Genomic DNA, 108,527 nt, shown 5'->3' with positions numbered 1-108,527 from the left:
AGAATCAACTTAATATTGTAATGTTTTTGACAAACAATCTTCTAACTTCACGCGTAAATGAGTGGGGGGATCAGGTGGGAGGGTAGGAGGGTGATCGTATTGGGTGGTTGAGCAGGTGTGTGTGGGTGGGTGGAGATTAGTGTTGTGGTGAGTGCGCTGTGGTACGAACCTGCCGACCCAAATTATTTTCCCACTCACGGCCACCAACACCAGTGACCAGTCTGAACCTGTCATGGGCATCCCCTAGGTCGACTCAGCCTCAAATGAGTACCTGGTGCGGAGTATAAATATCGCCACTCGGGAGTCAAAGGCGGCCGGGCTTGGTGCTGGCCACCCACCCACTCGTGTACCGTGCCAGCCGTCATAGGTGCTCGCTAACAGCACTTGCCCAACAGTCTGTTCAGGCTATACGGGGAATCTTTGTGTGGGTGTGTGAGTGAGCAGGTTTGCAGGCAATCAGGTGGGAGGGAGATCAGCCGGTAATGGTCTCTTGAATATGCATGAGGTGGACGGGTGAGAGGGTGGGCGGGCGAGTAGGTGGGCGAGTGGATGGGCAGGTGGGAGGGTAGGAGGAACGGGTGGCAGGATGGGCAGGTGTATGGTCGAGCAGGTGTGAGTGTGGGCACGTGGGAGGGAGGGTCTCTGTAGATGGCTGGGTGGGTAGTGGGTTAAAGGTGTGACAGGTATTGGGTAGGAGAGTATGGGGTGCAGGTGAGTGGGTTGTGGTCATCATTACCAAGCATAGTCATTGTTATTTTTATCATCATCATGGCTGAGTGGGTCGTGGGTTAAGGACAGGTATCGGGTAGGAGAGTATGGGGTGCAGGTGAGTGGGTTGTGGTCATCATTACCAAGCATAGTCATTGTTATTTTTATCATCATCATACTCTTCATCATCATCCATCAGTCGGGATCAATTCATCATAGCTCATCGTGAATACGAACAAGCAAACTGACTGAGTGTGCAGTTATAAATACCACGAGACACGCCATAGAATTTGGCCCAATGCTACAGACAACACTTACATGTGAAGGCGTATGCTGTAGATTTCCAAATCGTACCGTGTTTAATCTCGCGTAATATAACACAAGGCAGTCAGGCTCAGCTCTAAGAGAGAAACATTCAAGCCTGGATGACAATCTTGAAAATAATTTTCAAATTTTATTTTTATTCACCCAGAATATTTTGACCCTTGACCCACATACAACGTGATTCCAAATCACAGGTAACCCAGAACACAATCAAGAATACTTATATTTAAGCGATTTAACCCAAGAAACCTTTATTATTGATAATATTGGTCGCGACAGCCTACGAGTTAAAGTCAATTTGTTTAACCAGGTGAGAACTCAAGATACAAGGATGAGTGTCGGTTGCAAGAATGATGATGCTGCTGATTCTGCTGCTACTGATGATTCTGCTACTACTACTGATTGTATTATTATTAATGCTGCTGGTCCTACTCCTGATAATATTGATGATGCTAGCGATGATGCTGCTGCTTATGCTATTGATTATTATGTTACTGCTGATAATGATTGTATTATTATTGATTATGGTCCTACTTCTGATACTGATCATGATGATAACGATGGAGTTACCACTGCTAATGCTGTTGCTCCTGCTGTTGTTACTAATTCTGCTGCTGATGATGATCGAGTCGAGTTGAATTTCAATTTAACGAGGTGAGAACTCAGGAGATCAGGATGAGTCTCATTGACAAGAGTGACCTGGGTCACAAAAATGAAAAAAGCAAAACAAGTCAAACCCATGCCAGCAATGAAGCAAATATAAATCTCACCCACAGCCCATAGCACAATGCGATTAGCGTTCACACAAGTACACAACTGGTATGATATAATCAATGCGTCTCAAATCATCTAAGCGATGCTAAACAGCCTGAGACTCGAGGTTGGGTTCACACCGTATTGGTGTCTCACGTTAAGGAGGGACGCCGTTGTGGCTAGGATATGTTAACTCCCTCGCCTGGTATGCAGGAGGTCATTGGTTGGATTCCGACCCTGAGAGTTGCTGGAAATTTGGAGTTTGTGTTGTCTCTATCCCTGTAATAACACACAGTGTCTTTGTGTTATTAATGCGTGTTGAGACAATATTAGTCGTGTCGTATTGTAAGGTAGATCCTCACTCTAGATATATATCAGGTGCTTAATAACTTTAACCCACTTCAAAGTCAAAACACAGTTCCCATTGTTGTCAGCAGAAGCGTTATCCCATGAATCGAAGGTTGTGGCTTCAGGCCCAAGTCTTAGAGCAGATAAATAAAATATTAATCAAAACAAATCTTTACGAATATTGGTGGTGAAAGACCTCCTACTACTACTAGGTATTAAAATGGCTTATATCTCTCTCTATGCCCTGTAAAATAAAACTAGTTTGGGTGGGGGGAGGAGGGGGTCACTCGACCCCAGGTTATAACAACAATGTTTTGGCCCAGCGACACTCGGCACACACCACGAGTAGTCCCCCCCTAGTGATGCCATCCCATTCCCACCCCGGGTTTATCGCCCAACGCGCGAGTGACTGCGAGGGGGGCGGCGCGCGTCACCCCGCAGCGTCACGTGACGCGTGTTCCCAGCACGTCCGCGGTGGAGCTCCGCCCTCTGGGCGTTGAGCGCCACGCGGCGCGCGGTGCGAGGGACAATGGCGTCAGAGAGAAGCTTGGCTCCCCCCGCCCTCCCCCACCAGTGCGCTAACCACTGCACCACCGCTCCACCCCACACTACGCACATGGCTCTCTATACGCTAAAGACAAAGATACCCCGTGTAGCCTTAACAGACTGTTGGGGCAAGTGCTGTTAGGAGCGAGTAGCAACTATGAAGACCGGCACTGTGACAGACGAGGGAGTGGGTAGGCAGCACCACGCCCAGACACGCACACACACACAAAGACACGCACAGACACAGTAACAAAGACACAATAACAAAGACACACAAAGACAAAGACACGCACAGACACAGTAACAAAGACACACAGACAATAAAAAAGACACACAAAGACAAAGGAATATACACCAACCCACCGACCTGAAGACAAAGATCCCCCATATAGCTTTCAAATACTGTTGAGTTAAGTGCTGTTAGTGAGTTTCACCTATGAAGGCCAGCCTGGGAGAGACCCGCCTTTGTATCCCCAGGGGTAATGTTTACTCATCGTACCAGGTAGTCTTTTGAGGCTGAGCCGACCTAGGGGAGACCCAAGACCGATTCATATAATCTCTATCAATGGTGTTGGTAAACCGGTCATGATCCTCCCCTAGGTCGACTCAGCCTCAAATGAGTTCCTGGTGCGGTGTGTAAACATCGCCACTGGGGAGACAAAGGCGGTCGGGCGTGGCGCTGGCCACCCACCCCCTCGTGTACCGTTCTGGCCTTCATGGGGGCTCGCTAACAGCAATTACCCCAACAGTCTGTTCAGGCTATACGGGTGATTTTTTGTATATCTGTGTGTATCTGTGTGTTTGTATGTGTGTATCTGTGTTTGAATGTATCTGTGTATGTATGTATCTGTGTGCATGTACGTGTGTCTATCTGTTTGTGTGTCTGTGTGTTTGTATGTGTGTGTGTTTATCTGTGCGTGTCTGTACAGTCTTAACAGACTGTTGGGGAAAGGGCTGTTTGGAGCAAGTAGCAGAGCCTGTGAAGGCTGTCACTCTCGCAAACGAGGGGGTGGGTGGCCATCATCACTATCGACCCGCCTTTGTCTCCCCAGTGGTGATGTTTGCACATCGCAGCAGGTACTCATTTGAGGCTCAGTCGACCTAGGGGAGAGCCTGGACCGATTCCGATAAACGTCACTGGTGTTGGTGAACCAGTCATGGGCCTCCCGTAGGTCGACTCAGTCTCAAAAATAGTTCCTGGTACGGTGTGTAAACATCACCACTGGGGAGACAAAGGCGGCCGGGCGTGGTGTTGGCCACCCACCCCCTAGTGTGCTGTGCCGGCCTTCATAGGGGCCGTCCATAAATGACGTCACGCGATTTTGACCACCCCCCCCCTTCGTCACACGGCGTCAGAAAAGTCAGACCCCCCCCTCAAATATGACGTCACAAAGCTCTGCCCCCCCCAAAGAAAATAAAACATGCTTCAAATCGCTTTAAACTATTGTCATTGTAGTGCATATTTAATGTGGCGCTGCACTCTGATGTTGTAGGAGAAAACATTTATAAAAAAAAGTATATTTAATTAAGTAGAACGTGTTGTCGAAATGTATTTAAATTTGCGCATTTTGACGTGACGTCACATTTCTCAACCCCCCCCCCCCCCCATCGTCACAAATATTTGCCCCCCCCCCCAGGTGCGTGACGTCATTTATGGACGGCCCCATAGGTGCTCGCTGACAGCACTTGCCCCAACAGCCTGTGAAGGCTGCACGGGGGATCTGTGTCTTTGTGTGCGTGAGTCTGTGCGTTGTGCCCGTTTCTCTGCGCTGCTCACACTCCGTGCTCTCAGCACGCACGACTCAGATCCAGAATCCTCACTGAGTCACCAACATCACCCCACACACTCAGTGCGGGGTAGAGCGGTTGACTAAACGAGTGGTGGACGGAGTGCAGCAGCTCCATGGAGTCGGCGCGGTAGAACGACAGCAGCCCCGCCTCCCAGTGCAGGTGACACCCGACTCTCCGGGGAGGATCCCTCACCGGCACTGAGGTCGATACACCACCATGACGCACGTAGCAGCTGTTGTTATCTTTATATAAAACCCAGGATGAGTCGTTCTGTCCCAGCCCGCACTCGTCACCACGCCCTTTCCTTGCGATCGTCCCGTACGCGACTCCAACCTGACAGTACCCCGCACCCCCCACGTCCACCTCCCAGTAGTGCTGACCCGACGAGAAGCTCTCGGAGCACAGGGCTTGTGCACAGCCATCAAAGCGGTGCGGGTGATCGGGGCGACCCTGGGAGACAGCGGTCCGCGTCACCGTCCTGAGGTCCGAGGAAATCTGGAGGTTGTTGTGGGCCGAGTTTGGGTCCACAGTCGGTGAGCGTCCGTCTGCAGTAACGACAATCACAGTAGCCGTGTAACAACAGCACCACTATAACAACAGCACTCGTGCACTAACACGCACGTACACTACAGTAGAGCAATTCATAATGAGCATTGTTATGCAACGTTGTAATGATTATCTATCGGTGTGATGACATGTAACGGGCACTTTGTCAATCCACTGCTGGATGAGGGTCTCCCTACACCGTGCGGGTCACGGGGGACATTTGACCATACTTCACCACGCCGGTCACCGCGCGTTGGCGAAGGCAGGCGGCGCAGCTGGCGAGAGCACAGAAGTACAGTACAGCGGTGCGTTTGTCTGCCCCGTCATCTACATTTTTAAAAGTCGAGCTTCAGTTCAATATTCACTGTGTAATAGATGTAAAACATTTGATGATAGCATCACAATGTGAACTGCTCTATATATTCTAATGCAAGGCTGAAAACTAAAAATTTATTAATTGCTTTCAACATGTATTTGTTAAAAAAGATTTCTTGAAATAGAACGATCAAACATAGAACAATTGTTACGTTTTTTCGGTAAAGTCACGTAGGTAATAATAGTAAAATAAAGTGATACAGTAAATCTAGCTGTGACGCTCCCACCTGAAGACGGAGACTTGTGTTGCCTCCGAAACATCGTGATTTAATTGAGTTATTTTCTTTTATTATAATATTTATTTATTTTTACCTACGTGACTTTACCGAATCAACCTAAGCGTATGAATCCTTGCAGTCACGAAAGCTTCAAATCTAGAATTAATTGTTAAGTTAAATCAATAAAGTTCTAATAATAAAAAATAAAACATTCCATAAGAAAGTACAGTAATAGGACTTTTCAAAAATCGCAGTCTTTGCGATTTGCTAATCGCATTGTTTCAAATTGCGACTTCGATTTGGAATCGATTCATCGTTCAGCCCCACTGTGCGGAAGTGCCCGTGGGAGGCAGTGGATCACAGCAGCAGCGGCAACGTGGATATCAACACCGCCGCAGCGTCTCTGTGTGTGTACAACAAACACAAACATCTCCCGTGTGTCACCTTTCACAGACTGTAGGGGCAAGTGGTGTTGGTGAGCACCTGTGAAGGCCGACACGGCACACGAGGTGGGTGTGATAGTGTAGTGATGTACAATCGTGTGTGTGTGTGATAGTGTAGTGATGTACACTCGTGTGTGTGTGTGATAGTGTAGTGATGTACACTCGTGTGTGTGTGATAGTGTAGTGATGTACACTCGTGTGTGTGTGTTATAGTGTAGTGATGTACACTCGTGTGTGTGATAGTGTAGTGATGTACACTCGTGTGTGTGTGTTATAGTGTAGTGATGTACACTCGTGTGTGTGATAGTGTAGTGATGTACACTCGTGTGTGTGTGATAGTGTAGTGATGTACACTGTGTGTGTGTGTGATAGTGTAGTGATGTACACTCGTGTGTGTGTGTTATAGTGTAGTGATGTACACTCGTGTGTGTGATAGTGTAGTGATGAACACTCGTGTGTGTGTGTGTGATAGTGTAGTGATGTACACTGTGTGTGTGTGTGATAGTGTAGTGATGTACACTCGTGTGTGTGTGTGATAGTGTAGTGATGTACACTCGTGTGTGTGTGATAGTGTAGTGATGTACACTCGTGTGTGTGTGTGTGATAGTGTAGTGATGTACACTCGTGTGTGTGTGTGTGATGGTGTAGTGATGTACACTCGTGTGTGTGTGTTTGTGATAGTGTAGTGATGTACACTATATGTGTGTGATAGTGTAGTGATGTACACTCGTGTGTGTGTGTGTGTGATAGTGTAGTGATGTAACTCGTGTGTGTGTGTGGTAGTGTAGTGATGTACACTGTGTATGTGATAGTGTAGTGATGTACACTCTGTGTGTGTGTGTGATAGTGTAGTGATGTACACTCGTGTGTGTGTGATAGTGTAGTGATGTACACTGTGTGTGTGTGATAGTGTAGTGATGTACACTCGTGTGTGTGTGTGTGATAGTGTAGTGATGTAAACTCGTGTGTGTGTGTGATAGTGTAGTGATGTACACTGTGTATGTGATAGTGTAGTGATGTACACTCTGTGTGTGTGTGTGATAGTGTAGTGATGTACACTCGTGTGTGTGTGATAGTGTAGTGATGTACACTCGTGTGTGTGTGATAGTGTAGTGATGTACACCGTGTGTGTGTGATAGTGTAGTGATGTACACTCGTGTGTGTGATAGTGTAGTGATATACACTCGTGTGTGTGTGATGGTGTAGTGATGTACACTCGTGTGTGTGAGATAGTGTAGTGATGTACACTCGTGTATGTCATAGTGTAGTGTAGTGATGTACACTCGTGTGTGTGATGGTGTAGTGATGTACACTCGTGTGTGTGTGAGATAGTGAAGTGATGTACACTCGTGTATGTCATAGTGTAGTGTAGTGATGTACACTCGTGTGTGTGATAGTGTAGTGATGTACACTCGTGTGTGTGTGTGATAGTGTTGTGATGTACACTCTGTGTGTGTGATAGTGTAGTGATGTACACTCGTGTGTGTGATAGTGTAGTGATGTACACTCGTGTGTGTGTGTGATAGTGTAGTGATGTACACTCGTGTGTGTGTGATAGTGTAGTGATGTACACTCTGTGTGTGTGATAGTGTAGTGATGTACACTCGTGTGTGTGATAGTGTAGTGATGTACACTCGTGTGTGTGATAGTGTAGTGATGTACACTCGTGTGTGTGATAGTGTAGTGATGTACACTCGTGTGTGTGATAGTGTAGTGATGCACACTCGTGTGTGTGTGATAGTGTAGTGATGTACACTCGTGTGTGTGTGATAGTGTAGTGATGTACACTCGTGTGTGTGTGATAGTGTAGTGATGTACACTCGTGTGTGTGATAGTGTAGTGATGTACAGTCGTGTGTGTGTGTGATAGTGTAGTGATGTACACTCGTGTGTGTGTGTGATAGTGTAGTGATGTACAGTCGTGTGTGTGATAGTGTAGTGATGTACAGTCGTGTGTGTGTGTGTGTGATAGTGTAGTGATGTACACTCGTGTGTGTGTGTGTGTGTGATAGTGTAGTGATGTACACTCGTGTGTGTGTGATAGTGTAGTGATGTCCACTCGTGTCTGTGTGTGATAGTGTAGTGATGTACACTCGTGTGTGTGAGATAGTGTAGTGATGTACACTCGTGTGTGTGTGTGATAGTGTAGTGATGTACACTCTGTGTGTGTGTGTGTGATAGTGTAGTGATGTACACTCGTGTGTGTGTGTGATAGTGTAGTGATGTACACTCGTGTGTGTGTGTGATAGTGTAGTGATGTACACTCGTGTGTGTGTGTGTGTGATAGTGTAGTGATGTACACTCGTGTGTGTGTGTGTGATAGTGTAGTGATGTACACTCGTGTGTGTGTGTGTGATAGTGTAGTGATGTACACTCGTGTGTGTGTGTGTGATAGTGTAGTGATGTACACTCGTGTGTGTGTGTGTGATAGTGTAGTGATGTACACTCGTGTGTGTGTGTGTGTGATAGTGTAGTGATGTACACTCGTGTGTGTGTGTGTGTGATAGTGTAGTGATGTACACTCGTGTGTGTGTGTGTGATAGTGTAGTGATGTACACTCGTGTGTGTGTGTGTGATAATGTAGTAATGTACACTCGTGTGTGTGATAGTGTAGTGATGTACACTCGTGTGTGTGTGTGTGTGATAGTGTAGTGATGTACACTCGTGTGTGTGTGTGATAGTGTAGTGATGTACACTCGTGTGTGTGTGTGTGATAGTGTAGTGATGTACACTCGTGTGTGTGTGTGTGTGTGATAGTGTAGTGATGTACACTCGTGTGTGTGTGTGTGTGTGATAGTGTAGTGATGTACACTCGTGTGTGTGTGTGTGATAGTGTAGTGATGTACACTCGTGTGTGTGTGTGTGTGTGATAGTGTAGTGATGTACACTCGTGTGTGTGTGTGTGTGATAGTGTAGTGATGTACACTCTGTGTGTGTGTGTGATAGTGTAGTGATGTACACTCTGTGTGTGTGTGTGTGATAGTGTAGTGATGTACACTCGTGTGTGTGTGTGTGATAGTGTAGTGATGTACACTCGTGTGTGTGTGATAGTGTAGTGATGTACACTCGTGTGTGTGTGTGTGTGATAGTGTAGTGATGTACACTCGTGTGTGTGTGTGATAGTGTAGTGATGTACACTCTGTGTGTGTGTGTGTGATAGTGTAGTGATGTACACTCGTGTGTGTGTGATAGTGTAGTGATGTACACTCGTGTGTGTGTGTGATAGTGTAGTGATGTACACTCGTGTGTGTGTGTGTGTGATAGTGTAGTGATGTACACTCGTGTGTGTGTGATAGTGTAGTGATGTCCACTCGTGTCTGTGTGTGATAGTGTAGTGATGTACACTCGTGTGTGTGTGAGATAGTGTAGTGATGTACACTCGTGTGTGTGAGATAGTGTAGTGATGTACACTCGTGTGTGTGTGTGATAGTGTAGTGATGTACACTCTGTGTGTGTGTGTGAGTGTAGTGATGTACACTCGTGTGTGTGATAGTGTAGTGATGTACACTCGTGTGTGTGTGTGTGTGATAGTGTAGTGATGTACACTCGTGTGTGTGTGTGATAGTGTAGTGATGTACACTCGTGTGTGTGTGTGTGTGATAGTGTAGTGATGTACACTCGTGTGTGTGTGTGTGTGATAGTGTAGTGATGTACACTCGTGTGTGTGTGTGTGATAGTGTAGTGATGTACACTCGTGTGTGTGTGTGTGTGATAGTGTAGTGATGTACACTCGTGTGTGTGTGTGTGTGTGATAGTGTAGTGATGTACACTCGTGTGTGTGTGTGTGTGATAGTGTAGTGATGTACACTCGTGTGTGTGTGTGTGTGATAGTGTAGTGATGTACACTCGTGTGTGTGTGTGTGTGATAGTGTAGTGATGTACACTCGTGTGTGTGATAGTGTAGTGATGTACACTCGTGTGTGTGTGTGTGTGATAGTGTAGTGATGTACACTCGTGTGTGTGTGTGATAGTGTAGTGATGTACACTCGTGTGTGTGTGTGTGTGATAGTGTAGTGATGTACACTCGTGTGTGTGTGTGTGATAGTGTAGTGATGTACACTCTGTGTGTGTGTGTGTGTGATAGTGTAGTGATGTACACTCGTGTGTGTGTGTGTGATAGTGTAGTGATGTACACTCGTGTGTGTGTGTGTGTGTGATAGTGTAGTGATGTACACTCTGTGTGTGTGTGTGATAGTGTAGTGATGTACACTCTGTGTGTGTGTGTGTGATAGTGTAGTGATGTACACTCGTGTGTGTGTGTGTGATAGTGTAGTGATGTACACTCGTGTGTGTGTGATAGTGTAGTGATGTACACTCGTGTGTGTGTGTGTGTGATAGTGTAGTGATGTACACTCGTGTGTGTGTGTGATAGTGTAGTGATGTACACTCTGTGTGTGTGTGTGTGATAGTGTAGTGATGTACACTCGTGTGTGTGTGTGATAGTGTAGTGATGTACACTCGTGTGTGTGTGTGTGTGATAGTGTAGTGATGTACACTCGTGTGTGTGTGTGTGTGTGATAGTGTAGTGATGTACACTCGTGTGTGTGTGTGTGTGTGATAGTGTAGTGATGTACACTCGTGTGTGTGATAGTGTAGTGATGTACACTCGTGTGTGTGATAGTGTAGTGATGTACACTCGTGTGTGTGATAGTGTAGTGATGTACACTCGTGTGTGTGATAGTGTAGTGATGTACACTCGTGTGTGTGATAGTGTAGTGATGTACACTCGTGTGTGTGTGATAGTGTAGTGATGTACACTCGTGTGTGTGTGATAGTGTAGTGATGTACACTCGTGTGTGTGTGATAGTGTAGTGATGTACACTCGTGTGTGTGTGTGATAGTGTAGTGATGTACACTCGTGTGTGTGTGTGATAGTGTAGTGATGTACACTCGTGTGTGTGTGTGATAGTGTAGTGATGTACACTGTGTGTGTGTGTGATAGTGTAGTGATGTACACTGTGTGTGTGTGTGTGATAGTGTAGTGATGTACACTGTGTGTGTGTGTGATAGTGTAGTGATGTACACTGTGTGTGTGTGTGTGATAGTGTAGTGATGTACACTGTGTGTGTGTGTGATAGTGTAGTGATGTACACTGTGTGTGTGTGTGATAGTGTAGTGATGTACACTCGTGTGTGTGTGTGTGATAGTGTAGTGATGTACACTCGTGTGTGTGTGATAGTGTAGTGATGTACACTCGTGTGTGTGTGATAGTGTAGTGATGTACACTCGTGTGTGTGTGTGTGTGATAGTGTAGTGATGTACACTCGTGTGTGTATGTGTGATAGTGTAATGATGTACACTCGTGTGTGTGATAGTGTAGTGTAGTCACTATGTAGTGAATTGCACGGTCAACCAGGGTGAAGCCTTTGGGCTGGCTGACTGTCTGATAAACCTCTGAATATTCAAAAATAATTATCAAGGTGCCTTTGATTCTGAGAGCTTTACAAATTAACACGGAACCCTAAGAATCCTAAGGGTGTCTGAATCTGTATCACGCTGCCTCAAGTACTAATAATGAATCCTCAGAATCTCAGCCATAGCGTCTCTGTGTAAAACACTCACAGAGACAGCATAGCAACAGCATCCTGGGCAATAGTAATGTATCTGTATGTATGTACAGTGATACACATGGTCAGCCACAGTGATAGCCCAAGTCTGGCTTTGTGAGCCTCGGGTATTAACCTTGACCCCAATAATCCTTAAGGTGCCTTAGTAGGGATATAGTAGCCTCAAGCATCATAAATGAATATTGATACTCATTAGGCTGCCTTAGTCTGGATATGAGCCTACAGCATTAACAATGCATCACAACGGTGATGTAGTCTGGCTTTAGTCTGATGATGATATCGATCACAGAGAAGACTCATAGTCATTGATTAATCTGCTACAATGGTTACTTTGTCCAACAGCATCCTCACTGGATAATACAAACATGTAATATCAATGGAGCTCATGTAATAGTGAAATACACTCGTGGCTGTGCTATATAGTATTGTCCAATGAATACATTACAGTCGTAATGTTGATCTTTGCACGTACAGTGCGTTACAAGATTAACCAAGGTTATGCCTTAGTCTGGCTCTGTGATCCTCAGCCATTAACTGAGGAACCTAATAATTCTTAAAGTGCCTTAGTTTGACTCTCTGAACATCAGTCTGTTAATATGAAGCCTAATAATCTCAAATGTGTCTTGGTCTGGATGTATGATCCTTGGGCATTAACAATCATTCATAAGATTTCTATAATTACCTTGATCTCGTTTTAAAAGCCATAGCCTTTATCATTGAATCATACAAATCCCGCAGGCTGCCGTTGTGCCCACAGTGCTGATGTTTGCCAGATGTACTAGGTACTCATTAAGGCTGAGTCGATCTAGGAGAGGTCCAACATTGGTTCTCAATCCAGCCATGGTCGTGAATCACATGTAGGTGACCATGTTTGTAGCTCGGTGCACAAACCACCCCATCTTCATTGAACATTCACTCTCGCTCATCCATACACCCATACACCTCCGATTTGCACGGTTGGCTACGTACAGTGTGAAAGAAGTTAAAGATACATGCATACATATGTAGTGGTTTAACGCGCACCAAGGGGGGTAATTGTAAACACGTGTGGGCTGGGAACAGTGGGGTCGTACCGGGACAGGCTGGTGTTGCTGGGGGACAAGGAGGCGAGAGAGACGACCCGTTAGGCAATTATGGATGCAGGGCAGTGATTGGCCGGTTGTTGTTGCCAGGGACAGGGTGGCGCCGCTAAGTCTGGGAATGGGGACAAGGGCGCCGGGGGGCTGGGGGCGTGGGGCGTTAGGGGGGACGCCAACTAATTAATTGGAAATTAATAGGGACGGCATAAATACGGGAGAGTGAGAGTGAGACGAGGAGTTGTGATGGGAGCTGGACGGAGTCGGTCAGAGCAGAAGAAGAAGTGTAGGGTAGCAGTGGAGTAGAAGAAGAAGCATAGAGTAGCAGTGGAGTAGAAGAAGTGTAGAGTAGCAGTGGAGTAGAAGAAGTGTAGAGTAGCAGTGGAGTAGAAGAAGTGCAGAGTAGTAGTACCGACGGAGAAGCTGAACGAGAGAGACAGTCGGAGTGAGACGGAGAAGCCGAGAGAGAGCAACGGCTGGAGTGGGACGGAGAAGCAGAGAGGGGAGTCGGGAGAGACGGAGAGAGAGAGGGAGGAACGGGGCGAGCGAGGCCGGCGGAGCGCGGCGAGCGGGCGGAGAATGCGCTGGAGAATGGTGGCGAAATGTGCTGTGTTGGATAAAATAAAGTGACGACAGAAAAGGAAAAAGTTGTCCGCGTAAAGTTCAGCACTACACATACACCATTACAAAGGCAAAGATATACCCGTATATCTTTAACAGACTGTTGGGGCAAATGCCGTTAGCGAGCACCTATGGAGACCAGCATGGCACACGAGGGGGTTGTTGGCCAGCACCACGCCCGACCACTTTTGTATCTCTCGTGTCTATTTCTACACACTGCACCAGATACTAATTTGTTTGTATGTTTAACCTCTTTCGCACCGCACATAGCCGACCATGTATTTACGGCTGAGGCTACCTAGGGCGGTTCAGGACCTGTTCAGATAATCATCACTGGTGTTGGCCATGAGCAAAAATCGAACTCCAGTGGCTGGATTTGTAGCGCAGCATGCTAACTGCTAGACAACCCCTTTCCACACACTCCATTTCATCGCGACATACACACAGCCACGATTACATATGCAATAACATACATGCACACGTGGCAAGAGTCCGTGTTACTCACACATGAACGGCAGCAGTTTGATCAGAGCTCCCTGCTGTGCGCTTATCGTGGCAATATCTTCTTTGCTGGGAGATGAGTGTGGAGCTTCCTTCTGAGCGTCTCTCCTATGACACCACAACCAGCAGTGACTCACACAGCCCGTGTCTTACACAGCATAATGACGCACAGCAATCATCACACAGCATCATCACACAGCATCATCGCACATATAATCATCACATGCAGCATCATCACACACAGCCAGTGTCCTACAAAGCATCATCACACATAGCATCATCACACATAGCATCATCACACACAGCATCATCACGCCCGATCAGCATCATCACATACACTCCATATAGCATCATAACACAAAACATTATCACTCACAGCATCATCACACAGCATCCTCACACAGCATTATCTTCACAGACAGCATCATGACACACAGCATCATGTCTCACACACAGAGTCACCCAGTGTGTGAATCTGTGTGAGTTCATGAGTCCATACCGGTTTGTCTCCTTCAGGTGAACCTGCAGGAGTCAGACACAGGGGGCACGAGTCAGTTCATTTTGAGCCACGTTAACAACACGGTTATTGGTAGACGCGATGAGGGTGCACTCAGCCATTCGCGTATCCCAGTGTTGTTGGTTGTAATCAAGACAAAGCCGAAGATTTGTTTGGACTCGATGATTATCATCAGCAAGGTGTCACCCCTCAAACCATTGCCACGCGCAATGAGGTGTACGTGGCACTCAACATCGAGTGGCAGTGATTGTGAACCAACATTCGAAATAATCATCCACCCAGAGCATTGCGTTACCTTTGTCAGTAGTTTAGAAATTTTGGGACGATTTTTGGGTCCGGGTAAAACTGTGGCCTGGAGTCGGAGCCATTCTCAGTACACCTTTGTGTGCGACAGGGATGTCCTCTGGCTCCCACATGATTTAACATCTATTTCGACCACGTAGTTCGTGAAGCCTTCAACAGCTGTACCAGGGGAATTTCCATCTGGTACAGATACAATGGGAGGCTGATCGATGCCCGGGTGTGGTCAAGGGATGGCTCCCTATTGCTAACCCATGTTATGTATGCCGATGATCTGGTAATTGCTGCTCACTCAGAGGAGGAGTTGGAGGTGCTGCTGGTGAACCTGGAGCTTGCCACTAAGAGGTGGGGCCTTACCATCAGCCCCACCAAAACTAAGCACCTGCCTGGGTATTTTGTACCATCGGACACTCCACTCCCACAACTCGCAATTAGTGATAGGACAGGTGTGGAGAGAGTGGAGAGTTTCCCATACTTGGGTAGTGTGCTCATAACCGGCTCCGGTTTAACAGCAGAGGTCTCACTCCGAACCAGTCATGCGGCATTATCTTTTCATCGGTTGCGTAATGCTGTGTGGAAGCTACCTGGTCTGTCGCTCCGCACGAAGCCTCAGGTCTTCTCGGCCACAGTCATTCCCTCCCTTCTCTATGCTTGCGATAAGTGCACCCCCGTAATGGAACATCTTCGCTGGTTAGAAACATTTAGGCTGGCCTGCCTACGATCCATCCTGGGTTTAACCAGGCTGGATTGTGCGAGCTCACAAATCCTTGAAAGATGTGGATAAAGTCCCATCGGTGAGCTCCTCTGGCAGGCAAGGCTGCATTGGCTGGGTCATGTAGCCCGCATGCCCAGCCACCGCATGCCTAAACAGCTTTTGTTCGACCGGATCGAGAGGGCTAAACGGGCGCGGTATGGGCTAGAGAAGAGATGGAGTGATGTGGTACAGGAGGACGTGGAGCTGAGTGGACTTGCCGATGACTGGTACCAGCGGTGGCAAGATTGGCCTCTGTGGAGGAGGCTCATGAAGGACGCTACTGGGCAGTTGGAGGCAGTCGCCCTCCAACAACAACGGAGGGCGGAGGAGCGACGCTCACAACAACGAGCGGAGCGCCGGGTGGCTAAAGCACAGCAAGTTGGTACAGTAGGGGGTACACGTGGTGCATCAGCCAGTTATCTCAGTCAGTCGATCCGTGGCACCTGGGTCTGCCCCGTGACCTCCTGCTAGCGGGTATTCGACATTTCACGTGATCTCAACGTGCACATAGCCTGGCACAAGCGTCGTGTTGACATCACCGCCACTTAGTGGCGAATGGCGGTTGTTGTGTCTGTGCGTGCACAAATGGCCCGTGTGTGCATGTCTGTTTGTGTGTCTTTCATTTGTGTGTGCCTCCCCCGTGTGTGAGTTTGTGTGTTCAATTGTAGTGACTCATTGCGCCTCTTTCAACAAGCAAGACGGGATCAGGACTCAAGGTAAGTGAAAATGCAACGGATTTTTTTCTATTCATGTTACTTTATCTTATGTTTTATTTACTATACAGTTATTTTACAGTGTTACATGGAAATGTACAGTATTTCTTCTTATTTATGAGTTTAACAATGCTTCAGTTTTTTTCTTGAACCAGAACACATTTCATGACAGCAACTGTAATGGTATTCAAATAGGGTACATTGTTGTGTTCCGACTTATGAACTGTTCGACTTTGCGAACAGGCCTGGGAACGAGTTGTGTTCGTAAGTCGAGTACTATCCTAGCTATGAAAATGCTCTACCTGCAGGAACGTGAGCGAGTCCCTCTCCTCCTGCAGAGCGTGCAGGCGCGTGGCTGCTGCCTTGAGGTCGCTGATCTCGTGCTCGTAATGAGCGATGTTCTCCTCGATCCGGGACAGCAGCTTGCCCCCCTTCACATCCACGCGATCCAGAGCCGTCTTCTCATCGTCATCCAGCATCGCCCTCATGCGGGCGAACTCGCCTGAGATATGAGCCTTGGTCTGGACCATGCAATCCTGCAAGGGTGTGCGATGGATGCTATCAATTAATATTCAATGCTATAAACACCAAAATCACGTTGTTTTCTGACTACTCACATCTCATTGAACAGGTCGATAACTTTTAAGTATCTAGTTCCTTCACATCCATAAAATGGATAGTAAAATAAAAAGTAAAATTGTATTCCTCTTTGGAAATAATCACAACATAAAGTGAAACATTAAATTGTAAATCAAAACATAATTTTCCATACGGTCCCATTATATAACCTAAGATGCATTACTGAACCAAAACATACTAAAGAACATAGTTCAAAACAACTGAGATATTTTACACACAAATATGGAAAACAATAACGACTAATAACTTACTATAATTACCTGTTATTAAAACTACCTCACATTACTGGGATGTCCATGCCTCTCAACATAGGCTGGGCTCTCTCCCCACCCTCCACTGTTTCAATTCACTATTAGCTCAGACTGCACACTTCAGCTGCTGTAACTGCATGGACCCAACCCTTTTGTTGTTAATTTTTGTATTGCCATTATGGTCTTTTTTATTCACTCGATCGAACAAAGACGGCCGCTGCATCGCATGCTTTCGGGTGCGCTTCTGTGGTCATCTGGAACGTTCTTCCTTAAAATATTAGGAAGCCATTGGAGCTATGCACTTTTACATCGTCTATATTGAGAACTGCTTTTGTGTTTAGTTTGTTGTCCTTCCCCCGTACCTCCGATTAGCACGATTGGCTTACGTAAAATCATGTTCACTTCACCTCAAGCTCATCTGTTCACTAACCATAAATTAGTATTTTTTTGGTGCAATACACCTAGTGTTTATTGTGTTAATATTGTTACGTATGTTTGTAATGATTTTTTTCCCAGTAGCTCTGATGCACTCTTTTCATATGTTGCATATCCCTCCCCAACTATCAACTTTATATTGTTTTTGTTCTATGCTGATGCATCAAGGATTACCCTTGCAAATTAACTGGGTTCCTGGCTTAATGGGATTTTCTGTGTAACAATTAATATTCAAGGCCCTATCACTATGCAGGGCAATAAAGGTAGGATAGCTACCTCCTACGCAGACCAAACCTAGACATATGTTAGTCAGTGTAGATTAATCAAAGCTGTGCAGTCTATTGCAATAAACTTTAACACAATACTACAAGATTCCGTTCCAAATAAATTCCTGTCACCTGAACACAGATGCAAACTACCGGGCTGTCCAAGTCAAACCTGGGAAGTTGTCAACTCTAAGTGGAGGTGTAATGAGTAGGGAGTTGCGTGGTGAGTGGGATATGTATATGCTGAATCAATTATGCTATAATTATGCACTCCCAGAAGACCGTGGATGTTTAGAAATATGTATTTTAGGTGGAGAGACAAATCTATACTGAAAAAATATCGTCCGTTTATCTATTTCCTTAGTTATATTCTCCACAACAAATATAATAATTATGTTTGTGTTGTGTATTATGATTTGGCATCGAACTACGACCTATATCTTTACGATAAGATCCTTGCCTATGAACATAGGGAAGTACACCAGCATTGATTACAGCAAGCCTGACTGATACTGAGACACTGGGTATGGAAACCAGTCCAGAGCTTTCTTGTACTGAATCAATTCTTTTGAAACGATGCACTCCCACGTCGTGGGGCTGATATGATGTTAACATTTTTCTCATGATTTTTATACAGAGGCATTATCTGCTTATCTGTTTTTATTACAAAGATTTTCCACAACATTGAGATTTTGCGTAATTATTATCACCAGCTGACTTAATTCCCTCTTTTACAGCAGGATTTGCATGGCATTGGATACTCGTAACCTTATCGTGGTGGTGATGTTTGTGTGTTCCAATGACCCTCAGAGTTATGTCGCCTGGAGTCTTGTACTCCTAGTAGGGTCTCCCTTGGTGAACAGGTCTGGGCGGACGTTCCAGACAAATAATGGTCCAAAACCCATCACGTTATGAATGGTTAAAAAATACCAAAATCAGAGAACTTGACCCAGACAAGGTATACCGGGACACCCCCCCTGGAGCCAGGCCTGGGGGTGGTTTTTGCCGAGAAGAGGCTGGTGGGCAGGAGACCCACGTAGCCCAGTCGAGCCTTGCCCAAAATGGCTACGTGGTGCCGTCCTGTGGCCCCACCATCCGCAGGAGGAAGAGTGAGGGGCGGATGCAATGCCAGTATTGCAGGGAGTGGGATGGTCTCAGACGGACTGGACCTTGGCAATGGGCACTAGCTATTGGGACCTGGAATGTCACATCACTGGGGGGGGGGGGGGGTGTGGGGGAAGGAGCCGGCATTGGTGGAGGAGGTGGAAAGGTACCGACTAGATGTAGTTGGTCTCACCTACACACACAGCATTGGCACTGGAAGTAAACTTCTCAATCGGGGGTGGTCTCTCTCCTGTTCTGGAATAACCCCTGGTGAGAGGCCCCGGGTGAATGGGGGATACTCACAAGCCCCCGGCTGGGTGTTGTTCAGTTGGAGTTTGTCCCAGTGGGAAATGATGTAGATACCTGGAGAGGCGTGATAAGGGGGAATGCCACCCTTGATCTGACTCCGAATGTTGAGATGTTACTGGAATTCTGTGATAGTAACAGAATGTCAATAACAAACATGTTTGAACAAAAGGATGCTCATATGTGTACTTGGCAACATGGCACCTTGGGCCGAAGGTCAATGATTGACTTTATATTCGTATTATCAGACCTAAGGACATATGTTGTGGACACTCAGGTGAAGAAAGGGGCAGAGCTGTCAACTGATCACCACCTGGTGGAAAGTTAGATGTAATGCTTGGGGCACTGACCAGATAGACGTAGAAGGACCAAACGAATAGTGCAGCTTTTCTGGGAACGTCTGGCAGAATACCCAGTGCAGAAAGATTTTAAATTCCACCTCTGGAAAAACGTATCTTGCTCTCCAGAGAAGGTGATGGACATTGAGTCCGAGTGGACAATGTTCAGGACCTCGATTGTGGATGCGACTGTGAAAAGCTGTTGTTGGAAGACAGTGCCTTTGAAAGTGGCAAACCTAGGTCCCGTTAGTGGACACCAATGCTGAGGGACGCTGTCAAGTTGAATAAGGAGGCTTTTTCCTAGCTATGCTCAGAAAAAGGTCTCCTTACTCGATCGAAAGGTACCTGCTTGTCAAGAGGGTGGCAGCGGTAGCAATCACTGAAGTGAAAGCCCGGGTATGGGAGGAACTTGGAGAGGCCATGGAGAGAGACTTGCTGTCAGCCTCAAAGATATTCTGGCAAACCATCCGACGTATTGGGAAGGGTCGACGGGGCGTGGCCCAGGCTGTTCTTAGTAAGGGTGGCGTAACATTGAACTCAACTAAGGAGATAGCTGACAGCTGGAAGGAACACTTTGGTGAGCTCCTCAACCCGGTGGACAAGCCCTCCTCTCAGAAGCCAGCTCTGGAAACAGCTGGGGGGATCAGATCCATCATGGCTGCTGAAGTCTCTGCGGCGGTTGAGGGTCTTCATAGCGGCAAAGCTGCTAGAGTAGACGAGATTCACCCAGAGTTGTTGAAAGCACTGGACAGTGTAGATGTGTCGTGATTAACAGGCCTCTTCAATGTTGCATGGAAGGCGATGGGTACAGTACCTCTGGATTGGCAAACTGGAGCCGTGGTTCCCATTTTTAAGAAAAGGGACTAGATGGTGTGCTCCAACTACAGAGGGATCACACTCCTTAGCGTCCCAGGTAAAGCCAAGGCTAGAGTGCTGGAGTGGAGGCTCCTGCCGGATGGATGATCCTCAGGTTCAGGAGGAACAAGAAGGATTCCGTCAGGGTCGTGGAACAATAGACCAGCTCTTTTCCTTCTTACAGATATTTTAGGGGTCATGAGAGTATGCTTCTCCAGTCTACCTTTTCTTTGTAAACTTGGAGAAGGCATATGACCGTGTTCCCTGTAATGCTTTCGTGACTGCAGGAATTACAAAAGCTCCAAATCAAGTTTGAACCACCTCTACGGGGAGGATTTAACTTTTTCTCTCTCTGTGTCTCTGTGTTGTCTCTCTCTGCTTGTGTGTCTGTCTTTGTGTCTCCGTGTTTGTGTTTTGTCTCTCTCAAATTTTGCAACCTTTGGAAGAACGTAATCAACCAGGTAGGGTGTTGACTGTTACGTTAACCGACTCTCTGTGTTGTATTGCATTATATTTCTCTACTAGGTTTGTTTTTTCTTTCATTCGTACCTGATGATGATTGCTTGTGTTGCAATCGAAACGTCATATGCTATTATTTAATTTATTTTTTATTTCTATGTGACTTTACCAAAAGAACCAAAGAGTAATTCCTGCAGTCACGAAAGCTCCAAATCAAGTTTGAGTTTAAGTACCTCGGGGTTTCTTTCCTGAGTGATGGTAAGTGGGAGCCGGAGATCGGCCGGTGGATCAGTGTGGCGTTCCAAGTGTTGCAGGCACTGTACCGTTCCATGGTCGTAAAGTGGGAGGTGAGTTCTTGAACAAAGCTTTTGCTTTACAGGTCGATCTACGTTCCCACATTCACCTATTGTCATGAGCTTTGGATAATGTCTGAAAGGATGAGATCGCGGGTACAAGGGACCGAAATGAAGTTTCTCTGCATGGTTGCTGGGCTTACTCTCGATGATCGGGTGAGGAGCTCAGTAATCCAGAACGCCTCAGAGTGGGGCTGCTGTTCAACTGGATCGAAATGAGCCATTTGAGGTGGTTTGGGCACCTGGTAAGGATGCCCCTCAGTAGACTTCCCCTGGAACTCTCCTGGGAACGTTCCACTGGGCGAAGACCCCTGCGCCGAACCAGGACATGCTGGCGGGACTATGTCACTCGGCTGGCCTGGGAACGCCTGGGAATTCCCCAGGAAGTGCTAGAGCCTGTCACCAGGGAAAGGGATGTCTAGATCGTGCTACTCAACATTCTGCTGCCACGACCCTCACCAGGACAAATGGATTGAGAAACGAATAAATGAACAAACTCATGAATGCGATAATGCAAACAGGCTCAGAGCAATACCGTTGAAGACATATCAAAAGTAGACGCAATTACGTAATTATCCTTTCCATTAAAATGTACGCACCAAAAGAGTGATTCACTAATACATCACGATTCGTTCACGTAAAAATGTTTGAAATAGTCATTGACTCTACGTTGTGTTGAGTCTGCTTGACAGTTGTATGCGCTTGTCATGAGCGCACAAGTGTTTTCTTGCATTCCCTACACGCTCCTGAAGCCGCATCTCTTGTGTTTATTCTAGCATTTAATAGACGATTTCACGTCGCATTTTACCATCTTCACTCGTTTAATGTCTAGTTTCTAATTCAATACAATTGTTGCTCCATACTTTGTTTTTTTTATCTCACCTATTGCAAGTCATTCGAGTTATCCTGCGAAATGCTTTGCAGTCTCAACAGATATTAACTTTTTTTTCCATAAACGTTGCATTTGTGTACATTTCAAGCACCCATAGCGATAATAATAATAGTTCAATATCCTGCACAGCTACTACACATTGATTCAAATGTAAAAAAGTTTACTTGAGTCTATGAAGTTGTCCTCACAGGGAGAGTCACAGACTCCACGCAGGGTGGAGGTCACAGGGTAACAAAGTCCACGCGTCGTACCTGCACGTCTTTGCGAGTGGCCTTCATCTGTCCCACGGACGCCTCCGCCTTCTTCCTCTTCTCCTCCACCGCTCGTGTCTCCTCTCCAACTCCACTCTGCAAGAGAAGAAGTCACCAGAGGAGACTCCACTCCCTGAGCGACTAAGCCCCACTACACACGGAGCCTTTCACAGTGATGGCCAGAAAGTCAGACCCGACTGATTGAAAAAGTCTAAAAGGGTGGAGATAGAATCAACTCATTGTGATGTTCGTTGCATGAGATGTTTCTAATAATCCCAGTGACACTGATTATTTATCTTCTTGGTTTTTTCGGTAAAGTCTCGTAGAAGGGAAATAATAAAATAATAAAAATTAAACATAATAAAATACAATTCTCACGAATGAGATGCCGTCTTTCCGACAGACCTGCTCACCTGAGGACGACTGCTTGCGTTGTGGCCGAAACGTCGTGAGAATTGTATTTTTATTATGTTTTATTAGTATTATTTTATTATTTCCCTTCTACGTGACTTTACCGAAAGAACCAAGAAGATGAATCCCTGCAGTCACGAAAGCTTTAAATCGAGACTGATTATTTACTTCCCATGTTGTTATGGCCAGTGACAGCTTGTATCAGCTCGAGTTGTGGTATAGTATTAACTGTATCTGAGTAGCTCTCACTCCTTGAGGGCCTCACCTTACGTGTCTCGTGTTCATCCTTGAGCGTGATGACCCGATGTCCTATGTGATCTCCTGCGATGGTGCAGTCCCTGCACACGAGGCTCTCGTCCTGCTTACAGAAGAACCTGTAAGGGTCTCCATGCTGCTGGCAGCTTCGCTCCTCCAGGCTGACAATGGGAGCCACCAGGACGTGGCCCATCAATCTCGGGTTGTTCTGGTGAGGTTTCAAGTGGGACTCACAGAAGGAAGTCTCACACCTGAGACAGGTCTTCACTGCAGGAGTCTCCCCATCACCACAGGTGTCACAGAAGACAACTGCAGCCATCCTCTCTCCAACTCTGAGCTGCTCCACCAGGTTGGCGAGCGCCACGTTCCTCTTCAGCTGGGGCCGCTCAGGGAAGGCCGCTCGGCACTGCGGGCAGCTGAAGCTGCTCGCTCTCTCCCAGGCACCGTCCAGACACCGGAGGCAGAACGAGTGTCCGCAGCTCAGCGTGGAGGGGCAGTCAAACGTGCCCAGGCAGATGGGGCAGCTCAGCTCACTGTCGACACAATCACTGGAAGACGCGCTCGCCATGGCCCTTGGCTTCACTCGGACTCAGTCGCTCGCCGCGGCTCACAGAGGAGCTATCGCAGCAGCAGCTGCTCACACAGCGGAGACGAACAAGGAAATGAACTTGACTTCACCTGCAGTTAAGTTATAAATACCTCGAGACACGCCCTGGAATGTTCCACACGGCGGCTGGGCTCACCTGTGTAGACGTGGCGTTACAGTCACGCAGTGTGTAATAGCTAAAACTGCTTTTGTGTTTAGTTTGTCCTTCCCCTGCACCTCCGATTAGCACGGTTGGCTACGTACGGTGTGGAAGAAGTTCAACATACATACATAGCTTTGACCGGTCTCAATTGATATATTTGTACAAACAAAACCCAGCAGCAGCAACCCGGGACACAGCAATAATGGTTTGTCCCACAGGCTGATTGACCGGCTCGGTCAGGCTGTGTGCATTGCCACAGTGGAACCGCACCTTGTGCAAACATTCTGATGTAAAGGTTAACTTGTTTTTTTCCCCATCTGTGTTTTCATTCATTATTTTTTCTTGCAAGGCCTGTTTGTATAAGCTTCACAGTCTGTAATCGTCTTCCACCTTTATCAACTAATATTTAACTACTGGCTTCATGCATCCTCTGTTCATCTGTCAATTATTTTTTAGTTTTTTTTTATTCCTATGACACCGTTTTATTCTGAGTGGACAGTGGTTGTATGTATGTTGGACTTTTTTTTCACCGTACGTAGTCAACCGTGCTAAACGAAGGTGTGTGGGTGAGTGTGTAGGTGGTGATTGGTTTAGTGTGTGGGTAAGCGGTTGGGTGAGTAGGTGTGTGGGTAAGTGGGAGAATATGTATGTTGAACTTATGTCGTAGCGTACGTAGCCACTCGTGCTAATCGAAGGTGCGGGTGAGTGGGTGGTGGAGTTTGAATGAGTAAGGGGGGGGGGTTATTTGGTGAGAGGGGAGACAGATGAGCAGGAGGATGGCGTGAAGGGTGGGCGAGCAGGCGGTGAGGGAGGGCTGGAGGAAGGGTGGCTGGGAGGGGCGTGCGGTTGAGTGGTTGGGTCACTGGGTGGGTGGCCTCACGCATTACAACAGCGAACAGCCTCTGGCTAAACAAACATCGTGGTTCATTTAAGCTCATTATCTACATGACTTTTACCGTCAATTTTCCTATTTTGCGTAAAAAAATCGAGGATTTAAATCTTAATAACCTAAAAAATATATATTCATCACCTATTGGCAATGTTAAGATTTGACATCCTGGAATTGCTAAGTTTGGACGATTCTATAAACCTATTTGTATTTGACCAGGTAAGGCCCACTGAGGTTTATAGCTCTTTTCAGAAGCGACCTGGCCACAATTGATAGCTCAACGACGTGGCTTATTACGTGGACATTTCTAGCAGCCAAACACTCTAAACGCACTTTTCTAAGTGTGAAGGGAATAATCGGAGAACCCGGAGACAAATTCACGCGACTACGGGGAGAGAGACAAGCAAACTCTAATTGCATGTACAGGCGTCAGAGCCGGGATCGATCCCACGACCTCCTGTATACCAGGCGAGGTAGTTAACATCTTCCAGCCACCGCAGCAAGATGTAAAAAAAAATCACAGAGCAGCGACAACGAACAAGGAAGCAAACTGACTTCACCTGCAGCTAAATTATGAACACCACGAGACGCGCCCTGGAATGTTGCACGCGGCAGCCCGTACTCACCTGTGTAGACGTGGCGTCACATTCACACACAGTGTCAAGGTTAAAGAGTCGCAATTGAAATATTTTTACAAAAACCCCACGGTAATCATGAAAACGGTGATGGCTGAGGCTGTGTTTTTCCACTGTAAACCTCACCGTGTAAAGTTTTATTAAAGATTTAAAATTATAAGTAGGCTATCGCGACAAATATTATCTATAAAACGTGTTTTTGAGTTAGATCGCGTAAATATAAAAGTGTCGTTAAACTCGCCACCAACCGACACAACCAATGAGTAAGGTTTGTCACGTAAACAAAATAAGTAATATTTTAAAATACTTTTTTTTTAAACACGCTTTAATGAAATGTACCATACTCTTCTTGGTTCTTTCGGTAAAGTCACGTAGAAGGGAAGTAATAAAATAATAAAAATAAAACATTACAAAATAATTCTCACGACGTTTCGGCCACAACGCAAGCAGCCGAGGCGACAGCGTCAGAAGCTGTCGCCTCGGCTGCTTGCGTTGTGGCCGAAACGTCGTGAGAACTGTATTTTATTATGTTTTATTTGTATTATTTTATTACTTCCCTTCTACGTGACTTTACCGAAAGAACCAAGAAGATGAATCCCTGCAGTCACGAAAGCTTTAAATCGAGACTGATTATTTACTTCCCATGTTGTTATGGCCAGTGACAGCTTGTATCAGCTCGAGTTGTGGTATAGTATTAACTGTATCTGAGTAGCTCTCACTCCTTGAGGGCCTCACCTTACGTGTCTCGTGTTCATCCTTGAGCGTGATGACCCGATGTCCTATGTGATCTCCTGCGATGGTGTTATTTTATTATGTTTTATTTGTATTATTTAATTATGTTTTAATTTTATTATTTATTATGTTTCATTGAAATTTTTTTATTATGTTTCATTTGTATTATTTTATTATTTCCCTTCTACGTGACTTTACTGAAAGAACCAAGAAGATGAATCCCTGCAGTCACGAAAGCTTTAAATCGAAATTGTACCATACTCGTAATGGCAGAACTCGACGACTCCAGGAAGTGGCCCCGAAGCTTGCCACAACGTAAGGGACCGTGGTGATTTACAGCCAACGTTAGTTGAGCGTGGACAATTAGACCCAAGCCGAAACATAACATGTACAAATTTATGTTTAAAAATACTTGTTTTTATAGAGTATAGTATTGTCATCAGTATGACGTAAGTATACAAAGTTTGCAGTCGATACCACATTGGGAAGTGGGTTAAAATTGAGTTACAAGATTTGAGGATACGACAACAACAGAGTGAGTTAAATAAAAGCGTGTAATAATAATATAAACATTTCCCGCTAGGGTGAGGCTGTGCGTCTTGCCCAGCAAACCATACAGCTGTCAGTTCGTATTCAAGGTTTAACAAAAAAAGATTCCCCTAAACCAGGAGGTTCAGAAACCAAAACAACAAGGAGAGACATTTTTTCTTATTTTTTACAATTCGATAAGTTATTATTTCAAGAGCCCCAATGCAACATGGTGTGAGTACGAGACACGGTGGTGGTGGTCCTTGATAAATAAAAACGTGGTGTGAGTACGAGAGACGGTGGTGGTGGTGGTCCTTGATAAATAAAAACGTCTCACGAAGCAGCCGTCCCTCAAAGGGCCGCACTCCGCTACGGAGCTGCAGGTTGCCGACCCCGTGCCCTGAACCAACTGGCGTCAGCGTCAAGTAATAATAATTTAACTAGTATAGTTTTATTATGTTATTATAATAATTTAATTATTATGTAATTGGAAATGGATAATAAAATGATTTTGCGTTTTTTCATGTATTAATGACTTAATTATAATAACTGTTTAATACTGACACCTAAATAATAAATAAATAATAAATAAATGCTCGTGCTATAATACTATGACGCTAATGCAGTAATAGTATTTTTATAATTAAATAATACATTTCTACTGATTACATAATCATGCAGTAATGGTAATATTATAATTAACATTTACAAAGCACCATTGAACAATCGCTCTCGGGGTGCTATGCGTGGTAAGTCAGAAAATAGTGAACATCACCCAATGAAAGAAGTGAGAAGAACGTTTGAACATCACTAAAGGGAGAAAGCCATTTTAAACAGAGACGGCTTTAGTGGAGATGTGAAGATGAGCGTGTCTCGGAAGTCCCCTTGACCTCGAAGGGCTACGAGTTGCAGAGTGTAGGTGCCACAATTGCCAACGGACCTCCACGTGTGTAGCCTGGAGACGGTGGGACAGTGAGGAATGCACAAGCTGAGGATCTTGACGATCTTGATGGAATATTCGTGGTTGAAGGAGATCATGAATGTAGGAAGGAGCAAGTCCATTTAATTTCTTGGTTCTCTCGGTAAAGTCACGTAACTTTACCGAAAGAACCAAAAATAATAAAAATAAAACAATTATTTTATTATGTTTTCTTTTTTATTATTTTATTACTTCCCTTCTACGTGACTTTACCGAAAGAACCAAGAAGATGAATCCCTGCAGTCACGAAAGCTTTAAATCGAAAAAGTCAATTTAAGGCGAAGGCGAGTTGGTTGGAGCTGCCTTTTTCTCGTTGCTGTCATTGCCTCTTCCTTCTGCAAGGATTTGTTTTTACACTTTGCAGTTCTTTCTTGGTCTCATTATCTCCATCAGAATATCTGCGAAACGGGTTTATTCCTGGGGGAGATGTTCCCCCTGGTTAATGGCGGCTGGTGAGTAGTGTGTGTGGATAGTGAGTAGTTTGTTTGGAAGGTGAGTAGTGTGTGTGGATGGTGAGTAGTGTGTGGATGTTGAGTGGTGAGTAGTGTGTGTGGATGGTGAGTGGTGAGTAATGTGTTTGGATGGTGAGTGGTGAGTAGTGTGTGTGTATGGTGAGTGGTGAGTAGTGTTTATGTGCATATGAGATGGTGAGTGGTGAGTAGTGTGTGTGTATGGTGAGTGGTGAGTAGTTTGTGTGGATGGTGAGTGGTGAGTAATGTGTGTGTATGGTGAGTGGTGAGTAGTGTGTGTGCATATGAGATGGTGAGTAATATTTGTGAATATCGGCTGGTTTGTCGTGTGTAGATGGTGAGTGGTGAGTATTTGTATCAGTGCTCGCAGAGAGACAAGAAGCAATGATATAAAATTACTTTACACGGGGTTACAAACCTCACGAGGTACCCCATGGAATGTGCTCAGATGTTTAAGGAATGTAAAAACAAGCCCCGCATCACACAAACATACAAACCTGTCTAGATGTACCTGTAGATTCGCGCCGTTGGCTTTAACAAGTAAAAGCGTGTGTCACGCTAACGCTCATTATTTCCCGCCTGTTGATTAGCCAAAACAACATTTATAATCGGGGATGTTTACACGAAAGAAAGTGTTTCTATATTTAAAAGTTTAAATACAATAACATGTTTAAAACATGCTTTAAAGTTGAATTACAATTGAATAAAATAATTTGTCCGCTATGACCCACGGTGAGAGAAACCATTATCAACCACAGGGGTGATTCTATTCCATTACTTCACAATGTTACGACTAAAACTACCATATTCCGTCAATTCAAATTGTAATTTGTTATACATTATGCTATAACACTTACAGTGATTTTATAATTCTGTCTTGCTTTGTTGATTATGTTTTAAAGTATAAGTTAATGCAAAATTATTGTTACCCCCCCCCAACCGCTGACTGAGTGGTACATCCCGAACAGCCCAACAGCTACGGTGAGCAATGTGGATCAAAGCAGATACCGGTAACGCGATTTGTTATTATCACAGATGTTAATTTGGCATCTTTGAACTGACGTACACCAGAATCGGAATATTTACACTGCACGAGGAATCCGATGACCTGTAAAGCTCTTTGTAACAGATGTCCAGTAGGAGCACGGGGTAAGAACGTTACAACAACAAACAGAACACAAACATGATAGTAGGGCAAGTACAAGGAAAGTTAACACATCACCATAACACATCCACAGTATTTTAACACCATAACACACCTAACTGTATTCTTAGTTTTTTCGGTAAAGTCACGTAGGTAAAAATTCTAAATAAAAATTAATAAAAGTAAAATAAAAATTAAATAAAAAATCACGACGTTTCGGAGGCAACACAAGCCTCCGAAACGTCGTGATTTTTATTTTATTTTACTTTTATTACTTATAATTTTTTACCTACGTGACTTTACCGAAAAAACCCTAAGAATATGAATCCTTGCAGTCACGAAAGCTTCAAATCTAGAACACCTAACAGTAGTTAAACACGTAAAGCTTTCGCGACCAATATCCATTATACAGTTTTAATGGCGGTTAACCATCTAACCCAGACAACCAGCATTATGGACATCTACAGTATATATAAATATAAAAGTTAGTAGTTCCCTGCGTCTTGTTGACATTCGGGCGATTGCCACAAAGTGCTTTGCTTTATCCACCGCTTTCTTTGTTGTCGGAGTGCAGCGACGACTTCGCCTTGGCTCCGTGTCGCCATGGACTGCGTCTGTAGCGCGTTGTGGCGAACGGCGTGCGAGTAGTTCAGCTTGTTGACGCACAACAGCAGCTGCTGTTGTTGTTGTTGTACAACATTAATGATTGACGCCTCATCAATGTCTCTTTCAATTCACTACGCGTGATTTTATCGCAGATGTGACTTTTTTACTTTGACGACGTAATTCTTGATTTGAAGCTTTCGTGACTGCAAGAATCCATACGCTTTGATTGTTTCGGTAAAAAAATAAAAATATCTACGTGACTTTACCTAAAGAACCAAGAATATAAAATATATTGTTCAATGTTTAAAATCGTCAATACCTAAACAAAAGAAGTCTTCATCACCTATTCTTGTCAATGTCAACATTTTACATCCTTTACTCTGGCTGATTTTGGCAAATTCTATTAAAAATATTTCTTTATATTTTACCAGGTAAAATCCACTGAGCTATGTAGCTCTTTCTTTAAGCGACCTGGCCACGATTGAAAGCTCAACAAAGTGGCTTTTCGCGTGGATATTTTTTCAGCCAAAAACTTTAAACGCATGACGTTGATTCTAAATGTCGAGGGGAAACCATAGGAAGCAGAAAAAAATCCACGGGACCACGGCGAGAGAGACACGCAAACTACAAATATACAGCAGCAGGCGTCAGGGTTGGAATGGAACCCACGACCTCCTGTATACCAGGCAAGGTAGTTAACATCTCCTAGCCACCGAAGCGATATGTAAAAAGCATGGAGCAGCCACGACGAACAAGGAAACGATCTGACTTCACCTGCAGTTAAAATATGAACACCACTAGACTCGCCCTGGAATGTTCCCCGCGGCAGCCCGTGCTCACCTGTGTAGACGTGGCGTTGCATTTGTAACGTAGCTCTCAGAGACACCGTCTTATTCTTCATGTATATTTATTATGAATAAAGTCTGCTGACAACGTAACGAGTGACGATATACACTTGGGTAATTAGACGACTCTATTCTGATGAGACAATGTAATTCTAGCCTCAAGACTACTCAGAGACGATGGAGACGACGGCGATTCCCCACAACAACAACAGCTCCCAGGTCCGGTTCGCACCCGTCTCTTATTCAATCTACGCCCTTGTTACACCTAAAAATAAAATAATAAATTAAAATAAAATAACATATTACGACGTTTCGATTGCAACACAAGCAATCATCATCAGGCATAAAAGAAATAGCAACAAAAATCTAACTAGAAAAAACTATAGACAGTTAGATTTTTGTTGCTATTTCTTTTATGCCTGATGATGATTGCTTGTGTTGCAATCGAAACGTCGTAATATGTTATTTTATTTTAATTTATTATTTTATTTTTAGACGTGACTTAACCGAAAAGAACCAAAGAATAATTCCTGCAGTCACGAAAGCTCCTAAATTAAGATTGCCCTTGTTACACTTCACGACCATTGGGTCACGTGCTTCCCCTCACGTGATCCTGTCAACGCTCGTCCCATCAATCATCATTAGCACTTCAATTAGTAACCATGGTCCCGGGGAGCCGTACTGTCCCTCTATCGCTTCGTACTGTCTTTTCAGATTTAAAAATATAAGTAGGCTAATCGCGACGAATATTATTCATTTAACGTGTTTTTTGGTTAGATCGCGTAAATATTTAACGTGTCGTTAAACCCGCCACCACCCGACACAATCAATGAGAAAGGTTTGTCACGTAAACAAAACACTGGCTAGGGTGAGGCTGTGCGTTTTGCCCAGCAAACTACACCGCTGTCAGAGCGTATTCAGGGTTTAAAAAACCGATTCCCCTAAACCAGGGGGTTCAGAAACCAAAATAACGAGACATGTTTTCTTTGTTTGTTACAATTCGGTAAGTAAAAAAACCCAACACGTTATTTCAAGAGCTGCAATGCAACGAGTTGTGGGTACAAGACGGTGGTGGTGGTCCTTGATAAGTAAAAACGTGGTGTGAGTACGAGAGACGGTGGTGGTGGTCCTTGATAAATAAAAACGTGGTGTGAGTACGAGAGACCGTGGTGGTGGTGGTCCTTGATAAATAAGAACGTGGTGTGACTACGGGAGACCGTGGTGGTGGTGGTCCTTGATAAATAAGAATGTGGTGTGAGTACGAGAGACGGTGGTGGTGGTCCTTGATAAATAAAAACGTGGTGTGGGTACGAGAGACGGTGCTGGTGGTGATGCGTGATAAATAAGAACGTGGTGTGAGTACGAGAGACTGTGGTGGTGGTCCTTGATAAATAAGAACGTGGTGTGAGTACGAGAGACGGTGCTGGTGGTGCTTGATAAATAAGAATGTGGTGTGAATACGAGAGACTGTGGTGGTGGTCCTTGATAAATAATAACGTGGTGTGAGTACGAGAGACTGTGGTGGTGGTCCTTGATAAATAAGAATGTGGTGTGAGTACGAGAGACGGTGGTGGTGGTGCTTGATAAATAAGAATGTGGTGTGAATACGAGAGACGGTGGTGGTGTTGGTCCTTGATAAATAAAAACGGCTCACGAAGCAGCCGTCCCTCAAAGAGCCGCACGCCGCTACGGAGCTGCAGGTTGCAGACCCCGTGCCCTGAACCAAATGGCGTGAGCGTCAAGTAATAATTATAATTTAATAGTCACGTAGGTATAAAATTAATTAAATCACGACGTTTCGGGCGCAACACAAGCGTCCGTCATCAGGTGGGACAACCACAGCAAGAAACAATACGGGTAAACCCATATGGGTTGACAGGTATGGGTATGTAACAACATTACACATCACACTATACAGCACACTATGCACTGTATATAACTCAGCTAAGTACATGGTGAGGGTATGTAACAGCATTACACATCACACTATACAGCACATTATGCACTGTCTATAACTCAGCTGTAGTACATGGTGAGGGTATGTAACAACATTACACATCACACTATACAGCACACTATGCACTGTCTATAACTCAGCTATAGTACATGGTGAGGGTATGTAACAGCATTACACATCACACTATACAGCACACTATGCACTGTATGTAACTCAGCTATAGTACATGGTGAGGGTATGTAACAACATTACACACAGGTATACTGTATCTGAGCTGTACACAGTAGATAGTGTGATGTGTCATGTTATGGACAACCTCATCGCTTGAATCTGGGTAGTAAATATTAACACACACTCGCATAGCTACTCAGTGGTGTGAGTTGCACTCTCAAAGACACGTAGAAACTGAAATGCACAAAAATATATATGTACACGTGCAAATACACACGTATTTTTAACAATAAAAACTCACGTTTATTCATGACACTCTGTGGCCTTAAAAGGCAGTACTGTATACAACAGGCGACGTTTCGAGCAAAGGCCCCTCTTCACAGCACGAGAGGTAGAGCGACTCTACGAATGTGCTGAGATTGTTTGTTGTTGTTATTTGTGCGCCACTGCCAAACGTAGCGTCACCAAAACATTTTGGTGATTGGAGAACGGCTCGCCATGCTTAGGCGCTACAGAGGCTGGCGTTGTTATTTATTTATTAATTCGCTGTTGATCCGCTTAACTCTGCCACGTGCACACAGAGAGAAACGCGTGCGTGGGAACCAATTCCAAACCCTTACATTCACTCAAGCAACGATCATCAGAGTACAAACCCCAAGCACGCACGCACTCATTCAGAATCGCCCTCCTCCTTTAACTCTCAATGATGTCCTATGAATAGGTCCGTTGCCTGAAACGTCGTTTAATGTTACTTTTAAGCTCCACGCAGTGTTTTACGAACGCGTTGAGTTACTTTGTGACAGCGAGAGAACGTCCCACATGAACCGTCAGTGCGCACCGCGCTTTCGTGCGTTTGACTGCCCTCTGATGCTCGTGGGTGTTTTGCCTTGCCTCTGTTCTTGGCTCTGTATCAATGTGTTTCACGTTGTTTATAAACGTAAACCGTGTAAGATGTAGATTGTAACGTTTTTATTTGGAGTGATTAGATGTTAACTCCCTCGCCTGGTCTGCAGGAGGTCGTGGATTCGATCCCGACCCCGACGCCTGCTGCATATTAGGAGTTAGCGTGTCTCTCTCACTGGGGTCGTTTACTCCCTCCACATTTAGAATCAACATCACGCGTTTAGAGTATTAAGCTTCTGCTATACATTTCCACGTGATTATAAGCCACTTCGTTGAGCTATCATCTGTGATGGCCAGATCGTTTATGAAAAAGAGCTACATTGCTCAGTGTGCCTTACCTGATAAAATATAACAAAATATAGTCCGTAGTAAATCGTTTTATTGAAGTTTTTACGCATTTGTCACTTGACACCTTGGACACCCTTGCGAATGAGAAGTTTAATCGAGCGACTTTCCAGGTAAAATATTTTAACCATCAACATCCTGGGGACTCACAACATCGGAGATGAACAAGGAAACCAACATTACTTCGCACGAGGTTACAAACATCACGAAACACTCCGTGGAAATGTGACTAACCAAGACACGAATCGACTCAACTGCTTAGACAGGAGCGTTGCATTCACACCGCGGTGTTCGGGTTTAGAGGTCACGATTTTTACAAAACCCAGAGTGGCCAGGCAAACGGTGATGGTTTGTCCCTTGGACTGATTTCGTCGCCTATGGTGAGGCTCTGTGGGTTTCTGCACCAAGCCGTACCTTGTAAAACATTCTTATTAAAGGGTTTATAAAAAAAAAAGGTATGTCGTCTCTATCATTGATATTTATTTGTTCTGGATTTATGTTAGCATAACTGTTTAAAATTGTCTTTAAAAAATAGTAAACATTAAATTGTTAATTTTTTTGACAAATCATCTCACAACTTCACGTGTAAATGAGTGGGGGATCAAGTGGGAGGGTAGGAGGGTGATTGTGTGGGTGGTTGAGCAGGTGTGTGTGTGTCGGTGGAGATTGGTGTTGTAGTGGTTAGTGCGCTGTGCTATGAACCTGCCGATCCAAGTTCAATTCCCACTCATGGCCACCAACACCAATGACCATTGTCTGAACTGGTCATGAGCCTCCCTTAGGTCGATTCAGCCTCAAATGAGTATCTGGTGTGGAGTATAAATATCACCACTCGGGAGACAAAGGCGGCCGGGCTTTGTGATGGCCGCCCACCCACTCGTGTGCCGTGTCGGCCTTCATAGATGTTCGCTAACAGGACTTGCCCAACAGTCTGTTCAGGCTATTCGGGGGATCTTTGCCTTTGTGCCGGTGGGTGAGTGAGCGGGTGTGCAGGTGATCAGCTGGGAGAGAAATCAGACGGAAATGGGCGCTTTAAAAAGAATGAGGTTGGCAGGTGGGAGGGTGGCAGGATGGGCAGGTGTATGGCCGAGCAGGTGTGAGGGCGGGTGGGAGGGAGGGTCTCTGTAGACGGCTGAGGGGGTATTAGGTTCGGGAGTAGCAGGTGTCGGGGAGGAGAGTGTTGGGTGCAGGTGAGTGGGTGGTGGTCATCATTACGATGTGTAGTCATTATCATCATCGTGCTCTTCATCATCATCTATCAGTCAGGATCCATTCATCATCATAGCTCATGATGACGAGGAACAAGCAAACTGACAGAGTGCAGCAAAAAATAACACGAGATGCGCCATGGAATGTGGCCCAAGGCTACAGACAGCACTTACCTGTGAAGGCGTAAGCTGTAGATTTACTAACTGTGCCAGGGTTTAATATCCGTTAATGACATCTAAACAAACAAAACAACAGCAACCATCCCAAAAAAATACATGTTTACACAAGTCAGTCTCAGCTATGAGAGAGTCACATTCACAGTCTAGATGACAATCTTGGCAATAGATTTTCAGATTTTATTTTTTATTCACCCAGAACACATTGACCCTTGACCCACAATACAATGTGATTACAATTCACAGGTAACCCAGAACACAATCAAGTCTATGTAGTACGCGATCTAACCCAATAAACCTTTATCATTGATAATATTGGTCGCGAAAGCCTACGTGTTAAAGTCGATTTGTTTAACCAGGTGAGAACTCAAGAGACCAGGATGAGTCTCGGTTGCAAAAGTGATGATAATGATGCTGGTTCTGCTGCTGATGATGATTCTGTTACTGCTGATAATGATTCCATTATTATTGATGTTACTTGTTCTACTCCTGATGCTGATGATAATTATGATGGAGCTACTGCTGTTGATGCTGTTGCCCCTGTTACTAATTCTTCTGCTGATGATACTTCTGCTGATGCTGATGATCAAGTCGAGTTGAATTTTAATTTAACGAGGTGAGAACTCAGGAGATCAGGGTGAGTCTCATTGACAAGAGTGACCTGGGTCACAAAAATGAAAAAAGCAAAACAAGTCAAACCCATGCCAGCAATGAAGCAAATATAAATCTCACCCACAGCCCAGAGCACAATGCGATTAGCGTTCACACAAGTACACAACTGGTACGATATAATCAATGCGTCTCAAATCATCTAAGCGATGCTAAACAGCCTGAGACTCGAGGTTGGGTTCACACCGGATTGGTGTCTCACGTTAAGGAGGGACGCCGTTGTGGCTAGGATATGTTAACTCCCTCGCCTGGTATGCAAGAGGTCATTGGTTGGATTCCGACCCTGACAGTTGCTGGAAATTTGGAGTTTGTGTTGTCTCTATCCCTGTAATAACACACAGTGTCTTTGTGTTATTAATGCGTGTTGAGACAATGTTAGTCGTGTCGTATTGTAAGGTAGATCATCACTCTAGATATATATCAGGCGCTTAATAACTTAAACCCACTTCAAAGTCAAAACACAGTTCCTATTGTTGTCAGCAGAAGCGTTATCCCATGAATCGAAGGTTGTGGCTTCAGGCCCTAGTCTTAGAGCAGATAAATAAAATATTAATCAAAACAAATCTTTACGAATATTGGTGGTGAAAGACCTCCTACTACTACTAGGTGTTAAAATGGCTTATATCTCTCTCTATGCCCTGTAAAATAAAACTAGTTTGGGTGGGGGGAGGAGGGGGTCACTCGACCCCAGGTTATAACAACAATGTTTTGGCCCAGCGACACTCGGCACACACCACGAGTAGTCCCCCCCTAGTGATGCCATCCCATTCCCACCCCGGGTTTATCGCCCAACGCGCGAGTGACCACGAGGGGGACGGCGCGCGTCACCCCGCAGCGTCACGTGACGCGTGTTCCCAGCACGTCCGCGGTGGAGCTCCGCCCTCTCGGCGTTGAGCGCCACGCGGCGCGCGGTGCGAGGGACGATGACGTCAGAGAGAAGCTTGGCTCCCCCCGCCCTCCCCCACCAGTGCGCTAACCACTGCACCACCGCTCCACCACACACTACGCACATGTCCCTCTATACGCTAAAGACAAAGATCCCCCGTGTACCCTTAACAGACTGTTGGGGCAAGTGCTGTTCGTAGCGAGTAGCAACTATGAAGGCCGGCACTGTGACACACGAGGGAGTGGGTAGGCAGCACCACGCCCAGAAATACACAAAGACACGCACAGACACAGAAACAAAGACACAAACACAATATCAAAGACACACAAAGACAAAGATACGCACAGACACAGTAACAAAGGCACAAACACAAGAACAAAGACACGCACAGACACAGTAACAAAGACACACACACACACAAAGGCGTACAGACCAAAAAACTAACCCAAAGAAAATTATCCCCGTGTAGCCTTAACAGACTGTAGAGGCAAGTGCTGTTTGCTAGAAGCACCTATGAAGTCCGGCACTGTGGCACACGAGGGGGTCAGTGACCAACACCACGCCCGACCCGCCTTTGTCTCCCCAGTGGCGATGTTTACACATCGCAGCAGGTACTCATTTGAGGCTCAGTCGACCTAGGGGAGAGCCTGGACTGATTCCGATAATCATCACTGGTGTTGGTGAACCGGTCATGGGCCTCCCCTAGGTCGACTCAGCCTGAAAAATGAGTTCCTGGTACGGTGTGTAAACATCACCACTGGGGAGACAAAGGCGGCCGGGCGTGGTGTTAGCCACCCACCCCCTAGTGTGCTGTGCCGGCCTTCATAGGGGCCGTCCATAAATGACGTCACGCGATTTTTGACCCCCCACCCTTCGTCACACGGCGTTACAAGTCAGACCCCCCCCTCAAATATAACGTCACAAAGCTCTGCCCCCCCCCCCAAAAACATGCTTCAAATCGCTTTAAACTATTGTCATTGTAGTGTGTATTTAATGTGGCACTGCACTCTTATGTTGTAGGAGAAAACATTTATAAAAAAGTCTATTTAATTAAGTAGAACGTGTTGTCTATATTTATTTAAGTTGCGCATTTTGACGTGACGTCACATTTTTCACCCCCCCCCCCCATCGTCACAAATGTCTAACCCCTCCCCCCAGGTGCGTGACGTCATTTATGGACGGCCCCATAGGAGCTCGCTAACAGCCCTTGCCCCAACAGCCTGTGAAGGCTACACGGGAGATCTGTGTCTTTGTGTGCGTGAGTCTGTGCGTTGTGCCCGTTTCTCTGCGCTGCTCACACTCCGTGCTCTCAGCACGCACGACTCAGATCCAGAATCCTCACTGAGTCACCATCATCACCACACACACGCAGTGCGGGGTAGAGCGGTTGACTAAACGAGTGGTGGACGGAGTGCAGCAGCTCCATGGAGTCGGCGCGGTAGAACGACAGCAGCCCCGCCTCCCAGTGCAGGTGACACCCGACTCTCCGGGGAGGATCCCTCACCGGCACTGAGGTCCGTACACCACCATGCCACACTGACCAGCTGTTGTTATTTTTATATAAAACCCAGGATGAGTCGTTCTGTCCCAGCCCGCACTCTTTACCACGCCCTTTGCGTGCGATCGTCCCGTACGCGACTCCAACCTGACAGTAACACGCCACACCCCCCACGTCCACCTCCCAGTAGTGCTGACCCGACGAGAAGCTCTCGGAGCACAGGGCTTGTTGCCAGACATCAAAGCGGTGCGGGTGATCGGGGCGACCCTGGGAGACATCGGTCCGCGTCACCGTCCTGAGGTCCGAGGAAATCTGGAGGTTGTTGTGGGCCGAGTTTGGGTCCACAGTCGGTGAGCGTCCGTCTGCAGTAACGACAATCACAGTAGCCGTGTAACAACAGCACCACTATAACAACAGCACTCGTGCACTAACACGCACGTACACTACAGTAGAGCAATTCATAATGAGCATTGTTATACAACGTTGTAATGCGTAGCTATCGGTGTGATGACATGTAACGGGCACTTTGTCCATCCACTGCTGGATGAGGGCCTCCCTACACCGTGCGGGTCGCGGGGGATATTTGACCATACTTCACCACGCCGGTCACCGCGCGTTGGTGAAGGCAGGTGGCGCAGCTGGCGAGAGCACAGAAGTACAGTACAGCGGTGCGTTTGTCTGCCCCGTCATCTACATTTTTAAAAGTCGAGCTTCAGTTCAATATTCACTGTGTAATAGATGTAAAACATTTGATGATAGCATCACAATGTGAACTGCTCTATATATTCTAATGCAAGGCTGAAAACTAAAAATGTATTAATTGCTTTCAACATGTATTTGTTAAAATTCTTTATTTAAATAGAAAGATCAAACATGGAGCAATTGTTAAGTTTTTTCGGTAAAGTCACGTAGGTAAAATAATAATAATAAAATAAAGTGATACCGTACATTTAGCTGTGACGGTCCCACCTGAAGACGGAGACTTGTGTTGCCTTCGAAACATCGTGATTGAATTGAGTTATTTTCATTTATTATTATTTTATTTTATTATTATATTTTACCAACGTGACTTTACCGAATCAACCTCAGAGTATGAATCCTTGCAGTCACGAAAGCTTCAAATCTAGAATTGTTAAGTTAAATCAATGAAGTTCTAATAATAAAAAATAAAACACTTTTCAAAAATCGCAGCTTTTGCGATTTGCTAATCGCATTGTTTCAAATTGCGACTTCGATTTGGAATCGATTCATCGTTCAGCCCCACTGTGCGGAAGTGCCCGTGGGAGGCAGTGGATCACAGCAGCAGCAGCGGCAACGTGGATATCAACACCGCCGCAGCGTCTCTGTGTGTGTACAACAAACACAAACATCTCCCGTGTGTCACCTTTCACAGACTGTAGGGGCAAGTGGTGTTGGTGAGCACCTGTGAAGGCCGGCACGGCACACGAGGTGGGTGTGATAGTGTAGTGATGTACACTCGTGTGTGTGTGTGTGATAGTGTAGTGATGTACACTCGTGTGTGTGTGTGATAGTGTAGTGATGTACACGCGTGTGTGTGTGTGTGTGATAGTGTAGTGATGTACACTGTGTGTGCGTGTGATAGTGTAGTGATGTACACTCGTGTGTGTGTGTGTGATAGTGTAGTGATGTACACTCTGTGTGTGTGTGATAGTGTAGTGATGTACACTCTGTGTGTGTGATAGTGTAGTGATGTACACTCGTGTGTGTGTGTGTGATAGTGTAGTGATGTACACTCGTGTGTGTGTGTGTGATAGTGTAGTGATGTACACTCGTGTGTGTGTGTGTGTGATAGTGTAGTGATGTACACTCGTGTGTGTGTGTGATAGTGTAGTGATGTACACTCGTGTGTGTGATAGTGTAGTGATGTACACTCGTGTGTGTGATGGTGTAGTGATGTACACTCGTGTGTGTGTGTGATAGTGTAGTGATGTACACTCGTGTGTGTGTGTGATAGTGTAGTGATGTACACTCGTGTGTGTGTTAGTGTAGTGATGTACACTCGTGTGTGTGTTAGTGTAGTGATGTACACTCGTGTGTGTGATGGTGTAGTGATGTAAACTTGTGTGTGTGTGTGTGTGATAGTGTAGTGATGCACACTCGTGTGTGTATGATAGTGTAGTGATGTACACTCGTGTGTGTGTGTGATAGTGTAGTGATGTACACTCGTGTGTGTGATAGTGTAGTGATGTACACTGTGTGTGTGATAGTGTAGTGATGTCCACTTGTGTGTGTGTGATGGTGTAGTGATGTACACTCGTGTGTGCGTGATAGTGTAGTGATGTACACTGTGTGTGTGTGTGATAGTGTAGTGATGTACACTCGTGTGTGTGTGTGATAGTGTAGTGATGCACACTCGTGTGTGTGTGTGATAGTGTAGTGATGTACACTCGTGTGTGTGTGATAGTGTAGTGATGTACACTCGTGTGTGTGTGTGATAGTGTAGTGATGCACACTCGTGTGTGTGATAGTGTAGTGATGTACACTCGTGTGTGTGTGTGTGTGATAGTGTAGTGATGTACACTCGTGTGTGTGATAGTGTAGTGATGTACACTCGTGTGTGTGATGGTGTAGTGATGTACACTCGTGTGTGTGTGATAGTGTAGTGATGTACACTCGTGTGTGCGTGTGATAGTGTAGTGATGTACACTCGTGTGTGTGATAGTGTAGTGATGTACACTCGTGCGTGTGATAGTGTAGTGATGTACACTCGTGTGTGTGCGTGTGATAGTGTAGTGATGTACACTCGTGTGTGCGTGTGATAGTGTAGTGATATACACTCGTGTGTGTGTGATAGTGTAGTGATGTACACTCGTGTGTGCGTGTGATAGTGTAGTGATGTACACTCGTGTGTGCGTGTGATAGTGTAGTGATATACACTCGTGTGTGTGTGATAGCGTAGTGATGTACACTCGTGTGTGTGTGTGATAGTGTAGTGATGCACACTCGTGTGTGTGTGTGATAGTGTAGTGATGTACACTCGTGTGTGTGTGATAGTGTAGTGATGTACACTCGTGTGTGCGTGTGATAGTGTAGTGATGTACACTCTGTGTGTGTGTGTGTGATAGTGTAGTGATGTACACTCGTGTGTGTGTGAGATATTGTAGTGATGTACACTCGTGTGTGTGTGTGATAGTGTAGTGATGTACACTATGTGTGTGTGTGTGATAGTGTAGTGATGCACACTCGTGTGTGTGTGTGATAGTGTAGTGATGTACACTCGTGTGTGTGTGATAGTGTAGTGATGTACACTCGTGTGTGTGTGTGTGATAGTGTAGTGATGTACACTCTGTGTGTGTGATAGTGTAGTGATGTACACTCGTGTGTGTGATGGTGTTGTGATGTACACTCGTGTGTGTGTGTGTGTGATGGTGTAGTGATGTACACTCGTGTGTGTGTGTGTGTGATAGTGTAGTGATATACACTCGTGTGTGTGTGTGATAGTGTAGTGATGTACACTCGTGTGTGTGTGAGTGTAGTGATGTACACTCGTGTGTGTGAGATAGTGTCGTGATGTACACTCGTGTGTGTGTGTGATAGTGTAGTGATGTACACTCGTGTGTGTGATAGTGTAGTGATGTACACTCGTGTGTGTGTGATAGTGTAGTGATGTACACTCGTGTGTGTGATAGTGTAGTGATGTACACTCGTGTGTGTGTGATAGTGTAGTGATGCACACTCGTGTGTGTGTGTGATAGTGTAGTGATGTACACTCGTGTGTGTGTGTGATAGTGTAGTGATGTACACTCGTGTGTGTGTGATAGTGTAGTGATGTACACTCGTGTGTGCGTGTGATAGTGTAGTGATGTACACTCTGTGTGTGTGTGTGATAGTGTAGTGATGCACACTCGTGTGTGTGTGTGATAGTGTAGCGATGTACACTCGTGTGTGTGTGATAGTGTAGTGATGTACACTCGTGTGTGTGTGTGTGTGTGATAGTGTAGTGATGTACACTCTGTGTGTGTGATAGTGTAGTGATGTACACTCTGTGTGTGTGTGTGATAGTGTAGTGATGTACACTCGTGTGTGTGATGGTGTTGTGATGTACACTCGTGTGCGTGTGTGTGATGGTGTAGTGATGTACACTCGTGTGTGTGTGATAGTGTAGTGATGTACACTCGTGTGTGTGTGAGTGTAGTGATGTACACTCGTGTGTGTGAGTGTAGTGATGTACACTCGTGTGTGTGAGATAGTGTAGTGATGTACACTCGTGTGTGTGTGTGATAGTGTAGTGATGTACACTCGTGTGTGTGATAGTGTAGTGATGTACACTCGTGTGTGTGTGATAGTGTAGTGATGTACACTCGTGTGTGTGATAGTGTAGTGATGTACACTCGTGTGTGTGTGATAGTGTAGTGATGCACACTCGTGTGTGTGTGTGATAGTGTAGTGATGTACACTCGTGTGTGTGTGTGATAGTGTAGTGATGTACACTCGTGTGTGTGTGATAGTGTAGTGATGTACACTCGTGTGTGCGTGTGATAGTGTAGTGATGTACACTCTGTGTGTGTGTGTGATAGTGTAGTGATGCACACTCGTGTGTGTGTGTGATAGTGTAGCGATGTACACTCGTGTGTGTGTGATAGTGTAGTGATGTACACTCGTGTGTGTGTGTGTGTGTGATAGTGTAGTGATGTACACTCTGTGTGTGTGATAGTGTAGTGATGTACACTCTGTGTGTGTGTGTGATAGTGTAGTGATGTACACTCGTGTGTGTGATGGTGTTGTGATGTACACTCGTGTGCGTGTGTGTGATGGTGTAGTGATGTACACTCGTGTGTGTGTGATAGTGTAGTGATGTACACTCGTGTGTGTGTGAGTGTAGTGATGTACACTCGTGTGTGTGAGTGTAGTGATGTACACTCGTGTGTGTGAGATAGTGTAGTGATGTACACTCGTGTGTGTGTGATAGTGTAGTGATGTACACTCGTGTGTGCGTGTGATAGTGTAGTGATGTACACTCTGTGTGTGTGTGTGTGATAGTGTAGTGATGTACACTCTGTGTGTGTGTGTGTGATAGTGTAGTGATGTACACTCGTGTGTGTGTGAGATATTGTAGTGATGTACACTCGTGTGTGTGTGTGATAGTGTAGTGATGTACACTATGTGTGTGTGTGTGATAGTGTAGTGATGCACACTCGTGTGTGTGTGTGATAGTGTAGTGATGTACACTCGTGTGTGTGTGATAGTGTAGTGATGTACACTCGTGTGTGTGTGTGTGTGATAGTGTAGTGATGTACACTCTGTGTGTGTGATAGTGTAGTGATGTACACTCTGTGTGTGTGTGTGATAGTGTAGTGATGTACACTCGTGTGTGTGATGGTGTTGTGATGTACACTCGTGTGTGTGTGTGTGTGATGGTGTAGTGATGTACACTCGTGTGTGTGTGTGTGTGATAGTGTAGTGATGTACACTCGTGTGTGTGTGTGATAGTGTAGTGATGTACACTCGTGTGTGTGTGAGTGTAGTGATGTACACTCGTGTGTGTGAGATAGTGTCGTGATGTACACTCGTGTGTGTGTGTGATAGTGTAGTGATGTACACTCGTGTGTGTGATAGTGTAGTGATGTACACTCGTGTGTGTGTGATAGTGTAGTGATGTACACTCGTGTGTTTGTGATAGTGTAGTGATGTACACTCGTGTGTGTGTGTGATAGTGTAGTGATGTACACTCGTGTGTGTGTGATAGTGTAGTGATGTACACTCGTGTGTGTGTGATAGTGTAGTGATGTACACTCGTGTGTTTGTGATAGTGTAGTGATGTACACTCGTGTGTGTGTGTGATAGTGTAGTGATGTACACTCGTGTGCGTGTGTGATAGTGTAGTGATGTACACTCGTGTGTGTGATAGTGTAGTGATGTACACTCGTGTGTGTGTGATAGTGTAGTGATGTACACTCGTGTGTTTGTGATAGTGTAGTGATGTACACTCGTGTGTGTGTGTGATAGTGTAGTGATGTACACTCGTGTGTGTGTGATAGTGTAGTGATGTACACTCGTGTGTGTGTGATAGTGTAGTGATGTACACTCGTGTGTGTGTGATAGTGTAGTGATGTACACTCGTGTGTGTGTGATAGTGTAGTGATGTACACTCGTGTGTGTGTGATAGTGTAGTGATGTACACTGTGTGTGTGTGTGATAGTGTAGTGATGTACACTCGTGTGTGTGTGATAGTGTAGTGATGTACACTCGTGTGTGTGTGATAGTGTAGTGATGTACACTCGTGTGTGTGTGTGATAGTGTAGTGATGTACACTCGTGTGTGTGTGATAGTGTAGTGATGTACACTCGTGTGTGTGTGTGATAGTGTAGTGATGTACACTCGTGTGTGTGTGATAGTGTAGTGATGTACACTCGTGTGTTTGTGATAGTGTAGTGATGTACACTCGTGTGTGTGTGTGATAGTGTAGTGATGTACACTCGTGTGCGTGTGTGATAGTGTAGTGATGTACACTCGTGTGTGTGAGAGTGTAGTGATGTACACTCGTGTGTGTGATAGTGTAGTGATGTCCACTCGTCTGTGTGTGTGATAGTGTAGTGATGTACACTCGTGTGTGTGATAGTGTAGTGATGTACACTCGTGTGTGTGTGGTGTAGTGATGTACACTCGTGTGTGTGTGTGTGATAGTGTAGTGATGTCCACTCGTGTGTGTGTGTGTGTGTGATGGTTTAGTGACGTACACTCGTGTGTGTGTGTGATAGTGTAGCGATGTACACTCGTGTGTGTGTGTGATAGTGTAGTGATGTACACTCGTGTGTGTGTGATAGTGTAGTGATGTACACTCGTGTGCGTGTGTGATAGTGTAGTGATGTACACTCGTGTGTGTGAGAGTGTAGTGATGTACACTCGTGTGTGTGATAGTGTAGTGATGTCCACTCGTCTGTGTGTGTGATAGTGTAGTGATGTACACTGTGTGTGTGATAGTTTAGTGATGTCCACTCGTGTGTGTGTGTGTGATAGTGTAGTGATGTACACTCGTGTGTGTGTGTGATAGTGTATGTACACTGTGTGTGTGTGATAGTGTATGTACACTGTGTGTGTGTGAGAGTGTAGTGATGTACACTCGTGTGTGTGATAGTGTAGTGATGTACACTCGTGTGTGTGTGTGATAGTGTAGTGATGTACACTCGTGTGTGATTGATAGTGTAGTGATGTACACTCGTGTGTGTCTGTGTGTGAGATAGTGTAGTGATGTACACTCGTGTGTGTGTGAGAGTGTAGTGATGTACACTCGTGTGTGTGTGTGTGATCGTGTAGTGATGTACACTCGTGTGTGTGTGTGATGGTGTAGTGATGTACACTCGTGTGTGTGTGAGAGTGTAGTGATGTACACTCGTGTGTGTGTGTGTGATCGTGTAGTGATGTACACTCGTGTGTGTGTGTGATAGTGTAGTGATGTACACTCGTGTGTGTGTGAGAGTGTAGTGATGTACACTCGTGTGTGTGTTAGTGTCGTGATGTACACTCGTGTGTGTGTGATGGTGTAGTGATGTACACTCGTGTGTGTGAGATAGTGTAGTGATGACTGCGGTGTGTAGTAAACATCGCCACTGGGGACAAAGGCGGTCGGGCGTGGTGCTGGCCACCCACCCCTTCATAGGAGCTCGCTAACAGCACTTGCCCCAACAGTCTGTTAAGGCCATACGAGGGGTCTTTGTCTATCAACTTATTGGTATTTATTGATACGTATTCTTTTGTAATTAACTTGTTGTTGCCCGTGTAGTGATTTAGGGTATGCCTTGGTCTGGCTGTCGAATAAACACTAAAGTTTCCTTTGATTCTAAGAGCTTCAGGCTGTAACACTGAACCCTAAGAATCCTCAAGGCATCTGAGTCTGGACCTTTCAGCCTCAAGTACAGTACTCTAATAATGAAATCCTAAGAATCTTCGGCATAATAGCGTGTGTGTAAAATACACTCACACGCAGGATAGCAACAGCTTCCTGACTCGATCATACACACACGTGTGGTGTTATTAGAGCCCATGTAAGAGTGATGTACACTCGTGTGTATGCAGTGCCGGATTATCCTAGTAGCAAAAGTAGCTACAAATGCTACGGGCCCGGGCACTTTCGAGGGCCTCGCGCTAAATGCTTTCAAGCTGTCAATTCCGCTTCAGTGATTCTGCACTTGCTCTATTACTATAGTACTCTACTACCCTTAAACTTTTATGAACGACTGGGTGTTTAAGGTTAGCGATTTGTCGTTTTATCTGGCTGTATAGGAAATGAAAAGATTAAAATTACTTTACTATGCAAGTTAGACATATGTATTTTAATTTTTACGTGTATATTTTTTATTTAGAGACTCTTTATAACATATGCTACAGGCTCCGCACTAGCTTAATCCGGCACGGCACACGTGTGGTGCTAAGAGGCAATTTAAGAGTGACGTACACTCATCTGTGTTTGTGTGTGTGCTATATATTAATGTATAGGTATATTGATACATGTTTTATTGTAATTACCTTTTTGCCTGTGTAGTGCTTTGCATGGCCAACCAAGCTTAAGCGTTGGTCTGGCTTTCTGATAAAAATCTGAATATTAACACAGAATCCTGAAGGTGCCTTTGATTCTGTGTGAGTTTCAGGCATTAACCATAAACCCCAAGATTATTTAAGGTGTCTTGAGTCTGGATCTCCCAGCCTCAAGATAAGCTACGAATGGGCTCATCTGTTACATTGGAATGGACACTTCGCCCATTCCTTATTCATCATTTCTAAATGAATCAGAATGTTCACGATTTTACTGAGAGGCTCTCATCCCTTATCAATTTCTCGTGTGATAACACGTCATATAACAGCCACACTTGACCTCTATGAGCAAGTGTGGGGGAGAGCAGGTGGGAGTGCTATTGGACATCTGAACTTGACAATGAAAAGCAGAATAGCGTGTGTCCAATCAGGGAAAGTTTTCAATGAGTGGAGTGGCACCTATTGTGTTACATTGTTCAGATACATAAACACTGACAAATTCTGACAAATCTTCCGATAAGCACAGTTGGCTCAGTATTTTGCAAAAGAATTTCAACATATATACACACATACATAGTGACTCACAGACACCCAGCCGCATATAGACCCGCAGAGACTCATCGATTAGCACGGTTGGCTACGTACAGTGCAAAACAAGTTCAACATGCATACATATGTAGAGGAGTAGTATGGAGACGTGACGTCATGCGCGCGGTGAGGCGCGATGATGTCATGTCACCTCGGGGTACTTAAGGGGGATCGGGTTGACGTAAGCGGGGTCATTGTTGGAGCCCGGGATGGAGAGTGTCTGAAGAGATAGCCAGGGGTAGGGCTGAGAGAAGTCTGCAAGAGCCAGCTAGGTTTATGTGGAGTGCTGCTCTCCTCGGTCGGGCAGTGTTGGTTGAGCCCCCGTCCCAACTCGAGTGAGAGAGCCAAGAGATAGCCAAGGCTAGCAGCAGATAGAGCCAGAGGTCCGCGTGAAGGGCCGAGTGTAGGGACACCTACCTCTGGTGTGTAGTGTTAACCCCTTGCGTTAATAAACTGGCGTAAGCCCTTAGTAGCAATTCTGCCTCACGAGTCTTCATACATCACACAACACATACAAATTACATTTAACTAAAGCTGAAAAGTGCGCCAATAAGGATAGAGAAGTACACACTTGTAATATAACTGACAGACAGAAACGGGAGCCCGTGCAGAAGGGAACACATGCAAATTAGATTGCATAATATAAGCTAATAAGAAAACTACGTTAAAAAAACTTGCATTCATCAATAAGATTACCTTAAAAGGAAAAATATAGTAGTGAACGTGTATAAATATGCGTGTGCTCTGAATAATCTGTTGAGTTGTTTTGTGATTGTGCACCAATGCTGACGCAGCACCAGCATCACCAAACCATTTGGTAAGTAAAAAAAAAGTAGGGGCGCTAGAGAATGTCTTGATTCCGACATCACAGGAGATTAGTGCCCAAAAGATGTGGTCACTACTTGAGTATATTGGCACTACTGATAACAAGAGGAAAGTGGAAAAAATTATGAAATTTGCAGTGGACACCTACTTCGGGCTATCTGCCAATGGATCGTGATGATGATTGACTCATAGAGACTCAGAGACTCAGTGATCCATAGAGACTCACAGATCCAGAGATGTATGGAGAGCTATAGATACTCCTTGAGACTCGTAGATACCAACTGAGACTCGTAGAGACCAATAGGGATTCATAGAGACTCATAGAGGAAGACCTATCACAGAATGAGAAAAGAGATTTGTGCCAGAAAGATGTGGCACTACTTGAGAATATTGGCACAAGACAGAGGAAAGTGGAAACAAATTATGGAATTTGCAGTGGATACCGACTACGGGCTCTCTGCCCATGGATCGTGATGATGATGGTGAGGAGTGCTCAGGCGGGACACATCGCCAGAACGGACGAAGTCTGGTGGTCGACACTAATGATGGAGCGGCAGCAAATGGTGAGTGCTCGCCCGAGAGATGGAGCGACGATGTGAGCGGATTAAGCTAAAAGGCACTCTACAAATATCAAATTAGATAAGGAGTAACTACATCACGACCCGTAGAGGCGTTCATCCAGCAGTGGATAGATCATGAATGATGATGAACAATTCGATGATGTCATTACTCCCGTGCGACAGAAGCTGAGTTGTCTACGTTATTGAGCTCCACTCTACCTCCACCACTGATATCGATGCCCTCACCCCTGGTTGAGAGTTAATTGAGTGCCATGAGTTGTGAGGGTTGGATGTGTTGTTCAGTCATTGGAGACTAAGCTAAGGCTATACTCACCACACTTGAGGACATTGGCTATCCTGGGTAGAAGTTATAATGAGGGGATTAAACCCAGGGCCCTGCTATCTGGACGTGGCTGTTTCTACAGCACAGGCCTCCCCTTTACACTGAGATAGGTCTGACGAACTCATTGGGGAATGATGACAATGAATAGGATACCATCTGTCACTAGCAAAAACAAATATGATGTCCTTTAAATCTTCCTGCATTTATTTGTATGTGTGTCTATCCTTTGCTCTGTCTCCTTGTCACTGTAGGGGGCACAGGTAGTGCATCGGCCAGTGATCTCAGTCAGTTGACCCATGGCACCTGGGTCTCGCCCATGACTTGTCAGCGGGCATTCGACACTTTATGTAGCCTTAACATGCACATAGCATGGCACAAGCGCCGTGGTGACGTAACCGCCACTTTGTGGCAAATGGCGGTTGTTGTCTCCTTCCATATGTCCGTGTATGACTTCTAATTAGCACGGTTGGCTACGTACAGTGGAAAATAAGTTCAACATATGTACATATGTGTCTTGGCCATGTGAATGTGAACTCACACAGAGTGGAGAGCTTGAGCTTCTCAATGACTCTACTCAGCAAGGTCACGTCACCCACAGTCAAGTCACTCGGAAGAGTGGGTGGTGGGGAGCGCTCAGTCCTGAACACATGGGGGAGAGAGTGAGAGAGGACTTCACACGTGCGCGTCTAAACACGTAGAAAACAAGTAAAGCAGCACTTATACAGCACAGGGTAGATGAGTGGAATAACACCACTTTAGGCAGAATCTTGCAGGAGGTGGGCCAGGTAATGTTTAAGTTTATTTTTATTTGTAACACGGTTGGTCCCGATTAGCCAGTTGCCCGGCTATCTTACAAAGGAGATCCGGGGTGCGTTAGCACGGCAACAACGAAACAAAAACGTCAACGTTGCAGGGAACGAGTACAGGGTGCTTAAGGAATATTGCACAATTCTAGATTTGAAGCTTTCGTGACTGCAATGATTCATATTCTTAGGTTTTTTTTCGGTAAAGTCACGTAGGTCAAAACATAAAAAAAGTAAAATAAAATAAAAAAATCACGACGTTTCGGAGGCAACACAAGCTTCCGTCTTCAGGTGGTACCGTCACAGCCACGACAGCTGTATCAAGTAAATGAGAGATTGCAGGAGCTACCACTCCGTTTATATAATGGTTGGAGAAGGTGGTGGGGCAAGGGCCGCATACTTATTATTAATATGGTAAGGTGAGGCTTAAGACTGCATAACAAAGGCTGAGCCTTTGTTATGGAGAGGTGCGGTTTGTGACTCAACCTGTGACAGGGAGACCACCACTAAGACCACCACTAAACATGGTAAAACTGTAATGGTTGTCTGTCAAATAAGATTGGCAAATAAGTGTAGTTACATCTTTTTTTGCATGGTTAATCACATCTTTCCAATGATTACTCAGTTTGTAACCGTCATCACGGTTGAAATTATGTCTGTGTTTGTATATTTGTATGGCTTCGTGTACAAACCTTTGATGGTAGCCAGGAGGTTTGCAGAGAACCTTGGTCTCGGAAAATACAATTTCATGAGGGCCCACCGAGTTGTAGCAATGATCGGCAACGGCCGAAGAATCAATTCTGCCGTGTTTCAGATCTGACTTGTGCTCGCGGACACGATCATAAACATGACGTTTCGTTTCTCCAATGTAGAATAAGAATAATATTGCACAACTATGTACAGAGGAAGATGGATGCGTTTGAAGCACACAATACAATCTATACACAGACGAGGGGAAAAAGGGAGAAGACACGGAAACACTTGTGCTCAGCCACAGTGTTGCTAAACTGCAATAATACCCCCCCTTTGACTCTTATATAATGGACTGTGCTACCAAAGGGTACAACTTAGATATACAGCCGTAGAGACCAATGGAAGTAGAGACAAAGACATGGACACAGGAGACACACAAAGATCTAGTACGAGAGGGAGATAGACATGGGGATAGACACAGCAACACTCGCCGATTCTTTACTGACTTCTTCAAATCCTCGCTTTCAAAAAACCCTCTCCTATTGAAGCATTCACACAGTGAGTAAACCCAGCCTCAGCCTGTGTTCGTGCGCTAAGGTACCTCTCTGTCTTCTTCATATGACCCTGTGGAAGAAAAAAAGGGACACAGATTGATCAATAATCTATAATAATTTTAACCATAGATAGACAGTGTATTATTGTATTTATGTAAAACACGATGAGAATATGAGCCAGGGCAAGAGCATTCATGGGAGGGTGACCAAAAGAAGGAAATGGCGAGGGAAATGAAAGATACCTTGGAAAACAAACAATTTGATGAAAATCAAAATGTGTTAATGGGATGAAGGTGCACACAGACTCTGTCTTTGTGGGTTAGTCACTTCCTTTGGTATCAGTACATATACTGTAAGTGTATTGATAGCAGGTTTTTCTTCCGATTCCGATGACGTACGTGTACGTAGGTGTATGTCATCATAACTAAAATAATTTAACTTTATCAGCACCAAGGCTCCCACAATTTCAATGCAGGAGGGCGTTTGGCACAGTTTGGCCCCCACTATCGCAGAGTGCGGTCGTGTCGCTACCATTCTCTGCAGTGACTACAATGTATTTAAAAACAAAGGCGCTATGCCTCTCTGAATAAATTTTACGCTAACTGCTAGCGTGTTCCGATATTCAATGGTGAACTGGAGTCACGCTGCAACTTGCAGACGTCTGAGAATGGGAAATGGTTAACCACCGTATTGTAGGACACATTTCTCTTTCTCCTTTCCTCACACAAAACGTCCATTAAATTTCCTTGCTTGGTCTCTATTCCCAGGTTCCTATAACCGTGTGTTCGTTTTTATTAGCTGTACTATTGAAGCTGTCAGTAGCCAGTCACTTTATGCTCCAATCCTTGGGGCCTGTGCTCAGAAACCGTGGTTGAACACACACACATAGATATGTTAATATACGTGAACCCTTGTGCCAGGAGTCTCTCTACTGCTGAGGGCTCTGTCAAACTGGGACACTCACCCAGGCTCCGCGAGCACTCTACCTGCAGGAACGTGAGCGAGTCCCTCTCCTCATGCAGAACGCGCAGGCGCGTGGCTGCTTCCTGGAGCTCGCTGATCTCGCGCTCGTAATGATCGATGTTCTCCTCGATCTTGGACAGCAGCTCGCGCGCCTTCACGTCCGCGCGGTCCAGAGCTGCCCTCTCGTCCTCATCCAGCGTCGTCCTCATGCGGGTGAATTCGCCTGAGATGCGAGCCTTGGTCTGGACCATGGAATCCTGCAAAGGTTATGTGATGGATAATAGTAATTAATATTCAGGGCCACATCACTAGGTGGGAGAGTGGGGAAAGGCTTGCTACCTTTGCCAAACACTAAACCCAGACATTTAAGTCAGCCTAGGTTCATATTATGAGAATAGGTTTTCCCATTTTTTCGTTTTAACATCTTAACACCTGTTTTGTTGCAAGAAAAAAGGGGAAACCTATTCTCATATTTTGGTACTGGCAAAGGAGGTCCCATGATGTATGCTCACCCGAACTCTCATTACTCTGATAGTGCTTGTCTTTGTGCTGTACGCCTTTTGGCGTCCTCTGGTCTAACACCGTTTGAGACTCGGCTCAAAAGAAAGCTGTCTCTGGTGTGGACCAATCAGTTTCAAAGACAATACATATATTATCAGAGTATGTTTTTTGTTTGCATTCTGACCACAAGTATTGTGGTTAATGCAGACATGATTCCTTGCAAAATGTTTCAGTTTGGTATTTTAACATCTTAACACCTGTTTTGTTGCCAGAAAAAAGGGGAGAACCTATTCTCATATTTTGGTACTGGCAAAGGAGTTCCCATGATATAGGTTCATATTAATTCTGCAATAATCAACACGATATTGGGAAGCCGTCGTCCAGAGGTGTATTGATAATGATCGGTACATTATTAACAAAATAGATATGCACGCAATTCGTTTTTTTCATTAAGCTGTTACTCCCCATAAACAACAAAGAACGTTGTACACAATCTGTTGGACCCACGGCCTTTTGTAATTGTATGATTTAAACAGCATTTATACAGTACAAGCAAACTCTGGGCCAGTTTTGACATACTGTGTCTCATCAGCAGTCAGGCTCGCTTGAATCAATGCAGGTGAACTGCCAGAAGTTGTAGGTCAGGAACCTCTGTTTGAGCTATGGATTATCGAACAAAATTTTACGAAGGTGTTCCCCTGATATATGTCAATTCAATTTACGATGCATTCTGATGTTAGTCATAAAGAACTACTTTTTAAATTCACGTCTCATTTCAATCTTGATTAGAAGCTTTTGTGACTGCAGGAATCCATACTCTTTGGTTCTTTCGGTAAAGTCACGTAGGTAGAAAAAAGAAGTAAAAAATATATATAGCGAGAGAGCTGCTCTCTCGCCATAGATTTTTTCACCTGATGACGATTGCTTGTGTTGCAATCGAAACGTCGTGATCTGTTATTTTTTCTACCTACGTGACTTTACCGAAAGAACCAAAGAGCATGTATCATTTGTTTCGTTATTATGGAGGGGGAGGGAGATTATACAACTTACACTTTTTGGTGTAAAATATCAAAATACCGATAATACGTAGGCTTTCGTGACCAATATCATCCATAAGAGGTTTTTGGTTTAGATCGTGTAAATATATGTGTCGTTAAAACCCACCACCACCCGACACAGCCAACTAGTAACTGTTGTCACGTAAACAGAACATGCCAATTAGTCACTAGTACAGCACACTGGTGTGTTCGAGAGCCAAGCCACAACATTTACAATCTGAGTCCGACGTTTCGTGAGTAATTACAACTGGCTTCATCAGGCGACAGCCAGATTTGCGGATAAGTCTTACTGTTACATTCCTTATATAGAGGCGTAGATGTGGTGACCACGCTTCTGCACTCTTGCACAATGTGGGGGGGGGGGGGGGGATTACTGAGGCAACCTACAATATGCATGTGCATTATGCGAGCCGTTTGAACTTGTCCTTTCTGTCTATTTTGTATTAAAATAGCCCTACCAATGGTACTCCCTATTGGAGTACGCTGCCTTTGTAGACATTCATTTAAATAATGTATTATTTGATTATTCGCTTTCACGCAGCACTAAGATAGGAGCTATCCGAACGGTTAAAGTTATTTTGATTTCTTTAAATTTCGATATATTCTCTAATTAGTTTTGGCCAGTAGTAGCTAGTTTTGCACAAAACTTCAACATTATCAAAATCAATTGAGTGTCCTTGTTGGCACGCGTGTTCTGCTATTGCTGACAGTTGTATCTGGGATATTTTATATTTCTCTGATGTTCTTTTAGTCTCGTGCTGATCACTAAGTGGCATCTGCTTGCTACAAGGGTAGTGGCAGCCATGACCGGGACATCAGTGTTGGTAGGTTCGCTCACAGGGGTTAGAGTGCGCGTGTTGGTCGACACAGTTGTGTCAGCCACCATCATATCCCTGTGCATCTTTGACTTGTTGCCAGAAATACAGCGTCATCTTGAGCCAGTTCAGGCTAGATACAGAGCCGCAAATGGGGGAAGTATTGGGATCATAGGTCCAGTGGTAGTGCTAGTCTGCATCGGGGAGCTAGAGATATGGGGACTGATACTGGTCATGCTTATGGTTTCCTGTTTGCTGGGCACGGATTTCCTGAGTCACATGCCCCTGCGCATCTTGATCGGGGGGACGGTTGTACTTTTTGCATCTAGACGAAGAGGGAAAGTAAGTTCCACGGGTTCAGGTGCTTGTGCAAACCACGGTCTCGATCCCGCTGGGTGCTGAGGTCTTGGTGACTTTGCTTGTCACTTACCAATCGGATTTGCCGCTCATAGTGTCCGCAGTGCCGTTGGTGGCTGGTCGCCATTGTTTGGCAGGAGCTGACACGCTTGTGCACAGCAATCAGCCACTGTTTTTACAAATTCTTAACATGGCTGACGCTCCCACAATGGTACAGGAAGGAACGTTGTTTGCAAATGTTAGTCCTATGGGTTTGGGATCCCATGCACTTTGGGGACCTGTCAGTCAGCGCAAAAGATGTGTCTTGGGTAGAAGACATCCTGGTACAGAACACTGATCTGTCATAGGAGTCGGGGGGAGCTCAGATCCTTTTTTGGATAACTTCACCAATGTGTTCAGTAAGAGTCCTTATGATGTAAGCCACGCTGCGCTGATGGAGCACCACATCGATCCGCATGGCATGCTACCCATTCGACAGAACACCTATCGAATGAGTTCTATGGAGAAGGCGCATATCCATCGATCAGTACAGGAGATGTTGAAGGCTGACATTATATCGCCATCTACGTTTCAGTGGGGGGTACCAGTTGTTCTGGTCAAGAAATCGGATGGCACTCTGCGGTTTTGTGTAGACCTCAGACTCCTGAACAAAGTGACCTTGGCGGGCGCTTACCCACTCCCGCAAATTGATAAATTGTTGGATGCGCTCGCAGCGGCAAATTTTTTCTCCATGCTATACCTTTTAGCGGGATTTATCCAGCTACCACTGGATGGCGAATCTAGAGCAAAAACTACGTTCAGATAATCTGAAGTTCTTTTTCAATTCAACTCTGCCAATGAGTTTGCAGACAGTTCCTGGCACGTTCCAATGGTTGATGGAGTTGGTACTTGCAGGGTTACAGTGGGAGTCCTGCCTCATCTATTTAGATGATGTAATTGTCTTTGGTCGTACGTTCGAGGAACACTTGGCCCGGTTGCAACAGGTCTTTTAGAAAATTTGGCATGGGAACCTTAATTTGAAACCCTCTAAATGTCATCTGGTTTGGTCCTTGATTCAGTACTTGGGTCATGTCATCAATGTGTCTCGGGTCGCAACGGATCTGGACAAAACTGCATGCATACGTGATTTGCCTACTTCCATTTCCATGACTGAGGTCCGCATATTCTTGGGGTTGTGTCATATTACTGCTGCTTTGTTGAAAAATTTGCCACATTGCTAAGCCCTTGCATGTGCTCATGGCGAAGGGACAGACGTTCCATTCGGGCCAGGATGAGACTGATGCATTCTTCACACTGCCCCAGTGTCTGATAGAAGCACCGCCCCTAGCATAGCCCAATTTTCACTTCCCTTCGTCTTGGATATGGACACTAGCGATATGTGGATTGTGGCTATTATTTTCCAATCATGAGGCTAGGGAAGGTCGTGATCACCTATGGAAGTCACGTCTTAGCACAGGCCAAACAGCTATATTCCATTACCCGCTAGGATCTTCTCGCTGTCGTCCACATTTTTCAACAGTTTTGCACCTATCTGTACGGCCACGAGTTCACTGTCTGGATGGATAATGTGGCATTGCAGAAATATTCATGCCGAGTGGTGCACCGGAAAGGGTTGAGACACACTAATGCTGATGCGTTGTCCCAGTTACCAGCTCCCATTAAATGCACCTGTGGTGATGGGTTCCCACACCGTAAGCCCCGATTCCCGTTCGGGACTCGGACTCGGTGGGGTCATTAGCATTAGTTGACTGCGACATAGGGCTGATCCTGGATGGCTGGAGGGACCTCCAGCAGGCGGATGCTGCCTTGGCACCGCTTTGGCAGCTGGTGGAGGTGGCGAGCACTGCCGAGCTTCCCACTTAAGGGAAGTTGTCCATCAAGTGGAGAGGCCTGTTGATACCCTGGCACACGACTGTGGGCTGCAGGGTTTTGTTGGTGCCCTCTTCCCTGTGGAGTCAGCTATATGCTCCATTTGGGCAGCCATAAGACAGAGGCAGTGCTACCCCTCTGCTCTTTTTGGCCGGGCATGTCCGCTGATGTCAATCGTTGGGTGATGGGCTGCTCGGACTGTGCGTGCAGGATGCCTTCGGCTGCCGTGCTACACACCCCCATGCAAGCGAATCAAAGTCTCTAGGGTCAACGGGCTCATTGCCCTTGATATAATGGGCCCATTTCCAGCCACTCCTCGGGGTTATAGATACCTGTTAGTGGGTATAAAATACTTTTCCCGTTGGCCTTCACATGGCCGTTGATCAATCAGACCGCGGTATCCATAACGAATGGCTTTGTTAACGTGTATGTAGCTCACAAGGGGGCTCCTGAACGCCTGTTGACAGATCAGAGGCCCAACTTCTCCGAGCTTTTACAGGAGGTATGCAACATGTTAGGGGTCAAAAAGGTGCGGACTTCCCCGTACCATCCTCAAATGGATGGTATGGTGCACGATTTTGGAGATCTTGTGTCACTTTGTGAACGCCACTCACTGTAGCATTAACGGAAGGCTCGCGGCGCAACTTCTGAGGCGTCCGAGTGAGTGCAGGCAGTGAACGAACGCTTGCGGGCTAAGTCGGTGACCGTGGACCCCTTTGTGGTGGGTGACCTGGCTTGGTTGCACTGTCCACAGGTACTGCTACGCACTTCAGCGAAACTGCATCAACCGTGGCAAGCCCCGGTCACTGTGGCGCTGGTACTTCAACCCCAGTGTGTCTGCATTTAGTTGGGGGGGGGGGGAAATTGGTATTTTTTCTCTCTTTTTTTCTTCACTTGCGCTCTCTTTATTTTTGTGTCTGTCTCCTTGGTTCAACTGGTATGTCGGATGCTCGTGGGCATTTGTCCATTGTTTACATTAATTTATTCTGTTTTTTTTGTTATGCTTATCGTGCTTGATTTTTTCGGGCTTGATTTCTTCAGATGTGTTGTCATTATGCGTGTGTAATGCGAGCGTAAGCGACCTTCCGGATGTGACGTCACGGGGGGTGGAGTCATGTGACGTGGGGGGAAGGTTCGGGTCCTTAAGCGGGTAAACCGGAAGGGGAAGGGAGTCGGGGTGTGAGCGGAAAAGAGTGAGGCCACGCGGGCGAGTGTGGAGAGGGGGGGGCGCCGACGGCCATCGGGAGCCAACCCCGAAGATAAGAGGAAGCTGCGGAGTGGTGTGCAGCTGCAGAGGAGACAGCCAGAAGGGCTGCGTGTTAGAGGCAGCGGTGTGGCTGCCAGGAGGAGCTGCGGAGAGAGAGAGAGAGAGGGCTGCATGTTAGAGGCAGCGGTGTGGCTGCCAGGAGGAGCTGCGGAGAGAGAGAAAGACAGCAAGAGGCTGTCAGAGCTGCGGAGGGAGAGGAGTTGCAGCGAGTACAGCCAAGGGGGGCTGTGTGAGAGAAACAGCAGCGGAGCTGCTGTTGTGGATCGGGCCGACATTGGAGTCAGCACCGTGGAGAAGCTACAGAGTAAAGACAGCCGTGTGGGTGTACAGCACGAACCGAATAAAGGACACTGAGCCAGACATCGTGGTCCAGTCGTTTATTACACTGGTGTCGGAAGTGCAACGGCATGTCGAAACAAGTGAGGAAGAAAGTTAATCCGGCGCCTGCATCGGCTTCTTCGTCCGACGACGACGAACTCCCTCCAACCACGGATCCTGTTGGGGTGGTGGAGGAGAGCCCGGCTGAGGCGACCACGGGAACGGGAGTGGAGGATGTTGGCGCGGTGGCGGGTCCGTCGACATCATCAGACGCGGATCAACGATGGCAAGCGATGGCGGTACAACTGGAGGCACTTAAGGACGTCCTGGCGCATCTATGCCATCTCGTCGCGCCAGGGACGATGGATGATGCAAGTGGTGCTCCGCGGGCCGCCACGTTGCCTGTCCTGCCGCCGCCATTGCCCACGCGGCAAGAGGCCGCCATTTTGCGCGCTCCGTGGCGCCAAACCGCCATCTTGGCCACGCCGCGGGCCGACGCCATTTTGAATTTGCCATCACAACCACCACCATTGGAAGACGGCGGGAAGAGGAGTCGGAGTCGCCACCTTACAACGGTTAAAGAATTTTCCGTCGGTGGGGACTGGAGCGCGTTCGCCTGCCGCTTCTTGGCGGCGGTACGCACAGCAAGATGGACCGATGCGGAGGCTTTGGAGGTGTTGCCGACTCTCCTGGACGACGAATCTGTCCGATTCTTCCGTTCCATAACGACCGATAAGAAGGCAACTTTATGTGGTGTTTTTCAAGAAATGGCCGATGCTTATGAGCCACCAGATGATGCGCATCGGCGATTCGCTCAACGACAACGAGCACCAGAGGAGTCGCCCGTGGCGTTCAGGGGTGCGGTGCTGGAGCTGGCCATGGCAGCTTATCCTGAGACGCCACAGGACCTGCTCGAGCCTCTCATATTAGGGAAAATGTTGGAGCTGTCTCGGGATCTAGGGATCCCCATGCCTGTGTGTGGGCATGAGAAGCTAACTTCCCGGACGGCTGCTAAGTGTCTCGATGCGCAATTCAACCTCCGTCGCTGGAAACAAGTGACGGCGTGGACGGGGGGGCCCGTCAAAGAAGGGGATGCGCTGGGGTGGAACCCTGCGCAGGCTGTCTATGTTCCGGATGACCGGGGCCCTCAACAACTGACGGCCGCCTCCGCTCCATGGACGGGACGCGGCGGGCCGAGACCGCGCGCGGCGCTACCAGAACGGGGCCGTCAGGAGGCGAGGCCTGCGCTTCGGCGCAACGAGGCCGAATGTTTCCGCTGCGGGCGTAGGGGCCACTACGCCAGAGACTGCTGGGCCCGCTTCCCGGCTCCGCCGCAGCAGGAGGCCTCGGCACCGGTCAAGTCGGCTAAAGATCCTCCGAAACAGGCATGTCGGCACGCACCAGACACTCGGCAAGGCTTTACACCTCACCCATCACCGTCGTTGCGCCATCCTAACGTTGTGGTTAAAGCATGCCCTTCGACGGGGCCTTGTCGCTCGGTCACGCAATGGCGCAAGTTGGCACGGAGAGTCGTCGCGGCCGCTACGGGCTCGTCCACTGTACCGGGGTCTATACAAGGGGTGGACGTACGCATTTTGGTCGACTCCGGCGCGTCTGCGACTATTATTTCGGATGTCATTTTTCATCTGTTGGGCATCCCGCCGGGGGCTGTGCGTCCGGTTTATGGGTCGTGCGTCGCTGCCAACGGGGGTAGCATGGGTATCGTGGGTCAGGTGGATGCTAAGATATCTATTGGGGATGTGTCGGCCTCGGGTGTTGTGTTGATATCGAGATCTTTGGCGGTTCCTTGTTTGTTAGGCACCGATTTTTTGGCTAAGATGCCCATTTTGATCAAAATCAATGAGAATTGTATTGAACTGCCGGGGGGCCGTCAAATCTCGTTTCTGCCGTCGCCCTGGGGGCGACCTGCTTCGGCCGTACAAGTGCAGGCGCTGTCCGTCGCATCTGTGGACATCCCACCTGGTACACAGATGCTTATACCCTTGCGGTATCGGAAGCCCCTGCCTGATCGGCTAGGAGCAGTAGGGGTCTTGTTGTCACCGTCCGCCGCGATAACAACCGGGTTGGCGTTAGTGGGGGCACAGACCATCGTCCGGCCGGATCAATTACCGTTTTTACAGGTGCTTAATGCGGGGGGAGAAAACGTCCGTGTCCCGGCCGGTACGGTTGTGGCACATGCCACTACGGCGTTTGCGACCCATGATTGTCCACATAGCCGGGGAGTTGTTGCTGGGGTTTCCGAGCCAAGGAGTTCGGATGATCGTTGGGTTGCTCATTTATGTGACGAAAATTCTTCCCTGTCCATGGAGCAACGTGGTGCGCTGCGTAAATTGTTGTTGACATATTCCGATGTGTTCAGCTCCGATGATTTGGATTTGGGCCGCACTTCGTTGCTTTACCATCACATTGAGACGGGCGATGCTGCCCCTATTCGATTAAATTCGCATCGGATGAGTCCTGCGGAGCGAGAACACGTACGGGGGGCAGTGGAAGACATGTTGGCTGCGGACATTATATCGCCATCTAACAGCCCATGGGGCGCTCCAGTCGTCTTGGTTAAGAAGAAGGATGGCAAATTGCGATTTTGTGTTGATTTCCGCAAATTGAATAAGATATCGGTGGCAGATGCGTACCCCCTGCCGCGTATGGATGACTTTCTCGACGCATTGTCGGGGGCTAAGTTCTTTTCCACACTGGACCTCTCTTCGGGATTTTGGCAGCTTCCCCTTGACGAGTCTTCACGGGAGAAAACCGCATTCCGTACGCCGCAGGGGTTATTTCAATTCAACTGTCTCCCGATGGGATTGAATGCGGCCCCTGCTACATTTCAAAGATTGATGGAGCTCGTTTTGACGGGGTTGCAGTGGGAGACATGTCTTATATATTTGGACGATATCATTGTCTTCAGCCGCACATTTGATGAACATTTGACGCGGCTGGAGACAGTGTTCACGAGGATGCGTTCTGCCAAATTGAAATTCAAACCAAAGAAATGTCACCTACTGCAACGGTCCGTCCACTATTTGGGGCACATTGTGAGTGCTGAGGGAGTGTCCACGGATCCGGAAAAGACGGCGTGCGTCCGGGATTGGCCGACTCCGGCCACCGTGGGGGATGTTCGGCGGTTTTTGGGATTTGCCTCGTATTACCGAAGATTTGTGCCGGGTTTTGCGACGATTGCGAGGCCCTTGCATCTCCTTACGGGTAAAGGACGGAAGTTTGTTTGGGGACAGCCGGAGGAGGCGGCCTTTCGGAGTCTGCGTGATCTATTGGCCACGGCCCCAACATTGGATTATCCCGATTTCGATCACCCATTCATTCTTGATACGGACGGATTATTTTTGGCACGGCATGGCGACAGATGTCGTAGGGCACGTGCGCGCGTGCCCTGCGTGTGCACGACGTAAGCCGCCGAAACATCCTTACGTGCCGCCTCTCCAGTCGATTCAGGTGTCTCGAGTCAATGAATTGGTGGCACTGGACATATTGGGACCTTTTCCACCATCGGCGAGGGGTAATAAATATTTGCTGGTAGGGGTTGAGTACCTCTCCCGTTGGCCGATGGCCTGGCCGTTGCCCGATCAGTCGGCCGCGGCCATTACCGACGCCTTTTTGTTTGGGTATATTATGGATAAGGGGGCGCCTGAGAGACTCCTCACGGACCAGGGCAGGAATTTCTCTTCTAAATTATTGGCGGAAGTGTGCGCGGGCCTTGGGACTAAGAAAGTACGGACATCCCCATACCATCCGCAGATGGATGGTATGGTTGAACGGCTGAACAGGACATTGTCTGCCATGCTTTGCCATACCGTGAGTGAACAACAATCAGATTGGGATCTGCACATTCCCGGGGTGCTTTCGGCGTACAGGATGACGCCTCATGCGGCTACAGGATATTCGCCGTTTTACCTTATGTATGGTCGGGAAAACGTGCCGCCGGTGGATGTGCAATTGGGAACTGGGGTGAAGGGACCTCGTAAACCACTTCCTGAATACATTCAGGACACGGTTCGCCGAGTCACGGAGGCGCGGGAGAATGCCCGCGTGGCTACGGCCAAAGCCCAGGCCCGGAACGAGCGATATGCGCGACGGTCTGAGGGGGAGTGCCCTTGGAAGGTTGGGGACCTAGCCTGGCTTCATTGTCCACAGGTACGTCCGGGGACCTCGCCGAAATTGCACAAACCCTGGCATGGTCCCGTACGCCTCATTGCGGTTCCCAACCCACAGTCAGCACGCGTCCAGATTGGGTCTCGTCGCTGGGTTGTGCATACGTCGCGCTTGAAACCATATGTTGCTCCCTTACATGATGCGTCATCCCCCAATGTTGCCTTGCCGGGGTCTGTTGCTGCTGACTCTCCCCTGCCTGCGTCCATTGATCTTGCTAGAGCGCCTGTCGTACCTGTTCCAGACAGGCCGGCCGTGACATTGCGGGGGACGAGGGGCCCTGCTCGGAGGACGCCTGCCAGGTCTGCGGGACCTTCGAGCCCTGCAGCCCTTCCGACCCAGCTGCGGGCACGGTCACAGGACAAGCCCAAGACTAACTCTTTAGAGACACGGGACGGCGGTGGACTTCCAGCTGCGACAGGGGGATTACCCCCTGTCATTCCTCGACTTTCATCGCGTTCCCGTTCTGCGAGTGGGCCGCCGACCGTCCGGGACGGGCCGGCGACCCGCACACGTTCCAAATCGCTTACGTTTCGTTGATTGTTGCTGTCTTGTTATTTTTTTCTTACAGTTGTATTTATTGCATGCTTTTTGTACGTTCGTTGATGTTAATTGCGTTGTTGTTGTTGTTCTTGCTGTTACATTGTATGCTTAGTGTCCTTTAGGGGGGGGAAGCTCGGTTCGCCGCATTACGATTTGCTATTGGTCAGCCGAGGTCGGCTGGGATTTTTCTACGGGGGAGGGTGGTGTAATGCGGGCGTAAGCGACCTTCCGGATGTGACGTCACGGGGGGTGGAGTCATGTGACGTGGGGGGAAGGTTCGGGTCCTTAAGCGGGTAAACCGGAAGGGGAGGTCAGTCGGGGTGTGAGCGGAAAAGAGTGAGGCCACGCGGGCGAGTGTGGAGAGGGGGGGGCGCCGACGGCCATCGGGAGCCAACCCCGAAGATAAGAGGAAGCTGCGGAGTGGTGTGCAGCTGCAGAGGAGACAGCCAGAAGGGCTGCGTGTTAGAGGCAGCGGTGTGGCTGCCAGGAGGAGCTGCGGAGAGAGAGAGAGAGAGGGCTGCATGTTAGAGGCAGCGGTGTGGCTGCCAGGAGGAGCTGCGGAGAGAGAGAAAGACAGCAAGAGGCTGTCAGAGCTGCGGAGGGAGAGGAGTTGCAGCGAGTACAGCCAAGGGGGGCTGTGTGAGAGAAACAGCAGCAGAGCTGCTGTTGTGGATCGGGCCGACATTGGAGTCAGCACCGTGGAGAAGCTACAGAGTAAAGACAGCCGTGTGGGTGTACAGCACGAACCGAATAAAGGACACTGAGCCAGACATCGTGGTCCAGTCGTTTATTACACGTGCATGGGGGTCCTGGCCGTGTTGTGCTTTCTTTGGCTGGGGAGCAGAGTTACTCGGGCCTGGTGATGGCTCCATCTCAACAGAGGGAGGTGGGGAGTGGGGGGTAAGGGGTGACATCGAGGATGTCTCATCCATCCTCACACACTTGCACCACACAAAGAACATGTATACCTTCCGCACTCAACATCACACACGCCGTACACATCAATCACGCACACGGGGAATCCACCAAGGAAGAGTCGGAGGTCAGTGGTCACTGATGGCACGCACACACAGCATGGCCAGGCAAGGAAAAGAGATTGGGGGTGTGAGCACTGACGTGTACGACACGCAATCCGATGGTGAGTGGATGACACTGATCGGATTGGTGTGGAGAAACGGATCGTAGAAGAGCTGGAAATTGGATAAGGGTGATTGGTGGAGAAGGGTAGAGAGGAGGCTTTAAAGGGATTGTGAAACGAGGGAACAGGGTTGGTTTGAACAAGTATTGCTGTGGTATACGATCGGTGACAACGAAATAAAAAAGTTGAAGTACACCAACCCAAATCTCCTATTCACTATTATTAAAGAAAACTATCTAACTACACACTGTAGTAGTGCACAACTCTATGATGGTGTACTGTACATGAACACGTGCTCTCAGAGCAGATTAACCTGTGTGCAGTGTTGTCTCTGCTGAGCGAGGAGAGTTGTTGTGACCTCGGTGATGTTTTTGCGTGTAGCACGCTATTTGATTACAACAACCTGCTGGGTAGTTGTTGAGGGTCGGGTCATACAACTCTCTGAAACCTACGAAGCATTGCAGTGCATGGCAGATCGCTCTGCCCCGACCCACAAGTTGTACAAACAAACCCACATTCCAATATCCACTCCATTTTTATAACATTTGTCATATCTCTTCAGGTCGCATCTCGTGTTTGGAAATGTAAACACTGATTTTCGGTCATATTTTTATTTAAATTGTTTTTATTAATTGCTGGTCTTTAATTCCATACAATCGTTGCTCCACAAAGTTTTATTTTTAGGGCGCCACGGTGGCAAGCTGGTAACTGTTATACAGGATAGGCATGGGTTCGATCCCGACCCTGACGTCTGTATATTTGGAGTTTGCATGGTCTCCCCATCAGATGTTACAAAGTACAGGGCTTGGTCGGGGAGACCAGGGACGAAAGAGACGTAAAATAAGTTTAATGACCATGGTGTTGGAGCGATAATGGTTTAACTTTGATTCGTTATATAATTTTTCACCTTTTGATTTTGCATATCATAATATGAGGAATTATCTCGGGAAGAACATGTAAACTCTTAATAGAGGCAGCAGTGTCAGGATTTAACCCACGAAATCCTGCATACCAGGCGAGGGAGTTAACATCTCACCACCACGGCACCCAAACCAGTCTGTGGGACAAACCATCACAATTTCCTTGGTTACCGTGGGGTTTTGTATAAATATAAATTGCGACTCTTAAACCCTCACACTGCGTGTGAATGTAATGCCATGTCTACACAGGTGAGCACGGGCTGCCGCGTGGAACATTCTAGGGTACGTCTTGTGGTATTTATAATTTAACTGCAGGTGAGGTCCGTTTGTTTCCTTGTTCGTCGTGGCTGCTCCGTGATTTTTGTATATCTCGCCGCGGTGACTCGGATATGTTAACTATCTCGCCTGGTGCACAGGAGGTCGCTGGGTTCGATCCCACCCCTGATGCCTGTATCCCTGGAGTTTGCATGTCTCTCCATTTTTCCGTAGTCGCATGCATTTTTCTCCAGGTCCTCCACATTTAGAATCAACATCACGCGTTTAGAGTAGTTGGCTGCTAAAAATTTCCATATGATGGATGATAAGCCGCTTTTTAAAATTTACATTTGTGGCCAGGTCGCTTCTGAAAACGCGCGAATAGCTCAGTGGCATTACCTGGTCAAATAATCGTAATTTAGTTTTTAGTTTATCTCACTCATTGCAAGTCATTAGAGTTATCCTGCGACGTGATTTGCAGTCACACGAGAAGTGAAATTTTTATATAAACGTTGCATATGTTTAAATATATATTTAAAGCACCCATAGCCATAATACAATAGCCTACACAGCTATTACACATTGACTCAAGACTAACAAAGTTCACTTGAATCCACGGAGTTAGTCTCACAGACTCCACGCAGGGTGGAGGTCACGGGGTCACAGAACCCACACGTGGTACCTGCATGGCCTTGCGAGCGGCCTTCATCTGTCCCACGGACGCCTCCGCCTTCTTTCTTTTCTCCTCCACCGCCCGCGTCTCTGCTCCGACTCCACTCTGTAAGAGACGAAGTCACCAGAGGATACTCCAATCCCTGAGCGGCTGCCTCTCAGCCCCACGCCACACTGAGCCCTCCACAGTGATGGCCCTGAAATGCCCATTAGAAAATGGGCTAGCAACTCACCCTCTACTGACTGAACAGTCGGAAAAGCAAGAAACAGTGGAGAGGAAATAAACCCATGGTGATGATTACCATCAGATGTTGTTTGCCCAGTGACAGCTTTTATAAACTTGTTGTGGTATCGTTTGAGTGGCTTCCATGCACCTATAAAGGACCTCACCTTCCGTGTCTTGTGCTCATCTTCCAGTGCGATGACATCATGTCGTTTGTGTGCACAAGTGATGGAGCATACCGTGCAGATTAGGCCCCCGTCCTGCTTACAGTAGAATATTAGCTCCTGTTTATGTTTCTTGCATCTTTGCTCCTCCAGGTTGATAGTGGGAGCCACCAGGGTGTGCTCCATCAATCTTGGGTTTTTCAGGTGAGGCTTCAGGTGAGACTCACACAGGGACATCTCACACCTGACGCAGGTCTTTACTGCACGAGTCTTCCTGTCATCACAGGTGTCACAGAAGACAACTCCGGCCATCCTCTCTCCAACTCTGAGCTGCTCCACCAGGTTGGCAAGCGCCACGTTCCTCTTCAGCTGGGGTCGCTCAGGGAAGGCCGCTCGGCACTGCGGGCAGCTGAAGCTGCTCGCTCTCTCCCAGGCACCGTCCAGACACCGGAGGCAGAATGAGTGGCCGCAGCTCAGTGTGGAGGGGCAGTCAAACGTGCCCAGGCAGATGGGGCAGCTCAGCTCACTGTCGACACAATCACTGGGAGACGCGCTCGCCATGGCCCATGGCTTCACTCGGACTCAGTCGCTCGCCGCGGCTCACAGAGGAGAGATCGCAGAAGCAGCAGCTCACACAGCGGAGACGAACAAGGAAATGAACTGACTTCACCTGCAGTTAAGTTATAAATACCTCGAGACACGCCCTGGAATGTTCCACACGGCGGCTGGGCTCACCTGTGTAGACGTGGCGTTACAGTCACGCAGTGTAATAGCTAAAACTTATTTTCGTGTTTAGTTTGTTGTCCTTCCCCTGCACTTCGAATTAGCACTGTTGGTTACGTGCAGTGTGGAAGAAGTTAAACATACATAGCTTTGATCGGTCTCAAGTGATATACTATTTGTACAAACAAAACCCAGCAGCAGCAACCCGGGACACAGCAATAATGGTTTGTCCCACAGGCTGATTGACGGGCAAGGGTCAGGCTGTGTGTATTGCACAATGGAACCGCACCTTGTACAAACATTCTGATGTAAAGGTGAACTTGTTTTTTTCCATCTGTGTCTTTATCCATTTTTTTCTTGCAAGGCTTTTTTAAAGTTCGCAGTCTGTAATCGTCTTCCACCTTTATCAACTAATATTTTAACTACTGGCTTCATGCATCCTCTGTTCATCTGTCAATCATTTTTTAGTTTTTTTATTCCCACGACACCGTTTTATTCTGGGTGAATGGTGTATGTTGAACTTCTTTTTCACCGTACGTAGTTAACCGTGCTAATCGAAGGTGTGTGGGTGAGTGTGGAGGTGGGTGATTGGTTTCGTGTGTGGGTGAGTGGTTGGGTGAGTGGGTATGTATGTTGAACTTATGTCGCAGCGTACATAGCCACTCGTGCTAATCAGAGAGGCGAGTGAGTGGGTGGTGGTGGTTGAGTGAGTGGAGGGGTTATTTGGTGAGATGGGAGACAGATGAGCAGGAGGATGGCGTGAAGGGTGGGCGAGTAGGAGGTGAGGTAGGGAGGGAGGGTGAGTGGGTGGCTGGGAGGGCGTGCAGCAGTGATTGGGTACCTGGGTGGGTGGCCTCACGCATTACCACAGCGAACAGCCTCTGGCTAAACAAACATCATGGTTCATTTAAGCTCATATGACTTTCACCGTCCATTTTCCTATTATGCGTAAAAAAAATTAGGATTATAATCTTAGAAACCTAAAAAAATATTTATTAATCACCTATTGTTAATGTGAATATTTTACATCCTGGACTCGTTGAGTTTGGACGATTTTATATATAAAATTTTTTTTATTTAATTAAAATTTACCAGGTAAGGCCCACTGAGGTATATAGCTCTTTTCAGAAGCGATCTGGCCACAAATGATAGCTCACAGACGTGGCTTATTACGTGGACATTTCTAGCAGCCAAACACTCTAAGTGCATGTTTCTAAGTGTGGAGGGAAAAATTGGAGAACCCTGAGACAAATCCACACGACTACGGTGAGAGAGACAAGCAAACTCCAAGTACACGTACAGGCGTCAGGGCCGGGATCGAACCGACGACCTCCTGTATACCAGGCGAGGTAGTTAACATCTCATAGCCACCGCGGCGAGATGTAAAAAAAAATCAGAGCAGCGACAACGAACAAGGAAACGAGCTGACTTCACCTGCAGCTAAATTATAAACACCACGAGACGCGCCCTGGAATGTTGCACGCGGCAGCCCGAACTCACCTGTGTAGACGTGGCGTCACATTCACACACAGTGTCAAGGTTAAAGAGTCGCAATTGATATATTTTTACAAAAACCCCACGGTAACCATGAAAACGGTGATGGTTTGTCCTATAGACTGGTTACATCCGCTTGGCTGAGGCTGTGTTTTTCCACTGTAAACCTCACCGTGTAAATTTGTATTAAAGATTTAAAATTATAAGTAGGCTATCGCGACCAATATTATCTATAAAACGTGTTTTTGGGGTAGATCGCGTAAATATAATTGTCGTTAAACCCGCCACCACCCGACACAACCAATGAGTAAGGTTTGTCACGTAAACAAAATAAGTAATATTTAAAAAATATTTTTTTTAAACACGCTTTAATGAAATGTACCATACTCTTTTTGGTTCTTTCGGTAAAGTCACGTAGACAAATAAAACATAACAAAATAATTCTCACGACGTTTCGGCCACAACGCAAGCAGCCGAGGCGACAGCGTCAGACACTGTCGCCTCGGCTGCTTGCGTTGTGGCCGAAACGTCGTGAGAACTGTATTTTATTATGTTTTATTTGTATTATTTTATTACTTCCCTTCTACGTGACTACCGAAAGAACCAAGAAGATGAATCCCTACAGTCACGAAAGCTTTAAATCGAAATGTTATGTTTTATTTTTATTATTTTATTATGTTTTATTTTCATTATTTTATTATGTTTTATTTTTATTAGTTAATTATTTTTTATTTGTATTATTTAATTATGTTTTAATTTTATTATTTATTATGTTTCATTTAAATTTTTTTTATTATGTTTCATTTTTATTATTTTATTACTTCCCTTCTACGTGACTATACCGAAAGAACCAAGAAGATGAATCCCTGCAGACACGAAAGCTTTAAATCGAAATTGTACCATACTCGTAATGGCAGAACTCAACGACTCCAGGAAGTGGCCCCGAAGCTTGCCACAACGTAAGGGACCGTGGTGATTTACAGCCAACGTTAGTTGAGCGTGGACAATTAGACCCAAGCCGAAACATAACATGTACAAATTTATGTTTAAAAATACTTGTTTTTATAGAGTATAGTATTGTCATCAGTATGACGTAAGTATACCAAGTTTGCAGTCGATACCACATTGGGAAGTGGGTTAAAATTTAGTTAAAAGATTTGAGGATACGACAACAGACAGTGAGTTCAATAAAAGCGTGTAATAATAATAAACACATTCCTGCTAGGGCGAGGCTGTGCGTTTTGCCCAGCAAACCACACAGCTGTCAGTTCGTATTCAAGATTTAACAAGAAAATATTCCACTAAACCAGGGGGTTCCGAATCCAAAACAACAAGGAGAGACATTTTTTCTTATTTTTTACAATTCAGTAAGTAAAATAGAAACCAAACAACTCATTATTTCAAGAGCCGCAATACAAAGTGGTGTGTGTACGAGAGAAGGTGGTGGTCCTTGATAAATAAGAACGTGGTGTGAGTACGAGAGACCGTGGTGGTGGTGGTGCGTGATAAATAAAACGTCTCACGAAGCAGCCGTCCCTCAAAGAGCCGCACGCTGCTACGGAGCTGCAGGTTGCCGACCCCGTGCCCTGAACCAACTGGCGTGACCGTCAAGTAATAATACTTTCATTAGTATAATGTTATAGTAATAATAATTAAATTATTACTTAATTTGAAATAGATAATAATAAAATGACGATTCAGCTATTTTTATATGTATTATTAATTTAATTATAATTAAATAACTGAAATACTGACGCCTAAACAATAATTAAATAAAAAATAAATGGTTGTGCTATAATACTTTGACGATAATAATGCAACAATAGTATTTTTATAATAAAATAATACATTTCTACTGATTACATAATCATTCAGTAATGGTAATATAATAATTAACATTTACAAAGCGCCGTTAAACAATCGCTCCCGGGGTGCTATGCGTGGTAAGTCAGAAAATAGTAAACATCACCCAATGAAAGAAGTGAGAAGGACATTTGAACATCACTAAAGGGAGAAAGCCATTTTAAACAGAGACGGCTTTAGTGGAGATGTGAAGTTGAGCAGTGCCTCGGAAGTCCTCTTGACTCGAAGGGCAACGAGTTCCAGAGTGTAGGTGCCATAATTGCCAACTCACCTCCACGTGTGTAGCCTGGAGACGGTGGGACGGTGAGGAATGCACAAGCTGAGGATCTTGACGATCTTGATAGAATATTCGTGGCTGAAGGAGATCATGAATGTAGGAAGGAGCAAGTCCATTTAATTTATTGGTTCTTTCGGTAAAGTCACGTAACTTTACCGAAAGAACAACAACAACAACAGCTGCTGCTGTTGTTGTTGTTGTACAACATTAATGGTTGACGCCTCATCAATGTCTCTTTCAATTCACTACGCGTGTTTTAATCGCCGATGTGACTTTTTTACTTTGACGACGTTATTCTTGATTTGAAGCTTTCGTGACTGCAGGCATCCATACTCTTTGATTGTTTCGGTAAAAATATCTACGTGACTTTTACCGATAGAACCGAGGAGTTTACTTCTCATAATTTTCTCACAATAACCTCGCCTTAAAGCTTTCGTGACTGCAGGGATTCATCTTCTTGGTCAGGTCTGTCTCCTCGACAGACCTGTTCTCCACCTGAGGACGGCTGCGTGCGTTGTGGCCGAAACGTCGTGAGAATTATTTTATTCTGTTTTATTTTTTATTATTTTATTATTTCCATTCTACGTGACTTTACCGAAAAAACCAAAAAGAATAACCTCGCCGTTGACTGTTTACAGCTCAGATCTAGCACGTGGTGTGGGTATGCAGAGCTGTCAACCCCTTGTCAGCGCCCTACTTTGTTACTGACCAATCCAGACGTGATCGGTCACCCCGTGTCCCTTATAAACCTCAGCGTTCATGCTACAAAGTCCCCATCACAAGGGAGAAACACAAACAAATAGACAAACACAATGTTTTTACTCAATTTCCCTGTACAGGAATACGGGTACACCCGTATGGGTTGACAGGTTTGGGTATGAAACAGCATTACACATCACACTATGCACTGTCTGTAACTCAGCTATAGTACATGGTGAGGGTATGTGACAGCATTACACATCACACTATACAGCACACTATGCACTGTCTATAACTCAGCTATAGTACATGGTGAGGGTATGTAACAACATTACACATCACACTATGCAGCACACTATGCACTGTCTATAACTCAGCTATAGTACATGGTGAGGGTATGTAACAGCATTGCACATCACACCATACAGCACACTATGTACTGTATGTAACTCCGCTATAGTACATGGTGAGGGTATGTAACAACATTACACATCACACTATACAGCACACTATGCACTGTCTATAACTCAGCTATAGTACATGGTGAGGGTATGTAACAACATTACACATCACACTATACAGAACACTATGCACTGTATGTAACTCAGCTATAGTACATGGTGAGGGTATGTAACAACATTACACATCACACTATACAGCATACTATGCACTGTCTATAACTCAGCTATAGTACATGGTGAGGGTATGTAACAGCATTACTCATCACACTATACAGCACACTATGCACTGTCTATAACTCAGCTATAGTACATGGTGAGGGTATGTAACAACATTACACATAACACTATACAGCACACTGTGCACTGTATGTAACTCCGCTATAGTACATGGTGAGGGTATGTAACAACGTTACACATCACACTATACAGCACACTATGCACTGTCTATAACTCAGCTATAGTACATGGTGAGGGTATGTGACAGCATTACACATCACACTATACAGCACACTATGCACTGTCTATAACTCAGCTATAGTACATGGTGAGGGTATGTAGCAGCATTACACATCACACTATACAGCACACTATGCACTGTAACTCAGCTATAGTACATGGTGAGGGTATGTAACAGCATTACACATCACACTATGCAGCACACTATGCACTGTCTATAACTCAGCTATAGTACATGGTGAGGGTATGTAACAACATTACACATCACACTATACAGCACACTATGCACTGTATGTAACTCAGCTATAGTACATGGTGAGGGTATGTAACCACTATACACATCACACTATACAGCACACTATGCACTGTCTATAACTCAGCTATAGTACATGGTGAGGGTATGTGACAGCATTACACATCACACTATACTGCACACTATGCACTGTCTATTACTCAGCTATAGTACATGGTGAGGGTATGTAGCAGCATTACACATCACACTATACAGCACACAATGCACTGTTTATAATTCAGCTATAGTACATATACAGTGTAACAGCATTACACACACGTGTACTGTATCTGAGCTGTACACAGTAAATGGTGTGATGTCATGTTATTGACAACCTCATCGCTTGGGTCTGGGTAGTAAATATAAACACACAATCACATAGCTACTCAGTGGTGTAAGTTACACTCTCATAGACACACGAAGAAACCGAAAGGCACACAAACATACGTGCAAATTTACACGTAGTAAATCGGTTTGTCGAAGTTTAAAGGCATGTGTCACTTGATACTTTGGACACCCATGCGAATGATAAGTTCAATCGAGGGACTTTCCCATCATAATATTTTAACCATCAACATCCTGGGGGCTTCACAACATCGGAGATGAACAAGGAAGCCAACATTACTTAGCACGAGGTTACAAACCTCACGAGACACTCCGTGGAAATGTGTTTTCAGATAATCAAGGTCACAGACACGAGCTTCGTATCGCACGCAGCTGTCTAGACGCACCGTGAGACACGTTACACGGTCGGCTTTGACCACTTCCAGACGGGAGCCAGGTCCACTCGCTACGCTCTCAGTGGGAGCTGCGCTCGCCACGACTCTCAGTGGCTTCTCACCGATAGCCGCTCGCTGTGGCTGAGAGACGCTGTCCCAGGAGCGCACACGGCGGCGACGAACCAAGACACGAATCGACTCTCACCTGCGTAGACAGGAGCGTTGCATTCACACCGCGGTGTTGGGGTTTACGGGTCGCGATTTCTACAAAACCCAGAGTGGCCAGGCAAACGGTGATGGTTTGTCCCTTGGACTGATGTCGTCGGCTATGGTGAGACTGTGGGTTTCTGCACCAAACCGTACCTTGTAAACCATTCTTATTAATTTTTTTTAAAAGTATGTCGTCTCTATCATTGACATTTATTTGTTCTGGATTTATTTTAGCATAACTGTTTAAAATTGTCTTTAAAAAAATAGTAAATATTAATATTGTAATTTTTTTGACAAATAATCTCACAACTTCACATGTAAATGAGTGGGGGATCAGGTGGGAGGGTAGGAGGGTGATCGTGTGGGTGGTTGAGGAGGTGTGTGTAGGTGGAGATTGGTGTTGTAGTGGTTAGTGCGCTGTGCTATGAACCTGCCGATCCAAGTTCAATTCTCACTCATGGCCACCAACACCAATGAGCATTGTCTGTACCGGTCATGGGCCTCCCTTAGGTCGATTCAGCCTCAAATGAGTACCTGGTGTAGAGTATAAATATCACCACTCGAGACAAAGGCGGCAGGGCTTGGTGCTGGCCATCCACCCATTCGTGTGCCATGCCGTCATAGGTGTTCGCTTACAGGACTTGCCCAACAGTCTGTTCAGGCTATACAGGGGATCTTTGTCTTCGTGTGGGTGTTGAGTGAGCGTGTTTGCAGGCGATCAGGTCGGAGGGAGATCAGCCGGGAATGGGCGCTTGAATATGCATGAGGTGGACGGGTGAGAGGGTGGGCAGGCGAGGTGGGCGAGTGGGTGGGCAGGTGGGAGGGTAGGAGGAACGGGTGGCAGGATGGGCAGGTGTATGGCCGAGCAGGTTTGAGTGTGGGCAGGTGGGAGGGAGGGTCTCTGTAGACGGCTGGGGGGTAGTAGGTTAGGGAGTGGCAGGTGTCGGCGAGGAGAGTGTTGGGTGCAGGTGAGTGGGTGGTGGTCATCATTACCAAGCGTTGTCATTATCATCATCATCGTGCTCTTCATCATCATCCATCAGTCAGGATCCATTCATCATCATAGCTCATGGTGACGAGGAACAAGCAAACTGACAGAGTGCAGCAAAAAATAGCACGAGATGCGCCATGGAATGTGGCCCAAGGCTACAGACAGCACTTACCTGTGAAGGCGTAAGCTGTAGATTTACTAACCGTGCCCGGGTTTAATCTCCGATAATATAACATCCATAAAACAAAACAACAGTAACCATCCCAAAAAAATACATGTTTACACAAGTCAGTCTCAGCTATGAGAGATTCACATTCACAGCCTGGATGACAATCTTAACAATAGATTTTCAGATTTTATTTTTTATTCACCGAGAACACATTGACCCTTGACCCACAATACAATGTGATTACAATTCACAGGTAATCCAGAACACAATCAAGTCTATGTATATTTACGCGATCTAACCCAATAAACCTTTATCATTGATAATATTGGTCGCGAAAGCCTACGTGTTAAAGTCGATTTGTTTAACCAGGTGAGAAATCAAGAAACCAGGATGAGTCTCGGTTGCAAGAGTGATGATAATGGTGGTGATTCTGCTGCTGATGATGATTCTGTTACTGCTGATAATGATTCCATTATTATTGATGTTACTGGTTCTACTCCTGATGCTGATGATTATGATGGAGCTACTGCTGTTGATGCTGTTGCTCCTGTTATTAATTCTGCTGCTGATGATACTTCTGCTGATGATCGAGTCGAGTTAAATTTTACCAGGTGAGAACTCAGGAGATCAGGATGAGTCTCATTGACAAGAGTGACCTGGGTCACAAAAATGAAAAAAGCAAAACAAGTCAAACCCATGCCAGCAATGAAGCAAATAGAAATCTCACCCACAGCCCAGAGCACAATGCGATTAGCGTTCACACAAGTACACAACGGGTACGATATAATCAATGCGTTACAAATAATCTACGTGTTGCTAGACACCCTGAGACTCGAGGTTGGGTTCACACCGGATTGGTGTCTCACGTTAAGGAGGGACGCCGTTGTGGCTAGGATATGTTAACTCCCTCGCCTGGTATGCAGGAGGTCATTGGTTGGATTCCGACCCTGACAGTTGCTGGAAATTTGGAGTTTGTGTTGTCTCTATCCCTGTAATAACACACAGTGTCTTTGTGTTATTAATGCGTGTTGAGACATTATTAGTCGTGTCGTATTGTAAGGTAGATCCTCACTCTAGATATATATCAGGCGCTTAATATCTTTAACCCACTTCAAAGTCAAAACACAGTTCCCATTGTTGTCAGCAGAAGCGTTATCCCATAAATCGAAAGGTGTGGCTTCAGGTCCAAAAGTCTGACAGCAGATAATTAAAATATTAATCAAAACAAACCTTTACGAATAATATTGGTGGCGAAAGACGTCCTACTACTACTAGGTATTAAAATGGCTTATATCTCTCTCTATGCCCTGTAAAATAAAACTAGTTTGGGTGGGGGGAGGAGGGGGTCACTCGACCCCAGGTTATAACAACAATGTTTTGGCCCAGCGACACTCGGCACACACCACGAGTAGTCCCCCCCTAGTGATGCCATCCCATTCCCACCCCGGGTTTATCGCCCAACGAGCGAGTGACCACGAGGGGGACGGCGCGCGCCACTCCGTAGCGTCACGTGACGCGTGTTCCCAGCACGCCCGCGGTGGAGCTCCGCCCTCTGGGCGTTGAGCGCCACGCGGCGCGCGGTGCGAGGGACGATGACGTCAGAGAGAAGCTTGGCTCCCCCCGCCCTCCCCCACCAGTGCGCTAACCACTGCACCACCGCTCCACCACACACTACGCACATTTGAGGCTCAGTCGACCTAGGGGAGAGCCTGGACCGATTCCGATAAACGTCACTGGTGTTGGTGAACCGGTCATGGGCCTCCCGTAGGTCGACTCAGTCTCAAAAAGAGTTCCTGGTACGGTGTGTAAACATCACCACTGGGGAGACAAAGGCGGCCGGGCGTGGTGTTGGCCACCCACCCCCTAGTGTGCTGTGCCGGCCTTCATAGGGGCCGTCCATAAATGACGTCACGCGATTTTGACCACCCCCCCCCTTCGTCACACGGCGTCAGAAAAGTCAGACCCCCCCCTCAAATATGACGTCACAAAGCTCTGCCCCCCCCAAACAAAATAAAACATGCTTCAAATCGCTTTAAACTATTGTCATTGTAGTGCATATTTAATGTGGCGCTGCACTCTGATGTTGTAGGAGAAAACATGTATTAAAAAGTCTATTTAACTAAGTAGAACGTGTATATTTATTTAAGTTGCGCATTTTGACGTGACGTCACATTTTTCACCCTCCCCCCCCCCCCCCATCGTCACAAATGTCTGCCCCCCTCCCCCAGGTGCGTGACGTCATTTATGGACGGCCCCATAGGTGCTCGCTAACAGCCCTTGCCCCAACAGCCTGTGAAGGCTACACGGGGGATCTGTGTCTTTGTGTGCGCGAGTCTGTGCGTTGCGCCCGTTTCTCTGCGCTGCTCACACTCCGTGCTCTCAAGATGCACGACTCAGATCCAGAATCCTCACCGAGTCACCAACACCCACGTACAGTGCGGGGTAGAGCGGTTGACTAAACGAGTGGTGGACGGAGTGCAGCAGCTCCATGGAGTCGGCGCGGTAAAACGACAGCAGCCCCGCCTCCCAGTGCAGGTGACACCCGACTCTCCGGGGAGGATCCCTCACCGGCACTGAGGTCGCTACACCACCATGAAGCACTGAGCAGCTGTTGTTATTTTTATATAAAACCCAGGATGAGTCGTTCTGTCCCAGCCCGCACTCTTTACCACCCCCTTTCCGTGCGATCGTCCCGTACGCGACTCCAACCGCACAGCCCCCCGCCGCACCCCCCACGTCCACCTCCCAGTAGTGCTGACCCGACGAGAAGCTCTCGGAGCACAGGGCTTGTGGCCAGACATCAAAGCAGTGCGGGTTATCGGGGCGACCCTGGGAGACATCGGTCCGCGTCACCGTCCTGAGGTCCGAGGAAATCTGGAGGTTGTTGTCGGCCGAGTTTGTGTCCATAGTCGGTGAGCGTCCGTCTGCAGTAACGACAATCACAGTAGCCGTGTAACAACAGCACCACAATAACAACAGCACTCGTGCACTAACACGCACGTACACTACAATAGAGCAATTCATAATGAGCATTGTTATGCAACGTTGTAATGCGTAGCTATCGGTGTGATGACATGTAACGGGCACTTTGTCAATCCACTGCTGGATGAGGGCATCCCCACACCGTGCGGGTCGCGGGGGATATTTGACCATACTTCACCACGCCGGTCACCGCGCGTTGGCGAAGGAAGGCGGCGCAGCTGGCGAGAGCACAGAAGTACAGTACAGCGGTGCGTTTGTCTGCCCCGTCATCTACATTTTTAAAAGTCCAGCTTCAGTTCAATATTCACTGTGTAGTAGATGTAAAACATGTGATGATACCATCAAAATGTGAACTGCTCTATATATTCTAATGCAAGGCTGAAAACTTAAAATGTATTAATTGCTTTCAACATGTATTTGTTAAAATTCACGGGTCCCCCGTGAAGACGGAGACTTGTGTTGCCTCCGAAACGTCGTGATTTAATTGAGTTATTTGCATTTATTATTTTATTCTTTATTTTTACCTACGTGACTTTACCAAAACAACCTGAGAGTATGAATCCTTGCAGTCACGAAAGCTTCAAATCTAGAATTAATTGTTAAGTTAAATCAATAAAGTTCTAATAATACAAAATAAAACATTCCAATAAGAAAGTAATAGGACTTTTCAAAAATCGCAGCCTTTGCGATTTGCTAATCGCATTGTTTCAAATTGCGACTTCGATTTGAAATCGATTCATCGTTCAGCCCCACTGTGCGGAAGTACCCGTGGGAGGCAGTGGATCACAGCAGCAGCGTGGATATCAACACCGCCGCAGCGTCTCTGTGTGTGTACAACAAACACAAACATCTCCCGTGTGTCACCTTTCACAGGCTGTAGGGGCAAGTGGTGTTGGTGAGCACCTGTGAAGGCCGACACGGCACACGAGGTGGGTGTGATAGTGTAGTGATGCACACTCGTGTGTGTGTGTGTGATAGTGTAGTGATGTACACTCGTGAACGCATTTATTTTAATTTATGTATGCATTTTAGTAATACGTTAAGTCTAATTCTTATTTTATACAACCCCATTAATGTATATTATGCCATATTAAATATAATTTCTTATACTCTGGAACGGATTATTTTCTTTTCCTTTATTTCTTATAAGAAAAATTCGTTTGGTATACGTCATTTTTGGTATAAGTCCTACCTTCTGGAACGAATTAACGACGCATACCGAGGTACCACTGTAAACTGAAACTGGTGGGCTTAAGGGTCCTGTATTTATACTACTTTTTTATTACTGGAAAGTTCTTGAATGTTCTAGAAGTTACTACAAGTTTCTATTTAGCACTGAATCTATCTGGAATTCCCATTGAAAATTTGTAAATTTCAAAATATCACTGTCTTGGTCACAAAAGCAAAGTTTGTGGGAAATAATAGCCATTCGTGTACTTTTGAGGCATACACAATTAGAAAATAACACTTACTACCCAGGGACATTTTTTTATTACACAGTTTAATGAATCCTAATAATATCAGCCATAGCTTGTGTGTGTCAAAGACTCAGTGCCGTTGATGCTGAGAGCTTCAGACTTTAACACGGAACCCTAAGAATCCTAACTGTTGTTGTATCTATGCCCTGTTTTCCGTTATTAATATTAAGAATAATTAAAAAAAATATTTCTCTTTTTATTATATCTATATATACTTTTTTAATTAAATAATGAAAACAACCCACTACAAGCACACCAGGAATCTGTGAAACGGCCATTAAACTGGTAAGAAGTCGGTCACAGAAAGGTCATAGACATCCAGATGGACAAAAAGATGTATGGACTAACCTCCCAAGACATCTGGAGATGTACAGATAAGGTGCAGAGTAAATAACGGTTGAAACTTCGCGTTTTCTTAACGTTTTCCTTGCCGAAAAGTAGAAACTTAACAAAGATAATTAACCAACAAACAATAATATTTTTATTATTAGTATATGTTTCCTACCTACACGACCTTCCTAAAAACTAAAGAGTACGAATTCCAGAAATCTTAAGTGGAAACATAGTTACACTTAACCTCAGGACATTAAAATATAACTCAGAATAAAACACCAATCTCTGGAGAACTAAACTTGGCGAAGCCCCAAAATAATAATGTGACGAGGATCATTACGAATATTCATTAAACATAGACGAATGATAACCACGATACTAAGACCGAAGGAACTCATAAAATATAATTCAAGAATAAATGTAACACACAGGACCACATAAATGTATTACAAACATCTCCTCAGCCACCTTTGTCTTCCAGCGGGGTCTGGCAAGCAAGGAGGGAGCAAAAAGGTCACAAGGGGGGGGGGGGTTTGTACTGACATTGTTTGTTTTCTCTCGCAAGAGACGCGGAGAGAGGAGAGGGTGCTCACGTTGAGTTAAACACGGCCGTCTTTGTCTCCCCGCAGCACAGACAGCAAGATTTGCACACGCGAGCAAATAACATTCCCCACCCCTCCTTCCAGAATGGTTACACAGCTGTGTCTTTACTAATAAACACGCACACGACACACAAAACACACGGACGCAGATGTGTTCAACCCACAGAAAGATATATGACGGCCTTCAAACAACTCGGGAAGACTGAGTGGATTTTCCAAATATAAGCTGGGGAAAAATCCATTCAACTCAGATCGTCAAGGGCTTCGGCCCCCACCACATCTCGTCAGAGGCCCTGGGCCCCACCTCATCTCAACGCCGACAACGAAGAAGTTTTCGTCATCCAGAATGACGAGGTTCGCGGGGTAGCGACGTGCAGCTACAAGCCGAGGTCTGCACCACCTGAGAAGAATCGCTACCCTGAGTCGCCGAGCTGCGAGTGAAGCCAACAAAGACGCCAACTTCCCCCCTGCCACGAACGAAGCATCGCTCCTCGTCAGAGTGACGACCAGCGAACAACCCGCAGGAAAGGCAGAGATCGCCAAGCGAGCAAAGCAGAGAGCGCGAAGCAGTGGAGAAAGCCTGGTCAAACGGCTGTGAGGAGGAGGACAGCGCTGTTGAATGCGCCGTGTGTCTAATACACACCCAGATCAACCAGCATCAACCAAAACCGACTCGTCATCCCGCAGTGGAGAAAGAGAGTCAAAGTCTTCTGAAAGAGCGCCACCGAGCGCCACCGAGCGCCACCGAGCGCCACCGAGCGCCACCGAGCGCCACCGAGCGCCACCGAGCGCCACCGAGCGCCACCGAGCGCCACCGAGCGCCACCGAGCGCCACCGAGCGCCACCGAGCGCCACCGAGCGCCACCGAGCGCCACCGAGCGCCACCGAGCGCCACCGAGCGACACGAGCGACCGAGCATCTTCAAGGACAGCATCGTGCCAACTCGTCGTCCAGCAGTGGAGAGAGAGCAAGGGAGCAGCAGGGGCTCGCGGCGGCCACGCCCTACCCAGAGAAAACTTCTGGCCGCTGTTCGTATCTTCCCACACCACACAAGCTAACGACACAACTCCCGGCTCTAAGAATTAATTAATATTAAAAGGGGACAACGCACACACAGTACACACACGAATAAGAAAAAATTGTCATTGAGTTTCAGAAAGGGTTGCCATTTCGAGGTGGTGCGTTCAATATCAACGGATCGTGCAAAGCAGTTGCTGCCGTCGAGTTACATGAATAAGAAATGTTTTAGTCATTCATTTTCGTTAACTGCATAATCATGCCAATGAAGAAGTATTTTTAGTCATTCATTTTCGTAATCGCATAATCTTGTCCATGAATTTATTGACGTATACTTGCTTTCGGATAAGAGAGTGTCATGTGCTTGTTTAGAATAAAATTGCTTAACACCAACTGTTCGAGTGCTTCTTTCCAAGTCCATGCAAAACTATCTTATTCTTGATAACTGTATCCTGCGATGAGATATGAAAATGGAGACCTAAAATAACATAAACACACTAAGATAATCGGTAAACGTTTAATCGATGATAATCGTGTTATCCTGATTGATATAACAATGGATAAACGAAGCTAAGCCTAATTATCATAACTGCTCACAGTAACATAATCGCAAGCATCCGCATAAATTACTACGATTATCTCCGCAATTATCATAATTTATGCATGTCAATACACACATTAACATAATTAATGCGATTTGCGCATTTTTTGGAAAATTATTAATTTTTATTATTTTTATCAAAATTTCATAATCCGACACATACAACACTGTGTCTGAGTCTGTATCACGCTGCCTCAAGCACTAATAATGAATCCTAAGAATATCAGCCATAGTGTCTCTGTGTAAATCACTCACACGCAGAATAGCAATAGCATCCTCACTCAATTATACACACGTGTAGGGTTAATAGAGCTCATGTAATACTCCTTTACACTCGTGTGTGTGCTGTATGTGAACGTAGAGGTATTGCAATACATGGGCAATAGCAATGTATCTGTTTGCACAGTGATACACGTGGTCAGCCACAACGATAACCCAGTCTGGCTCTGTGAGCCTCGGGAATTTACATAGAACCCCAATAATCCTTAAGGTGCCTTAGTATGGATATGAGCCTACATCATTAACAATGAATCCTACGCATCACTACGGTGATGTAGTCTGGCTCGAGTCTGATGATGACATCCATTACAGAGAAGACTTATACTCGTAGGTTCATCTGCTACAATGGTTACTTTGGCCAACAGCATCCTTACGGATAATACAGGCGTGTAATATCAATGGAGCTTATGTAATAGTGAAATACACTCGTGTGTGTGCTATATATTATTGTCTAATGAATACATTACAGTCGTAAAGTTGATGTTTGCACGTGCAGTGTAGTGATAGACAAGGTCGACCAAGATTATGCTATAGTCTCGCTCTGTGAGCCTCAGCCATTAACTGGGGAACCTAAGAATCCTAAAAATGCCTTAGTTTGACTGAGTATCAGGCTGTGGACATGAAGCCTAAAAATCTTCAACGTGTCTTAGTCTGGATGTATGATCCTTGGGCATTACCAATCAACCCTAAGTTTATATAATCCATAATAGAGGTTTTTTGGGGTTAGATTGCGTAAATATATAAATGTGTCGTTAAAACCCGCCACCACCCGACACAGACAACTAGTAAGGGTTGCCACGTAAACAGAACGTGCCAATTCGTCACTAGTACAGCACGCCGGTGTGTTGGAGAGCCAAGCCACAACATTATTGAAATTTATATTGATGTAGTTATAAAATCTATTTCACCATATGAATTCTGCAGGCCGATTTTGTGTCCGCAGTGCTGATGGTTACAGGACGTACCCGGTACTCGTTTAAGCCAAGGGTTCATCTGGGAGAAGCTCAGAATTGGTTCTGAATCTACTCACCATTGATGATAGCCATGGCCGTGAGTCACGTGTAGGTGACCATGTTTGTAGCTCAGTGCTCAGAGCATCCCATCATCATTGCACATCCGTACTCACTCTCGCTCATCTACACATACACATACAAACAGACACAATTACAAGACCCCCCATATAGCCCAAACAGGCTGTGGGGCAAGAATTGTTAGCGAGTGACACTTCAAGGCCGGTATGGAACATGAGGGGGTGGGTGGCCAGCACCACGTAAGGCCGCCTTTGTCTCCAAAGTGGCAGTTTTTACACACTACACCAGGTAGTCATTTGATGCTGAGTCGACCTAGGGGAGGCTCATGACCGGTTCAGAAAATTGTCACTGGTGTTGGCTGTGAACGGGAATCGAATTTGTGTTGCCAGGTTCATATTGTAGCACGTTAACCACTATGCTACCACTCCGCAACATACACACAAGACACAATTACACGCACAATAAGACACATGGAACTCACACATGAATGCCAGCAGGTTGACCACAGCTCCCTGCAGGGCGCTGATCGTGGCGATGTCTTTTTTGCTGGGAGATGAGGGTGGATATCCCTTCTGAGCATCTCTCCTGTGAGACAAAAACCAGCAGTGACACACAGCCCGTGTCTTACAGAGCATCATCACGCACATCATAATTATACACAGTATCATACTACACATCATCACACACAACATCATCACCCGCCATCATCACACATGGCATCATCACACACGGCATCACAAACGGCAACATTGCGCACAGCATCACAGCACACATCACACAACCCTCGTCTTACACAGCATCATGCCACACATCATCACACAACATAACACAGCATCATCACACATCATCATCATCATAATCATCATTACTCAGCCCATGTTCCACACAAGGCGTCACCCCGTGTGTTAATCGGTGCAAGTTCATAGTCCATACCGGTGTGTCTCTTTCAGGTGAACCTGCAGGAGTCAGACACAGGGGGCGTGAGTCAGTTCACTTCCAGCCACGTTAACCACACGGTGATTGGTAGACGCGATGAGGCTGCACTCAGACATTCGCGTGGCCTAGTGTTGTTGGTTGTAATCAAGACAAAGCCGTGGATGCATTAGGACTCAATGATTCTCATCAGTAAGGTGTGGCCTCTAAAACTGTTGCCACTCGGTACCCGATGTCATGGCAAGAGGCGTCCGTGGCACTTGACATCGAGTTGCAGTGCTTGTGAACCAACATTCAAAATAATGATCCACTGCGAGCGTGAATTACAACCAGAGCGTGGTGTTACCAGAGTCCATAATTTAGCAGGGTGAACATTTGTTGAGGCAAGCAATCTCGGGATTTGTTTCAACTTTCAAAGACTCATCAGCAGTGAATGCTGAAATATAACTGCTTCTGGCTTTCCTGATGTTAAAAGCCCTTCCGTGTCAGCATTATTAATGGTTGGTATACATTTGGTAAAATGAAAAATTTAAATGTAGTGTCAAGTGGCCTCAATCTGATGTTCATTACAGGATGATGCGGTTACGATTTGTAATGCCAATGTCTGCATATATTACCAACCAATTAACTCGAGGAATTTGTGTGTTAATAGTTTTTTTTTAATTTTGAAATTCAGCGCTAGTTTAGATTTGTATTACAATATACAAATCCAAGTTGGTGAACTTGACTCTACATTTACTTTCAGAACCCATGGGCTATATGCTGTCTTGACAATGGAAGTGGCGTTATCTTGTGTTTTGTGTTGCAACACATCTGCCAAGTTTACAAACGTAATGAACACGCGAACTGGGGCACTTGCCCTGGCTCCGTGAGCGCTCTACCTGCAGGAACGTGAGTGAGTCCCTCTCCTCCTGCAGAGTGCGCAGGCGCGTGGCTGCTGCCTGGAGCTCGCTGATCTCGCGCTCGTAATGAGCGATGTTCTCCTCGATCCGGGACAGCAGCTCGCGCCCCTTCACGTCCACGCGATCCAGAGCTGCCCTCTCGTCCTCATCCAGCGTCACCCTCATACGGGTGAACTCGCCTGAGATGCGAGCCTTGGTCTGGACCATGGAATCCTGCAAGGGGCATGCAGTGGATTATATAAATTAATATTCCATGCTGTTAAGACAAAAGCCAAATTGTTTTCCGGTTACTCCAAACCTATTTTTCCCTGCCTTCACGTTATGTCTTTAGACTCACATCCCATTGAACAGGTCGATAACTTTAGGTATTTAGGTGCTATCTTGCCCTTCAATTTGATCATATCGTTTAATAAACAAAATCTTCTATATAAATAAACACATTGTCTCACCTCGGCTCCATCTTCATATAGTCCAAGCCGCCATCCTCCCCATCTTTGACTCCTGTGAAATCATCGACTGCCTCGCCTCTTGTTCCATTATACCACCTGGCCGCCCACTTTGACCTTGATGCCTCCATATCAACACATTATTGCAACCTCTGTATCACCTCCAATTTATCTCCCCTGGATATGTTTAGAGACCACCACAGGGCTGTCTTCATCCTAATATTCCTTTAAAACAAATCCGCCAAGTATGTAAGCACCTCCTAACTCTGCAAATTCCCAGTCGCAACCTCAATAAGTACCTCCCTGTTCTCTCTAAAATTACCAGAAATTAAAACTAGGTTTTGAGACGCGTCCTTCCACGCTGCTGTTACTACCCCACGTTACTGGCGTGTCCTTGCCTCAGCCTAGGCTGGGCTCCCTCCCCAGCCTCAAACACGATTAGAGGGCTGCGTAATGATTGAGATATGAACCAGTGCTGGACTCTACCTTCACAAACCTGCACTGACCCATGCAACTAAGTATGGCCAACTAGCTTCAATGATCAACACGATGTTGCGAAACCTTCGTCCAGAAGTGTATTGGTGAGGATCTCTAAATTATTTACCAAAACAGTTAAGCACACGAATCACCTTCTTCATAGATTTGTCTCTGCACATCATCAATTAAAGTATTTTGTACACAATCTATTTGCCCCATGGCCTTTTGGGACTGAATTATTGTATCAATACTGGCAGACCTCGCTAAATGCTCAGTATGCTTCCTGAAGTGAGTGCTTATCGAATCAGCGCAAAAATGGGCCATTATACTGTTGTATATATCAGGATGTGTTCCCGTCAGCGTTATTGCTTTCGGATGACCAATATATGAGGGCTTCATTGGAGTATAGGTAAAAGCACCAAAAATACAGATGGTAAACATTTAATGAATAAAAAATAATTATAATAACCATATTAAGTATGACATGCTGTGCATAATACTGTACTCCTGCTACCATGGCAGCAGTGGGAGACGAGGGTGGAGCAGCTGCTGCACTCCCAGTCTGGGGTCATTCTCAGAGAAGAGCTCCAGGACCTCTGTGAACTTAGCGGTGCCCTCAGTCTACATTTCTGTGACGAGGTATCTTTTAGATGGAGCCTGGAACTCTATCCTGGTCGAGTGAGTTCTCACCTCGCTAACATAAAAAAAATGGATTGTTTTAATTTTTTTTCATAAAAATCGTGATAATAGAATCATGGGGGGTGGGGTCTGGTTGGCTCAGCGTGCGTCACTCTCATTGGCTGAGCGAATGATGAGGGGTGGGTACGTTTCCTAAGCCAGCACTGCTGCGTGTTCCCACTCGTAAGGGCTTTATACGAGACTAGCTGTACCTGGTGAAACATTCACTGATCTAGCAGATCTTAATTAAACATTCACGCATTTTTGTTACTCATATTTTTCAAATACACAATTGCCATATTCTAGGATCTTTTCCAACACTAGATGAGGTGAATCACACGATATGACTCTTGATCGAGCTAGATATAATTGTATACTCTTTGGTTTTTTCGGTAAAGTCACGTAGGTAAAAAATAAAATAAAAAGAAATTAAATCACGACGTTTCGGAGGCAACACAAGCTTCCGTCTTCAGGTGGCAACGTCACAGCAAAATTACTGTATCACTTCACTTGATACAGTAATTTTGCTGTAGGTGGGCCGTTAGCACACACGCCATTGAGCATATATGTGTAGTTATAGCGCGCCACACATTCTCTTCCACTGTTGCTATGCGAGCGAGCAAAGTACAGTGGGGGATATGTGAGGACAGGGTTGTTGTTGTGGGATTAGGTGAGGGGGTCGTTAAGTGTTGAGACAGGTGTTCGGGGTAGCCGGGGGGACACAGGCCAGCGATTGGCTAAGAGGGTAATTGGGTATTAGCTGGCATCGCGCTGGCGGCAAAAACAAGGTCACGTGAGACCGGGGGCCAGGGGGCGAGTAATAAGCGGGGGGTTGAGATAATTAATGGGGATTAATTGGTATGGGGATATAAACCACAACGCGACAGCGAGAGGGGGTCTTCTGGTCGGCGTCTTGGATGGAGCTGCAGCGACGGTGCCCGGGGAATCGCAGAGCAGGCGGTGACGGTAGTAGAGCAGAGAAAGAGTGGGTTAGCAGCGACAGACGGAGTGGAGATAGAGAGACAGTGATAGCGAGAACGCAGTGTGCGAACAGGGGTAGCCATGCATCTGAAGGATGCAGTGTAGCATAGCAGTAGAGTCGACAGACCTAGCGAGAGAGAGACGCGGAGGAGACGCGGCGCGGCGAGAGAGAGACGCGGAGGAGACGCGGCGCGGCGAGAGAGAGACGCGGAGAGACGCGGAGCGGAGTGAGGGCGCGGAGCGACGCGGAGCGGAGTGAGGGCACGGAGAGACGCGGAGCGACGGAGGTGGACTCTTAAGCGGAAAATAAAGAGAACAGAAAGACAGCCGAGTACGAGTCCTACATATGCGTGTGTGCCGGTAGGGTGGAGGAACTGGGGCAAGGGTCACGGTAGACCTCGTGGGGAAGCCCCAAGAACCCTCTGGTGGGTTCGAGAAGGGAGGCGTGGCTAGGGCGGAGCCAAGCCACGCTGAGGGGAATATAAGCAGCAGAGAGCGAGAGCTCCAGGCTGCCGGGTCTGGGAGTGGACTCGTCTCTTCGTCGTCGCTACCGCCTTCACCTTGGCATTGCGCGGCCGGACAGTAGTTTGCTGTCTCGATCGACGCCATCGGTGCAATGCGGCAGGGTCGTGTCTGGGCTGGGTCGTGCGGCAGCATGGTCGTGAGAGAGGGAGCCAGAGTTGGTGGCGTGAACACAACACCAATATAAGGGGAGGACGGTGCCTCCTGCGACTACCCCGTCTCTGACTGAGTGTGTGCGACGCACGCCACCCGCACACACACACACAAGCTTCCAACAAGAAGGAAGAAGAGACCTATGACACTACACTTCGAAAGAGTGATAGATGCCATTCAGGACAATAGCACGGGTAATATATATATGCAAGGAGACAGAATAAAGATTTGTGGACGACATAGATCTAATGGGAAATAAGACTCATAGTCCTGCAGCAAAGTGTTCATACGCTCAATAAGTTAGGAAAGGATGCAAGACTGAGGATTAACGTGGAAAAGAAAAGGCAAAGACAATGGTGTTCAGAAGGGATACATTGAGAAAGAAGCAATAATACAAAGCAGCAAGATTGTGAATATAAAGAAACTTGTATTCCTCGGGACATCTATTAGCATGGGACAATGACTACACTAAAGATGCAATGAGAGCGAGAATCGCAAAGGCAAAATGATTAATGGCAGGATTTAATAACATCTGGAGAAGCAAGCAAATCAGCTACAAGAACAAACTGAACATCATAAGAACATGTGTGTTCAGTACAGCTTTGTATGCTTGCGAGACTTGGACATTAACAAATACTGACAGACATAAGATATTGGTACTCGAAATGTATTGCTATAGAAGGATACTGCATCTAAGCTGAACCCAAAGAGTGACCAACGTAGAAGTAAGAAAATATGGCACACAGAAGACCTGATAATGCAGCAACGATAAGGAAACTGGCACTACACATATATAGTATGGAAAACAACAGGCAAATGAAAACTATGTTGTTGTTCAGAAATATGGAAGGAACCGGAAAGAGAGTTAGACCTCACAGAGAATGGATTGACATTAAAGATTGGTACCAGGAAGATGTGGCACTACTACAGCATATTGAAAATATAGAGAGAGGAAAGTGGAAACCAATGACGACATTGGCAGTAGACGCCTACTACGGGCTATCTGCCCATGGATCGTCATGATGATGTTCACCAGGTAGGGCAGTGGTGGTGTGGTGGTCATCAAACTGTGTGGTGAGTCATTTATGAATGGGTGCTGGGCTGTCTTCACCAACCCACATTGACCAGCATGGAAATGTATTGTTAAGCAATCTGCTAGCATGAAGGTTGTGGCAAGGCCTCAATGTTACACTGGTTTAACAAAGGGTATAATTTATCCATAAGAGTTATTTTTAATACATGTGTAGTGTAATAGTGCCGGCTGGTGGACAGCGGCGGAAACTGTGGTGGACAAACAGGACACACGCCGATGAGGGTGTGCACGGTGTGTTGGCAGAGAGGAGGAACTCGGGCAAGGGTCATGGAGGACCCCATCTGGACGCCCCTGGAACCTGCTAGCAGGTTTGAGAAGGGAGGTGCGGTCAGGGCGGAGCCAGGCCGCTCTGGGAGCATAAAAGGAGCCGAGAGTGGGGTCTCGGGGCTGCCGGTTCTGGGAGTGGACTTGTCTCGTTGTTGCTGTCAATTCGTTGCCGTCATCACTGCCGTCTTCACTAGATATTGCGCTGCTTAAAGTTGTTGGCTCAGTCGGCATGGTCAGTGTTTGACCGTTAGTGTTGTGTACAGGCTAGGCTAAGCAAATGTGGAGAGTGTGTGGACAAAACTGTGGAAGTTGATAAACAAAAGGTGCCTCCTACGAACCTTGTCTCCGAATCATTGAAACTACAAATGGAGAATGTACATACATGATATATATCTTGTGTGTTGATTAACTGTGAATAACCCAACCAATAGTAGATATCAATTGTAATTTATATAAATACACGAACCCCTCCCCATCCCCTGGTCTCCGAACCTGATTGGCTCACAAGTGATGACATCGCATTTATTTCTTTATTTAAGAACAATTCTGGCTGTGGCCTGATGAAGCTGGTTGCAATTACCGGTGAAATGTCATACTCAAATTGTAAATGGTGTGGGTTTCCTCTCCAACACACCGGTTTGCTGAACTAGTAATATCTAATTGGCATGTTTTGTTTATGTGATAAACCTTACCAATTGGCTGTGTTGGGTGGTGGTGGGTTTAATGACACATTCATATTGTCACGATCTAACTCCAAAAAAAACTCTAATTTGGATAATACTAGTCGCAAAAGCCTAAGTGTTAACCTGGTGTAAATTATTTTTACCATCACAAGGTGACTTGATGGAGGATATAAATCAATCTTTAGCAGGCCGGGGTGTAGCAATGCTCATGACACATTGCCAGGCAACTCTGTCCTGGGTTACACACCATGCTGAGTGCAGGCCGCCTATATTATGATGCCTGAGATCGGCCTCAATCGTGCGCGTTCAGGTCAGCCTCGGCCTGCCCCTGGGCCACCTCCAATCCTGAGTAAGGCCATCAATGATTGCACACAGTGCTCTGGTGGGATCATTCCATGCGTCAGCCCTGCAATGTGTCAACAGAGCCAGATCCTCCTGGCTGTGACTGCTTCAGACAGCAACTGTCATGCTGTTCATCGATGGACTCCGGTATTTGAGATACATTCGCAGAGTGAATGTGAAGTCTCCGTCGCAAGCAACACTGGTCAAAGGCGTCCAGTTCTCTATATGAGGATATGCCCTATTCTAGGTCATATATTTAGTTAGAATGTAAATCCATGCAGTTGATAACAAATAGGCTCAAACCCATTCCTTGCAGAAATGTTAAAAGTACACGCAATTGCATCATTATCGGATGCCTTATACCAGGAGTGGGGAACATGTTTTCTGCCAAGGGCCATTGGACATTTATAACATCATTCGCCGGCCATGCAAAAGTATCAAATTAAAGATTATTCCGTTATAATGGTAGGTTTTTACCCTTTTAACTGGTACAAAACTGACACCTTTATTTGTACCAGTTAAAAGGGTAAAAACCTACCATTATATTTTGCCACTGGTAAAAGAGATCTCATAGTGTAAATTATTCCGTTATATTTGGTCAAAACATTTAATGAACTCACCCCTAATGTGATGGCTGGAACTGCCAAATGATTTCGCGAGTTTTATGCGGCCCGCGGGCCGGACGTTCCCCACCCCTGCCTTATATGCACAACACCAAGATTCAGTCATTAATACATCACAATGAATGCAAACTGAAATGCAAGTAAAACAAGTTTTAACATTCCATTACGTATGAATTGTCTATTGTATACTTGGGTGTGTGATGAAATAGTTTTCCCTGCGTTCCCTGTCATATATCTTCAAGTCAACTCTTGTGTTCTAGAATTAAAGAGCTAAGATTTTCTATGAAATTGTATCACAATCTTTACTTCTTTTAAGTGTTAGTTTTTAATCCAATGCACTTTTATATTATCAAACCCATAGAAAGTCATTCAATTTATCCCATATACAACTTTGCAGTGGTACTAAAACTTAACTTGTTTGTTATAAACGTTACATTTTAAAATCCACATTCAAGCAGCAATATAAATAATGTATTGCTATTTCCAATGATACTGAAGGCTCACTTGAATCTACGGAGTTGTCCTCATAGAGAGAGTCACGGACTTTACGCAGGGTGGATGCAACGAGGTCACAGAGCCCAGACGTCGTACCTGCACGTCTTTGCGAGTGGCCTTCATCTGTCCCACGGATGCCTCCGCTTTCTTCCTCTTCTCATCCACCGCTCGCGTCTCTTCTCCGACTCTACTCTGTAAGAGACGAAGTCACCAGAGGAGACTCCACTCGTTGAGCGGCTCCCTCTCAGCCCCATTCCACACGGAGCCCTTCACAGTGACGGCTCTAGAATTGCCCACCAGAAGAGTGCCACGGAAGTCAGCCTGGACTGACTTAACAGTCTGTAAGCAAGAAGACACAATGAAGAGAGAATAATAACTTCATGTTTTCTTTAATGCGATGTGGAAGTTGCGAATTTGTCAGCTCGCGTCCAGGTGTTCTAGAGGCCACAGCAGGGGACAGGGACATGATCGTTCAACACAATGTCTCTTCACTTCACGAGCAACGTCCAAACACGGCCTTCCTCCAGCACGGCTCACTCAAAAAGCCTCGACCCACCCTCCTCCTCCAGCACTCAAACTCCTGTCCCTTCCTTTCCCTGCCAAAACTGAATGGCTACCTTGAACTGAAGCGATCCCATTCTCACACCGTGAGGTACTCACCTTCCGTGTATCATGCTCATCCTCCAGTATGTCGACATCATGCCCTCTATGTTCTCCGGTGATGGTACAGGCAACGCACACCAGGCTCGCGTCCTGCTTGCAGTAGAATTTGAGCTCCTCTTTGTGCTTCTTGCATCTTCTTTCCTCCAGGCTGACAATGGGAGCCACCAGGACGTGGTCCATCAACTTGGGGTTTTTCAGATGAGGCTTCAGGTGGGTCTCACACAGGGACATCTCACACCTGAGGCAGGTCTTCACTGCATGAGTCTCCCCATCATCACAGGTGTCACAGAAGACAACCGCAGCCATCCTCTCTCCAACTCTGAGCTGCTCCACCAGGTTGGCGAGCGCCACGTTCCTCTTCAACTGGGGTCGCTCAGGGAAGGCCGCTCGGCACTGCGGGCAGCTGAAGCTGCTCGCTCTCTCCCAGATACCGTCCAGACACCGGAGGCAGAACGAGTGTCCGCAGCTCAGCGTGGAGGGGCAGTCAAACGTGCCCAGGCAGATGGGGCAGCTCAGCTCACTGTCGACACAATCACTGGGAGACGCGCTCGCCATGGCCCATGGCTTCACTCGGACTCAGTCGCTCGCCGCGGCTCACAGAGGAGCGATCGCAGAAGCAGCAGCTCACACAGCGGAGACGAATAAGGAAATGAACTGACTTCACCTGCAGTGAAGTTATAAATACTTCGAGACACGCCCTGGAATGTTCCACACGGCGGCTGGGCTCACCTGTGTAGACGTGGCGTTACAGTCACGCACTGTGTAATAGCTAAAACTGCTTTTGTGTTTAGTTTGTCCTTCCCCTGCACTTCTAATATGCACTGTTGGCTACGTGCGGTGTGGAAGAAGTTCAACACACATAGCTTTGACCGGTCTCAATTGATATATTTGTACAAACAAAACCCAGCAGCAGCAACCCGGGACACCGCGATAATGGTTTGTCCCACAGGCTGATTGACCGGCTAGGTCAGGCTGTGTGCATTGCACAATGGAACCGCACCTTGTACAAACATTCTGATGTAAAGGTGAACTTGTTTTTTTCCATCTGTGTCTTTATCCATTTTTTTCTTGCAAGGCCTTTTTAAAGTTCGCAGTCTGTAATCGTCTTCCACCTTTATCAACTAATATTTTAACTACTGGCTTCATGCATCCTCTGTTCATCTGTCAATCATTTTTTAGTTTTTTTATTCCTACGACACCGTTTTATTCTGAGTGGATGGTGGTTGTATGTATGTTGAACTTCTTTTTCACCGTACGTAGTCAACCGTGCTAATCGAAGGTGTGTGGGTGAGTGTGGAGGTGGGTGATTGGTTTCGTGTGTGGGTAAGCGGTTGGGTGAGTGGGTGTGTGGGTATGTATGTTGAACTTATGTCGCAGCGTACGTAGCCACTCGTGCTAATCAGAGGTGCGGGTGGGTGGTGGTGGAGGATGAGTGAGTGGAGGGGTTATTTGGTGAGATGGGAGACAGATGGGCAGGAGGATGGCGTGAAGGGTGGGCGAGTCGGAGGTGAGGTAGGGAGGGAGGTAGGGAGGGTGGGTGGCTGGGTGGCTGGGTGGCTGGGAGGGCGTGCAGCAGTGATTGGGTACCTGGGTGGGTGGCCTCACGCATTACCACAGCGAACAGCCCTCTCGCTAAACAAACATCGTGGTTCATTTAAGCTCATTATATGACTTTCACCGTCCATTTTCCTATTTTGCGTAAAAAGAATTAGGATTATAATCTTAGAAACCTAAAAAAATGTTTATTAATCACCTATTGTTAATGTGAATATTTTACATCCTGGACTCGCTGAGTTTGGACGATTTTATATATAAAAAAAAGTATTTAATTAAAATTTACCAGGTAAGGCCCACTGAGGTATATAGCTCTTTTCAGAAGCGATCTGGCCACAAATGATAGCTCACAGACGTGGCTTATTACGTGGACATTTCTAGCAGCCAAACACTCTAAGTGCATGTTTCTAAGTGTGGAGGGAAAAATTGGAGAACACTGAGACAAATTCACGCGACTACGGTGAGAGAGACAAGGAAACTCCAAGTACATGTGTAGGGGTCTTACGGAGGGAATATGTGTCGAGCTGATATGTATGGGATCCAACGGGAAACTAGCACAGTGGGCGGGGCTACGTCAGTGCACGGGCAGGTGCCCTCTACGACGTCCGCGCTTCGGACGTTACGATCCCCCGGGGCCCCACCCCTCAGGTATAAAAGGGAAATGTATCGGGGGGCTGGGGAGAGTTTGGTTAGCTAAGAAGAGAAGACGGAAGACGTCCCAGATAGAGCCCTGGTCTCCCCCTGCTACGCCGTCCTTGTCAGGACCGCGCAGGCTCGAGTCAGTGGCGTGGTGCCAGAGCCAGAGCCAGGGTTGGTCTGGACTCTGAGTACCGGGCCCGACTGACCAGTGTCGGGCCAAGATAGCCTCCCCTAGTCCACGAGAGGAGGACTCTGAGGCAGGCTAGGTTTAGCCTAGAGGTGTGTCCTCAGATAGACGGGTGAGGGGGCCGATACCCCCTCAGTGTGTATGTCACAACGTGTGGTGTTAAATAAACAAGTGTGCCTCCAACTCCGGTGTGAACGAGTCATAAGAGTACTACATCTGGCGTCAGAAGTAAACAACGAACATGGACACGCGCCGAACAGCTCGGGCCGGGGTACAGGAGGCGGAGGACACCGCGGGAAGTGCGGTACCAGAGACGGCTGAGGGGGCCAACGAGCAGCCGGGACCGAATGAGTCTTTACCGGGCCATCGGGAGGAAGGGGAGTCGCTGTCCGACGGGCTGCGGCTGGCGCACGCGAGGTTGGCGGAGCTGCTATACGCTGCTGCCGCCACACTCGAGACCATCACTCGGCTGGGGGCTGCTGGACCACCGCGAGGCGAGGACAGCCGACGGCCGTTGCACCTTCCCGCCATTTCTAACGTCGGCACTTTTGAAAGTCCCGCCATCGCCGCAGCAGCTGCCGAGGGCGTGGCCAACCTCAACTTGGGGTCCGACATCGACTCCGCTGGAGCTGCCGCGTCACCGCCTTCGGACGGAGCGTCACTATCTGCGCGACAGGCGATTACAGCTGCCGTTCGTGCTGACGCTCGGCCGAGTCGCGGGGACATCAAAGTGCGGTCCTCCACGGCGGTCGCGGCACTACACCAAAGACTACCCCCGCTGAAGGAGTTCGTGGCTGAGGAGGGCGACTGGGGGGGATTTCAGCGGCGCTTCCTCGCGCATCAAGAGATGGCGGGGTGGTCAGACGACGAAGCCCTCTGCGCACTACCGGCGCTCCTGGACGGCGACGCCCTCGCCGCTCTTACGTCCGCATCGAGGGACAAGCGCTCTACTCTTCAGATGGCGCTGCAATTGCTGGCTGGGGTTTACGGACCATCGGCCGAGTGTAGGCAGCGATTCTACGACCGCCAGCGGGGTGCGAAGGAGTCGCCCCTCGCCTACCGTACCAGCCTTCTGGCGCTCGCAAAGACGGCCTTCCCTCGTATGGATGACCAAGGCGTCGACGCCATGGTCACCGAGAAGATCCTTCTGCTGGCGGACGACCTGGACGTCGCCATCGTCGCGCAGGAGGACGTGGAGATGGGTTCCCTCCAAGCGGCGCGCCTCCTCCACGCCAACCTCCTGTCGCAGCGAAGGAAGGCCAGCAGGGCAGCTGCCGGCCGTACGGTGGCTGCCGTCACCTCACCGACGGAGGAGGTCTACGCCGCCGACTTCCGACAGCAGCAACGGATGGGAGCGCGGGCGGACCGGGATGGCCCGACCCGCCCCGACCGCCCGTCTTCACCACCTGCGCTCCCGCGCTGCTATAACTGCGGCGTCCGGGGCCACGTCGCCTTGGGGTGCCGTTCTCCTCGACAGCGGGGGACGACGCCTCGCCGGGACGCCGGCCCTCCTCCTCCTCCCAAGCTCCACCGACATGACCCGGCGAGTCGCGGCACCCCACATGTTTGGCCAAAGCACACACCCGTTACACATGTACACACCGCAACGAACGGGGGGCCAACATTGCACGCCATGGGGCCAACACGAACCACTATGGGGACCAAATTCGAACCAGCCCAGTGGTCCGTGTTGGCCCATCGCGTTCTAGCTGCGCCGTCGGGCTCGTCGGCCGTAGTAGGGTATATTGACGGGATCGAAGTGCGTATCCTCGTCGATACAGGTGCGTCGGCAACCATCATTTCGGAACTAATATACAACATTCTCCCTGTCCAAAGTCGTCCCTTGCTACCGGTTAATGTGCCATTCTACGCTGCTAACGGGGGCTCACTGGGTATCATGGGGCAGATTCGCGCGCAAATTTCGATCGGTGATATTAAATTGTCCGGCCCTATTTTTGTGTCCTCCTCGCTGGCGGTTCCGTGCCTGCTGGGGACGGATTTCTTGGGCAAAATGCCGATTCGGATCATGATTAATCAGGGTTGCATTGAACTCCCGTCGGGACGGCGGATGGCGTTTTTGCCTTCCCCTACTACGGATCGTTCGGCGCTCGCGACGGTACCCGCGTTTGTAGTTCAGACGGTTCGCGTGCCGCCAGGGGCCCAAATGTTGGTACCCCTGAAGCTTCGTAGGCCCTTCGCTAAGGGTCTTGGGGACCAGGGTGTCCTGCTCGGCCCATCTAGGGCTGGGGTTAGCGGGCCGCATTTGATTCCCGCTCAGACCATTGTGAGGGGGGACGGGGACCCCTTCATCGCGGTCCTCAATGTGGGGTCGCAGGCCGTGGTAATTCCCCAGGGGACCGTGCTTGCTCACGCAACGCCGGTGCCCTGTGAGGAGTCTGTCGCAAATCAGGTGCATGCTGCCACTCTGCCGACTCCACATTCGGACACCGATGAAGGGTGGCTTGAGGCGCTTTGTGCGGGATCGACGGACCTGTCGGATGTAGAGCGTCAAAAACTTAGGACACTGTTGCGCGAATTCGCCGATGTGTTTAGTCAAAACAAATTCGATCTGGGCTGCACCCAATTGCTGCGTCACCATATTGATACTGGTGACAGCGCGCCCATACGCCAAAATCCCTTCCGGCTGAGTCCCGCCGAGAAGGAACATGTCAAATCGGCTGTTGATGACATGTTAGCCGCCGATATCATTTCTCCCTCTACCAGCCCGTGGGGAGCACCGATCGTTCTGGTAAAGAAACAGGATGGATCGTTGCGGTTTTGCGTCGATTTTCGCCGCCTCAACAAAATTTCCGTTGCTGACGCATACCCGCTTCCCCGTATTGATGAATCACTCGACGCCTTGGCGGGGGCGCGATTCTTCTCCACATTGGATTTGCTTTCGGGATTCTGGCAGCTTCCTCTGGATGATGAATCTAAGCCTAAAACCGCTTTCCGTACGCCACATGGTCTCTTCCAATTTAACCGGTTGCCGATGGGATTACACTCGGCGCCGGCGACTTTCCAGCGATTGATGGAATTGGTTTTGGCTGGATTGCAGTGGGATTCGTGTTTAATCTATTTGGACGACGTTATCGTCTTTAGCAGAACATTCGACGAGCATCTCCAGAGGTTGCGGGCCGTTTTCCTCAAAATGCGGGCTGCTAATTTGAAATTTAAACCCCAAAAGTGTCATTTGTTGCGCGAATCGGTACGTTATTTGGGGCACATCGTAGGGCGCTCGGGTATTGCTACCGATCCCGCCAAAACGCAGTGCGTCAGCTCCTGGCCGACTCCCACCTCGGTGGGAGAGGTCAGGAGCTTTGTGGGTTTCGCGTCATACTACCGACGTTTTGTCGCGGACTTTGCCACCATTGCTAAACCCCTGCACGCTTTGACGTCAAAGGGGGTCCGTTTCCATTGGGGACAGGAGGAGGAGGCTGCGTTTCGCTCACTTCGGGACGCTCTGGTTAATGCCCCTCCCCTGGTTTATCCTGATTTCTCAAAACCCTTTGTGCTCGATACTGACGCGAGCAACACAGGTATTGGGGGCGTGCTGTCCCAGGTGGTCGAGGGCGTCGAACGGGTGGTCGCGTACGGTAGCCGAGTGTTGTCTCCGGCGGAGCAACGATATTGTGTCACGCGTCGGGAACTGCTGGCAATTGTCTACTTCATCCAGCAGTACCGGCCGTATCTGTACGGACAGTGTTTCACCGTCCGTACAGACCATGCAGCGCTACAGTACGCCCTGCGAGTCCAACAACCATCGGGACAATTGTCTCGATGGCTGGAGGTTCTCCAGGATTTTGATTTTCAGACCACGTACCGTAAGGGCGTTCGCCACACCAACGCGGACGCCCTGTCACGCATGCCGACCACCCCCGAATGCGCATGCCTCCTGGGGTCGGGTCGGTGCAGGCATCCTGCTGAATTGCCTGTCCCGGTCTTGGCGGCTGCTGATGACGCAGCATCAATGACTAATTCTATCGCACAACAGGGTTCTGATTCCCTGTTGGGGTTGCCTGCTACGGAATGGGGCCGGTTGCAAATGGAAGATACTTCCCTCCTTGCGTTGCGCCGCCGCGTCGGGGACCGGGGGCGGGGGAGGGGTGATGCCGACGCATGGGAAATGCTCGGTGGGTTGTTAATGCATTGGGACGGGAAATCCCATCGCCACCGGCTAGTGGTCCCTTCGGGGTTACGGGGTAGGGTGGTGTGGGCCGCTCACGAGCGCCTCCTCCACCTGGGTACCCAAAAGACCCTGGCCTTGCTCCAACTTGATTTCTTTTGGCCGGGCATGACAAGGGATGTCGGGGATCTGCTAGCATCGTGCCCTAGATGTGCGCAGCGCAAACCACCAGCGAAGGAGTCGAACCCGCCCCTGCAATCTATCAGGGTTTCCCGGGTGAACGAACTCGTCGCGCTGGACATTCTAGGACCGTTCCCCGCCACCCCTAGGGGAAATAGGTATTTGTTAACCGGGGTTGAATATTTCACGCGCTGGCCTATGGCCTGGCCCCTGGCCAACCAGTCGGCGGCAGCCATCGTGGAGGCCTTTGTCCAGGGATACGTCCTTGACAAAGGTGCTCCCGAGAGGCTGCTGACTGACCAGGGTAAAAATTTTTCAAGCAAATTGCTCAAACAGGTCTGTGACATCCTTGGCACTAAAAAGATTCGCACCTCTCCATATCACCCACAAACCGACGGGATGGTCGAGCGGTTGCATCGTACCATCACGTCGATGCTGTCGCAGCACGTTTCTGACTCACAGACGGATTGGGATTTGAAAATTCAGGGGGTCCTGTCAGCATACCGGTTGGCCCCCCATACTGCGACGGGATTTTCCCCCTTTTTCCTTATGTACGGCCGCGAGCCGGAGCCACCTGTTCAGGCCCAACTGCAGATCCCGGCGCCGCACGGAAAGACTCAATTGGCCGAACACGTTAAATTCAACCTGGAAAAATTAACGGAGGCTCGGGATGCTGCCATGCAAAATTCTGCCAGGCGGCAGAGGGCTAATGAGCGCCTCAGAATGGGTCGCGCGCATGTAATACAGTGGAAGCCGGGGGACAGGGCGTGGTTGCACTGTCCCCAGGTACCGCTCGCGTCCTCCTCTAAACTGCTGCGACCGTGGCGGGGTCCCGTCGAGGTGGTTGAGGTCCTGAGACCTCAGTGCGTGCGCATTCAATGGGGGAGGCGCCGGTGGTTTGTACACCTGCCAGGCTAAAACCCTTCGTTGCGGTGCGAGATCCCACTACACACGCGCGTGGCCAAGCATGTGGGGGGGCGTCCGACTCGGAGGGGTCTTCTCCGTTGCTCCCGCCTAACGTGCTGCCGGCTGTCCCACCCCCAGGCGCACCGGGAGTGACGGGCTCACGCCCGACGACCCCCGCAGGGGATGCTGAGGGTCTTGCGACGTCGGCAACAGACTCGCTCTGTGACGAACACCTGCCGGCCAACGACCTGCCGGCCGACGACCTGCCGGCCGCGCCTGTCCCGTGTGACGGGCCGGCGGCGAGAACGCGCGCAAAAATGCGCAGACTCTTGTGAAAAAAAAAGAGAGGAGAAAAAAAAATTTTTTTTTTGGGTCTTTTGTGCTTTCTCTTCCGGTGTACATTCGCATGTTGTGCTCACGGTGTGGGGCGTCCGTGCTGTGTTCCCGGCACGTGCCGCGCTGCGTTGTACGATTATTGTTTTGTGTGTGTTGTGTGTGTTGTGTGTGTTGTGTGTGTTGTGCGTCGTCTGTGGGGGGGCTGGAGGGGGACTCCAGGTAAAGATACACGTGTATATACGCTCGTCCTACGGTTTTCGTATTTATTCGCGGGGGGGGGTTCGTCGGATTATTTTTTTTTCTTTCTTCCTGGTGTTATGCTCGTTGCGTTATTGTTCAAAAAAAAAAAATGAGGCACACGCTGGGGTATCGAGGGCTGAATAAACTTTTATTGTCGATGTTGCAGCCGGGACGGCTGCGGGCTGTACAGGGGGGGGTGATGTAGGGGTCTTACGGAGGGAATATGTGTCGAGCTGATATGTATGGGATCCAACGGGAAACTAGCACAGTGGGCGGGGCTACGTCAGTGCACGGGCAGGTGCCCTTTACGACGTCCGCGCTTCGGACGTTACGATCCCCCGGGGCCCCACCCCTCAGGTATAAAAGGGAAATGTATCGGGGGGCTGGGGAGAGTTTGGTTAGCTAAGAAGAGAAGACGGAAGACGTCCCAGATAGAGCCCTGGTCTCCCCCTGCTACGCCGTCCTTGTCAGGACCGCGCAGGCTCGAGTCAGTGGCGTGGTGCCAGAGCCAGAGCCAGGGTTGGTCTGGACTCTGAGTACCGGGCCCGACTGACCAGTGTCGGGCCAAGATAGCCTCCCCTAGTCCACGAGAGGAGGACTCTGAGGCAGGCTAGGTTTAGCCTAGAGGTGTGTCCTCAGATAGACGGGTGAGGGGGCCGATACCCCCTCAGTGTGTATGTCACAACGTGTGGTGTTAAATAAACAAGTGTGCCTCCAACTCCGGTGTGAACGAGTCATAAGAGTACTACACATGTACAGGCGTCAGGGTCGGGATCGAACCGACGCCCTCCTGTATACCAGGCGAGGTAGTTAACATCTTCCAGCCACCGCAGCGAGATGTAAAAAAATCACAGAGCAGCGACAACGAACAAGGAAACGAGCTGACTTCACCTGCAGCTAAATTATGAACACCACGAGACGCGCCCTGGAATGTTGCACGCGGCAGCCCGTACTCACCTGTGTAGACGTGGCGTTACATTCACACACACAGTGTCAAGGTTAAAGAGTCGCAATTGATATATTTTTACAATAACCCCACGGTAACCATGAAAACGATGATGGTTTGTCCTATAGACTGGTTACACCCGCTTGGGTGAGGCTGTGTTTTTCCACTGTAAACCTCACCGTGTAAATTTGTATTAAAGATTTAAAATAATAAATAGGCTATCGCGACAAATATTATCCATTAAACGTGTTTTTGGGGTAGATCGCTGAAATATAAAAGTGTCGTAAAACTCGCCACCACCCGACACAACCAATGAGTAAGGTTTGTCACGTAAACAAAATAAGTAATATTTAAAAATATTTTTTTTTAAACACGGCTTTAATGAAATGTACCATACTCTTCTTGGTTCTTTCGGTAAAGTCACGTAGAAGGGAAGTAATAAAATAATAAAAATAAAACATAACAAAATAATTCTCACGACGTTTCGGCCACAACGCAAGCAGCCACAACGCAAGCAGCCGAGGCGACAGCGTCAGACACTGTCGCCTCGGCTGCTTGCGTTGTGGCCGAAACGTCGTGAGAACTGTATTTTATTATGTTTTATTTTTATTATTTTATTATTTCCCTTCTACGTGACTTTACCGAAAGAACCAAGAAGATGAATCCCTGCAGTCACGAAAGCTTTAAATCGAAATGTTATGTTTTATTTTTATTATTTTATTATGTTTTCTTTTTATTATTTTATTATGTTTTATTTTTATTATTTTATTATGTTTAAATTTTTATTATTTAATTATGTTTTTATTTTATTATGTTTCATTTAAAAATTTTTTTATTATGTTTCATTTTTATTATTTTATTACTTCCCTTCTACGTGACTTTACTGAAAGAACCAAGAAGATGAATCCCTGCAGTCACGAAAGCTTTAAATCGAAATTGTACCATACTCGGAATGCCAGAACTCGACGACTCCAGGAAGTGACCCCGAAGCTTGCCACAACGTAATGGACCGTGGTGATTTACAGCCAGTTGAGCGTGGACAATTAGGCCCAGGCCGAAACATAACATGTAAAAATGTATGTTTCAAAATACTTTTTTTAATAGAATATAGTATTGTCATCAGTATGACGTAAGTATACCAAGTTTGCAGTCGATACCACATTGGGAAGTGGGTTAAAATTGACTTACAAGATTTGAGGATACGACAACAACAGACAGTGAGTTAAATAAAAGCGTGTAATAATAAGACAAAAACCATTCCGGCTAGGGTGATGCTGTGCGTTTTGCCCAGCAAACCACACAGCTGTCAGTTCGTATTCAAGGTTCAAAAAAACGATTCCCCTAAACCAAGGGGTTCAGAAACCAAAACAACAAGGAGAGACATTTTTTATTATTTTTTACAATTCGATAAGTAAAAGAGAAACCAAACAACTCATTATTTCAAGAGCCGTAGTGCAACGTGGTGCGAGTACGAGATACGGTGGTGGTGGTTGTCCTTGATAAATAAGAACGTGGTGTGAGTACGAGAGACGGTGGTGGTGGTGGTGCGTGATAAATAAGAACGTGGTGTGAGTACGAGAGATGGTGGTGGTGGTTGTCCTTGATAAATAAAAACGTGGTGTGAGTACGAGAGACGGTGGTGGTGGTGGTCCTTGATAAATAAGAATGTGGTGTGGGTACGAGAGACGGTGGTGGTGGTGGTGCGTGATAAATAAGAACGTGGTGTGAGTACGAGAGATGGTGGTGGTGGTTGTCCTTGATAAATAAGAACGTGGTGTGAGTACGAGAGACGGTGGTGGTCCTTGATAAATAAGAACGTGGTGTGGGTACGAGAGACGGTGGTGGTGCGTGATAAATAAGAATGTGGTGTGAGTACGAGAGACGGTGGTGGTGGTGGTCCTTGATAAATAAGAACGTGGTGTGAGTACGAGAGATAGTGGTGGTGGTTGTCCTTGATAAATAAGAACGTGGTGTGAGTACGAGAGACGGTGGTGGTGGTGGTGCGTGATAAATAAGAACGTGGTGTGAGTATGAGAGACGGTGGTGGTGGTTGTCCTTGATAAATAAGAATGTGGTGTGAGTACGAGAGACGGTGGTGGTGGTGCGTGATAAATAAGAACGTGGTGTGAGTACGAGAGACGGTGGTGGTGGTTGTCCTTGATAAATAAGAACGTGGTGTGAGTACGAGAGACGGTGGTGGTGGTGGTGCGTGATAAATAAGAACGTGGTGTGAGTACGAGAGATGGTGGTGGTGGTTGTCCTTGATAAATAAGAACGTGGTGTGAGTACGAGAGACGGTGGTGGTGGTCCTTGATAAATAAGAACGTGGTGTGAGTACGAGAGATGGTGGTGGTTGTCCTTGATAAATAAGAACGTGGTGTGAGTACGAGAGACGGTGGTGGTGTTGGTGCGTGATAAATAAGAACGTGGTGTGAGTACGAGAGATGGTGGTGGTGGTTGTCCTTGATAAATAAAAACGTGGTGTGAGTACGAGAGACGGTGGTGGTCCTTGATAAATAAGAACGTGGTGTGAGTACGAGAGACGGTGGTGGTGGTGGTCCTTGATAAATAAGAACGTGGTGTGAGTACGAGAGACGGTGGTGGTGGTGGTCCTTGATAAATAAGAACGTGGTGTGAGTACGAGAGACGGTGGTGGTGGTGGTGGTGGTGGTGGTCCTTGATAAATAAGAATGTGGTGTGAATACGAGAGACGGTGGTGGTGTTGGTCCTTGATAAATAAAAACGTCTCACGAAGCAGCCGTCCCTCAAAGAGCCGCACGCCGCTACGGAGCTGCAGGTTGCAGACCCCATGCCCTGAACCAAATGGCGTGAGCGTCAAGTAATAATTATAATTTAATAGTCACGTAGGTATAAAATTAATTAAATCACGACGTTTCGGGCGCAACACAAGCGTCCGTCATCAGGTGGGACAACCACAGCAAGAAACAATACGGGTAAACCCATATGGGTTGACAGGTATGGGTATGTGACAACATTACACACCACACTATACAGCACACTATGCACTGTCTATAACTCAGCTGTAGTACATGGTGAGGGTATGTAACAGCATTACACATCACACTATACAGCACATTATGCACTGTCTATAACTCAGCTGTAGTACATGGTGAGGGTATGTAACAACATTACACATCACACTATACAGCACACTATGCACTGTCTATAACTCAGCTATAGTACATGGTGAGGGTATGTAACAGCATTACACATCACACTATACAGCACTTTATGCACTGTCTATAACTCAGCTGTAGTACATGGTGAGGGTATGTAACAACATTACACATCACACTATACAGCACACTATGCACTGTCTATAACTCAGCTGTAGTACATGGTGAGGGTATGTAACAACATTACACATCACACTATACAGCACACTATGCACTGTCTATAACTCAGCTATAGTACATGGTGAGGGTATGTAACAACATTACACATCACACTATACAGCACACTATGCACTGTCTATAACTCAGCTATAGTACATGGTGAGGGTATGTAACAGCATTACACATCACACTATACAGCACACTATGCACTGTATGTAACTCAGCTATAGTACATGGTGAGGGTATGTAACAACATTACACACAGGTATACTGTATCTGAGCTGTACACAGTAGATAGTGTGATGTGTCATGTTATGGACAACCTCATCGCTTGAATCTGGGTAGTAAATATTAACACACACTCGCATAGCTACTCAGTGGTGTGAGTTGCACTCTCAAAGACACGTAGAAACTGAAATGCACAAAAATATATATGTACACGTGCAAATACACACGTATTTTTAACAATAAAAACTCACGTTTATTCATGACACTCTGTGGCCTTAAAAGGCAGTACTGTATACAACAGGCGACGTTTCGAGCAAAGGCCCCTCTTCACAGCACGAGAGGTAGAGCGACTCTACGAATGTGCTGAGATTGTTTGTTGTTGTTATTTGTGCGCCACTGCCAAACGTAGCGTCACCAAAACATCTTGGTGATTGGAGAACGGCTCGCCATGCTTCGGCGCTACAGAGGCTGGCGTTGTTATTTATTTATTAATTCGCTGTTGATTCGCTTAACTCTGCCACGTGCACACAGAGAGAAACGCGTGCGTGGGAACCAATTCCAAACCCTTACATTCACTCAAGCAACGATCATCAGAGTACAAACCCCAAGCACGCACGCACTCATTCAGAATCGCCCTCCTCCTTTAACTCTCAATGATGTCCTATGAATAGGTCCGTTGCCTGAAACGTCGTTTAATGTTACTTTTAAGCTCCACGCAGTGTTTTACGAACGCGTTGAGTTACTTTGTGACAGCGAGAGAACGTCCCACATGAACCGTCAGTGCGCACCGCGCTTTCGTGCGTTTGACTGCCCTCTGATGCTCGTGGGTGTTTTGCCTTGCCTCTGTTCTTGGCTCTGTATCAATGTGTTTCACGTTGTTTATAAACGTAAACCGTGTAAGATGTAGATTGTAACGTTTTTATTTGGAGTGATTCGATGTTAACTCCCTCGCCTGGTCTGCAGGAGGTCGTGGATTCGATCCCGACCCCGACGCCTGCTGCATATTAGGAGTTAGCGTGTCTCTCTCACTGGGGTCGTTTTTCCCCTCCACATTTAGAATCAACATCACGCGTTTAGAGTATTAAGCTACTCCTATACATTTCCACACGATAAACCACTTCGTTGAGCTATCATCTGTGATGGCCAGATCGTTTCTGAAAAAGAGCTACATTGTTCAGTGTGCCTTACCTGGTGAAATATAACAAAATATAGTCCACAGTAAACTTATTGAAGTTTTTACGCATGTGTCACTTGACACCTTGGACACCCTTGCGAATGAGAAGTTAAATCGAGCTACTTTCCAGGTAAAATATTTTAACCATCAACATCCTGGGGACTCACAACATCGGAGATGAACAAGGAAACCAACATTACTTCGCACGAGGTTACAAACATCACGAAACACTCCGTGGAAATGTGACTAACCAAGACACGAATCGACTCAACTGCTTAGACAGGAGCGTTGCATTCACACCGCGGTGTTCGGGTTTAGAGGTCACGATTTTTACAAAACCCAGAGTGGCCAGGCAAACGGTGATGGTTTGTCCCTTGGACTGATTTCGTCGCCTATGGTGAGGCTCTGTGGGTTTCTGCACCAAGCCGTACCTTGTGTAATAAAAGACTTGACCACGATCTCTGGCTCAGTGTCCTTTATTTGGTCCGTACTGTATTACCCACACGGCTGTCTCCTCTTTGCTCAGTCCCCACAGTGCTGACTCCGATGTCTCTCTCTTCTCCACCAGCAGCCCCTCTGTTGGCCTCTGTCGCTCCTGTAGCCCCCACAGCAGCTCCGCTGCTGTTACTCACTCTCAGCCCCCCTGGCTGTAATCGCTGCTGCTCTTCTCCCTCTTGCTTACTCCGCAGCGCTGACAGCCTCGTGCTGTCTCTCTCTCTCTCTTCGTCGCTCCTGCGACTCTCTGCAGCCACACCGCTGCCTCTAACACACAGCCTTCCTGGCTGTACTCTCCGCAGCTTCTCACCACCCTTTAGCTCCCTGCTATTCTCCGGGGTTGGCTCCCGCTGGCCAACGGTGCCCCCTCCTCACGTTCGCCCGGCGGGCCACCCTCTTTTCCATTCACACCCCGACTGACTTCTCTTTCCGGTTTACCCACTTAAGGACCCCAACCTTTCACCCACGTCACCTGGCTCCGCCTCCCCGTGACGTCACATCCGGAAGGTCGCTTACGCCCGCATTACACCACCCTCCCCTGTAGAAAAAACCCAGCCGACCTCGGCTGAACAATACCAAAGCGTAATGCGGTGAACCGACCTTCCGCGCTAAAGGACACCAAGCATGCAATATAACAACAGAACAATAACAACAAGTAACATCAACGGACGTACAGAAAGCATGCAATAAATACAAGGGTAAGAACAAGAACAACAACACAACATACAATCAACGAAACGTAAGTGATTTAGAGCGTGTGCAGGTCGCCGGACCGTCCCGGACGGTCGGCGGCCCGCTCGCAGAACGGGAACGCGATGGAACTCGATGAATGACAGGGGGTAATTCTCCTGTTGCGGTTGGAAGTCCACCAACGTCCCGTGTTCCTGAAGAATCAGTCTTGGCCGTGTCCTTCGAATGTGCCTGCGGCGGGGTCAGAAGGGCTGCAGGGCTCGAAGGTCTCGCAGAGCTGGCAGGCGCCCTCCGAGCAGGGCACCTCGTCCCCCTCGGTGTCACGGCCGACCTGTCTGGAACAGGTACGACAGGCGCTCTAGCAAGATCAGTGGACGCAGGCAGGGGAGAGTCGGCGGCAACAGACCCCGGCAAGGCAACATTGGGAGATGACGCATCACGTAGGGGAGCAACATATGGTTTCAACCGCGACGTATGAACAAACCATCGGCGAGAACCAATCTGAACGCGCGCCGACTGTGGATTGGGAACCTCAATGAGGCGCACAGGACCATGCCAAGGTTTGTGCAATTTAGGAGAGGTCCCCGGCCGCACCTGCGGGCAATGGAGCCAGGCCAGGTCTCCAACCTTCCAGGGGCACTCCCCCTCGGACCGCCGAGCATACCGCTCGTTCCGGGCCTGGGCTTTGGCCGTAGCTACGCGGGCATTTTCCCGCGCCTCCGTGACCCGGCGAACCGTGTCCTGAATTTCGATTTAAAGCTTTCGTGACTGCAGGGATTCATCTTCTTGGTTCTTTCGGTAAAGTCACGTAGAAGGGAAGTAATAAAATAATAAAAATAAAACATAATAAAACAATTCTCACGACGTTTCGGCCACAACGCAAGCAGCCGTCCTCAGGCGAAGAATGAGAACATTATCAAGCTAGGAGCTTATATAGGTGTAGCGAGGAGGAGCGCCTTAACAAAAGAATGTGCATATGAAGAGGAATTTAGCATACCAATGGACAATGCGTAGGGGGTGGGCGGAGGGGTTTCAAAGTCCCATTATGCCCATGCATTATGCAGGATCAACAGCACCACGGGGGGGCGCAAGGAACAGCGTTAATAAAGGAAAGGAATGTTAGTG

General features: G+C 47.0%; 3 protein-coding genes and 1 long non-coding RNA gene across 4 annotated transcripts; 1 reads left to right on the top strand and 3 right to left on the bottom strand.

Moving 5' to 3' along the window:
* Positions 1-4,311: 4,311 nt before the first annotated feature.
* LOC144733212 (zinc-binding protein A33-like) lies at positions 4,312-23,578 on the bottom strand. The gene is made up of 6 exons (XM_078615006.1): positions 22,926-23,578; positions 22,250-22,345; positions 16,403-16,636; positions 14,316-14,338; positions 13,821-13,924; positions 4,312-5,015 (listed from the first exon to the last, which is right to left on the bottom strand). The coding sequence occupies exons 1-6, from the start codon at positions 23,481-23,483 to the stop codon at positions 4,468-4,470; spliced, it is 1,563 nt and encodes a 520-aa protein (XP_078471132.1). The 5' UTR covers positions 23,484-23,578; the 3' UTR covers positions 4,312-4,467.
* LOC144733231 (uncharacterized) lies at positions 5,760-17,789 on the top strand. Its single transcript, XR_013588329.1, has 2 exons — positions 5,760-6,118; positions 16,056-17,789. It is a non-coding gene; the product is annotated as an uncharacterized LOC144733231 (long non-coding RNA).
* A 14,441-nt stretch (positions 23,579-38,019) lies between the features above and the next one.
* On the bottom strand, positions 38,020-67,047 carry LOC144733210 (zinc-binding protein A33-like). The gene is made up of 6 exons (XM_078615004.1): positions 66,414-67,047; positions 66,034-66,129; positions 52,149-52,382; positions 51,210-51,232; positions 49,651-49,751; positions 38,020-38,668 (listed from the first exon to the last, which is right to left on the bottom strand). The coding sequence occupies exons 1-6, from the start codon at positions 66,969-66,971 to the stop codon at positions 38,118-38,120; spliced, it is 1,563 nt and encodes a 520-aa protein (XP_078471130.1). The 5' UTR covers positions 66,972-67,047; the 3' UTR covers positions 38,020-38,117.
* A 9,915-nt stretch (positions 67,048-76,962) lies between these two features.
* LOC144733227 (E3 ubiquitin-protein ligase TRIM11-like) lies at positions 76,963-97,126 on the bottom strand. The gene is made up of 6 exons (XM_078615021.1): positions 92,343-97,126; positions 91,779-91,874; positions 84,902-85,135; positions 84,021-84,043; positions 83,569-83,672; positions 76,963-77,688 (listed from the first exon to the last, which is right to left on the bottom strand). The coding sequence occupies exons 1-6, from the start codon at positions 92,898-92,900 to the stop codon at positions 77,144-77,146; spliced, it is 1,560 nt and encodes a 519-aa protein (XP_078471147.1). The 5' UTR covers positions 92,901-97,126; the 3' UTR covers positions 76,963-77,143.
* Positions 97,127-108,527: the final 11,401 nt, after the last annotated feature.

This window comes from Lampetra planeri, chromosome 45 (assembly GCF_965212315.1).
Source record: "Lampetra planeri chromosome 45, kcLamPlan1.2.h2, whole genome shotgun sequence".
NCBI classification, from domain to species: domain Eukaryota; kingdom Metazoa; phylum Chordata; class Hyperoartia; order Petromyzontiformes; family Petromyzontidae; genus Lampetra; species Lampetra planeri.
This window is presented reverse-complemented; position numbering and strand designations above follow the sequence as displayed.

What these genes read in the sequence shown, in the direction of transcription:
- LOC144733227 (XM_078615021.1), bottom strand. Translation starts at nt 92,900, where the DNA reads ATGGCGAGCGCGTCTCCCAGTGATTGTGTCGACAGTGAGCTGAGCTGC. An exon ending in CCACTCGCAAAGACGTGCAG is followed by an intron (nt 85,136 to 91,778) that starts GTACGACGTCTG and finishes TGCCCCTTGCAG; the next exon opens with GATTCCATGGTCCAGACCAA. An exon ending in CACCTGAAAGAGACACACCG is followed by an intron (nt 83,673 to 84,020) that starts GTATGGACTATG and finishes TTTGTCTCACAG; the next exon opens with GAGAGATGCTCAGAAGGGAT.
- LOC144733212 (XM_078615006.1), bottom strand. Translation starts at nt 23,483, where the DNA reads ATGGCGAGCGCGTCTTCCAGTGATTGTGTCGACAGTGAGCTGAGCTGC. An exon ending in ATGAACACGAGACACGTAAG is followed by an intron (nt 22,346 to 22,925) that starts GTGAGGCCCTCA and finishes CTTCTCTTGCAG; the next exon opens with AGTGGAGTTGGAGAGGAGAC. An exon ending in CCACTCGCAAAGACGTGCAG is followed by an intron (nt 16,637 to 22,249) that starts GTACGACGCGTG and finishes ACACCCTTGCAG; the next exon opens with GATTGCATGGTCCAGACCAA.
- LOC144733210 (XM_078615004.1), bottom strand. Translation starts at nt 66,971, where the DNA reads ATGGCGAGCGCGTCTCCCAGTGATTGTGTCGACAGTGAGCTGAGCTGC. An exon ending in ACTCGCTCACGTTCCTGCAG is followed by an intron (nt 51,233 to 52,148) that starts GTAGAGTGCTCG and finishes TTTCTTCCACAG; the next exon opens with GGTCATATGAAGAAGACAGA. An exon ending in CATATGAAGAAGACAGAGAG is followed by an intron (nt 49,752 to 51,209) that starts GTACCTTAGCGC and finishes CCATGTGTTCAG; the next exon opens with GACTGAGCGCTCCCCACCAC.